Genomic DNA, 136,854 nt, shown 5'->3' on the forward strand with positions numbered 1-136,854 from the left:
TTTTTTTTTCTTTCAGAAGCTATGTGTTCCATTATTCTCTGGGTTTTAAATTTAATCTCATCTACAGTTAATTTGCGATCTATCATTGAAAATTGAGAGCCTTATTTCAAGTTTAAAATATTTTTCACCAAACTATATATGATAATAAAAAGAACTTTAGGGAGGATTTGTCTTTTCTTTACATCCCTCTTGATGCATCAGAAAATGAACCCTTTAGAGTTTGGACTATTGGTTCCATTTTGTTGATATTATCATTCCTTAGATTGTTAAGATTTTTTCATAGGTACACGATTGTTTAGATTTCAATTAATTAATTTGATGAGAAAATGTAGTATCCCCTTCAAAATAACTAATGTAGTATTATACTAATTCATTATGCACACTTAATTTGACACATTAATTCTCTCTTGTGGGAAAAAGAAGAATGCAAGAGCATGTTTAGAAATTGCTCCTTCAGCTCACAATTAAGTGTGGTCCAATATACGTACGTACATGTTCCTTCAGCTCATTAATTCCTTGAGAGTGAGATTAAGTTATTGTGTTGAGAAAACAAATGTTGTAAAAGTACATCATCAGCCTACTTACTATTTACGTTACTACTCAATTTATCGTAAATTATAGTAAAAATCTATCTCAACTAGCATCAATTTCTACAATATCAAATTATTCAAAAGTTGATTATGTCCATCCATTAGATTAAATGAGAAACAAATTCTTATCGTACTATCTCAACACTAAATTATTGTTTTATACTATTTTTCACCCTCTCTTTCATGTCACACACCCATACCACAACCACCACTAAATCATAGATTCAGCAACCACCGCACCACCACACACTACCATATGAAATTTTTTTGATGATGTATAGTTGTTTATTCTTAAGTAACCTTGACATTTTTTGAATTCAGAATTATAAAATTGCTTCTCAAATTCTTATCCTAAGCTCATTAACACAAGCTTTAAAATTCTTTACGATAAATCTGTCATCTCGAAGTATATGTTCCTTTTAGTTATTATACAGATTTTCTTAGATTTTTATTTTAATATTTTTTGTCAACAACTTTTTCCATGTCATCCAGTCAATTCTTTTTTATCCTTTAATTACAATCAATCAAAACATTTATAATTCTCATATCAATTAAATTGCACATACAATCAATCAAAACATTTATAAATGTCATCCAGTTTTTTTAAATATTTTGATTGATTGTGTGTGCAAATTAGACTCATAAATTTATATAAAGATGGAAAAAGAATTGACATATCAATTAAATTAGTTGCAAATTTCACACACAATCAATCAAAACATTTATAATTGTCATGTCAATAAAATTACTGCTCAGTTTTTAATTAACACGACAATTCTAAATGTTTTGATTTGTTGTGTGTGCAAAGTTGTTTTGAACCGTTAAACCACCGGCATCAAACTCTCTCTCTCTCTCTCTCTCTCTCTCTCTCTCTCTCTCTCTATATATATATATATATATATATATATATATATATATATATATATATATATAGATCAAATGACACCAAGGTGTCAAATTAAATTTGACACCAAATCATAACCATTAATCAAACTTTAATCCGACGTCTCTCATCAATTCATTAAATACTCAAATACTTGATCAAATGATGCAAATTTTAATTTTAGAAATAAAATATTCTTTCTTCTCTTGGTTAATTATTTACCAAAATTATATGATAGTATTATTATGGTTTCTTTACACTATTCACGGCCATCCTTTTTTTAAGGGCTTATCATCCTTATTTCTTTATTCATATTGACCTTTTTTATTTTTATTTTTCTTACAAGAAACCAAATAAAATTGATTTATAAAGAGCACCTGGGATAATGAATGAATGATTAGTTCCAAAATTAAAAAGAACATATGCTACTAAACGAAAGCAAAACACAGATGCTAAAACACCCGACACAATAATATTAGCAGCATTTTGTCAACAACAAAAATTAGTACCATGAACTCAAGAATAATACCATACAACAAATGAAAGCGTAGCCAATATAAACATGATACAAAGATAAGTTCCCTAAAAAAAAAAATTGATACAAAGATAAGCCAAAAAAAAATTAATAATTAGACTCTCTAAAAAATAAAAAATAGTAGGGAGAAATCAAATGGCAATGATCTATCTATTGATGCAAAATATAACAAAAATGGGAACTAATCAACCAAGAAAAGAAAGAATACATTATTTCTAAAATTAAAGTTTGGATCATTTCATCAAGCATGTGAGCATTTAATGAATTGATGAGAGACGTTGGATTAATGTTGAATTAATGGTTAGAATTTGGTGTCAAATTTAATTTGACACCTTGGTGTTATTTGATCCTATCCATGTGTGTGTGTGTGTCTATATATATATATATATATATATATATATATATATATATATATATATATATATATATATATATATATCCTATACCTGTATGTATATATATATATATATATATATATATACAGGGATAGGATCAAATGACACCAAGGTGTCATATTAAATTTTACACCAAATCCTAGCCATTAATACGGTTTTAATCTAACGACTCTCATAAACTCATTAAGTGCTCACATGCTTGATCAAGTGACCCACCTTTTATTTTTAGAAATAATTTATTCTTTCTTCTTTTGGTTAATTCACTTCCAAAAATTCTAATATTCTATATTTTTTTAAGGACTCTACGTCGTTTATTCTTAGGACTCTCTTGCACATGATTTACCCCTATTTCATTACTCCAAAACCTAATTGCCATTTTTTTTTTTGCTATACCACTATTTTATGCTTCACTTCCCAAGCTATTCAACATCACAACTTCCATCTTCTCTTTTCCTATACTAGTCGAAAACTTTAATTTTGTGGCTGCTGTCCAAACTTAATTGTCGTTTTTCTCATCCTATAACAACCTCATTTCTTTATCAAGTTTATTTCTATTAACTATTTTTTTTTTCCGAAGAGCCTTAAAGAAAATTGTTTTAGAGAAGGGCCAGGGATGCCAAAAACATTAACGAAGTGAATAATGACTAATTCTCTAATTTAAGTTCTTTATGCAATGCTATGAGTAATTCATACCGCGATGATCGAAATCCGTAACGCAACATCTGTACCAACCGAAATCACAAAATCCTACAAGCCACCGTAACCAAGTTTGGCTGAGACATACCGTAGACAAAGATAATGCAACGAAAACGACGTGATATAGAAATAGACAACATTCAATTTAACTAAAGTATGCTTCTCTCACAAAATCAAACATGTCTTCGCCAGGGAAGTGAAGCATAAAATACTGGTATAGCAAAAAAAAATATCGGCAATTAGGTTTTGGAGTAATGAAATAGGGGTAACTCATGTGCAAGAGAACCCTAAGAATAAACATGTAGAATCCTTCAAAAAAAAAAAATAGAATCAGAGAATTTTTGGAAAGGAATTAACCAAAAGAAGAAAGAATAAATTATTTCTAAAAATAAAAGGTGGGTCACTTGATCAAGCATGTGAGCACTTAATGAGTTTATGAGAGCCGTTAGATTAAAACCGTATTAATGGCTAGGATTTGGTGTCAAATTTAATTTGACACCTTGGTGTCATTTGATCCTATCCCATATATATATATATATATATATATATATATATATATATTAAAATTATAATCTATACTTCTATACAAAATAAAAAGAAAATAACCTCTTTCGGCTCTTTTGGGTTGCCTTTTTCTTTTTAAAAAATATCCTCAATTTTGAATACAAATAACACATGTAATAAATAGATAAGAGTCGACAATTCAAATATTAAAATAAAAGTGTAACAAACACGATATGAGTATTTATATATATATATATGTGTATATATATATGATTAGTTTTTTTTCCCTTTATCATTTAAAAATTGTAACAAACTAGATGATTATGAGCCCGTTTGTTATAGCTTTTTGTAAAATAGATTTTTGTTATATTTTTTTAACAAAGAAATTTTCAAAGAAAGCATCAAATGAAAAATTCGTTTGAATAGCTTATCTTAAAATGTCATTCTAAGTATTTCATCATTTTATTATAATTTTTTTGGAATACAAAATTTTGAAAAAATCTCTAAAAAAATAACTATTTCAAATAGCTTTTCATAAAAATCATTTTTGAAAAATGTCATTTTGAAAAATATGTGATTTTTACTATGTAAAATCTCGAACAATAAATATTTAAGGTAGTGAATGTAAAAATCTTTTTTTAACTTATATCAAATGAGTATGAAATAACTTCTACTATTTTTAACTAAATTTCCAAAAAATCTATTTTTAGAAATACAAAGAAAAGTCCATTTTCTTAAAATCTAAAACAAACGGATACTTACTTTTTCATTATCTCAATTATACATTTAAACATTTTTTATATAAAGAATGTTGTTGGTGTCATTAAAAAAATGAATTCAATTTTTTTTTGTTATACTGTTAGTGTCAATAAAAAGAGCGGAAAGACGTGCCCGTCTTTTCGCTAGTTATAGATAAAAATATTTGTGACTTTCAAATGTAACAAACTCAATAACCCATAATTACATTTTTCAATAACAACAATAATATAACAAATATAATAAAAATTCTTATATTTTTTAATAACACCAACAATATAACATTATTATAAGAAAAAAAAAATTATTTAAGGATATAATTGTAATAAGAAAAAAAGCCAACCCAAAATGGGCTATTTTTTTTAGGAGAAAACTAAGTGATTTTTGCATGGTTCTTAACTAAATTTATCGTGATTTTCTCAAAGTTTGTTATATCTAAATAAGATGTATTTTTAGTTAAGAACCAAACAAAAAACACCTAAAAAATTATATCTAAGTTTTTATTTTTTATTTTAAAACAAAAAGCAGCTAGCTGGAGAATTGTACTTAAGTAGTTATGTTTTGTCAAAAATTGTAACAAAAAATTTCGATTGTGCAATTAGTTTTTATTAACCCTATAATTATGTATATTGATGATATACTTTAACCAAAAGTTAGGATATATATATAATAAGTTGTGCCAGCCCTAATATTTCACATTCTTCAAAACTTCAATCAAAAATCGATATATTTGTGCATCGCTTTATTCTTTTTCTCCACAAATATCGCACAAACCTTACTTACTCTCAATTCTCTCCTATGGCGTCAAAATCCATCCTTGGCTTTATCACTCTCTTTCTCCTTACACTTTGTATTACTTCCTCCATTCATCGCATAAGGCAGACTTCTGGTTTGTTTCTTTTATCCTTTTGTCACTATTTTATGTAACCTTGATTTATAGAGTAGAACATTCATATAAATATAATAAATAGAAACTAACTAGAGTAGAAGTAGAATCTTTTATTAATATTATTAACTAAGTTAATATTTGTTTATTTGCAGATTACAATTTTCCAAATACACGAGTTGATGCTTATGAGAAAACTCTTAATGTTCTTGGAAGCAGGAAGGTTCGTTACACTATCATAGGCTTTTTTGTAGATTTTTATTGTTTCAAATTTTTCCAAAGAAAATTACATTAATTTTTATTTATTTCAATATTCATATTTTTTGTTATATTACGTTATTCACTATTTCTAAAATAAACCAATTTTCTTTTATAGATGTTGGTTGGTGTGGATCGATTCTCATTAATAACTAGGCAACATGGTTCTACCGGAGGCCTTAGGGTATTGCATAATTGCTATATTGATTCTGTTGGATCAGAAGATAAGTCACAAATTGGAGAAGTCAAGATGCAACTTCAAATTGATTGCAAGACAACAAAGACATTGTCGGACCATAAATCAATTAATAGATCAAAGGTTAGATCAAGTTTCTTTTAATTGAAATATGCTTTAGGATAAGAGAATGTTTTTCCCATATTATTGGTTTCTCGCATGTCCTATAATATTTTAGGTTATATAATATGAACAATAGAAAAACATTAATTTTTATTTATTCTAAGAGTCATTGTTTTTGTTATATTAAGATAAACTAATTACTATGTCTTTTTACAGGTGTTGGATGGTGAGCATCCATTTGCATTAAGAATGAGGCAACATGGTTATACTGGAGGATTGAAGATGTTGCATCACTGTTACATTGATTCTATTGGTCAAGAAAATAAGTCTGATGAACTGAAGATGGAAGCTCAAATCCATTGCATAACTGAAAAAACTTCGTTGGGCATGAAAGCAACCATGTAGATGAGAGGATGAACACACAAGATTTGTTATTTTATTACCTTCATAGCTTAGCTAGTTGTAAAGTACTGTTCTAAGGAATTTGGCATATGGCTCAAATTCATTTACTACGAATTCCTCTGCTGTATGACAAAAATTTTATATATATAAATTCAATTAGTTGATTTTTCTTTCAATTAAGTTGGTTGCACATAAGGAGCTTATGTGAGTCTAACTCAACTACACATTATCTAATTTTTCTAAATAATATACTCAAATTGTCTCTTAATAATATTAAATGCATGAAATTTATGGATCGTCTTATGCAAGACATCTATTTACTTCAATAAGATTGTTATACAAACCGTCTCTTATTGAATTATTTTTTTATTTCTAAGTTTGTAGTCTACAAGTGTGAATTATATGTCTCACATCGGATAGAAAAGTAAAGTTGAACATCTTATGAATAAGAGGACTCATAAATCCATTGTCTGAAGGTTTTTGGGTATGAGTATATTTGTTCCATTATTTCTCTAGGTTTTAAATTTAATCTCATCTACCTTTATAAATATTAACAAATATACAAAAATATTATCTTATACGCATTTAATTTCTCTAGATATATTTAACACATCATTGTCTACCTCTATTTTTTTTTATAACATCTATTACGTAATTCTTTCTTTTTTTTTTTTTTTTATCTCCAGCTTAGTGGTGAATGTATAATGGATGTATAAAAAATAATTTTCCTATTTTCTACTGGTTGCAAAGGAATTGTCCCTTCCTCAGATAGGAGGAAATCTCTTGATCGTGGTCTAAAATTAATCTTGTCACGTGTTTAGGAAAATAGATTCAACTAAGAAGAAATTGAGGATAATAATCACTTTGGTTTTTTAAAGGGTAATGAGTAGTCGTAATAATCTTTTAATGTATCATAATTTTAAAATAATTTTTGATTGTGGACTTCATTAGTCAAAATAGTTTCTGACATTGAAATAGTCCATCAATGCTGACATTAACTATATTCATACAAGGATTGATAGGACCGTAATTAAGTGTTTATAAGGACTAATATGACAATAAATAATCCCCGTGAGTTTAGCTCAGTTGGTAGGGATATTGCATATTATATGCAGGAGCCGGGGTTCGAACCCCGGACACTCCACTTCTCCACAATTAAATTGTGTGAGCTCTAGCCACTAGACTATTTTACCAAAAAAAAAAATGACAATAAATAAGTATATTGAGGGATTGATATTGCAATATTAGCGATACATTTTAACGCAAGAGACTATTTTGATTAACATCATGCACAATCATGAATTATTTTAAAACTATTGTGACTATTCGTTACCGAGTCAAATACCAAAATGAATGTTATCTACTAAATCGAATTTTTTTTAGCTAACTAAATTGAACTTAAATAAGTACATTATATGAGAGAAAAAAAAAAAGGTAAGAAACACTCCTATTACCATATATATTGGGTTGATGTGACAAGTCTTATAACTCACATGGTTAAGTCTTCTTCTTTTGGATCTTATTTTGTCAAGTTACTTTGGTCCATTTATGGGTTCCTGAATAATAATGTCCTACCCAATGGCATCATCATCTGCCTCAAACAATTTTTATTCACATGGTAAGTAGCTAGTGTCTAGTGTCCCTCCTTCCATCAGCTAGTCCCTTGCGTTCGTGCAATTTGTACTCACATAGCAGTTAACTTGCTCGTCCTCCATATATTATTTGGACCTAAAGTTCTTACTCAATTAAATCAGTTAATAAAGAGATTTTTTTTTTCCACAAATCTTAATTTAACTCTAAATTATTAGGCTTGAGATTCGAACGCCAACACTTTCATTTATATATGCGAGTTTATAATGATTATGTCATTTTATATGTCTATAAAAAAAAATAGTTTTTTTCTTCCCACTTTCCACCCCAAGTACATCAAATGTATACTTCTAAACAAGTACAATTTTCATGCTGTTCCGAAGCATACTTATGTCCAACGACACTATTTTGGTTTTTTGCTGTCTAGTAGTATAATTTCGGACAAATGTATGGTTTTTTTAGAAGAATGGGTAAAAAAAAGAAGGTCGCTTAATGAAATATGTCAACAACTGACCATACATCTAAGATAATTGTTAGGGTGGAGAAGTTCACATATGCTATATGGTTTTGGTGATTTAAATTTTAATAAATTAGTTTGAATTTCACTATAAAATCTTGGTTCAAATGATGAAAATGTTTAAACACATATATACATGTAATAAACCGAATATTTCAACAATGTGAAACCCACAATATAAAAACCTTTTTAAAATTGCATTGACCGTCGATGTTGACTTAATGATGTAAGTCTTTTGGATTCCACACAAATAAGAGAACAATAATATAAATTGAGCTTTTTGATAAAATTCTTCGATTAGAAAGATTAGATGAGCGTCATCAATTGGTATGCATGAACTAACACTAACACTAATTGGATGATTGTCTCAATTGTGATCATGCGTGATACTGAGTTTTCATATACAAGGAGCATCCTCGCTTATAGTTTTAAATCACTTTCAAACGTTGGTCCATGATGGAATAAAATACATGCTTATAAAAAAAGATTATATTAATATATTATATGATACATTTTCTAGTGTAAACATATCTTATAAACAAATTTGTTGTTTCAAAAGTGTTAATATATGTATCTATGTCATTTTATTGTTAGAGTAAAAGTAAAGTTTATGTGAGTATGTGTACCTATGTCATTTTTTTTTTTAGAGTAAAAGTAAAGTCTACGTGAGTTAGGCTTTGGAGGGGTTCACAAAGGTCAAGACATGTGTTAAGGCACACAACGAATGGTTATCGTGGTACTAACAAATAATCTATTAAAAATGTCCTTGTATTATCGACGGAAGTTGAACTCGTAACTTTATGGGTGAGTCAACTCCTTAAACCTACTTTCATTAGCGTTCCTATATGATAGTAGCTACAATATGTTGTTTATATATTGTTGTGTACTCCAAGAATAATTCTTCGATTAATTAGCATGTTTCTGTAAACGTCAAGACATTTAATATTATTTTATATTAATGACCATTGAAACAAATTCCACTCTTTTGGAAATTTTGGGTCTTGGGGGAGTGTTTTCAATTTAGCAGAAGAACCCTTAGATCAAAGAAATTGGATTAATTAGCGGAATTTCACATTCACACATCATATTTGTTCACTCGATTAAGATCAAACAATCTAAACAAATATAGATTTAATTTCAATTTTATAATTCAAAATATCATCTTTAAATATGGATCATCTAATCTTAATCAAGCACTCATTGATATCTCGAATGCATGAATGCAGAGATTTCTTAAAACTAAATGTAAGACTAATATTATAACTTATGGCTAGCAAAGTTTAATTTTGGATGCTCTAGTAGCGTAACTTTTGTAGTTACTTGTTCACATCCTCTACGAGCAACATAGTTATTGGTTTTATGCTCAACTATGTCAATGTTTAAAGATGCTTTTGTCAGAGATCCTCACCCAATAGTATTAATTTCTGATATATAGCAGCCTAGAAAGTTAGGAATTTGGTGTCCAGATTGAGGAAGTTTCTTTTCTTCCCCATGAAACATGGAATAATTAGCAACAAAGACACAAGAAATAAATAAGGAACAGATTCCATAGTTGCTCACTTCTAGCTAAGAGAGTGGTTAGAACTTGAGAGAAAGATGTCATGATATACATAATAAGGTTGGTATAGAACCATGGCTGTCATTGCAACGTTGTTTGTTCTCAGGTCCTTCTTTCTGTTTACCTTTTACTTGCTTGTTTGTTTGTTATCTGGATGTTGTTTAAAGTTTTTATATCACAAGGTACTTGTGCTAATTGGGAGATCCCTAATCATCATATGGTGTTTTTTTCTTTCTTTCTAGACTTTGATTATAGTCTAGCACTCTAGCATAATCTTGTACAACGTTTATAATTGTAACTCTTCTTGATTAAAAAACTAAGGAGCGTGACGATCTTAGATGCATATGTATAAAGATAAAAATGGTAGAACTTAAGTTGTTATTTATTTGTTAATGAAATTAAAAAAATACTCTTCTTGAGTCTATCAAATCTAAATTAAGCAAAAAACTGAACAAGCTGAAAAATCAAACGATGTACGATAGACAAAACAACTTCACACTCAAACGACAAAATCATGAAAACAAAAATACGTGAGAAAAAAAACATTATATATCAATATGTTAGAAACCATTTATTTAGATTAAAAGATGATGAAAAAAAAATGTAAAATGAGTGATTTCAGACCAACAAATAATTCAAAACCACAGTCACTTACGAATGATAAAGATGGAGAAGAGAAGTCAGAGACAAATAGGAGTACTCTTAAAAACTAGAAATTTAAGAATAATTTACTAATTATTTTAGGGGGAGCATAGTTTACTAATTGAAAGTTGATATTCATTACATGAGGTAAATCTATACTACTAGAAGAGATGTCCTAAATTTACAGCTCTTCGTCAAGGACGGTAAAATTATGCATTTGTTTTTATCCATTCAATTCATCGAAGTGCATGCATGTTCCTTTAATCTAATAATCTAATTCATTCGCTACAACTTAAACCAACGAGTTAGAAATATATTTAAAATATAATTGGTTAACGTATTAAAATGATTAAGTTTATATAAAAATAAAAATAAAGGAAATGGTGGCTTCGGCCGGCCGTCGGCTATAGTCTATGGTATTCCGGCGACAGAGGTCTGATCAGATTGTGACAGCACCACGCTAGGTTGACGACAATGGTGGTTCGATGACGGTGTTCTAGTAATCCACGGTGGTTTGATAGCAGCCTAAAATATTTTATTTAAAAATAAAATAAAATTGGACATCCATCAATAAAAAATTGTTAAAATATATAGATTGTTTTTATTAATTGGATGATGGGTGAATTAATATTTTTTTTAATGTATTTCAAATTGAGTTAAATGGATTTTTTTTGTTACAATTGAGTTAAATGGATAGAACTAATTTATTATTATCTTGTTTTGTTCAACTTTTAGAGGCTCAAAAAATTGATTCTTTATGTGTAAAATATATTTTGACATGTTTGGATGTTTTCAAATAAAATAATTTTTGCCCCTAAAAAATTGTAATTTTGTTTCTGGAATTAATTCTATTTTTAAAGTCAAAATTTATATTATTTTATTCTATAATTGATTTTAACATAAAAATTTATAATTAAATTTATTTTACATGATTGTATTTAAACACAAATCACTTCAACTTTATTTCAATTTTAATCATCATCAATTTACTCAAAATCAACCCTTTTCTGATTTTTTTAAGGGACCAAACATTTCTTTTCGAAGTTACTTTTATCCAATTCATCCATTTACCTACCATTCATAGAGTCCTAACTTCTATGGGTGGAAGAATATATGAGAATTTGATCCCAAAGATATGATGAACATTGGACCACAGTTGAGAATTGATTGATTCTATTATTGAACTCTGCTTCACCTATGGATATATAATTTGTTGACGTATGGACATGAGTGACAATACTAGATTCTCTGATATATACTACCTAGTTGACCAATTAGAATGTGGGCACAACTTTACAACAACAAAGTACAAAGGATAATTGTTGGGTTAGAAAGAAGCGAGATGAAAAATATTGGTGAATTTATGGTTGTGAACTTCATAGGTATATCTACTTGTATTTTTGCACTTATCTTGTTCCTTAGAGCAAGAATAGAGAATAGTGCATTCTCTCAAGTATGTCCAACAAACAAGGCCAACTCAATAAAAACAATACCTTAAGACGACACACTCATGAAATTGCAGTGTGGGGTCATACACATTGTCACGTACACAAAAGCTTTATTAATTCATAAATCAAATGTCAATTTCAAACCCCATAACTATATCACCATATTTATATACTTTTTCCTTATATTTTTATATGCTTTTTGTCTCAAAGGACATGGGAGAAAATCCAACCCCCGTGAGACATTTCAATAGTCTTTTGCTTTACTATGATATGAAATTTCCTACTTTTTCTTATGCACACAGTTTATGATTTGAAAATATTTATTATTTTTAGTTGTTAATAAAGACATGGAAGATTGTCCCATGTGACTTTAGCTCATTTGATACAAATATTGCATAATTTTAGAACCTTAGACTCTACTTATTTACTTTAAAATGTTATAACTATTAAACTACTTGATAAAAAAAACACAGAAGATTATATAGTAAACAATTATGATAAGGAGAAAGATGAGAGACAAACTAGGATGAATGTTTCTTTTTTAAAAAACAATAAAAATATAATATTTTTAACATTTTCAAATTTTTTTGAAAGTATTAGATCTATTTTCAACATTGTGAAAGAAAAATGGTGTGAAATGTTGGACTATATTAGCTTATATGTTAATTATTTAAAGTGAAAATGAAAACAAAAAATTGAATAGTAAACGGACCGTTAATTTGTTGGTATTCAAAATGCACTCATCAAAAATTTAAAGTTGAAACATGAAATTTGTGGTTGTAGTGTTACATTTAATTTAGTTGGTTTGATTAGCTAGGGAATGGAAAAATGTATAGATACTATAGTTTGGTGTAGCATGCATTGTCACACCACTTTTGTTGCCATTTATTGAAACGATACATAGGCAAGAATTCAACGTAGTTTTGGTTGGTTAAGTGCATTCTCTTTTTGTTTCTAAAATGCACTGTTGGTACTCAATTGCCAACCCAAACATAAGGAGAAATTTAAACTCTTGTTGTTGTCTTTATGTCACAAGCATCTTTCTTTCTTCTAATGACCAAATATTATTAGCTAGTAACATCACATTATGACTACTATATATATATATATATATATATATATTGCTGTAGTATTCTACGTGTGCATCAAGTATTCTATCCAAAAAGAAAGAAAATAAACATGTGCAATGATCACTATAAGCCAGATATATAGATTTTTTATTCTGCATGTAAGATCTCTACATATTTTAAGATTTGAAAATAATGGAGTATGTTATTTGTTACGAAATGAAAATTATTCATTCTTAATTATATTAAATTAAAAGGGAAAATTTCTTCTTAACAAAAAAGTTATCTTATATATATTTTTAAACAATATGTTATTGAGAAATGAGAAGAGCTCAATCTATATATTTTTAAATTGAATTGGCTTATACAAATATACAAAAATACTATCTTATACGGGGGAGTATATTGCGTTTGTGCTCACAAATAAATTATTCAACATGGTTTGGTAGAATGAGTCCAAGATATAAGTCAATTAATTAAAAAGATATGTAGTTTAAACAAAATCTTGAGAACTGTTGGAATCCAAAGTGTTGCATGAAACATTAATAAAAAAATATAGAGGTCCAATACTATGATCACAGGGGTCAACCCTTGCTGCTGGATAGTGGTGGATATTGGACTTCTTAGTGCACTTGCCAAACTCAATTGGTCATTGACTATTGTCCATTTTCGTAAAATTTCTGCAAATAATAAACAAAAGTTGTATTTTTTTTCTTCAGTTTATTAAAAAAAAAAAAAAGATTTTCCTTCAAAAAAATATTAATAAAACAATATTTGTACCTAAAAAAATAAATAAGAATCAAATAAGCAAAAAAGGTGAAAGTTTATCGATACATCTTTCTTGATGAACAAAGTTTATCAACATATGAATTACAAGGTTATGGAGCAATTGTGCACACAAAAATGAATGTCAATCACATGTATTTTTCAATATTTGTAATAATGACAAGGTTTAATTACAATTTTAGCTACCCTATTTTCATTTGTTCACTAATCGGTCCTCAATTTTAAAATCACTCAATTTTGAACCCGATCTTAGATTCCTGGATTAAAAAAAATGGTGAAATTGTCACAAAAATTATCACAAAAGAGAGAAAAAAATTGTCACAAAAATTATATGAAATAGTTGTTCAAATATCACTAATCTTTCGAAATGGGCTCCATATACTTGCCTCATAATGTAGACTTTTACTTCCATTGTACAGATTATGAAACATTCATAGGCATGCCCACATAAAATGGTAGGTAGTCTCAAAATTCACTACACCTGTGTTACTGTGTACTTGACTTTAACCTCATGTGTCATTTGAACAAAAAACGTCCTAAACTACAATCCACTACACACCAGGACATACTAGACTAGATAATTCATATCATCACTATTCATTCAACAGTAGTCATATCATATATTTATACAAAATTATTATGATTATTTGTTTTCCCTTTATTTTACTATCATCACTTCTTCAATACACATTTTCTCTCCTTTTTATCATATACTTTTATTTTAATTTCTTTAATACAATATATATTTTATAACACCCTTCCCTCCACTTTCCACTTTAGATATCTTCAAAGTTAGTGAATAAGTCTTTTCTTTCTTTCTCTGTATGTTGATGTGAATGTGTCACAACGGTCTTCATGAATCCAACAAGGTATAGTATTTAGTATTGGAAAGAATGCAAACAAGAACAAAAACAAGAAACAACAAATCCTGCTTACCCCAAAAACCTATATACAAAAGCAACAAGAGCTTAGCATTGGTTCCAGTTCTTTGCAATTTGGACCTTTCTCTCTTGTCCCCTTCTCTCTCCCCTCGATACTCACTCTCTCTCTCTTCATGCATAAATCCAACTATAACAACAAATTAATATTCTGACAACAATATATCAAAATAATCATCCCCCCTCTCTCTCTCTCAAAACATGTTCACGTATTAATTTCATTATATCATTCTCCAAAGTCAAAATATTTGTCACACTCAAAACATATACAATTACAATCAATAAAGAGTTAGATTCATATTTTACAAATGAACTCATAATATATTAGTATTAAAGGCTCAAGGTTAGGGCACACATCAAAGTTTAAAGAATACTTTAGAGAATACAGTATTCTCTAAACTTTGACGCGTGCCGTAACTATGAGTTCTCAAGACTAAACTCACCCGAACTTTCTTTTATATATAAACAATCAAAGTAAAAATATATATTTTTTTTATATTCCTACATAAGAAATATAAAAAAAATATATATATATTTGTCACAACCTTGAAACTTGAAAGTTAAAACCCCAACCTCACTTTCACATTCCATATTTCTTCTTCTTCTTCTTCAACTCACAACTTCCACAGCCACATTATCTCTCTCGTGTGGCACTATGATGCACCACCACCATGAATACATGCAAGAAGGAACAAGAAGAACCACTTCAAGGACACAACAACAAAGTAAAAGACACAAGTTCTTCATAAACGACAACATCGACATTCTACGAGAAATCCTTAAACGCCTCGACGGTCCATCACTCGGTGTAGCATCATGTGTCTGTCGCTTATGGTGCAACTTAACAACCAAAGACGACTCAATCTGGGAACACCTCTGCTTCCGCCATGTCTCCACTCCACCACCAGCTTCCGTCCGGCCAGTCGTGGTGGCTCTGGGTGGTTACAAGAGGCTGTACATGGTGTGTGTTAGACCGGTGCTGAGTCGACTCGGTGAGTCGGAAATGGTTAGGAAACAGGTTTGGACTCGGCATGAGGTTCAGCTTTCGCTTTCTTTGTTTTGTATTGATAGTTACGAGAGACTTGCCGGTGGTATGGTTGCCAGCGACGCAGCTGCATCTTCTCTCATATTCTTATGTAACCCTATCAACGTCTGATTCTTATTTATTTATTTTATTATTTATTATTGTTTACCTTTTGCATATTTTAATACATAATCTCTCCCCCTCTTATGATTGTTATCGACCTTTAGACGAAGTGACAAACACCACATAAATTCATACATATAAATGTGATATATCATATTCGAATTTGTGTAAAAGAGTTCCGACAAATAATATCTACTTGGTCGGTTGTCACCATGAACTTAGTTCTATTGGCGAGGATATAACATAATAAAATGTGAGCTCTATCATTTAAAGTACTTGACAAAAAATATGGACCTGGTCAGTGAAGCTAAGTCTTAGGAACCTCTTTATTCTCATTCTATTCGTTTTAGATTATTTATTTATTGTTAGGGAACTTCTATGGTACACTCACAATTTTGAGTGTACCGATACTTTTGTTTCACAAAATATATAAATTAAAGATCACTTTAATGAAATAAAAAAGTATTTATCAATATTTATATTTTAGAAAACATCATTTCATAAGAAAAATCATCATTTCATTGTTTATAAGGATCATATTACAAAATTTACATTTTGTCATAAAAAATAATCAATATTCATTGTTATGAGTAATAAAAATTCTTAAAAATTAAATTTTATTTCGTCGAAACTTTTGGTATATAAAATTTAATTATCTTAGTTGTCAATGATAGAAAATAATTATTTTTCTTCAAAAAAACAACTCATTTATTATTAATTCTACGACTTGGTGTACCGATACACCCAAATTTATAGGGTGTACCATAGAATTTTTGCCTTATTGTTATATGATAATAAGAAGCACCAGTTGAGTAGTACTATTTCATTTGTTTGTGGTAATCAATTCTTCATCATATACACCAAATTCAAATATTAGCAATTTGTTTGTTTGTTTATTCTTCTTGACTTCTTGTCTATTTGTTTTTCCTCCCAACATTGTTTCTTATTTTTCCCAATAATATTGTTGTCGTATTTAAATATAGAGTTTAATAAACATATTGTGAATACATTGTAATGTATTAACATTCATCTAATGAGATATGACTATGTTTTCATGGATCACACTACTAATTTTTAACCACCTTTTAAAGGACAGGTTAATGGTTATGTCACAATTTGAACCACCTTTAAAAGGTCAGGTTATGTCACAATATTGAACTGTTATTAGATGTCCTTCAAATCATTAAATATATTAATTAAATATTAATTGACGAGAGCTTATAATAAGCATGGATTATTCAGGCAGGAAATAAGGATGAATTATTGTCCTTTATTTATTTATTTATTTATTTAAAGTTTAGTTTGAACTTTGAAGCCCTATGGAATTTTTTGACTTTTGAGGATGAGAACATTTCATTTTACTTTGTTTGGTATTTTCTAATCGCCGAATATTGTTCCCCACTTCTATCCTGGTCTATCATCTTTCATTCTTGTGTTGCTATGGAGTAAAATTTAAATAGATTGATATTTATGCAAATAATTTGTGATAACTTTTGATACAATTTTTTTATTTGTTAAGAAGACAAAAACAAAGAGATTGTAAAAATACAATAAAAGTATGAGATAGTTGTGCCAAAATAATTATTATCGTCTTTGCTAAAGAGTGAGCTACATAATTTATAAAAGAACTAAGAAGTGTCTAGCAAGAATTCAATATGGCTTCCAATTCAGAGACATGGTCGATTTGAAAACCCAGTGACTTGCAACTAGCCGAGTCGACTTTTAGAGGAAGTAGCCATAATAATTTGGAGTTTGACTGAGAGGTAATTCAAGTTTGACAAAAAATTATTTAACTCGAAAATCGTATTCATGTTATCTTAAACGATTCATCTTTTTCAACAACTTATTAATATCAATTACTTGGTTAAATTCTTAATGAATTGTTTTCTCTAGAGAGCTTGGTTGGTGAGCTAAGGAACATTGAAAGATATTTAAAAAGGTCACGCGATTGATCTCCAAAAATAAACATTTTTCACTCCTCTCTATAACAATTTACTAACAACTACATTTGTAATACACTTTAATTATCCACATAGTAGTATTGTTAGTGTAGTTGTCACCATTCAATTGGACTTCAACCCTTCTATAAGATGTAACTTTGGGAGTTGTTTATTTTTTAGGGTTAATGTGTCTTTATCCCCTGTAATTTGGACGAGTTTCGGTTTTTCTCCTGTAAAAAAAGTTTAGATTCCAACCCTGTAAAATAAGATTCTTTGATTTTAGCCCCTGACCCATGTGAAAGTGCAGAATTGCTGACGTGGCGAGCTGAGTGGCATGTTGACTGTGCATATCTGATTATGTGGCGTGCTGATTATATAATTAATTTTGTTTTTCATTTTTTTAAAGGTACACATGACATTTGTGCCTATTTTTTTTTAATCCGGATTTTTTTTATTACGAATAATATTTTTCAAAAATCCAAAATTTATAATTTACAAAAAATATATATTTCAAAATTTTTATTTCGAAAAAAAATTCAAATTATTTTCGAAAATTTGGAAATAATATTTTTCGAAATTTAAAACAGATTTTTTTTTCCAAAAAAAGTTTTTTAAATTTTCTCAATAAAAAAAAATCTGGAATGTATTTATTTAAAAATTTAGGAAAATTCAGATTTTTATTCCAATTTTTTTTTTACGATGTGTTACAGATTTATATATATATATATATATATATATATATATATTTCCCAAAAAATTATATAAAAAATAAAAAAATTCCTAAACTTATTGTATTTTGAGAATTTTAAAAAAATTCGAAAAAAGTAATATTAATTTTTTTATTTTTTGAAAAAAATCCAAAATTTTTTTCTTTTGAAAATTAATTTTCAGTTTTTTCTATTTTTTATCTTTTTAAAATTAATTTTTTAAACCATTACACACATGTCAGGTTTAAAAAAAATTAAAATTAAAATAATTACACAGTGGCGTGCCACGTCAGCGACTAGATGGGGTCAGGGGTGTTTTGTGGAGAATCTTCATATTACAGGGGTGTTTTGTGGAGAATCTTCATATTATAGGGTTGGAATCTAAACTTTTTTTTTTTACAGGAGAAAACCGGAACTCGCCCAAATTACAATGGGTAAAGACATATTAACCCTATTTTTGATGGAGAATTGTTGTTCACACATTTGATAAGGCTGAGAAACACGAGTAAAATACATTTTTGCCCCATCGGCAGTTAACTGCCGAGGCGTGCTGAACATAAACAGAGGCAGAAACACAAACATATTAGTTTCTAAACTTCTCTAAAAAATTCTCAATTTCTTTCCAATCTGCACCAAAGCCATTCTACGAATTGCAAGCAAATCAACTGCACATTATCACAAGCAAGTTGTATCAATCATTTTAATGATAATGTTGGTTTGTTTAGGTTTATTTTAAAAAAAAAATAAAAATTAGAGTAGTTTGCATGTTGTTAGGGTTAATTTTAAAATTGACAATTTGATGATTGCATGTGTAGTTTATGAATTGATAAATGAATGTAGTTGTTGCCTATGTTGTTAAAATCATAATGTGGCTTTGAATGGTGGCAAATGAACATAATTTGAATATGTTTTATACTTTGCACACAAAGTGTTTGATCAAATGCCTCAATGAAATTTATATTGATTATTTAGTTAGTTTAGGTTATGGAAATGATAGAAATGATGTTAATTATAGTTTGGTTAAGTGTATATTGATTTTTTAGTTAGTTAAGGTTACGAGAATTATGATGAACACAAATGATTAAGTGTATATAAATGATTAAGTGTATGTTAATTATTGAATGATGTTTAGGTTATTATGGAAATGATGGACATAAATCTTATTGTAATGATGAATATATTGAATGATTTTAAGTTATGAAAATGATGTTCATTGTTGTACTTTTAATGTGTTTGATTATGTTTATGTTTAGTTTAGGTTTAATGTGTTTGATTAGGTTATGGAAATGATGTTAATCTTTTAATTTTTTGTGTAGATATGTCTGATCAGAACCCGGTTGATCCATCTAAGATGATTGGTGGTAGGCATGCGATGACTCAAAGCCACCGGAAGGAGAGACAAAGCGGGCACATCCCAAAGAGGGGAAGAGGTCGGAGGGTGGATGGTTCAGGGAGTTCGCAGGAGGCTGCTCAGGCCACACAACCTGAAGAGTCGCAGGTGGTTGATCCGAGCCAGCATGTGGAGTATCTGAATTATAAATGTGAACCTTAAATCTTATTTTTTTGTTATATTTTTCGTGCGTAATAATTTATAAATGTAATTTGTTTGGTTTGTGTAGACATGATTTTTGGCGCATTTTCCTGGCTTTTAGAATGTTGATCCCAACACCGACTATATGGAAAACTATCTGGTTGCGGCGAGGTGGAAGCTACAAAAGGGTCATGGAGAAGGGGTGACGTATCACTCATTGCTTGATCGTATTCAGTTTGATAACGCATGCTGGAGGCCGTACGAAGAGCACATGGAGATCCAGGATTTTGAGGAGGTTTTCTGGTATTCAGGCTGGATTATGTGCGGTGTTCATAGGGTGTACCGTCACTTGCCCGAGAGGGTTTTGAGGCAGTACGAATATGTCCAGAGCGTCCCTAGACATCCGACGGATGTTGTAGAGCTGCCACCACCTCAGATTGTGCAGGCATTTGTCGACTTCCGCACTCACACGCTTACAGCGACCGATTGGGGTGAGCAGGCACAAGAGCAGATATGATAGATGGTGGATGGCTATGTGTTATGGTACACTAAAGTGTTTCACCCTCAGATTTTGCCACCTCTTCCAGGAGATCTTCCGAGACCAGCAAATGAAGAGCAGATCATTGTAGAGCAGTGGAAGCGGTACGAGGCGAGAAGCTCTCCTGACACAAATGACATGGTTAGTGTCGCTGTTGCCTACGCTGATGCGCAAATAGGTCAGGAGGAGGTCATGAGCCCTCAACAGTGGTTTCAGGCCATGACCCATGTTAAGGAGCAGATCGCGCCGATTTTGACCAGGAGGCGAGGTCGAGGAGGAGGCACCAGCAGCATCAACAGGACTAAGAGTAGTAGTATTTTATGTTTAGGATAGATTTTTAGGACTTGGTGTATATTTTCATGACATTTTGTTCGTTTCGTTGTATTTTCATGACATTTGTTACTTTGTTTGTATTTCGATAACATTTTTTTTATGACAATTGTTCGTTTCCGTATCATATTTTCAATTTCAATTATGTTGGTAATTTTCTTTGATTGACTTTATGAGTTGGCATTGAAATAATGTGTTTACAATGTGTAAAAACACATGTAACAGGTTCTGCCTCAAGAGGTTTTGTCATTTTATGGCTTCGGGACGCCTCGACAGTTAACTACCGAGGAAAAATGAAACCGGTGGCAGTTAACTACCAAAGTTTTCCTCGGCAGTTAACTGCAGCCGAATTTTTAATTTCTCGACAGTTAGCTACCTAAGGGGCAAAAACGTATTTTACTCATGTGTATCAGTCTAACCAAATGTGTCAACATCAATTCTCTTTTGTCACTGTTCAATTGGACTTCAACCCTTCTGAAGAAATGAGTTTTTATACCGAAACTTCAAGTTTGACAACTTTCAAACCACCAAAAATGAAAATGAAGCTATGTTATTATGTTATGGCATAAAAATATAACGTATTGAAAAGTATCTTCAAATTGACGAAAATGAGTTATCTCCGAATGACTTATTTGGGGGTAAAATGGTAGGCTTTGTTTAATTCAATCTTCATACATAGATATCCATTTATGACAACATAAATACATTGTATTTAATACTAACCAATATGTCCATCTAAAACCGTTAGAATTAACACCACAAAAAAGAAAAACCATCCGATATTAGTATTGGTTTTTTCCTTAAAAAAAAAAGCTACATCTTTTTAGTACTAACAATTATATGTAGTACAAAAAAAAAAAAATGTATGTATGTATTCTAATAGGCCAATGATATATCCATTTGGAAATCCATGTATATACATGTCTTCTACAACTAAAACAAAAGTTTGTAAGTTCTATTTATTAGAAAAAAATAAAAAGAAACAGTTGATAGAACATGGAAGATACTTGTACCAAAAAAAAAAAAGAACATGGAAGATACTTGCCTTAAAGAAGACACATAAGATGCTTTTTTTAAGGTAGGAAAGGAAACGTAGAAGATAATAGAAATATCTCTCAATTCTTTAAAAATATAGAAATATCTCTCAAGGTGAGATTTATAGCATATTCTTTGGTTTTTTATATGAAAAAGAAGTTTGTAAAAAAAAAAAATCTGATATCTTATTGATAAAATCATTATAATTATTAGACTTTGCGATCGAAGTTCCAACCAATTTATACTTTTATTTTTGTAATAAGACTAAAATTATTATATCAACTATGCTTTTTTGGTGGTGGTCGGGTTTTCCAACCTCAGACCTTACATATATTATGCATAGTCCTTACCAACTGAGTCAACCGTATTTGTACAAGAGGATGAAATATCATTATTTTATTCTAATTTCAACCCAAATAAAAAAAAAATAGTCTAACTAAAATTCACTAACAATATTGCTATCACTAATTTTTCTCCAAACCATTATCCAACTTAGCACCAACTACAAAATTACTTTCTCTAACTTCTAACTTCTAACTTCCACCAAAAACATAAATAAAATTATAAATCTATGCTTCAACCAAAAAAAGTAAAACACAAAACAAATGAATTTTTTAAAAGAAAGAAAAAAGGTGAATTTGAAATTTCAATTACACACCAACGGCGCACGTTAGCTTATTCCAACAACCTCAGTAAAATTCATTTCAAACCAAAGTAAACGCTGTTATAACATTTTATTTCCAATATTCGATTTTTAATGTTTTTTTTTTCTTACCTTGTCTTTCTAATCCTCGGCGATTGTCTTGTCGGAAATTTTCCACTTTTCTTCCAAATCCGACCCACTTCACTTTGGATCCGACCCATTTTCCACTCTCACTCAATCTTCAACCTTTACCGAAAACCCATCTCAAATCTCATTGTGAAAAGTTAGATTCAGCTTAGTTTTTTGCTTCAGCTTCAAAGTACACGTGGCGATCTGGGTCTTCTTCAAATCTCAGTGAGTGTTGTGTTTTTTATGTTTTTTGAATTTTGAATTTTTTTGTTAGCGCTTATTTTTACTGAATCTGGGTGGGGTTTTGTTTTGTATAATAATAAATCACGAGTATAAATTTTGGAGCTTTTTTATATGGGTTTTCGATTTTTGTTTTGTTTGTTTGTTAAATCTAGCTAAATTAGTTGTTGACAAAAAAAAAAAGTTTTTTTTATCAGATTTAGTTTTTTTTTTTTTTTTTTTTTGTATCTAAAAATGATGAATTTTGAGATAGTAGTAGTTGATTTTGAATTTGGAAAGTGGTTGGCTAGTTATGAGATTTAGGAAATAGATGGAAAAGAAAGTGAAACTTTGTGATTTACTGATTTTATATGGAAGATAGAAAATTGGGTTTCAACTTTGAATCAACTTAATGCCTTGATCTGTTCATTTTAATCCACAATTTGGATTTGTTTATATGCATGTTTGGAGTTTGGAATCACGGTGAGTTCGACAAAATCATGTTGGCACCCTGATTTCTTCGAAGCTCAAATGTGTAGTTTTTGTGAGTTCACGGTAGCTCAATGTGATTCGGCCAAACTCGCTATGAGTCCAAACATGTAATGTGTCACTTTATTTTGGTGACAAGATTTGTGAATTAGTGTTTCTGATGAGAGTTTTGTTAGATTCAAAAGTAAAATTTCTCACTTTTTTTGTTTTGTTTCATTTTAATATTGTAGAAGACATGGAAATGAGGTGGGGTATATGATATTGGAAACGATGTTGGGTTGGTCATAGCTTCTTTTTCAAGAGCTGTTCAGTTTTGAAGTGATCTGGTTCCTACATGGAAGCAAATAAAGAGGAAGCACTTAAGGCAATTGAGAATGCCGAGAAGAGATTTTCTCAAAGAGATTTTGCAGGAGCGAAAAACTATGCTTTGAAGGCTAAAGAGCTTTGTCCTGAGTTGGAGGGTATATCTCAAATGGTGTCAACATTTGATGTTCATATTGCTTCTGAGTTCAGACATAATGGCGAAGTAGATTATTATTCGGTTCTCGGACTAAAACCTACTGCGGATAAAGAGGCTGTCAAAAGACAGTATAAGAAGTTGGCAGTGTTGCTTCATCCAGATAAGAACAAATGTGTTGGAGCTGATGGTGCATTTAAGCTTGTTTCTGAGGCGTGGACTTGGCTCGACAATTCCATGCGCAGTTCTTACAATCTCAAGAGAAAATATTCTTCTTTTCATGCTCCAGGTTATAACAAATGTTCCAATTTGCCGGCCTCACGTAGTAAACTTGACACCTTTTGGACAATCTGTACCGCTTGTAAGGTCCAGTATGAATATCTGCGCAAGTATGTGAATAAAAAGCTCTCTTGCAAGAACTGTCGTGGCACTTTTGTTGCTGTAGAAACTGGGGCAGCCCCAGCAAATGGTTCGTTTCCTTATAGTCCTTTGCCATATGTGCCAGGAAATGGTTATGGAAATCATTCATTTGACGGGGTTACGTATGTTCCAACTAATGCTGCCTATTTTAATGGGAATGGGGTCACAGGATACCATTCTGGACACGGTTACGATTATGTTTCAAATGTTTCGTTTCAGCTGGGATCTGCAGGACTTATCCATCAAAATGGATCGGCGACTACCTTACCTGCTGATTCTGTTTATCGGGTCAATGGAAATGCGAAGAGGGGAAGACCAAAGGTCAAATCAGGAGCCAATGGAAGGCCTCCAATGGCAGAGACTGTCGTTAATATAAACTCACATGTATTGTTCTCCTGTAATAAACCACAGGAAGTTATGCCAGATAGACCTTACAAGAAACGTAAAGTTACGGTGGGAGCCAGTTTCAGAAATGGTTATGATGCAAAAGGGTCAAAATGTGCTTTAGAAGCAGTAGTGCCGAAAGGAAATGACAACATTGGACCAGGCCAGAAGGTTGTCGTCAAAAATGAAGTTCAAACCAAACACTGTTTCATGCCACCTGCATTTGACGCGAGAAAATTATTGATCGAGAAGGCCAGGACAGTTATTAGGAAGAAACTGGAAGAGATAAAGTTATCATCTGAAGCTGCAACTCTGAAAGAAAAAGAAAAGGCACAAGTTGATGTGTGTCAAGTCAAAAGAGAGACATGTAGGAAAGCATCTTTGAATGTTTCAGGTCTTCAATTGGAGCCACACGGGAAAGCTGGTCCGATCTCAATAACTGTCCCAGATTCTGACTTTCACGACTTCGATAAAGATAGGACAGAGGAATGTTTCAAGCCAAAGCAAATATGGGCCTTATATGATGAAGAAGACGGAATGCCGCGATTGTATTGTCTGATCCGCGAGGTTATATCTGTTAATCCATTTAAGATTCATATCAGTTACCTGAGTTCCAAAACAGATAGCGAATTTGGCTCAGTAAACTGGCTTGAATCAGGTTTTACCAAATCTTGCGGAAATTTCAGGGCTTGGACTTCAGATATTGTTGACCAAGTTAACGTATTTTCCCATGTCCTTGGCCGCGAGAAAGCTGGTCGAGGTGGTTGTGTTCGTATTTATCCGAGAAGTGGAGATATTTGGGCTGTTTATCGAAACTGGTCACCCGATTGGAACCAATCTACACCGGACAACGTAAGGCATGAATATGACATGGTAGAGGTGCTGTATGATTACTCTGAGGACCTTGGTGTATGTGTTACTCCACTTATTAAGTTAGCAGGATTCAAAACAGTATACAAAAGGAATCCAGACCAAGGTGCTGAAAAATGGATACCAAGAAGAGAAATGGTACGACTTTCGCACCAAGTTCCATCTTGGTTGCTGAAAGGGGAGGAAACTAATTTGCCTGATCGGTGTTTTGACCTTGATCCGGCTGCAACTCCAGACGGTCTTCTTCATACAGCTGCTGCTATGGAAGCAAAGGCTTTGTAGGTTATAAATTGATGAAACAATTATTTGGATTGCAATTTTAGCATTCATGATATTTTAGATTTAACAGTACACTTGGTTACATACCAATGTGATGTGAGATTAACAGAAAATGTTTTAGGAGGGTGATATTTTGATTTGTAACATTTATCTTAGACTTTAAGATCTAATGATTGCTTGTTGCCATGCTAGGTGTAACACTTATTGTAAGACTTCAGGACACATTGGCATTGTAACTGCATTTCTGACCAGTATTTACTGGTAAAGAATTGATTCAATCGAAGGCTGAAACCAATTTTAAATCTAAAGAGAGTAAACCTAACTGGAAAAAACGTTTATTTGAATTGAGATTAACTCGTATCTCTTTAATGTATGTGTGTAAAAGCTGAAGCATGTTATTATAGTCTTAGAGTTACCACACCAGTTTCTCTTTATTTTAAGTTACATTTGTAAAGTATGATATTTTCAACTTCTCTTAATTATAAATAGTCATCTCCTTTTAGAATAATAATATTAAATGTAGATAGATTAGTTGAAATTTGCCTATATTTGATTCTAACAATTTATGTATTTTTTATTTATAATTGAGTAAGGAGTAGCCTATGCTAGGGTTGTTCGCGGTGTGGTTTGCTTCGGTTTTGAGCAAAAAAGTCATCTAAACCGCGAGATAAAAAAGCATGCGGTTTGGTTTGGTTCGGTTGATTTTTAAGAAGTCATCCAAACCAAACCAATGCGGTTTGGATTGGTTCGGTTTGTGCGGTTTATCGCGAGATAAAAAAATATTACATTAACTCTAATATTGCCAACTTGTTACAAAATAAACATAGAACATTTTATTTTGATGTTTATATGATAAAATATTAGGTAAAACTTATATCAAAATAGGTAAAATTAAGAAGAAATATAAGCATGAAATAAATTATTGAGAAGTAAAGGAAACAAATTCATCACTGGAAATGAATATTGAAAGAGATGGAAAAGAATTAAAATCAAGCCTTATGGTGCAACAATGAACAAGTTGAATCAAATTAGATTATTCTTGAGCTATGTTATTGGGCTATTACATATTTAAGTAATATTCATTATTCTTGCTAGGGGTGGGCAAAATTAACCAATAACCAAACCGAATCGTTTAACCTAACCGAACCATATCAAAATTAACTGAACCATTTCACAGATTTTTGAACTGAACCATTATTTTGATAACAGTTAATTAACCGAACCGAACCATTAATAACCATAATTATCCAAACTGAACCGAACCGAACCATAACCATATAACACAGTTACACAACAACTTATTTTTCAGAGAACCAAATGAATCTGAGTTATATTAATTTTGGTATATGACTTTAATCAGCGTGATCAATTTAAATTGATCCAGTTTTTCAAAATGTTTCATTGATGCCTACGAAAATAACATGAGAGGATAATCAAGTGGTTAACAGTTTTATTACACTAAACGAAGATGAGAATTGTGTACCTATAATATGAATGAATTTAAATTTCTATCAAATAAATTAATGAGTTTGAATAAAAAAAAAACTTCACATTTCATTAAAATGAGAACGTTTTTTTTTTTTTTTTTTTAAGAAACAATGAGAACGTTTGTTATTTGTTTTTAATACAATTTTAAGCTACATTGTCTTGAAAAAATAAATTTACTCTATAAATTTCAAATGGATAGAAAAAGTTGAAGTTTTTAAAAAAATTTGGTTTTGGTTCGGTTCGGTTAATATGCAAGCAAACGGTTAACCGAACCATAACTTTGGTTCAGTTCGGTTCGGTTAATATGGTTAACCGAACCATGCCTACCCCTAATTCTTGTGGTTTGGTTCGGTTGTTGAGATGCAAACCGCAAACCGAACCGAACCGCGCGGTTTAGTGCAAAAGTCATCTGAATTCATCCGAACCAAGTGCAATTTTTTGCGGTTTCGATTTGGATTGGTTTGGTTTACGGTTTTTTTATTGGGTTGGTTCAGTTTTGAACACCCCTAGCCTATGCCATGAGGATATATACGTGGTTCATGGTAAGTCATGGTTGTTTTCAATCTCCAACTTTAGAAGAAGTAGAAGCAGCAGGGTTTTTAACTTGGCATTAATGATTAAACTCACATTTTCAGTTTTAGTTGGTTGACAAATCTTTTCGCATACTACTTACTCTAACAACTGAAAAGGTCTTTGTAAAAAAGACATATGAGTAAATAAGCAATTATCTCCGAAATTGTAAGTTTCGTCAATTACCCATTGATATTAACAAAATTTCAATTATTCATTGACAAACGTTAATCAATTTACCCTCTCCGTCAAATTCTTCTGTTAGTCAACATGACATTTTACAAATACCTCCATGAAGTTTTGCACTTATGTGCAAAATACGAGTTCGGGTATACTCCATTTAGGGTTTGGATGCAAGACATTTGGCAAAAAAATATCTAACGGTTGAGATTTTAAATTAAAAAACAAATATTTGTTTAATAAAAATACATAATAATAACAAACAAATCATGTTCCATTCTTCTCTCATATCGCAACAACCTTTTATTGTTTTTTAATTTAAAATCTCAACCGTTAGATGTTTTTTTGTCACATGTCTTGCATCCAAACCCTAAATGGAGTAAATGGAACTCACAATATACCCCTTGAACTTGAAAATTTATATTATTTTTTTTGCTTATATTTGACTCAAAAAATATTAAAAACAAACAATTAACAGTTACCTTTAATATTTAAGTTATTTAAGATGCATTATCTAGATTATCTTTGTAGAAATTGGTAATAGAAATACAAAAGGAATAATTTACATTTATTGATGATACATAGAAATATCTTGACTCAAATGAGAGATACAAAGAAAGAAAAGTGAAAATAGTTCAACACCTTTTCAAAGAGAATTGAATTTAAAGTTAGGCAAGTCTAACTTATTTCTTATGTATTTTAGGTTAATATTATCAGGAAGAAAAGAAACCAAACAAAAGAAGAAAATGTTTTCCTAAAAAATAATGCTAAGACAATGTTAGATAACCTATCCTTAAAATTAATTGATAAACATTAAGAAAACATTCGACAAATATTAATAAACACAAAAAATTACAGGACAAGTATTTATCATTGTTTTTTTTATGAGGCTTTACCAGTGATAATTATATGAAAAAACAGGACAAATATTTGTCAATATTAAACACATAACATATTTTTAAGGATATAAACTTTTCGTTTTAGTCATTCTAAAAAAGATACCAACTTTTCGTTTTAGTCCTTCTAAAATTTTCCTTCAACTTTTAATCCCTATAAAATTTTAGATCATTACTGATGGTTCCTATTTTTAAGTAAATTTTTGTATTTTTTTTAATGCAATTGTGCAGACATGTATAAAACGTTGTAAAAATCACTAAAAAAAAATTAGAATTTTTTAAGAAAACATAAATTATATATGAATTTTTTACCACCAAAAATATAAAAAATTATATTTAATTCAAGATTTGGCAAAAATTTCTAAATTTTATTTGGGAGAGATCCTTATATTATTATAAATTTTTTAAGAAAAAAAAACATATTTGATCCAAAAAAAAAATAACATAAATGATTTGGAGGATGGATAACATATATGACAAAAGTCCACAGTATAGTGAATGTATACTGCTGCTGTTGGAAACTGAAGCAAGGGGAAATACAACACACAGTGTTTGGAACTTTGGAAGACACGGATATAAGATAAGGTAAATTTAAAACATAATAGTTTTTTGTTTATACAATTTTCGTTTATGGAAGACCATGATTAATGATTGACAACACCCTGTAGTAGAAACATTTTGATTTTTAGCTTTTTTTTTTCTTTCTCTTGTACAAGATCAACAACACTTTGGATAAATTTGAGAATTTCTCCTTGCCATAAAATGTTTTTGTTCATATTTATACTTGTTCTTATAAAGTGAAGTTGATTTGGTTGATAGAACGTAGAAGGAATCACTATGATGGAATAATAAACAAATTTGAAGTCTATTTTGTTTTTGGAAAGTAAAAGTATCCGGCCCTTCGAGTTCATTTGTGTGTGTTGTATCTAGAAATGTGTGTTGTTAACAACTCCTCCTCTCTTAACAGTATCATTGTGTTAATTCACATATCACAATAGCATAGTTGAGTTCTCTTCCTTTTATTCTCATTTATCGTTGGTGTGTGTGTGGATAGTATCTAATTCTAATTAATTAAACTTAGATGTGTTTTGTTTAGATTAAATTGCATTTAGTGGAGTGAATTGATGACTTATAGATTAGACGATGAAGAAGGAAGATTCAACCACCCTGTTCATCAGTAAACTCATTTTCTTCTCCTTCTTACAGTTTCTCACCTCTTTCTCAGTCTCATATTCTTCAACTTTCCCATATGAAGCACTTCCCACAAAATCAGGTTACCTACCAATAAGTCCAACCTCCACTTCCTCCATTTTCTACACATTCTATGAAGCACAGAACTCCACTTCACCTCTCTCACAAACTCCACTTCTCATTTGGCTTCAAGGTGGTCCTGGCTGCTCCTCCATGGTCGGCAACTTCTATGAACTTGGACCTTATCTTGTCACCAATTCACTCACCCTTCAACCCAACCCTGGTGCTTGGAATAGAATCTTTGGCCTTGTTTTTCTTGATAATCCCATTGGAACTGGCTTCAGTGTAGCTTCAACACCGCAAGAGATTCCAGCTGATCAAACTGCGGTCGCAGAACATCTTTTTGCTGCTATAACAAGGTTTGTTCAACTTGATCCTGTTTTCAAACATCGTCCTATTTATATTACCGGTGAAAGCTATGCTGGAAAGTATATTCCTGCAATAGGATACTATATTTTGGAGAAGAATACTAAGTTGAAAAACACTGAAAGAGTGAATTTAGCTGGTGTGGCAATTGGTAATGGACTAACAGACCCTGTCACTCAAATGGTTACTCATGCTGATAATGCTTATTATGCTGGATTGATCAATCAGAGGCAGAAGAATGAGCTGGAAAAACTTCAACTTGAAGCTGTTGAGTTAGTAGAGAGAAGGAATTGGAGTGAAGCAACTGATGCGAGAAGCCGTGTTTTGGATCTGTTGCAAAACATGACAGGGTTTGCTACTTTGTATGATTATTCGCGGAAAGTTCCTTATGAAGATTGGATGGTTGCTCAGTTCTTGAATATCGCCGAGGTGAAGAAGGCCTTAGGGGTGAATGTTGATGAATCATTTGTTTATGAGAAATGTAGTAAAATTGTTTGGGCTGCATTGCATGCTGATTTAATGAAAAGTGTAAAGTATATGGTAGGGAAGTTGTTGAAGGAGAAGATGAGGGTGTTGTTGTATCAAGGTCAGCGCGATTTGAGGGTCGGTGTTGTTCAAGTAGAGGCTTGGGTGAAGACTATGAAGTGGGAATGGATTGAGGATTTTGTGAATGCCGAGAGGAAGATTTGGAAGGTAAATGGAGAGGTAGCTGGTTATGTACAAAAATGGAAGTCACTTACAAATGTTGTGGTTTTGGGGGGTGGTCATCTTTTGCCTGCTGATCAACCTTTGAATTCTCAAGCTATGATAGAAGATTGGGTTTTGGAAAAGGGTTTGTTTGGAAGTGTGTCTGATCGAAATGATGTATCGAGAAATTCTGTGTATGATGGATGATGATTTCTAACTATTTGTCATTCAACTTGACCTTGATGTTATTTTCTTCATCTACAAGACATGAATTTCTAAATTCTAATCAGTTATGTCTTGTAAGTTGTTTTAGTGTAATTTTCTTTATCGAAACTGCAATCAGCTTTAAATGCATATTTTACTTAAAATCAGGTATGAACATGTCATTTCTCAAACCCACAATTCTGAATCTATTTCATTTGCGAGGAACGATGTTTCTTGGTATTCAATTAAAGTTTAGATGATTCCTAATTTACATTACTGATGGAAGCAGTGTTTGAAGCACATTAAATCATCGTGGTACAATCATATTTCGTTAATATCATGTTTGTAAATTTAGCATTAGGTGATCAGCTTCTTAAAATTGTCCCCTCCCCTCCCCTCAATTTACCTTGAACCAAACGGACCCTTAGAGTTAATTTGAGAAATTAGAGGAGTTATATATATATATATATATATATATATATATATATATATATATATAGAAGAATGTCCACAACATGGAACCTTATTTTTCTTGATGATGAATTGTTGTTCAGTCATAAGCTCTCACGGTTCATTTACTCTATAAAAAGTAGGGGTGGCAAAATGGATGGATTGGATGGATATGGATTTAGATCTTAATCGATGGATCAAAAAAGGTCCATTAGTCCATTACAATTCACTATTCTTTTTTCTTAAAAAAAACCATCTAGTCCATCCAATTAGAATAAAGTCCATCCAATCCTACAGAACAAATTGTAGACTTATTTTTAGCTCATAGGTTAATGATTCTAACCAAGAACACCTTATAAGTGAATGAGCGGAGATGTGTATTTAAATTTGAAAGTAAATATTATGACTTTGTTTAAGAGGAAGATTATGTATTGTACATTGAGATTGAAGTAGTGGTGAGAACCGAGAACACCTTCAATAATGTATGATAATAATTTTGTAGAGAAAAAAATATACAATGAGTTGTTTTATAAAATTGTCCTTGATAAATGGTGTAGGAAAAATAAATTAAATGTATCATAATAATTTTGTAGAGAAAAACATATACTATGAGTTGTTTTATAAAATTGTCCTTGATAAATGGTGTAGAAAAAATAAATTAAATAATTGAAAGAAAAGAGATAATAAATATTTAAAGGTATAATAGGAAAAATGACATTAATAATTTCATTGGTATTGTAAAACGAGTTAATATAATTTGGGATATTTTTTTGTTTGTTTGTAAAATGACTTATAATTTGAGACGGAATTATATAAGAATTATCTATCTTTAGCAACTAACGAGTCCCACTATCAAAAGAAGTAATAAAATATGTTTAAATTGGTCCTATCTTTAAAAAAAAAAAATATATATGTTATTAACACTACCTTTTCACACGTGTACACATCATTCATTTATAATTTTTTAATAATAGTACATAATAAGCAATCAATCCCTCAAACCTAGCATCTCACACAAATTTCTTAAATTTAAACTTAGTAATCAACCATCAATAATTTTATATGATTACATTTTAATTTTTAAATATTAATTTTTTTTTTATTCTCACTTAATGTTGGAGGTCTTGCTCTAAGTGAGACTTGTGGTCTTATATTTTGAACATAATGGAATGTAGATAGATTGCTTATTCATTTGCAAATTGCAATCATTTTGTTGAATTGTTGAGTATTGAATTCTAATACTTATAACATTCAATTAATTTTGTTCATTGTCTATTGGTTCAATATCTGATTTATTGTTCCTGGATTTGTTATTTTGTATATTGGATTGATGTTACTTGCAATTCATACCATCATACAGAAATGAGCTCTTATGTCATTGAAGTGTCCCAGGAGATCATAAAAGGTAACAACACTACGGACTCATTTCACTTTAATTTCCCATGTCCTCGAGTATTATTTAAAGTATGGTCTTTGTTTTACTTTCAGCTGGGGATAAGGACTTCATTGGTGAGGATGAGCTCTTCTACTCTTCAGTGAGAGAAGTACAAAGTGTCAAAACCATTATCAGCAAGTGTTTTGTGCATACTTTCAAAGACTACCTTAATCTTTGTGATCTTCAGAATGTCGGCTATCTGGATTTCTATTGCCGATATAAATATGATCCTGACACCGGGACTATCTTTGTTCCCAATTCTACCACACAGAGAGTTGTTGCGTGAGTTTTTTTATTAGTTTATTTTTTACTAGTTTTGTTTTTGATTTGGAAAGCTTAATTATTTTGGTTTGTGTTTCTTTTTTAAGGCATTGTAAATGTGAGTTGCCTCGTAACCCGGATTACTTTATGATTCAATGTGAAGGGAGATGCAAAAAATGGTAAAACTAAATCTTTTGACAACTACTATCTATCTATTTTCTATACTACAACTTTTGTAATTGCAATAGAATTACTCTTTTTCTTTAATACAATTAATTTTTAATCACCCTTCTTGCAGGTACCATCCTCCTTGCTTAGAAATGACTGAGGAACAAGCACGGCTAATGAAGCCTTTTCTTTGCACTGCTGATTGTAGCTTAGAATAAGTTTATAAGCTAAGCATCGGTAACTCATAGTTTTGTTCACTTATATGTAATATTAATAATGTTTTGCTGTCAAATCAAGACTTTGTGGTAAAGTTTATTAAGCGAAAAGCTAATATGGTGGTTCATACGCTTTAGTTTCTTTATTTTCTTTTTTAGTTTTAGCGTAATAATATAGTTTCTGAGCTTTCCGATTTCAATATTTTAGTACATTTTTCTCTGTATGTGGTTTTAGTTTAATAGAAAAAAAGTGCGAAGGTTTCTTTTTTATTTAAATAATAACTGCTAATCCTTTCAAATCACTTCCATCGTGTTCGTATTTCACTTCTATTTATTTTAGCTTAGTTGCAGTTTCGATCCCCCTCTATTTTCACCATTTTGTAGAATTGGTCCCTGTATTTTAAAATTCGACAGTTCTGATCTCCCTAACACATATTTTGTCTAAAATATGATGATACCATTAATTTAATGAGTATAGTCTATAGTATTTTTTTTTATACATTTATTTTTCTTATAGACTTCTCTCAAACAATTGTGATACTAAGTGAATGTTGATTTCAACAAAATTGAGGTGAAAAATAACGACAAACGCAAAAACAATACCATTTTTTGGAGTGAGTATTTGAGCTTTTAATTTTTTTGAGGGAAACACATCCGGATGTGAGAACCAAACACATTAGTGCATCTTTTTTTTTATGATGGTCGGGTTCGAACCTTATACCTGGCATATATTATGTGTTGTATATACAAACTGAGATAAGTTTACGAAGACAAACACATTAGTGCAATCTACTATACCATTTTCGATTCTAATAAAAATATAAAAATAAATAAAGCATTGCAACCGTGAAAATATCAATCTAGTTTATAACTATTTTACATGTTTATATTTTGTATGACAATTACCACAATTTTTTTTTTGTCAAATAGTTTAGTTGTTAGAATTCACATTTTTCAAGGTGAATAAGTGTAGTGTCCGGGGTTCGAACCCCGACCCTGCATATAACAATGCATGTCGTTGTCAACTGAGCTATGCTCACGGGGACACCTCAAATTATTCTTTATTGATAAGTATATGAAAAAAGTTACATCACATCTTACTAATACTAATACTATCACTTTGATATGAAAAGCAATTTAAATGCATTTATATACAAAAAGGTAACTTATTAATAATAACAACACACATTTCAACAAGTTTAATACCCCCAACAAATTTTATTAATACGTGATTATTGTTAAGTGTTGTTATAAAAGATAAAAGGAGACGGATCGAGTAAGAAATATTGAATCAACGGCCATGAAGGGTCTTGTAACTTTGGTGTGCAAGTTTTGTCATTTGGAGTGTGTTTTTGTGGCCCTCGCCCATACAATGTCAATGCCATTTTCTCTCTACATTTTTGTTAATTTCTTTCATTTCCTCCTCATTTCTCATCAAACTCAAATGGCTAAAATATGATTTTGGTCCCTGCAAATATGTCTCGTTTTGGTTTTAGTCTCTGTAATTCTTTTTTTTTTTTTTTTTGGTCCCTACAAATATGTCTCGTTTTGATTTTGGTCTCTGACCCCACTTTACAGATGATTTGCACACGTGACACATGATAACTGAACTCATTTATTAGAAAAGTAGTCCCTCCAAAATCTTTTGATTTTTAAAAAGGTCCCGCAAAATATTTTACTTTTGAAAATAGTTCTTGGAGGGACTATTTTCAAAAACAAAATATTTTGCAGGGACCAAAAACAACAAAAAAAATTTAGAGAGACTAAAACCAAAACAAAATATATTTGCGGGGACCAAAACCATACTGTAGCCAACTCAAATCAATAAATCTCTCTTCCATCCAACTTCTCTCTTTCACTTTATCCTTTATGTAAGAACAAGATTTATGTTATGAGAGATCATGCCAACAAAAATATGAAGGACGTGCAGTGGGAATAGACCTTGGAACAACGTATTCGTGTGTTACTGTGTGGGAAGATGAACAAAATAGAGTTGAGATTATTCACAATGATCAAGGCAACAAAACAACACCTTCTTTTGTTGCTTTTACTCATCATGAAAGGTTGATTGGTGATGCTGCTAAGGATCAAACCGCCACCAACCCCCAAAACACTGTCTTTGGTACATTTCTAATCTTTTTTTTTTTTTGTAATAAAGTGTATTTAATGTTATCACTGCGTTATAGTTTCATTAAGCATTAAATTTTCTCACATTTATACAGAATTAAATTATTGTGCTGATAAATTATTTGATTTTGGGATTAGTTCTAGAGGTCTTTGTGGGATAATTATTCATGATTTCATTAGGTCGGATCTCTTTTGTGTGGTTTGTTTGTATGAGTTAGTGTATGCTTGGTATTAAAGTGAGTATATTAGATTCACGCGACCCATCGTAATTGTGCAGAAGCTACAATGTATGTATGTGTTTGGTATCACGATGAATGTGTCAAAATCACGGAAATCCACTATGCTTTTGCACAAATTACAAAATGTAACTTTTGGAAAATCACGGTGGATCGCCGTGATTGTGTCACATCCACCATCATACCAAACATATGCAAAGTATAGTTTTTGGAAAATCACGGCGGATCAATGTGATACCAAACATAAGCTTAATGGTGATGTCAACCTAATTGGGGTGAATTTGCCATTAGGCTGTCTCGTGCCTTTTGTTTGCTTAAAAAAAATGTTATTATTGTTTCATTGCATTGATATGCTAGTTGGACAATTGAATGGTCATATATAATTAGTAATTTGTGTTTTTTTTTTCAGATGCTAAGACCATCCACAATGTATTTGGGTGCTTAAATGGGTCCCGACCGTACACGTCATTCATTTTATAATTAACACGTAATAAGCACCCAATCTCTCCAACCCAGCACGTCAAAATAATTATTAACTGTATCCCAACAATAACTCTATATCATTATATTTTAACAATAATTTTTATACTTATTCTTAATTATATAATTTTAAAATATTGAAATAGTTTAATTATAAATTATTAAAAAAAAAACATTTTTATTTTATTTTTATTAATAATTCAAGAAAAAGTTAAAACTCAAATTCAACTATTTTTTTTAGGGAATCAAATTCAACTATTATTTACAACTATTATATAATTATTTTTTAATATCAAAATAATACAATAATTAAATATATAAAAAAAAATAGAATTAACTGTACATGTGGGACCTATGAATAATAAGAGAGTGAGGGTGCCTATAGAAGCACCCACTTTTATAAGCACCCTATTCATTGGTGTCGCAAAGAGGGTGCCTATTTACAATGGTGCTTAATAGGGGAAGGACCCCATTGTAAATGGTCTAAGAGGGTTAATTGGTAGGAAGTTTAATGATTATGTTGTTCAAAATGACATGAAGTTGTGGCCATTCAAGGTCATTTCCGGAATAAATGGCAAGCCCATGATTTATGTAACGTACGAGGGACAGGAGAAACACCTATGCGCCGAAGAAATCTCATCTATGATTCTAACAAAGATGCGCAAGATTGCAGAGGCATTTTTGGAAATGCCTGTCAAGAATGCAGTTGTTACTGTGCCGAAAGCCACAATAGATGCAGGTACTATTGCTGGTCTGAATGTTATGAAGATAATCAATGAACCCACTGCTGCTGCTGCTATTGCTTATGGATTGGACAAAAGAAATAAAGCATTGCAACCTCTTCCAAGTGAAGGCCACCTCTGGTAACACTCACCTCGAGGGAGACGACTTGGATAGTAGGATGGTGAAATACTTTGCAGAGTACTTTGATAGTAGGATGTTTACATTATCTGTATGTTTTAGCTCATAAGTTCTCTTAATTGGTTAATGAATCTAACCAAGTTTGCCTGCAAGGCATTACTTGAATGAGTGAAGATGTGTCAGTTTGTATCACCTTATAAGTAAATGAGTGAAGATGTGTCTTCAAATTTGAAAGTGGATATGACTTTGTTTAAGAGGGGGTGATGTAATATAAGGCAATGAAAGATGTTGTCTTCTATTTTTTAGTGAAGTATTTATCACTGGGGATTTTTATCGTGTTGTCCAACCAATTAAGAAACTAAACTTTCTATTTTTCATCAAAGGATCTTATTTCTACGTATAAAAAGGTTTGTTAGCAAAATAGGTTTGAGAGATTTGATTTGAATATAACTTGGACAGAAAATGTTAGGTGCAGAGTTGGAAAATTTGCCCAACAAAAGCAGGATTCCAGCATAACAAAATATATGACATTTATCTTTTCCACTAAACAGGATTTATATTACATTCAACTCTTATGTGCTTCATAGATGTCATAACGCTTGATCCATAGAAAAATACTTCTAAATACTATCAACAATAAGAAAAGAGCAGTACAACAAGGATTAAGAAGAATATGAAGCTTTAGGATTAGGAAAACTAGATCTAATCGATCAACCCCATCAATTATTGAAGTCCACATATACCATCCTTTTCTTGTCTCACAGGTAACCCCACGGTTCACTACAAACACTAATTATTCCAAAATAACAAAACATCAACCCGATCAGTCTTTCCAAAATAGAATAGAACATATGTTAACAAGAGAAGTTGTTGCTATTAAGAGAAAAGTTTACTGATCTAATAACTTTAATGAGCCAGCCATTACTCGTGTTTCCAAAATTTCTTAAGGCTTGAGTTTTTAAAACGAAAAAGCTAAACAGAAGGAAGGATTACTAATAGTCATGCCATTCACTTGATAAAGGTAATAGAAAATTGTGAGATTCATAATATAGTTGAAAGGCTAAGATTCACAATATATTAAAGAACAATTCATCAAAACCATAAAATATTAATGCCAAGAAAACTAAAGTACGCAAAAGAACAGTATCCTTTTGTCTACATGAATCCAAATTTTTTAAAAACAAGGAAAGGAAATTGGATTTGTGACATAACACTGATTCAAAACTACAAAAGCTCTTGAAATTTGCTTTTAGGTACGGACAGGAGCTCCTCCAGCTACAGCAGGGCGGGGCGCTTGACCAGGCTGACCCGGCCTTGGGGCATCATCCTTTAAAAAAGAAATAAACAAACTTGTTAAACCAACTAAAATAAACAGCAAAATATATAATTATAAAGAAACAGACTGATAAGCAATTTCACAGCCACCGAATCCAGACTTTCATTGAGATACAGAGATATGGATGGGTGTGATCAAGGGGGAGGGACTAAATCAGATATTGTTTGGTTGAGAGATGAGGAGAAATAAGCCTATCTTTATTTGGTTCCCAAAAAGGATATGGGAAATTAATCAAGGAGAAGAATAGCCTTTACATTTTGGTTTGCAATGAGGCTAGAATTTATTTAATAAAGGAAAAAAGGCTAATTTACTTTTCCTTGTAAACCGTGGCTCTCCTACAAAACCCCCAATGTAGGAGGGGAGCAGGAATTGAGTAGGGAAGGATTTTGCTCCCCCCACTCCAACCAAAGTACCAAACACACTATGTAAAGCAAACTAAAGTGAACTGACCACTGATATACACTCAGGCAACAATATCAATCTATAACAGAAAGTAAGGTTGATAAAAAATCAACTTTTTATTAGATAGATTTTTAGGAACAAGTTTAGGATTTAATAGATGGAGTATTAGGAAGTCATCCTATTCAAATAACATGTTTTCACATTCTAGATGACAGACTACATTGAAAAGGCAGGAAAGAGACTTACATCTACAATAATCTACAAAACAATGTGCAACTAACACGGTGATGTCAAATGTGGATCACGGAAAATAGTGTTTTCTTTCTAATTCTGGTATGATATAGTGCTATAGAACCACGATAACAGCAATCTGACAATATTTTATGTACTAAATAGCGGATGCAAACCAGTTCAATTTGTTCAAATTCTGCAATGCTATAGCACACAGCTCTTGCCACTATATGACAAATCTAATTCTAAACAACACAGCAGTGCAAAGGTGAAAGGTATATAAGCGAAACCAAAGTTTCAAGTGTCGGAAGTATTATTAAGCACACATTTTTATGGCTGAGAAATAAGAATGAAACATGCACAAGCACAAGCTGTGTTTTATTATACCAGAGTCTAATCTAAGTTATTCACATAATCACAAATAAAAGTCTCCATGCACAATTTCATAGGCAATTACATAACAGGCCTAGTTAGTAACAAAACATAAAAATTGAAAGAGGTGAAAAGATAGTTAATTACCCTGCGCCTAATGAAACGCTGTGGAGGGTCACGCTTCCTCCTATCAGTGCGAGATCTAACCCTCACAACATGAGAATGGATAGCACATGAAACACAGTACTGCATCTTCACATACAGCTTAGGAAGAGTGTACTCTACAAATCACATCCCAACAAAAAACAAAACATAATCAATTAAAGAATTAACATGCAAATAAATCACAATAAGCACTATAGGATTTGAAATCTATATAAGGCCTGTTTGAATTGGCTTATTTTTGAGCTTATGAAAAATAGCTTATGCAAATAAATAAGCTTTTATTTTAAATTCATGAACTTACAAAAAATTTATCTTCATATATCTTTTTTTTTTTTTTTTCATAAACTACTTAACAAACTTATGAATAGTACGTAAAAGCTTATTTATTCACATAAGCTGTTTTGCATAATCCAAAAATAAGTCAATCCAAATGGGCACAAAGAAACACAAACGCATATTTACATTTATTTAGGAAATTACACATGAATGAATCAAAATTAAAAGAAACCAAATCAATTAAAACTTAGATATAAATTAAAAAACACCAAATCAATTAAACAATTTAGTTAAAATTTAAAAAGAATCTTACGGTCATAGACACAAGCTTCTTGTACATCTCTAACTGCAGCTTGTTCAACAATGTTCCTAACAAGAAACCTCTTGATAGCCTTGTCCTATTCACAAACAAAAACAAAACATGTTCAATTTTTGATTCAATGATTCAAAATCAAACATGAATATAATAAAATAACAAAGTAACATACCTTGGGACAGCATTTACCACAGTTGGAGCAACGAATGAATTTGACATGGCCACGACCATGTTTGTTACGGCCTCCATTTCTGCGCTTAAATGTCTATAATTGAAAACAAAAATTAAGATCGGAGAAATGAATAGATCAGAGGAAATAGAAAGATTAACAAATAAAATTAACTAACCATTGTTGTTGAAGCTCTCCAAGGTTTTGCTGTCTTCTTCGCTCGTTCGCGGCAGCTAGGGTTATGAAGATTCAGTAACAACGAAATCTGCTTCTGTTTATTATATATGGTTGGGTCAAAACTCAAAAGCCCAAGCCCATAAACCTTTTCACTTTTTTTTTTTAAATCTGACCAAAATAAGTCTAAAATAATTTATTTTAGATTATACGATGGTGGTATATAATTTTCATCTGAATAAAAAAAAAAATAACAGTTCTTATTTTGATTTTAATATTCATGATTGTATTAATTTTTTGTTTATTATTTTTGTCCAGATTTTTAGTATAGTTCACTAAAAGAATATCTAGTGCTTAATAATACAAATAAAAAAAGACAATATAATGCGGTTGTTGATTAGCTAGTACGAGCAGCTATATATATGTTCCGTTCTCATGATTTCGATGATATATCTAATTGTTTTGAACAAACTATTGTTTTTTTTTTTTTTATAGATGATTTGGCAAAACCATTATAAACTCACACACATAAGTGGAGGTACCGGAATTTGAACCTCGATCATTACATCCGGCCTAACAATTTCGACATTTTGTCATTTGTGCTATGACTTGTGGATAACAAACTATTGTTAATAACATGATATAAGTTAGTTTTTCTACAAAAATGATTATACGAAAATTATGTTTGATTATACCAAAAATTGATTAATAATGGTATCTCTAAAATCATGTCTCATTATACCAAAATGATCATACATTATACAGTTGGTTGATTTTTTTTTTAATATTAGTTACAAAGTTTATTCATCATTTTCGCTCAACACCATAATACATGTGTTTTATTTTTTAGATTATTCGCTAGCATGTATGTTAATTGTCGTTCATATTTTTAAAAAGTTTGAATGCATCAAATTTATATAATTACCTTTTTTAATACAATGTTGATAACTTGCATCCTTTATTTGTTGTTGGAATCTTTTATGAGTTTCGAGATCAATGAAACTTACCAGATCACGAAGGAAATACTCACGGTGAGTTTTAACAAAACAATTAATCAATCACTTATGACAAATGGTTAGAGTATAACACCTTTTTTTCCTTATTAATTGTTATGGCGTAAGTCAAGATCTACATGATAAATTAATCAGGTTTTTTGCTTAATCGAGGGGAGGGGAGGGAAGGTAATGATTTTTATTTTGGTTTGCAAGGTGAGGGGCTGGATTCTAAAAAGGAAAATGGTTAATTTTCTTTTTAGGTCCTAATGTGCTTCATTTTATTGAGGAATACTTTTTGGGCTGATGCCACATATAAGATCAGATAAATCATTGCTCTCCTCTAAATCCCCAACAATTGAGGGAAGCAAGATTTTACTCCTCACCACTCCAGCCAAGCTAAAGTGAATTGGCCACTTTAATACACACTCAAATGCCATAATATTAATATCAAACTATAACAGTTATATGAACAAGTCTAGGATTTGGTAGAGGGAGAGTAATCGACATTAGACAGCCATCCTATACATCAAGAAGCCTTCACTTTCACATTTTGGATGACAGACTATAACATTGAAAAGGCATGAAATAAAATTACATCTACAATCTACAAAATAATGGTCAAATGCAGATCATGGAAAATAGTGTTTTGTTTCAAATTCTACCATGCTATAGTGCAACATTATTTGACAACACTGAATTGACACATCAGTGCAAAAGCTATATAAGAAAACAAGTTTCAAATGTCAAAATTATTACTCCCTCCGTCCCTATATATAACCCTTTTGCCAAAATTACGGAAATTAAGATAGTGGATATTTGTATTAAAGTTGTTTGTAATCACTATTGTTTTTACAATTTTATCCTTTAAGAAAGAAAGTTAGTTTATGTTTTCAACATGTTATTTATTGTTGATTGAAAAAAAAGATGTATAATAAATAGGGGCATGTATGTAAAGAAATAATTAATGTAGTTGGAAATAACAAATGGGTCTTATAAAAAGGGACAAAAAAAATTCTCAAAAGGATCTTATAATTAAGGACGGAGGGAATATTAATTAAGCTCTCGCATTTGTATAGCAATGTTCCAGGAATGGAACATGCGCAACCTATTTTTATTAGATTAGAGTCTAATCTTATTTCCATTATCACTAATGGCCTAATACAAATCTCCATATATTTTTAAGGGTAATTCAATGGCTAAACTAGTTCATAATAAAAAATATATTGAAGAGGTCACACTTCCTTCCTCCTATCAGTACGAGATCTGACCCTCGACATGAGAGTGGATAGCACATGAAACACAACATTGAATTTTCAGATACAACTTAGGAAGAGTGTATTCTACAAATCACATGCCAAGAAGAAAAAAAAACAAGAATATTTAACTACTTTATTCTTCTTGTTTGCTCGTCTTCTTAAGCTTGGTCATTGTCAGCTTGTCATTGGGGAGTGAAAGCAATGACTCTGTATACATAGCCAATCGAAATCCATGTGCATCTTCACAATAGGAGTTATGCTCTAGAAACTCCCCTTTGTCGTTATATTTCACCAATCCGGTACCACCATCTGTTCCAATAATATCACCATTTTTTGTATAGGATAAAGGGCAAAAGTAGGGAATGTCATCATAAATAGGAAGAACAAGAATCTTAGTCCAAGATGAATGCACTTTGTATTCTTTCATCACCCATATATCAACATTATCGTCCCTCAAAATCCATAGACTGAGAAATCCTCTAAATACCCAAAAACCACAACCTTTGGAATTATAATTAATATCAATTGGAAGAAGAATCTCTAGAAGTTTCCTTTCCGTTAAATGAAAGGCAACAATAACATGGTCATATATATCATGACGAAGAGCCAACCAGTGAATAGCCCCATTGAAGAACGACTCTACTTGTCGAACCAAGGAAGAGACATTAGTATAAAAAGGCAAATGGGTTGTACATGCAATTTCCTTCCACACAGTAGCTCTCAATAAGAAAAGCCACAAGTGAGATAGAACATCATCTGAGTATGGAATTTGATCACGGGAAATTGAAACCACTAAATAATCATTTGTTGAGTGATCATACCCAAAACCATATAAATTAAAAATATAATCAATAGGAGACAAAGGTATTTGTTTGTGATGTCCGATGGATGGATTCCATAGGTAGAAGCATGCACCACAATGCAAAAGTATAAACCCTCTACACGAACCTTTAATTCCAATATCGAAATAAGATTGTGGACACAAAAAATTATTGTTCATTGAAGCAGAAGCGTAAAGTGGTAGTTCTATATCTACAGATTGAGTTTTAGGAGGTGGAGTTAATATGAGCATAATTCTACGAGTATGTGTTGTAGAGGTGAGTTCCAAGTTAGAATTTGCAAACTCGGTATTATGAGAGATTAGAGAAAACCAAGACTTACAAACGCATTTGAAACGAATAAGAGAATTCACCGGTAACATTAGCCGTATTTGGATGATCAAATCATGAGGTAGAAACAATGGATTCTTCTTCTTCATGCGTACAGTTGTTTGTTCCGCTTGGTGTTGAGAAACACGTGAGACGGTTCTACCATTTAGCCCTTTATTTGTAGTTTTTGGCTTGCTAACTACATCCACCAAACATCATTTTTCACACCCCTTGCTATAATATATTTTGAAATGTATTATCACATAGCTGAGGGGCAATTTAGCACAGTGGTCGTAGGCAAGCAAACTTAAGGTCTTTTATTCATAGTAATAATAGCAATACTAGGAGAAATTACATCAAAAGTACTTCCTGAAGCATGGGATAAGGCTGCTCATGTGAGAGCATGAGCGCTACCGTTTATTTATTTTTTTTGGTTACCGGGTTAATAAAACGGAAAGAGACCAACAGAAACAAACGAGAAAAAAAGTGTTGTTCAATTTTGTTCAATAACAAAAGGAGCTATGCAAAAAATTAATTCCACTTGAAGATGAATACATACCAAGAAATATGCACTATAGTAAGAGCCTTGTTTTTCATCGTCACTTAGATTTTCCACATTCAGAATCAAAAGTGATCATAGAAATCATCAACTGATAGCATATACTGTTACATATAATACACAATACCTCAATACATGGCTTCATAGTTAAAATGAATTGGAAGTTGCAAAACATTGATCTGATATAAATGCACCTTTTCTTCAAACTTTCACTCAATTTGAGATAATGACATCGACGAAGAATGGTTAGTAAACCAATATCAGTAAGCTTGTGTCCATTGATATCAAGATGGCACAGACCAGACATCATTTCAGCGATAACAAACGCCATATCCTTACAACTATAAAAATCCGTAATTGCCCAAGTGACTTCAAAAGAGGGCAACATTGTCCAATGGCTTCAAGAGAGGACTTAGTTAGGTTGCAATGTGAAATGTCAAGCTTGTCTAATTTCCGAAGCTTTCTCGCAGCTTCACTAGAAAATCCTTCATCCGTAATTGATTCGCAATTTACAAACCGCATGCAACGTAGGTGACTACCGCATGCAATGTATTAAATGAACCTGAAAAAAGAATCTTCTCTTATATTTAGGATCTTATCATTCCGTCTAATTCTATGCACAAGCGTGCTTAAGCAATTAACTTAGTAATTCCCTTTTGGAGTAATTATTTCTTATACACTCATAGTTTCAATGCCTAGTGATGCATCCATCTTTAAGAGAGTGCACATGTAAAACTAACATAAAAGATTAACAAGTCCTTATTGTACAAGCTCTGGCTTACTAGTATATATCATGGGATTTTGATGCCAAACTAACATAAAACATTGGTTGTGCTGTGAGAGTTTAACTTTTAAAATGCTGCCAACTACTTTTCAGGTTTTGAAGTGTGAACCATATTCTCCAGTTGACTAATCAATAGAGTAAAACTTAGGAGTTTATTTTATATATATTAGTTTATATATCAGCTAATACAAGCAATAAATTGGTGATTACTGCATAATTGTGACAGAAAATACAAATTTTACTGCTAATTCTTATCCAATTGAGAACAGGCTCATAATTGATTACTAGTATTTATCAGTTGAAGATCAATAACAAGTCAATATTTGTTCACAAGTTTGGTTTTGGAAGGCCATAATTACCTAAACCTGCAGGCTAATGTTTTAAAGATGTGTTATGTCCTGAAAGAAAATATTTGAACCTATTTGAAACTGAAATGTTCCAAACTTATCATTCTTGTGGAATAACTGGGCAGATTATATACCAATACCTAAAGCTAACAAATAACAATGAGAGAAAACAATGTGAAGGCACCAAAACAATCAGAAAGAACAAATTTAACACAACCAAACATATAGCAATTGTGGCATGTGTAATTCACAAGCCAATTTGTGTACAAGGTAAAATCTCGAAAGTAACAACCATACATCTCTTTCTTAATTGAAAACAAGAAGAAAAATAAAAATTAATAGCTTATTCTTTCGATCGGAAGAAGACTCTTGGTATAAGTTACAATCTGACCTCTCCAATTATATCGATTTCCTTTGAAACCAAGCTCCTCAATTGTGTTGGTATTTAAATCAATCCAAGCTAGTTCATCGTCTTTTTTTCTTAAGAATATTTCTCCCTTCTTTCCCACTCCAATAGGAATATGAACGCAAGGCAGTGGTCCAACAATGAAAAGTTTGATCCATGATTCCTTGACACCTAGTTCACCCAAAACTGATATGTTAAAAGTAGTTATCTTCTCGTGATATGTGATCAAAGCAATCGATCCATTTAACACCATCAATTTTGCCCAGTTCGCTCCAATGAATGAGGGAATGAGTGTGTTAGTGAACACCATATTCCTCAAGTTAAATGATATCAAACATGCTCCAACATAATTATTTTCACTATCTAAATGCAACCAATGACACACTCCATCAGTATTCACTCCATTAGTCACAAAACCATTACAATACTGACGGCAACGAGGCATATCAGCATCAAGTTTATTCCAAGAGTTGCTTCTTAGGCTATAAATCTCCCAAAATGGGTTTAAAGATTTATCTTGCAACAACGATAAATCTCTATCAGATGGCATGCCAATAAGGAGATCACTACTGTCTGGAAAGCAATAATCAATACATGTATGACGAATCAACTTATAGTCATCTCTAACACAGTCGTAACCAAATCCATGTAGAATAGGATTAGCACGAAACTCAATTGCAGCCTTAAAATTAAGCTCAGCAGGCGGGGAAAACGACTCAAAAGGGCTTGGAGGAATGGCATTGAATTCCTTGGTAGTTGGATTCCACAATACAACTTTGTTTCCTGTGCCTTCTGTGAAACAAAGTACGCCATTAACACTACTGAAATCCAAAAATGTTAAATTTGTGTATTGACGTGAAACTATATTTGGCCGGTCTAACCTGACCATATTCTCAAACCTCTCGCCAAAAAGAGAATACAGCCGCTTGCCACCATGGATATATATGAGGAAAGATGCCTCGTCGTCATAAGAGGGACATTTAGATAAGAAATTTTTGCGATACACGGTTATGAAATGAGGATTGTCAAATAAAAGAGACCATGATTTACGTAAGCATTCAAATCTTCTCAACGATTTGAGAGGGAGTTTTGACAGAATGGCAAACGCAATATCGTCATGTATATTGTCGCTGACTTTGACAGCCATAGATTTCTCCATATTGACTTGCAATGGTAACCACTAATGATATTTTCAGAGGTGCACTGAAGCAAAACCCCACGAAAGCTGCCAAAGCACAAAGGAAAAAGGTGATTTTTATAAAAATGAGCAACGAAAGCAATGGTTTCAAACTGTGGTTCGCATCCGTGGCTGCAATATTAGTGATGTGGTAGCCTCCACAGCGGAATCGCATCGCACTGCAATTGTGGTCTGATCTTAAATCACATGTACTACCGTTTCAGACGATTTCGACCATGTTTGGTCGAAACTTCTCGCCAACAATTAAAAACCATGGAAATCATAACTTTGAAACAAAATAAACATTCAATCATCTACTTCTTGCCAACAATAACCCTAAAACTAAAAATATCATGAATTTAATCATCATCAAAATTCAAACAAGTATATAAACGTTTTCACATCTAATAATAATACAAATTTTCATATTCGACCAGCATCAGTAATACAAAGTTTAGAGCATTGGCATGGAAATATTTAACAATAATAAAGTTAGTATTATGACAAAGAAAAACCTACCTGCAACCTCAATAATCCAAAACCTGCAACCGCACCTTTCATTCCTCCCTATAATATAATCATGGGATGGGATAGACTTTCGGTATTTAATTTTGATCAAAATCTTCTATTATAATTTGAATTATATCTTTCTAAGATTTGATTACTTTTAACGAGTGCATTTAACATGAACGTCTCAAAAATATCCAAAGATCGTCTCTTACCATTTTTAATTAAATAAATAAATTTTATGTTAATAAAAAAAATGAAGAACAATTATATTATCTTATTAAAATTTACTTAAAATAGTAAAATCCGCCTTCGGACCGAATTCATATTAGACAGTGTATTTTAGAATATGATACTTTGAAACCTCTTCAAATTTTTGTTACAAGTACGTGGTCTTAATAGAATAGTGTTTTTATTCCTTGACTAAGCGAAACAATTGAGTTTAAATGATTAATGAAATTTAAGTGAAAGACGAAACATTTAATAAATGATGAGTTCAAAGTTTGGCAAAAACAATCATAAACTCCCTACCGAACTCTATATCACCATACTCCTCATAACTGAGGGCTAAGACCAATAAAAATGTGCTCTCCAGAGTTTAAGTACATTGCTTGCTCAAAGACTCACACATTCACCTTCTATTTGCTCTTAACTACTTGTTCCACCTTTCTTTAAAAGATGTATCTCTATCATATGAACTCAAAACTATAATAAACTATGCATTGAGAATTCCCAAGCATCCTATGTTTCTTCAAGCTAGACTTTGCTACTACAGATAAAAATTTGTAGTGATCCCATAAAAGCTTTGCAAGAAATATTTGAGGTTGGTTATAAATGGTATGCACTATGAAGTATGAATACACTCTCTGTTGACAGAAATCCCTCTTGGTGATTTTTCTTATTTGTAGCTTCTCTAAATGGCCAAATTAATTTCTAAAATAGCAAACGATGCATGATAAATAACAAATGATATGCCACTAACTAATGCTAACAATGAGATAAAACAATTGCCAAGGCATCAATACATAGTGCTAACAGTAATCAACCAGTTTACACTAATGAATAAAATAGGAACAGAAGCAACACAATCAGGAAGAGCAAATTTAACACAACCAACCACATATGGTCCAATATTCAGATTTTTCATTAGTGACACTAAAATCATACTATAGTCTTCCATTATTCTTCCCATTGCATAAAACAGCTGGCCCATCCTTCTGAGTCTTGGCTTATGGCTATTGATGATAAAAGCTTCAAGATCGTGCTAGCCTTTTCTTAGAAGGAATGCTTTTCGTTGTTGTTGTTGTTGTCGTCGTTGTAGTTTGAGTGGTACCTGGTTTGGTAAACCAAGTGGTATAGAGAAACTGTTTATGAGCTCCAACATGGTTGCAAACAAGACGAAGCTTCTGTCTCTCTCGCATCCATCTCAAAACTACTTTCATGTGATTCTTGCTTGTTAAATCTTTCAATCCAACTTCCTGGAAAACATTGAAGGCGGTGATAACTCTATCAGTCAATAAAATTTCAACAGATGCACAAATTGGTAACATTCATAAGGATTCCGTCACAAGTAAACCAGAGCGTGCATGCATATGATATTTATTTTTTAAGAGAAGCATTTCAAATTTCTAAACGTTACTCCCAGTAGGTGGTTCTAATACATAGTAAATTGTTATGATAGTGATATTCAATGTTCGACTCATGATAAGATTTACATCCACCCTTCAAAGGAGTGACAATTTTCAATGAATTCAGAAATACGAGAAACAAGAAACATCAACTATCCATTCTTCAACAAAGTCACTTTCCCTCCACTGTACAAAGAAAGTATCATGAAGAATAAAATAATTCAAATCCAGGAGAAATGAGCAAATATAGCTGAGTGCGGTAAAAATGTCTCGTGAGTGAGATTATTATTATTCCTTGAAACCCTGGGGTACAGGGTAATACTTGTTCTCAAGTTTCTACAAAAAAATTGCAATCTTGTCTAAAATAGTGAACAAATTGTTGGAATGTGGGCATTTTTTGTCGAACATCCTACACACCAATCTTTTCCTCGGCATAAAATGCAGAAAGATTTAGTTTTTCCTACTAACACGGTGACGGTAGATATGTCTTATGTGCACTCTTCTTAATTAGATCGCAGAAAGTTGCAATTTTTCAAATTCTACTTCACTATATTACTATATCGCCGTTATAACTGCTATTTCACAACACTTTGTACTAAACAATGTATCAAGGAAAAATAGTTATTTATACTGATTCTACTATGCTACAGCGCAGCTATTTGACAACACTGCATATGAATCTCAACACTGCATATTTGACAACAATGCATACTAATTACTACAAACAAAATTTAACTAAAATAATGGGATCAAAGTAGAGTTCTAAAATTAGATTGGAAAATGAAGAAACATCATGGCCCTGTTTGGATTGACTTATTTGAGTTTATGCACTAACATAAGTTTCGTGAGACTGTTTGACAGAACTAACAAAAACAGTGTATGACTTATCAAAACAGATTATAGCTTATACGAAAACAATTAGACTTTATTTTATCTTTTGCTATAGAAATAGCTTTTTCATAAGCGCTTATCATGATAAGCACACTTGTGATGTGATATAAGCTTTAAACTCTGTTACGCTACAATACAATATTGCCACTATAACCACTATTTCATAACACTTTGCATTAAACACCGTGTTAGGGAACAATACTAATTTTACTGAGCCACTATTGTAGCTGTTTGACAACACTACATATGTATTTCAAAATAAAAAAACAAATTTACTGCTTCAATTACTACAAAGTACAAACAAAATTGACATACAATAATGGGATCAAAGTAAAGTTTTAAAATCATATTAAAAAATGAAGAAACACCATGGGCCTGTTTGAGAGAACTTATGAAAACAGCTAATAATGTCATTGTGCATAAGTTGTTCTTTAGGCTTATTTTCATAAATTCTCCAATATAGCTTATACGAAAACAATTTAACTTTGGGTCTGTTTGGATGATTTATTTGAGTGTATCTACTAGCATAAGTTTTGTGAGACTATTTGAGAGAACTTACGAGAGAGAACTTATGAAAACAGCTTATAACTTAAAAAACAATTTAACTTTATTTTGTGTTTTAAAGAATAGCTTATAGCACAATGCTTATCACGATATGTGCTTATGTATAAGCTATTTCATAAAAGATTACATAAAGTGAAATTGTTTTCGTCTAAGCTATAAGCTGTCTTCATAAGGTAGCTTGGAGAACTTATAAAAATAAGCTGAAAACAGGTTCCAAACAGTCTCACTAAATTTATGGCAGTAGATAAGCTAAATAAGCCAATTCCATGTGTGTGCATATTTTTCATACACCAAAACACAATGCAGCAACAATTTGATTAAATAAACATCATATAAGGATTAATACATAAATATGAAAGATTTTACAGAGTTAATAATTAATTACCTTGACACGTTCCCAGGTATTAGAAACAGTGATGGGACCATGTTCCTTAACAATATCAAAGAGAGCTCTTGTTATTGTTTGTCTCTGTTCCGGCGGCGTTGTCAGCGTTACCGCTCCCAACTTCGGCTTCAGTTTCTTTGCTGCATTTCTAATCGCCGTTCCAAACATTTTTCTACTCAAACCCTAATTTCTCACTACTCTAATTTTTTTCAATTATATTGTATTCTGCAAACATTAACATTACATTACAACAATTTAATTAATACGCATAGCAGTGATGAATGAATCAAGAAATTTCATTTCATAGTAATAATTAGGATTTGAAAGATTATAAATGACATTACCTAAGTTAAGCTCTGAATTGTGTTCGTCTTCTTCACTTCATTTGTTGTTCACTGACAGAGTAGAGTAGAGAAAGGAAAATGGGTTTAGGGTGGACTACTGAATGGGCTGGGCTGATTGGCCCATGAAATTTCTAAGTATAATGTTGTTATTAGAAATGGAATTGCTATTTGCTATCGGTAGTGAAATTATATCTACATTTGATTGTCAACATATATGAAAAACAAAAAAAGTAGCGAACATATATCAAGAAAAAAAATAGAAGACATGGTGCAATGATGCACATGTTTGATGTCAATTTTGGAGGTTAAAAAGTGATTCAGAGGTTGTAGAATTGATTTTATTTGACTGATTCGAGGGAGAATTGATTATGCTCTTAAAATTTGTTGTACTTAAAAGCTAGAATTTGAAGCATTTGGATTTCAACAGTTGATTTTAGTCTTAAGTTTATTATTAAATCAAGTTTTATATAAATACGTCCAACACATAGATCACTTTACAAAATTTAAGTCATTTTTATCCAATATCAATTTTATATAGCATATGTCTGTTTTCGCAGTTAGGAAGTACTAGAGGCACAACTTAGGAGAAGTCAGTATTTTTAGCTTCATGTTTACACCGTCAAAAGGGATTGAAACACACGTTTGATATTGCAAAACGTACAACCAAACACATCAATAATCAATTCATTCGAAATCAATTATCATCACCAAATAAACAATTTTTTTTGAATAATCCAAATAAACAAATATACACTAGAGTTAATGGTCCTTTTTTTTTTTTTTTGTAGTTAGAGTTAATGGTCTACTTGAGAAGAGAAGAGATACAAATATATATATATATATATTGGTTTTAGGTTTTTTCTTTCTTTCGACACTTTATTAAATTCCAAACTTTTTTCCTCACTTTAATAGGGTGTTCAATTTGGTCCCTTTACCGTAAAATGTTAAGTTAGAACCTCATTTTGTACATTAAATTTATGAAGTTGGTCCTTATGTCCTATATTTGTTAGCCACATGGACCAAATGTCGGTCCCTAATAATAATATTACATATTGAGTGTGTACTTTGGTCCATTAAATGACATGATTTTGATTACGCTTTCTCTGTTTATATCTTTGACTCTTTATGGTCACCTTGATCATACTTTTCTTTTTTGAAGGAGGACACCTTGATCATACTATCTCTTTTAATTGCATAATTGACTCCTCTAATATATTTTCAATAAACATGCAACTAACTTATCCAAACCTACGAATATAATTTTTCAATCAAATAATAAATAATATTACGTAAAGGTTTTTTTTTTCTCTTTTTGCAAAATGTAAAAGTTAAACAATGATGAAAAATTATTTGCGAAATGAAGAAAGAGTTATCTGAAGTGGATTTAAGAGGTGGCCATCTCAATACATAGGCCCTAAGGTCAAATTATTATATTTTAATGTAAAGTTTTATTGGTCAAACGCTTTAGAATTTAAAATAATTTATTAGAAAAACAATTTAAATATTTCTTTTTCAATCGATAATAACGACCACATTTATTTTTGACAAAATAAAGTCAGCATTTTCTATCACCATTTTTTATTTTTGTAAATTTTCCGTCAATATTTTTTATCTCTAAAAGTGCTAAAATAAAATTTTATAGAGATTCAAAAATTCAATTTCTTTTGTAAAAATAAAAAGCAAAATTTTTGAATATTTATAAAAATTATTTATTTAATTAACAACGACATGATGATTAGCATAAACATGGTCGTAATATGCAAATCAACGTTTAAGTGAGATCAAAGAGTCAATGTGCAAAGATATATATTTACATCAAAATTTTAATATCACATGCAATATTATTTTGATTTTGTGTGTATTTTACAAAAGAGTAATGAATCATTTTGGATAACTTTTAAAACAACTCTTTATCGTATTTTTATCGTGCTCTTGTCCTCTCTCTATTATTTTATATCTAAAATTATGTTTTAAAATTTTAAAACAACTCTTTATCATACTTTTATCCTCTTCATTATTTTATATCTGAAAAAATATTTTAATTTTTTTTTTGTTACAAATGTGTGTATTTTGTTAAAAATATAAGTAGGAGAGGTAGAGACAAATATACAAACATCATATTATAATATATTCGTATATTTTTCTTTAGAACAAAGATTAGATAAATTAAACTATAAGGATTCATTAAGATTAGAATAGATCTTAAAACTCAAAGAACATCTATCAAAAAGTTAAACCACAATCTTACAAATGAATCAACTCATCGTATCGATCCAACAAATCTTAATCAAGATATAATATTTTTATTTTGATATTCAAATAATAAGACACTTATCTAGTCATCTTACTCCGGAACAATAGTGACTCACAATTAGGGGCATGCTTGTAAGTGAAGGGGGATGAATAAGCAAGTGTGTCATGTAGATGCAATGACTAATGAGTGGCGCGTATCATTATGACGCAATTAACGCGCGTGACATCATAATAAAATAAAACATGCAATTCTGAAAAAGTTTCTATCTCTAAACAACTCTCATCACTTTCCTCTCCCTGTCTCTTTTCTTTGTCTCTCTTCTTCTCTTTCATCTCAAATGTGGAATTTCTTCTTCTTATTTTTATAAATTTTCATTCTTTTTCTCACTATCACAAACTGGTAAGCATCATTTTTTATTCATTTTTATTATTTAATTTTGTTTTATTTTCTCAAAATTTGAGTATTTGAGATCTCACAGTATAAGTGAAAATTTGATGACCCTTCAGTTAATTTGATCACCCTTTGTGATTTTCTTAGCTGGGAAAATTTTCTTATGAATTTTCCCGAGAAAAAGGACTTTTTTTATGTTAGTGATTTTGTATTTGGTCTTTGTTCAGGTGAATTTGGAGAAGTTTGATTTGTGAAATGAACAAAGGACAGTCACCTGAGCCGCTTGATTTCTTCATCTGGACTGTTGAGGTTGATCATTTCATTCACTCTATTGATTTATAGTATCTGTTAGTTGTTATTTTTTGAAGAAGAAAAAAAATCATGATTTATAATCTCTTTTCATATGTTTTGTACTTCAATTATGTATCAGATCTTGTGTAAATAACTTTGAGTTGAATTTACTGTACGGTAAATTAGTAATCTGAGTGTGAGTTGTTGTATATCCAGTTGTCTATGACTCTGATTGTTTATTTTATCAATCAATCAATTGATATTTTTTTTTTTCAATATAATTTTGTTTTGTGTTGGAATTTGATATCTACCATGTTAACATCGGTCTTATTATGAATTCGGCAAAGTAGTTGTCTTGTATGTATTTATGTTTCATTTCCATGCTTCTGTAAATTCTGACAAATTTGAAGCAGTAAGTTTTGGTTCTTATAGTTCATACTTTCATAAGACACAAAACTTGGATTGGCTATTTGAACTTATCTACACGCATAGACACATGTGAGACTGTTTGAGTGAACGCGTGAAAACAACGATGATATGTTAAGCTCTCCTAGATAGCTTATAAAAACAGCTTATAGCCTATACGAAAACAGTTGAACTTTTTTTTTTTTAATCTTTTGTTATAGAAATAGCTTATACATAAGCGCTTATCATGATAAGCGCTCAGGCTATAAGCTGCAAATTAAGCTGTTTATCCAAACAGGCGCCTTGTCCGTTAAAAAGTTGAATTAGAATACAATATTTTCAATGGTGGACTTGGTGTATGATGTAGAAGTCACTCTCCATTTAGGGAAATAGTTTGCTAATCAAGCTTATGCATGCACTATTGGGCTTGCCCCTAAATCTCGTCACCGCCTTTATTAAACTATAGTTTTTGTTTGTGATCGCAAGTTATCTGGTTTTATCCCAATTAATGGCGGACAACTTTCTTCAGTTTGACTCTCAAAGTTTAAATTATCATTTTAAACTGACGTTGACATTATTTTCTCTATCAAAATAATAATTAAATAGTCTGTTTATTCCCGCAATGTATGGCCATACCTTTCTCTGCAGCACATGCAAGGTGTAAATCTTCATCTTGACGAATTTCCATTCCCCCAGTAAAGCTAAGAATATGCATCTTTCTGAGATATTTGCAATTATGTCTTGGTAATACACAATGTGAAACTATAAGCCTATTTATTATCTGTCTTTGTTTATGCCCTTAGTCTTCGTTTTTTTCGGTGATATGGAAAGCTTATGATTTATCCTTGTCACCGCTCAGTTAAGTAGGTTACTAGAGCCATATCAAACTGGAATCTAAATGTACATATATAGATAGATTCTATGTATTAATTAATATGGATAAAAAGTTGTCATCTTGTTATTCTTCTTTGGTGCTGCATTATGTCTGCCAAGATATCAAGGTAGCAGTATGATTCTGCGTATGTATTTTTAAATGTTCAAGCACCTGCTTACCCAGGACTGTTGCATAGGTCTAGATTCTACCCTTTAGTTGATGCTCTATGCACAATGATTGATATAACATTGTAATCTTGACTGATATGCACCATTTTTTGTTTGTTTTATCAGGATGTTGGCTTGTGGTTAGAGACTATAAATCTTGGTAGCTATCGGCAAATTTTTAAGGAAAACGGTGTTAATGGAGAATACTTGGAAGGGATGTCTATGTTCACGACTGAACAGATCCTTCGATTCATAAGACGCTGTCACATGAAGTGGGGAGACTTCATCACCTTGTGCAAGGAATTGAGACGGATTAAAGGTTTCCCTCTCTCTTGCTTGAACAGTAAAAAAAAAAAAAAAAAAAAACATGTCATTAAACTCTCATTTGATTTTTTTCAATCTATTTTGCGCTCCTCACCTAATTAGGTAGGGCTTTGACATAATTGTTGTGATAATCTGTTTCATTTCATGCCATTTATGAAGCCTATAATAGATACTCGAAAATGGCCAAGGTTTCGGTTTTGTGCCATAAACGATATCGATATGGATGTGGGATATTAGTTGCATAATCAATTTGATGACGGTAGGGACCACATTGAATTGGAAGTATTGTCTCTTAGTTAATTTGACTTGGAAGCCAAACCATTTTGGATGATGAGAGTGATGGGTGAAAACGATACAATTAAATTGAATATTAAACAATTGAACGCAGTCGAGACTTGTTTTAAATATAACTATTATTTTATTTTTTGTTGCGACACTTCAACATTGGATGGGAAAAGGATATACATGACATATTTACAAGGAAAAGAACATTTGTGTGTATGTAGTTATTTATATATTACTCCCTCCGTCCCGAATTAGCTGAGCCATTTTTTCATTTCACACATATTAAGACAAATGTATAAATGAATGAGAGAGAAAAATGGTTTTAAGTGCTCTTGGTAAGTATTGGTGTATTCTCCACTATCATAAATGCAAAGTGGAATATATTGAATTGGAAGTTGTGAAAGTAGTATTAATTAAAGTTATAAAGGGAAAAAAGTAATTAATATTGTATTGAAAAGTGAAATGGCTCGGTTATTTTGGGACACTTTTCTTTTACAAATGGCTCAGTTATTGTGGGACGGAGGGAGTAATAAGAAATATCAGCATCTCTTTACAAATATTATGCATCTATGTAAAGTATGTATATTGTTTTAGAAATTTGTGTTGATGTATTTAGGCCATATTTTGTGTGTGGTTTGAAAAAATTATCATGTGCCCCTATCTGTTTTGCATCAAGTATTTGGGCTACATATCATTTGAGCAATCTAAGGCTACATGAATGTTCTAGATGAGAGATTGAAGTATATGTTTGTGCTATGTTTGAATGTCTAATGACAAACTGGATTAGAATAGTATAGAATGCAAATAACTAAATTACCATACATTGTTGTTTGGTTGTGTTATTTTATTTTATGATAGAACATGTTAAAGATTCTATTCCATTATTTGGAAGTGTATGATAGAACATAATGGCGTAATTTGATCCATGTAGCCGACCCGACTTAGTGGGATAAGGCTTGGTTGTTGTTGTTGTATGAAATATTTCAAAAGATCGAGATTGTTATTCTGCATCCGTTATTGGTACATCTGTCACTTTGATAGAGACAACCATCTACATGTTTTCTTCTTGTTAACACATTATAACTTAACTTACATTGTTAATCAATATAGAAAATTCTAAATGCTAATTACATGTTCTTGAAAACTCTACTTGTCCAAAATTCAATTGTCAAATCGTCATCTCCTTGAACATGTGACATGTTGAATGTGATCTGTATATGCTTGCTTTTTGTGTGCAAAAAGATTGATAGATACCATTGTGTTTTATTTACCTAACCCTAACTTCTTTTTGCCATTGTCCGCGTTATGTAGTGGCTTGTTTGAAAGGGGAGCAAAAAGTGCGGCGGCCGTGGTGGGCACCGGCATGTCTATCAACAGTGTTCTTAAAGGTTGCAAAATCCAACAGACAATCAAGAGTTGTATCCTTGAAGCTTGAACCATGATGATGAAGATACTACACAACTTCTGCATGTGTTTAAATATAGCAATTTTCTCTGCCTAGAAAACAGAATATAGGATAAAACTATTTTTAGCTTTTTCTTTTTTGATTTCAATTCCAAAGTGTGTTTGTTTATTCTCCTCTGGAGAAATCTTATGTAGAAGGTCCTTGTGCACTAAAATCTGGTGCTGTGTAATTATGTATTATCTCCTATATGAACATAAATACAATATATATGTCGTTTTCTTTGAGTTCAATTTAAATATCTGTTTTCTACATTGCACCAACACCTGCTATATTATGTATTCAACCATTAATTTATTTAGCTAAATGACTTGTTATTTCCTTACTATTAAAATGTGAAGCTACAACATTTTTATAAAATTAATCTCCATTGCATGAAAGTTGACTAATACATTGATGAAATCCCTATAAAAAGTGTCATGTTCACACATTTATTTATAATGTACAAATTAGCACCTATTGTGTGCACATGCAACCTTTGCTATCGGAAGACTCCCAAAGTTTTGTGTTTCGACTCTTCCAAAGATTCCAGAGTAGCATTACGGCAAGTAGTTGTTGATGATTTGATAACCTGTCCAGAAAATCGAATAAAAAAGTGGTAAAATTGTTAGCTTGGTGGAGAAGCTCCCGGGTCAAGTTACCCATACCAATACTCTCCCAACATTCCTTTGCCTTTGTGCATACAAATCCTTTGCCTTTGTGCATACAAAGAAAAGGTGTATGTGGGATTCGACAAAGGATTCACAAACAACGCAAGAGTCTTCACATGGGATGCCTCTAGTAGTGAGATTATTACGAGTGGGCAAACATTGGTGTGCTAGACGCCAAAGAAAGGACCGCTCCCTGTGAGGGATTTTGAGGCTCCAAATGTTCATCCAAGGAATATCAGCTTGTATAGGAGTAGATGAGTGAAGAAGGTCAATACAAATACGATATGCGGATTTAACTGTATAATTTCCATCAGGTGTTGCTTTCCATATTCTTGTGTCAACCATTGCACGGTTGAAAAGGGGAATGGTAGTCACTGCAGCAGCATCATGATGGTTAAGGACAGAGTATACCATCGTGTGGTTCCATGAGAGACAATCTGAATTCATCAATTGATTGACTGTGAGGTCTTCAAAAAATAGGGGTGGCGGAGTTGAAGGTTTGTGTGAAGGAATGCTACGTATCCAAGGCATAGACCATACATTTATGTTTGAACCATCTCCAATCTTCCATCTATGACCCAAGGTAAGTAAAGATTGAGTGCTCCAAAGACTCCTCCATGTGTAGCTTGGATTATGGCCAAGAGGGGCATCCAAGAAATCCCTTCTAGGGAAGTATTTAGCTTCGAGGACACGAGTAAGTAAGGAGTTTGAGTCGGTGAGGAGTTTCCAACTTTGCTTACCGTGCATTGAGAGATTGAAAGCTTCCATGTCACGAAAGCCTAGACCACCACGACTTTTATGAAGAGTGAGCTTGTCCCATTTCATCCAATTGATGCCGCGACGACCGTTTTTTTTGGATCCCCGATAAAATGAATTCATGATTCTTTCTAGTTCCTCACATAATGAACTAGGAATGAGGAATGCCCCCATGCAGTAAGAAGGGATAACTTGAGCAACCGATTTAATTAGAACTTCTTTACCGGCGCGAGAAAGAGAGCGTGTATTCCATGCTTGACATTTCTTCCAAATACGGTCTTTGAGGTAAGCAAATATCGCTTTTTTCTTGCGGCCTATCATAGAGGGGAGGCCTAGATATTTACCACTCCCAATAGTATCAGAGACGACTAGGATAATTTTGAGGGCATCAATTTCATCTTGCTTGGTATTTTGACTAAAAGCGATATCTGATTTTCTGTAATTTATTGCTTGACCTGAAGCTTGTTCATAGTTGGACAGAATCCCCTTTAGGAGTTGCGCTTCAACTGGGGTAGCTTTGCAAAAGATGAAGCTATTGTCGGCAAAAAGAAGATGGCTGATGGATGGTGCAGCGCGACAAATACGGTTTCCGTGAAGAGTGCCTCTTAATTCATGATTTTTAATGATTGCGGAAAGACCTTCTGCACAAATAATATAAAGGTAGGGCGAGAGAGGGCATCCCTGTCTTAGACCACGTTCCGGAGTAATAGGCCCAATACGGTTCGCATTAAAAATAACATGATATTCAATAGAAGTGATGCACATCATCATCCAATTTACCCATTTAGAACAAAATCCCATCTTGAAAAGAATTGCTTGTAAGTAAGACCAACTTACGCTATCGAAGACTTTGGATATATCAAGTTTCAAGGCAATCTCACCTTTGTTCCCTTAGTTTTGCAGCGCATGGTGTGAAGGATTTCAAATGCCGTTAGAGCATTGTCCATGATGGATCTTGAGTGGAAAAAGGCTGCCTGCTCTGGAGATATCCATTTATTGATCAACGGACGAAGACGGTTTGCAAGAACTTTTAAAATAATTTTGTAGAGGACATTGCAAAGTGAAATAGGGCGGAGGTCCTTCATGGTAGGGCGGAGGTCTTTTATTTAACATATGTAGAATTTGTTTTTAAAAACATGTAAAATATTATAGTAGTATTGATTTTCAAATAACATTTTATTGGTTGGTCCTATTGTGTAATTATAACCACTTAATAACTACATGGTGATGAATGCTTATGAGGACTTGAGAGGTTAGATCATCGTTGACACATTTGCTTGGATTGTAAAGAATGAATGTGTATTGCAGGGAACTTGCGAGTATACAATTTTTTTTTGTGCCCCAACACTAGTGCGTCAAATAACATATTCTATGAAATTAGATTTCCCTTACAAACTTGTAAAAGACGCGTGTGATGCAGTAATTACATAAGATAATAATTATAATGTTAATAATATGAACATGTCTATAAGTTCATGCCTTAATGGATAGCCTCTCCCTCTCCAACAAGCCCGCCCTAGTTTTCTCTCTCTAGGTTTTCTCTTACAGTTTCTCCATTGAGGGGTGGTTTTGGGTCAATTATTGACATGAAATCACCCCTTTTCATTTTTTTTTTCTTTCTATTTCAATCTAAATAAGTGATTTTCACATAGATTTAGGTTTTTTTGTTTTTTCTTTGTGATTTCATCATCTAAGTGTGGTGATTTGTTGTTCGTCGTCTTGTGCGACGTTGTTTGATTTTCTGTCTTCGTGCAGTGTTCATTTTATTCATATTTAAAGATCGATTATTCAATCAAAGATTTGGGCGTCAACGTTGCAGATCCGGAGGCCATGAATATTCCGGTCACTTTAATTTTATCATATATTTTTGCAGATATTATGCCGTTATATGCTATTAACTTGAATGCTGTGAGTTTGTTTATAGATTCATCCTTTACGTTTTTAGCGGTGTTGAATGATGTAATCTCTCGATTTGAATGAATGAATATAAAAAAAAAAGTTCATAACTTAATGTGTTAGTATGTTATTAATCAGGATATAACATGAATTGAGATCAACCATCTCTGATACCCACTTTTTATGACCGTCTTAAAAAAATTAGTTAATGTCTAAATGATTTTACCAACAGTTGTAGAGTGGCAATTAAAAGGTACTTAAGTTGAATTATATGTATATCTATTTCGTCTAAAAAAAATCATATATGGATTATGAGTAATCTAACAACTAGATACATGAACATAAAATTGGCAAAGATTTATATTAATCTACCCTTAATAATATATATTTGGCTATCCCAATTTTGATTTTAGGTGAAATAATTTTTTTTGACTTTTTTTCGAAGAAATCAATTTTTTCTAACTTTACTTACTTTTTAATTGAGATCTGAAGTATCTCTAAGAACTAGAGAATGAACATAAAATAAATCTACATATTTTTTGATTGACAACAAAAATATGACGATGACAAAAAACAATTTTTGTTCTGATTTGTGATGGTCAAGACACTTGGATTGTTTGGGTCTTGGTTAACTCTTGATTGACTTTGTATATCTGTAATTTTTTGAGGACCCCTTGGTACACCTTGTACTAGGGAGAGCCCTTAGCTTGTTAATATAAGTTCCATTTTTGATTGTTAAAAAAAAACGAACTTCTTCCAAAAAAAAAGACTATCACTATTGGGCTAAACTGATTTAACCACACTTTTTTTCATAACTCCTTAAAAAAAACAATTTTTTTCATAACTAAAAAAAAGTAATTAGTAAAACTTTTTCTTATGAGAAGTAATTAGTAAAAACTATACCCTTTTATAATTCGTTATTGTTGTTTTAAATGTATTTTATGAAGTACATTTTATGTACGTAATAGTTATTGTGAATTTTATATTTTTCTTATTTGTTAAATTTACTACTGTTAGTTTCAAAAAAATATTTATTTTCTTTATACGGCCATCTCATGATTTTTTTTAACACCTCATGAAAATATCATTAGCTTTGACGCATGTAATGGAAGATTATTGTTTCTTCATATCATACAATATATATGAAGGAATAGAAAAATACTTACTTGGGCACATATCCAACATATCAATTTTAGGCACACATATAATAATGAGAAAAAGTTGTAAGAGAAAATAATTGAACAATATTTATTTTTAAAGAATTAAGTAAAAATACATTTTTTTGTCAAAAAAAAAAAGTAAAAATACATTTTTGATGTGTGTGTTTATCTGGTGTGTTTAAATGCATGTGCCCAAGCAAGACTACCTGGAAGGAATAATAATCTCACATTACATGCAAGTGTAAAATGATTTTACACTGACAGTGCACAATCATTGAAAAGTGGAAAGCATCTTACTCCATCTATTCTCCTCATTTCATTTCCCTCTTGTGATTTAAATATTTTCATTCTTTCTTTCTTCCTCAACTATCTTAGTCAGAGTGTGACTGTAACTAAATCCAAAAACCCTTCCATAAACCCTAATTTTCGAATCAGTCATGTTTTCAACTGGACCGAAGAAGAAGAAGAACAATCCTCGCACTCCTCCCACACTATCCGATTCTCCGGTAACTCCTTCACCGCTCCGACGAACCTCATTCAACGACACCGCCATCCCTAACCGTCCTCCCACCGGCACTCCCGCTCCTTGGACACCTCGCTTATCTGTTCTCGCCAGGTACTTCACCGTCTCTGATTGATTCCGAGTTTGAATTCTGTTTCTCGAATTTTTGATTGATTTGACTGGTTTTTGTATGTGTAGGGTTCCACAAGTGAATAGAAATGGAAAAGAGGATGATAATGATCCGATTAAACCGGTTTTTGTTTCCGAGTTTCCGAAAGTTGTCTGTGATGAACAAGCTACTTCGTTGCAGAGACGAGTTTCATGTAAGAATTATTATTGCATTTTTCAATTTAGTGAATTAATTACGCCTTGTTTGGTTGGATAAATAGTTTAATTTGAAGTTTATAGCAAATGTATAAGCTAAAAGATAAAATAAAGTTAAATTGTTTACTAAGCTGGTTTTATTAGCTATCTTTGAGAACTTTATGAAAATAAGCTGAAAATAGTTAATGAACATGTCATAAACTACTGCATTCACCATTTTATTGGATTAATTAGGCGCTGTCTGGATTGACTTATCTGAGAGTATCTACTGACATACGTACGTTTTGTGATGCTGTTTTGGAGAACTTATGAGAACAGCTTATAACATTGTTCATAAACTGTTTTAGCTTAGTTTCACAAGTTCTTGAAGATAAAATTAATTTAAACTGTTTTCATATAAGTTAAATTGTTTTCATATAAATTATAATTGTTTTCATATAAGTTATCTTAGAGAACTTATGGAAATAAGTTGAAAATAATTTATGGACATTCATAAACTATTGCATTTCTCGATTTATGTAATTAATTAGTACATGTTTGGATTGACTTATTTGAGGGTATCTAATGATATAAGTTTTGTGAGGCTGTTTTGGAGAACTTAAGAAAATAGTTTATGACATTGTTAGTAAGCTGTATTCAGCTTATTTTCGTAAGTTCACCAAGATAGATTATGAAAACAGCTTATACTATAGCATATACAAAAATAATTTAAATTTATTTTATCTTGTTTTCAGTTTAACTTGCAGCTTATAGCATAAGCGTTTATCATAATAAGCGCTTATGTATAAGCTATTTCCATGATAAAAGATGAAATAAAGTTAAATTGTGTTCGTTTAAGGTATAAGCTGTTTTTGTAAGCTATATTGGAGAACTTATGAAAATAAGCTCAAAACAGTTTATGAACATGTTAGAAGCTATTGCATTTATTAATTTATTGAATTAATTAGGCCTTGTTTGGATGAAGAGTTTAATTTTCAGCTTATAGCATAGCATTAGCGATTATCATCACAATTTTGTATGTATAAGGTATTTCTATAACAAAAGATGAAATAAAGTTAAATTGTTTTCGTGTAAGGGATAAGCTGTTTTCATAATTTATCGTGGAGAACTTATGAATGTAAGCTGAAAACAGTTTATAAACATGTCAGAAACTATTGCATTTATCAATTTATTGAATAAATTAGCCCCTGTTTGAATTGACTTACTTGAGCGTGTCCACTGACATAAATTTTGCGAGGCTGTTTGGGAGAACTAATGAAAACAGTTTATAACATTGTTCATAAGTTGTTTTAAGTTTATATTTATATGTTTTCCAATATAGATTATGAAAACAGCTTATAACATATACATAAACAGTTTAACTATTTTATCCTTTGTTATAGAAATGGCTTATACATCAGCACCTATCATGTAAGCGCTTTGCTATAAGCTTCAAAGAAGCTGTTTATCCAAACAGGGCTCAATTAAACATGTGTAGTATTCATAATTTCGTTCTCCTTTAATGCCTTATAGTTTTGATGTGTGTGTGTGTGTGTGTGTTTGGTATTTATTTATTTATGATGCAATTTTGTGATGCAGTTGAAGACTGTGGCGGGTATGGTGGGATTGACAAGAGTACATCTCTTGCTTGGATCATTTGTGGAAGCAAGGTCTTTGTTTGGAGTTACTTATCGCCTGCGTCTTCTATGAATTGTGTTGTTCTCGAGATTCCTTTCAATGATGTTGCCAATTACGATACTGGTAGTTGGTTGGTTTCTGTGGTTAATTGTGATAGCTCCTCTTTTGGATCAAATAAGGCTGCGAAACATGTTGCGGTTGTTTTGTGCAATAGAAAGACTCGGGCAGTTATATACTGGCCGGACATCTATTCTCAATCGAGCAATGCTCCTGTCACTAGTCTTGCGTCTTCTGATGAGTTGGAGGCTGTTGGTGAGAAAACACCCTTCAAGAGGCAGACACGGCAAAGTAAGCAGGAAACTGATTTGACTGAATTGAACGCATTTAATTCTGTGATTGCTTCTGTAGTTCCCGGTTATAGCTTGGCATGTATTGCCCTTGCGTGTAGCTCAAGTGGTGAGCTTTGGCAATTTGAATGCAGTCCTACTGGCATTCGTCGAAGGAAAGTATACGAAATTATTTCTCATTTCCCTCTCAAAGGCGGTGATTTGGGTAAACTCGTGAGTAACAAAGGGTACCCAAGGTCTTTGACATGGCGTTTTCCATATCATTCTAGTAAGGAATCAAATCGACAGTTTTTGGTGTTGACAGACTGTGAGTTACAGTGTTTCAGAGTCGAGTTTAGTTCTGGTATGAATATTTCAAGGCTTTGGTCTCAGGAAATTGTTGGAACAGATGCTGAGCTCGGCATTAAGAAAGATCTGGCAGGTCAAAAGGGAATCTGGCCTCTTGATGTGCAGGTAGATGATCATGGTAAAGTGATCACCATTCTCGTTGCAACCTTTTGTAAGGACCGGATTAGCAGTTCAAGCTACATGCAGTATTCTCTTTTGACCATGCAATATAAATCAGGATTAGATGTAGAGAGTACAAATGAGAGGATTTTGGAGAAGAAAGTCCCTATTGAAGTTATAATCCCAAAAGCTAGAGTTGAAGATGAAGACTTTTTGTTTTCCATGAGGCTTCGAATAGGGGGGAAGCCATCAGGATCAACAGTCATAATATCTGGCGATGGAACAGCGACTGTCTCCCATTATCATAGAAACGCTACACGTCTCTATCAATTTGATTTACCATATGACGCTGGAAAAGTATTAGATGCTTCAGTTCTTCCTTCTGCAGACGATTATGAAGAAGGTGCGTGGGTTGTATTAACAGAGAAAGCAGGAATATGGGTAATACCAGAGAAGGCTGTCATACTTGGAGGGGTTGAACCACCTGAGCGGAGCTTGTCACGCAAAGGCAGCTCAAATGAAAGATCTGCACAAGAAGAGACAAGGAATCTTACTTTTACTGGTAATTTTGCTCCAAGAAGGGCTAGCTCTGAAGCATGGGGTTCTGGAGATAGACAAAGGGCCGCTTTGAGTGGGATTACACGTCGAACTGCACAAGATGAAGAATCAGAAGCTTTACTGAATCGTTTTTTCAATGAATTTTTGTCATCTGGGCAAGTTGACGGGTCACTTGAAAAGCTAGAAACTTCTGGTTCATTTGAAAGGGATGGAGAAACCAATGTTTTTGTGCGGATGAGCAAGTCAATCATTGACACCTTAGCTAAACATTGGACAACAACCAGAGGTGCAGAGATTTTGTCCATGGCCGTTGTTTCCACCCAACTCTTGGAAAAACAACAGAAGCATCAAAAGTTCCTTCACTTTCTTGCCTTATCCAAATGCCACGATGAGCTGTGTTCCAGGCAGAGTATGTAATTTGTGGTCTATTCTCCAAAATTTAATGTTTTGATTTAATCTTCAAACCACCCCTTTCGCAATACTACCATATCCAACTAACTTAATTGCTTGTGTTTTAAACTGGTTGTTCCATCATGTTTATAGTTTCGCATCATTAAAAAATAAAATAAAATAAATAATAATAATAATAATAATAATAATTATTATTATTATTATTCTTTCAAAAAAAATAAAATAATAATAATAATAATAATAATTATTATTATTATTATTATAATAATAGTAATTGGCTGATCACTTTATTACAGATTTTGCAAATGGCAAAACAATCATACTTCTTGGGAAATTTTCTTGTGAAGTATTCTGTAAATTACTGTAATGGGTGTTTCTTTTTTCTTTCTTTCACTGGTTGCTTATTTTTGTAAAGTAACTATACTGAATGGAAGCTTATTACCACCCTGTCTGCTCCTCTGCCTTCATAGTGTGATTAAAAGTATAGAGGATTAATTATCTTCCATTTGCCTCTCATTTGAGATTTTAAAATAGGCTTAATAGCAGTTTTGGCCCCCTATGTTTCAAGAAGTTGCGATTTTGACCCCCTAACTAAAATAATTCGATTTCGGCCCCCTATGTTTTGCCCCCTTTGCACTTTTGGCCCCCTATAGCAATTTTGACCAAGTCAATGCTGACGTGGTGCCACATGTGTAATTTTTTTTAATTATTAAAAAAATAAAAAAAATACTTTTTAATTTTTTTTAATTAAAAAATAAAAAATACTTTTTTTAAAAATTTAATTAAAAAAATATAAATAAAAAATAAAAAAAATTACACATGTGGCGCCATGTCAGCATTGACCTAGGGGGCCAAAAGTGCAAAGGGGGCCAAAATCAAATTATTTTAGTTAGGGGGCCAAAATCGCAACTTCTGTAAACATGGGGGGCCAAAACTGCTATTAAGCCTTTAAAATAGTATAAACTTAATTAGAGAGGAATGGAGTGAATAAATGAATAAAAGACTTGAAAGTTGTTGACAGGATGATTTTTGTTATTTAGTCTTTTGATTTTAGATAAGCATGTGGATATACATTCTGGTTGTCATTAGGTTGCGATTTTATGTGAGAATAATTTATGATTGAACAAACGATTTTGTTTTTTGAGCCTTTTTTATAGATTGAATGAATAAATTAAGGTTTTAAAATAAATAGTTAGACACACGTAACTAAATTATGTTTTTTCAATTGCTAGGACATGCCTTGCAAATTATTTTGGAGCATGGTGAAAAGTTATCTGCAATGATTCAGCTGAGGGAACTGCAAAATTTGATTAGCCAGAACCGCTCAACTGGTGTTGGATCCTCAAATTCTAATGTAGATATTCAGATGTCAGGTGCCCTTTGGGACATGATACAGTTAGTTGGTGAGAGAGCTCGCCGGAACACTGTCCTCCTGATGGACAGAGATAATGCTGAAGTGTTCTACAGTAAGGTTTCAGATCTTGAAAATTTCTTTTACTGTTCAGATGCAGAGTTGGAATATGTTATAAGACCAGAGCATCTGCTTGCAATCCAGATCCAGAGGGCGTGTGAACTCTCAAATGCATGTGTTTCCATAATTAGAACATGCTTTGACTATAAGAATGAGAACCATTTATGGTATCCACCTCCTGAAGGTTTAACACCTTGGTATTGTCAACCTGTTGTCCGGAAGGGAATATGGAGTGTTGGTTCTGTCTTGCTTCAGTTCTTAAATGATACATCAGGGCTTGATAAAACAGTAAAGTTAGAGTTGTATAATCATTTAGAAGCACTGACCGAAGTGCTACTTGAGGCATATTCTGGTGCTGTTACTGCTAAAATTGAGCGTGGAGAAGAACATAAAGGTCTATTAAATGAATATTGGGAGCGACGAGATGCACTACTTGAATCTCTTTATCACCAAGTTAAAGAATTTGAAGCTACCTATAAGGTTATTATTCAATTTTGCTTACCTTATCCTCGCAACCATCTTGTTGATTAAGAGTATAATCTTCAATTAATTACTTTTGCAGGATTCTATTGTAGTAGCTGAAGAGTTCAATGAAGAAGCCACTATGAAGATTACTTCGCATCTGCTATCAATCGCTAAACGACACGGATGCTACAAAGTTATGTGGACAATATGCTGTGATGTAAATGACTCAGAGTTACTGAGAAATGTTATGGTACGACTTACGAGTATGATTTCTCCTTTTGTACTGCTTTTGTTCACATATTCCAGATGTTTGCAGTGATGAATTTCTTAGCATAGCTACCCTTATCTATAGTATTTTATAGTATTTTAAGGGGGGAGATTTTACTGCAAATAAATATCTGCAGTTCTAAGACTGAAGTCCACAAGGAAAAAATATTAACAGTCCTATTCCATAGCTAGAGTTTATGGTTGTAACAGCCAATGCTCCTTAAATATTACTTTGACCCAACCACAAATCGCAAAGTATCATCGAATTCACTGAGTTGCGCCTCATAAATTACCTCCCTTCTTTCATTTAAACCTTCATGTTGGGAAGAGCTTTTGTATACCAAAAACTTTACACTGCATTCCCCACCACTGCACAATACAGAAAAGGCGCCTTATTACGCAGCTCCTAAAAAGAGTCATTTTAAGTTGTTTATACCACCTAAACTAGCAATTTTAAATAGAACCTAATCCTTCCACGAAACATTAGGCAGTGGAACGATGGTTTATGGTATCTATTTGGTGGTACTTGATCTTAAAGATTCTATATTTATTGTTGCCTGTTTTTAAGAAGTGTATTCTTGATAGTATTGATATACTACTCTCAGGTGTCTGCTTTCTTCAAATCCCCTTTATAATGTTGTTGCGGTTTGTGTGCAGCATGAGAGTTCGGGATCTACTGGTGGATTTAGTGACTATGTCTTCAAGAAACTTCATGAAAGCAAACAATTCTCTGAGTTGTTAAGGCTAGGGGAAGAATTTCCAGAAGAGCTGTCCTTTTTCGTGAAGGAGCATCCAGATCTTCTTTGGCTTCACGATTTGTTCCTTCATCATTTTTCCTCTGCTTCAGAAACACTTCATGCATTGGCTCTCACACAAAACAAGCAGTCTACTGCAGTGATAGAAGAGAACGAGCAGGTGGATATGAAGTTGAAACTGAAAGACAGAAAGAATCTTTTATATCTATCTAAGATTGCAGCCTTTGCAGGTATGGCTATTGTGTAGTTTTTCATGCCTTATGCAGATTGTTTCCTTTCCCTTCCATCTAGATATTTTCTTTCTGTAATAGATACTATCGTGAGATTATAGGTTTTTATTTTCCTTGTCAATTGAAGTTTATCTCCCTCTTTCTCGGAATAAAATACCTAGTTCGTATCAATAGCATGTGAGGTTTTAGGCTATCCGATAATATCAATTATTGCAGCCACGTAATGGCTGCAGCTTTGCTGTTTCACTTTTGCTTATGGTTGGGAATTGTTGGATCACAACCTCGAAGCTTGGGAATCTTTTATTTGCTTCTCCCATAAATATGTTCTGTGCTGTCGTTCTTTGTGCTTAAATCATGGCCTATGCCGCTTAATATTCATAGATACAGCAGAAATTGTCACATTCCTTAAGCATTGACTTAACTTACGCTTTATGTGTGATTTGTAAGCCACTACTTTATATCATGTTAACCTTTAGATCTAGTTTTTAAATCACCAAAAAAAGAAGGGTGTTTTATTTTCAGACCTTCATTTTCTAATATGTATGCAACATTTCAATAATAGATGCCTAATAAAGTGCATTTATGATAAATACTATTACATTCTCTTCAACAGCTGGCAAAGATGCCGGTACTCAGGTGAAGGTTGATCGCATTGAGGCTGATTTGAAGATTCTTAAATTGCAGGTATATTTGAGTATAATTGAAAATTTCAATTTCAATTTGAAGATTTTTTTTTTTCTTTTTCTTGATTGTGTTGATCATCATCCATTGAAACTGAAAATAGTAGACCTATATGAAGCCTGGACTTCATAAAGCCAAAGTTTAAAAGTGAACTTGCTATGTTTAGAGAATAAACACGAGCCTTGATGCTAAAATGCTTTTAGTTTTCAATTAAACTCTTCTTTACAAAGTCCTATAGGTGTAAGTAACCCCACCCAATTAGCTGGTAGGAAATGATTAGATTTAGAGTGTTAGGCTGTGATGTATATGAAGAGGAAAGCTATCCAGTCATTTGCAAAAGTAATGGGGCTGTCAGACATAGGTTTAAAAATAGTCGAAATTCTGCAATCTAAACAGTTATTATGTGGAATTCTTCCCTAAATTTTCTACGTGCTAGCAACACTCGCTCTATCATTTTCTTTCCAAGACTTCCTCTGTTACCGGATGAAATTCATGTAGGTCCTACCACTTTATGTGGGACCTATTTCTTAAATGGTGAGACTTATATGAATTAAGCGAATGAGTGTTGAAAAGAGTGATTGAGGGAGTGTTGCTAGCACTCCTTATTTTCTAACAATATGTCATGTTCTTATAAATTGGTATCAATTCTTAATACTACCTCCCTCCCTATATATAAGACTCTTGTGAATTTTTTTTGTCCCTTCTTATAAGACCCTTTTCAACTGACAAGATACATTAATTATCTTTTCACAATAATTCCCCTAATTAAATGAAGAGAATCATTTCTCTCTCTCTCTCTCTCTTAATAATTTAAGGATAATTTTTGAAAGAGAATGTACATTCTCAACAATTTTTATGTTTTGGCCAAAAGGGTCTTATATATAGGGACGGAGTCACGGAGGTAATACATGTTTTGCAAAGGAATTGTCTGCCATTAGGCAGTTGAAGTTGTGTGACTGTTTTATGTGCCGACTGTCATTTGAAATCCTTATCTGCTTTAGTTCATGAGAGTTTGCTGAACCATGCACTGATAGATAAGCCTTGTCACATCCTGTTCATATCTTTTTCACTAATACACTTGGCCTGCAGGAGGAAGTAATGAAACATTTCACTTCACTTGAAGATAAGGAACCTGTGGATGATCAGCTGCTTCATCCAGAAGACTTAATTAAATTGTGCTTGGAAGGTGAAGAGCCGGAGTTCTCGTTGTGGACCTTTGACGTGTTTGCATGGACCAGTTCCTCATTTCGCAAGAGCCACAGAAAACTTTTGGAGGATTGCTGGAAGAAGGCTGCCAGTCAGGATGATTGGAGTAAATTCCATGATTCATACTCGGTTGAAGGATGGAGTGACGAGGAAACCGTACAGAACCTGAAAAATACTGTACTTTTCCAGGCTTCAAGCAGGTGTTATGCACCCCAAAGTCAAACTTTTGAAGAAGGGTTTGACCAGGTATTGCCTTTGAGACAAGAAAACATGGAGACTTCAACTTTGGGGGATATGAGCTCTTCAGTTGAAACAATATTGATGCAGCACAAAGATTTTCCAGTTGCCGGCAAGTTGATGCTAATGGCAGTCATGTTGGGTAGTGAGCATAGTGGTGATAACAGAATTGAAGAAGGGCCTTCTCCTATGGAATAGTGTGGTTGAAGATAATTTCTAACCGTAATACAAGCTGGTGAAAGTTTGTGCTACATGTGAAATGCAAGTTTCGTGTTCATTCTTTTATTCTATGCATTGTATTCACACTTTAACCCTGTATCATATTTGGTAGTGGTTCTGGATAGAAGTTATGGTATACAGTACATCTATGCCAGTACCATAAGTAAAAAAAAAAAAGGTTAAATATCAAAAGCAATGTTTCTTGTATATCGTTTTAACACCATTACATACACAGTGTTGAAATGACCTAGCATGAATTCAAACAATAGCTTACTATTTGTGTTGAAATGAAACTTTTTCTATTATTAACCAAAGTAGTACTTTTTGTGTCACACAAATAACATTGATATTGTAATATACTGAAATTGGTTAAACTAGCCGTGTCTGAGTAAAAATCACATGTTTACACTGCAAATCTATGTATGTGTAAAATGTAGCAAAAATAGTTGAAGATGCATATGATACAACAGTAAAGCATCACCTTCTTAAAAAAAAAAAACAGTAAAGCATCACCTAAACTCTAAACTGGTATATATACCTGGCACTATTACATTAAGATGACTTAACAGTCAATCAAATTTAATACCTGCTAGTCCTAAAGGGAACAAAAGAAGCATCATAAATGGAAGCCCGCAATAAAAATAGAATAAAGGTTGTGGGGTAGACTCTGGAGGGTCCAGGGGTGAAGTATCAGTGTTGCTGAAAAAAACTGAAAGAATCTTATTCAAGATCCATTCAAGTACCCATGAAAAAGCACCAACCATGACACAGATGGCCCATCTAGTGGCATTCAGCCGCATGCAATATGCCAGGCCTTTTGCATACTCAATAACCACTACCTGCATAACAAAACAACTACCTAAAGCCACTGAGAAACAGTGCTTCTGAACATCAATCTTAAAAACTTCTGCTTTCAAAAAACCCATGGTATTGAGCAGATTGAACAGCTGGCATAAGAAGAATGTATTGAAGATCATGGTTTTCCTTACTTGTTTTTCCCTGTCAGTTACATGTCCCCCAAATTCAAGTATTATGCAGGCAGAAGCCTGATACAAAACCTGAAAAACAATGTTTTTCCATATTTTCTTGGTTATAATCAGTTGATTCCTATCATATGGTTGTTTGACAAGCTCTTCCTCACTACTTAATTCCATCACCATCATTAGGCCACCCAGAAGACACATTAGCGCATTCACCCAAATCAATTGGATTTCTGTTAGAGGAGAATTTCCTGTGAATATTGTTGTAATCAAGGTTATGAGTAGCCCTGATATACCAACTGTCAGTTGAAGTTGAATGAACTTTTGAATATTGTGATATTCACTTCTGCCAGCCTTCACAATTGGTTTCAGCGCACTGAAACATGTGATAGATAAACCAGAACCCTCTCTACTACCAATTAATTTGCTTAGAGAGTTATGAACTATTCCTGCATCAGCTATCTTTAGAACTTCTGAAGTATGATTAGTCATCAACTGTTGTGTTTCAATGAATGCAACCACATCACCTTTATCTTGCAAACATCGTACCATGAGAAGCTTGTCTTCAGGACTGAAGCTTCCCATTGCAATGGCTTTACCCAGTTTAACTAATCTAGCTTTGCCATTCAAGTATTGAAGTTCTTTTCCTTCAAGGTGTCCGTCTACCGGCACTTCTATTCCCAGTTCACAAGCTGTTTCTTTCACTACCATGATGTCATCCGTCGAGACCAATTTGATATGTATTCCATCATTTTGCAGATTTTTCAAAGCTTTTTTTGTCGATTCTCGACACTTGTATTTGAGACCTACCAGTGCCAACAAGGTCAATTCATCTTGCTTGAGTTCTTGCACTTGTGTTTGTCTATAAGCAAGTGCAATTGGCTTAAGGCCATTATCCTCCATATCTTGAATCACCTGTCCATATTTGATTTTCTGATTTTCCATGGAATGACATTTTCCTTGCCTATCGTAGTACTGTGAACACATTTCCAATATTGTGGATGCAGCCCCACTCCAGTGCAAGTGCATAACTTGTTCATTGTCCCTAACGTTTCTCACCAAAACTCCACCACCCTCTTGGTTAGAATCCAGTTTGCCATGTTCAAGAATGTGAAAATTTTCTCTGAAAGATTCAATGTCCATTTCCCATGTTTTTTCTGCCAAGGAAACAAACGAATTGGACATAGGCGAAGGAGACAGTCTTGATGCAAGAACTGATAAAGCAACTCCTTGTTTAAGCTTGTCAAGTACAACTGGACATGTTTCTGATTCCTCAACCTTGTTGATATCTGTCTCCGCCTCCCCTATCCAAATTTTGTTAACTTCCATTGGTTTTGATATTATCTCGCCAGATACATCGATGCAGATGACAGTTACCAACCCCATTGTTGTACAAGTTGACAAATCATTAAGAACGGCTTCTTGATCCAACACTACCTTATCATTCTGGTAATGGAGAGAAAGAGTAACCATAATTGGCACTCCATGTTGCACACACAGTATTACAACACTAAAAAGACCTGCCAAAATGGAAATCCTTCCTCGTGGTCTCGAGAAAATATTCTCAAGGAGTTGTGTCAATAAGCCAACTGAAACATTATTACCTTTAATATCTGGCAACCCTCCTCCATCCACATCTTTTTTACATATTAGGCGAATGAACAACACAAGTGCAACAAGTGTAAAGACAAAAAGAGAAGCTTTGTCAAGGTAGGAAATTGGCTTCTCAATTAGACTTTCCAAAAGTGCTCTTTTTTTAGGATGATACCCCATTGAGCCCTTCATCTCTGTCGAATTCGAATTGTTTGGAACGGATGTCACAATCATACATCCATGACCTTCAATCACCTTTGAGCCAGCTATAAGAAATGGGTTCTCCTCACAATCAATTTTTTCATTTTTCATTCCCTCAGACAGCACAAGGATGTCAGTGTCACCACTCACTAGCAAACCATCTGCAGGAACCTCATCATGGGGACTCAAATAGACCATGTCACCCACCACAATATCAGATACGGTGAGAGGCACAGGTTTGGACGCTTCACGTCTTTTAACATTGAATTTCCACTGACCTTTTTTCTTTGCAAGCTTCATCATTTTCCGCTCACGGCAAAAGTTAGTTATTGAAGAGAATGCAATCAGAAGTAGAAGAGCGAACACCATGGCAACACCATCATGCCAACCATATTTGGGTCCCTCCTGCTTGAACTCTGTGGCAAAGGACAAAAAGGCTGAAATCAGCAGCATTGAAATTGTGTAAAGATTGTGCTTGCAGCTATTCCATAGAATGCCAGAGAAGCTTACTCCAAGGTTCCTAGTGATTTTCTGTTCCATAAAAACCAAAATTCCATCAACAAAACAAAACAGTACATCTTTCTCAAACAATTGGTTCCTAGTGATTTTCCTTTCCTTTTTACTTAATAAAATGATCTAACACCAAATGAAGAGGATTAGGATACCTTTGATGAGTGTTGACTTTGACCATGAAGAAAATCACAAACTATGCCAATCCCACCAAGCTCAAGAAGAGATTTCAAGTCCTTCTTTTTCACAATTTCAGCAATATCCCCCTCTTGAGTATGTGAGGGTATATCAATACCAACAGAAGATTTTGCAGAGGAGGTTCTAGCAGGAGGAGTAGGAGGCAATGAAGTGTATGGTACTGAAGAGATTGGTGATGGTGGAGGAGATTCTTGGTAGTTTTCAGTAGAAGTTGTAGGTTTCTTCAAGGAGATAAGGAACCCTATGTATAAACTTTTACGCCATTTCTTGTTGTACTTGCTACTGCTGGTAGTAGTGGTGGTGGTGGTAGTAATGAGTAAGCTAGCACCAAGTTCTATGTTGGCACCATCTGATTCTAAGGACATGCTTGCTTGTGTCATGTTTGTTAGTTGTGACAGTTATGGTTGAATTGAAGGCAGGAAGAACAAGGAATATAACTGAATTGAACAACCTTTGTGATATGATTATTTCTTCAAATTGAAACAGATTTACATTTGTTTGTAACACTTGTTCTCAAGAAATGTTTTTACACACAAAATAAGCTTAGGTGTTAGGTGGAATGAGATTGAGAATTTAGACACAAAATATGGTCTAACAAGGAAGAAAAAATGTTTGGCAATACAAAATAATTGAGTTGAGGATTTAGTAAGCTCATACAATTAACATCAGTTGGAAGTGGTGATTTTAAGCTGCTAATTGAACATGCACGTCTCTTAACTGTATTGAGGTATATGCTAAATTAACGAAAGCCTGGGCTCCATTTTATAGACCATAAAGGTTAATGCAATTTAGAGGGAACAAAAGTCACATTAAATCTCTGCCCTTGATGTTATATTTCATTTCATGTCATGCACGGTTGGATACCTGCCACGTTGCCGCATTTTAGACGCGTGTCTCTTAGGATGAAAAATTGCACGTAACGAATTAGGGGTAGTAATAATAGTATAATAATTAAAAAATTTATGAGGCAGATGTATGGGGTAGCTATGTCAAAAATGTAGCAAAAGTCTTTATCATTACTGGCCGGCGGCTTCATTTGTTTTTTCTAGCCACCACCTAATAATTTTTTTTTTTACCAATTTTCTCCTTTGAGTTCCTTGCACTAAATGGAAGGGGAAAGATTATAAATTCAACTTAATTGGTATTTTCTATAAAAAAATAAAAAATCAGTAAAAAGTAGAACTAGATCTTAGGAAATGCTAACATATATCCTTAGGTACAAGTTCTTATAATTACTTCTAATAAATTCTTTAACATGTTCTTTTATGTCCCGTGAGCATAGCTCAATTGGTAGGACAATACATTATTATATGCAGGGACCGGGGTTTGAACCCCGAACACCCCACTTATTCACCTCATAAGGTGTATTCTAACCACTATAAAAAAAAATAAAAAGTGTTTTTATATCACAAGTTAACGTACCCTTAAAAAAATCTATTCATAGCATAAATATTCCACAATAACACGGACAAACACAAACATACGTAATTTAGTTTTTTTATTTTATTTTATTTTAGAAATAAAACATACCATAATATAGATACCACACAATACAATTGTCTTCGGTTAAGTTTATTATCTCCAACCCTACTCCACACACACACTCACGCGTAAAAATGCATGCATTCAATATTAAAATTGAGCAAACACTATAATTTATGTCACCAAAATGTTTGCTTGCTTTTTTATTTTCGAGAGAGAAAAATGCTTGTTTGTTGTTTTCCCATATTTTCACTATGAGTAAGTAATTTTAAAAAATAAGTCATAGCTGTAATTTTATTTTTTTTTTTTAACATTTTCTATTTAAAATGTGTGACTACCTCATTTTATAAAATAGTAAATATAGTTTAAACTAAACTTTAAATTTTTTCGTGGGCAAAAAACTTGAACATATTAAACTTCTCACTACACAAAAAATAGTGAAACAAATTACTAACTTTCTAATTACTTAACTTCTAATAATCATATTATAATGAATATTTAAGGCTAAAATATGGTTTTGATCCCAGCAAATATATCTTGTTTTGGTTTTAGTTCCTGTAATTTTTTTGTTTTGTTTTTGGTCACTGCAAATATGCCTCGTTTTGATTTTGGTCCTTGGTCCCACTTTTGTGATGATTTGGACACATGACACATGATAACTGAACCCATTTATTAGAAAAATAGTCCCTACAAAATCGTTTGATTTTTAAAAAGGTCTATGCAAAATATTTTACTTTTGAAAATAGTCCCTGGAGGGACTATTTTCAAAAACAAAATATTTTACAGGGACCAAAACAACAAAAAATTTTTACAGGGACTAAAACTAAAACGAGTCATATTTGCAGGGACCAAAACCATATTTTAACCAATATTTAATATAGTTGAGCAAAAGTTACTAACTTCACCTTATTTTTTTAGGGGAACTTCGCCTTAAATTTTATTCATTTTTATTTTTCAATTTTCATTTGATTGAGCTTGAAATACAAAAAAAAGACCTTTTTTAGGGTGTTTAACTTTAATTAAGGTGCTACAACTTAATACATCAGTTTTTTTACTAGTCTTGTAAAAAAGTTGTATTAAGGAGTAATACATTTGTAAAAAGAATTACTCCTTTAACTAATTAGCTTATTCATTTTGTATTCTCAGGATTGAGACCGGGACCCCACAAAACGGTCATAGCTTTTTTCATCCTCATTTCCAAATTTCCAAACATTTGACGGATACGTGGTTTCTTTTGTTAAATGTTGTTCTTATCTTTAACTAATTAGCTTTGATGTTCTAGAAAAATTGATATGAGGTTGAATTATTGTGCATGCATGGACCTATGAGTTCAAATCTAGAAACTAGAGAGGTTGAAATGCACGTACTAACAAATCTAGTAAAACAGTATATGATTGGACAAAAGTGGGTCAACAGATGGATTTATGCGGGTAAACTTAATCCAAATTCCATAAAACAACAAGACACTAGAGGTAGAGATTGATATTCAATGACTTTTAAGATGGAAAAGTCAATGTAACTTTGGGAACTTCTACGGTACACTCACAAAATGAGGTGTACTGATACTCTGCTTCTTAATTTTATAAATGAACGATTATTTTTTATGTAGTAAATAGCTATTTGTCAATATTTATATTTTATATAACAACATTTCATAAGAAAAAACATCATTTAATTGTTTATAAGAATCATAGTAACTTTTTTTTACATATTATCGTAAAAAATAATGAATGTTCTCAATTATGAGTGATAAAAATTTAAAAAAATAAAAAATTATTTCGTTGACACTTTTGATGAATAAGATTTAGTTATTATAATTATAAATGATAAAAAAATAACATTTTTCTTCAAAAAAATAACTCATTTAACTATGAATTTAAAGAATGAGTGTACCGGTACACTCAAATATGATGATGTACCATAGAATTTGCCTGTAACTTTACCGTAATTTTGTCTATTTTATGACAGAGAAAGATAAAAGAAAAACAATAAAATATGATTAGAAAAAAAATATAATATAAGAGAAAAATAAACATAAAGTAGTGATGTGTAACAAAAAAACATAAAGTAATGATGATGTTCCAACCTCAAAATCACTTAACCCCAGGCTAGATTTTAGGCACCTAATAACCTTCATATTTGCATGAATGAATACATATAAATGAAGTGTGGTAAAATGATGATTATAAATACCACTAGCGCATTGGACCAACAAAGAAAAACTTTTCTATAATGGCACATTAGCTCAAGTTAGTTCTTATTTTATATTTTTTTATATCAACCACTAACCTACAAACCACCACAAACCCACACCCTTTCGATGCGTATATGGTAGTGGTTTGTACGTTCGTGGTTGATATAAAAAAGAGTAAATTACACTCTCCTTCCCTCAAAGCTGCTTGAATTATAGACCTCTCCCCTCTTATGTTAAAATATATATTCCCCTCATTTGAAAAGAAAAATTTATACTTTCATCCCCTATAAGATGTTTGAATTACAACTTCCTCCCTTAATAATTAAATATGCACGACACTTTAATTTATTTTAACTTAAATAAATATTTTTATCATATATATCTTAATTTTTAACCACCAAAAAATATATTCATTTCTTTATAATAATGTCAATGATAATTAAATTTAAATATTTTGCTATTAATTTTATATTTTAGAGTATAAAATTAACTTTTAAATAACCGTACTTTATTGTCTTTAGTAATTTTTCACATATTTTAATTTTATTTTGGGTTGTTTCATATTTTGTATTAGGGTTTAAAACTATATATTAATGAAATTGTCAATAAGAAATAACAAAAAATATGTATTTAAATTTTGATTATATTAAAATAGATCGGCAATGCTATTTTTTTCCAAAGTATGTTAGGTTAATTATTTATTTTCTAGATTATTAGAAATAAAAAAAGATTATTGAGGGATTAAAGTGTAGATTTTAACATAAGAGGGGAGAGGAGTGTAATTCAAGCTTTTTTTAAGGGATGGGAGTGAAATATTTTCTAATATATTTTCAATAAGAGGGGAGGGAAGTGTATATTTTAACATAAGAGTGGAGGAGAGTGTAATTCAAACAGTTTTGAGGGGAGGGGATTGTAATTTACTCTTTTTTATATCAACCACTAACTTACAAACCACCACAAACCAAGAGTAACGAATTGCGTATTCGCACATATTCTTAAAGGTCTGCAAACCATAGCATATGGTGGTTGCCCACCAACTGTTTGCAGAGGTCCACGATATATAGAATAGACAATGGGGAGCTTGAATGCACGTTCTTCTCCGACGAGCTTGAATCTTTTCCGACAAAGTTATGATTCCATCGAGTTTGGAAATCAGTTACCGGTGATGCGGTGAGTGAATGAATAAAGAAACATTGTAGAAAAAAAAGCTCTTTCTATATTTGTTTTTGGACGAATATCATCGATCATTGATAATAAGGTTTTAACGGAGATTTATGTTATGTGACACGTGGCATGACTTTATTTGACAAAAAAAAATGGTTACAAAAATATTATCTTATCTTATATAATTTATTTATTTAGGTTAATTAAGTAAATGACTCCTATAAATATTAAAAATATCATTTTTAATGCCTACAAAATAAAATTATATTTTTATATCATTTGATTTATCCTTATTGTCTCCTCATCCAACCACTTGTTAGACTCATTTGTGGGATCTTTTTTATACTTCTCATCTTTCTTTTAAATTTTTGATAAATTGAAATTTTAATTTCGATTTTTATCTTTTTCTCTATTTCACTTTTAGAATTGCTCATTCACACCTAAAAATTATGTTAAACTATAAGCTCAAAAAGGTCTATTGCCAAAACCAGTTATGGGCTACCCAAAATGTTATGATGATTTTTCCAACTTTAATCGTTTCATTGATGATAAAATTTTATTTGATCTTTCGTTGTGTGGTAGAATTTCCTTCCAAATGTGTACATGCACCCCTCTTTCACTAATATTATATTTTATGATGACTTTGTTAATATAAAAAAAAAAATGTTATGATGATTTTTCTCACTTTAATCATGTCAACTAATATTATAGATGGTCTGTAGGAATACCCAAAACTTGAATTTTCCCACATAGATTCATAGACAAAGCCATTAACAACTTTCAATTTAGTCTTCTAAATACATAAAACCCACTAGCTCCCAAGCACAACAAACATATTAGAAGTATCTTCATTAAACTGAAAATTAATAAATTTACCAATGTCAACAATATCTTTGGCTATCATGCAATTCAACCCAATTACGCCAATCTCTTTCAGAAGTAGTAGTAGGTGTTGACATTTCTTTTTTTTTTGAACAAGAGGAGTTGACATTTCTAAGGTGGCTTTGTTACCACTTGATAGACTTTTAGAATGTATGTCAATAAGAATAGAAAAGAACACAGGTGGTTTAAATTTTGATCTGAATGAGACAATATTTGCATGAAGTAAAGTTTAGATTTCAAATATGCATACTTAATGTGTCTATTGTGATATTTAAGGCATCATTCATCTCTCTTGCCTCTTGCCCTCGGTATATATGTATCGGACCATAAAGGGAACCAAAAATGATTTCAGATACATAAAATTAATTTTCACATGTTTAAGTAATCTCAATTGAAATGGATTTTATTCCATCATTAATTCTAACATGAAATTATATGTAGTTTTTAACTCCAAACATAATTTCTCACTTGTCCACTAACATATTAATTAACATTGTCATTCCAAAAGAAAAACAAAACTGAATAGAGGTGGAGATCAACATGTGACTTGAATTATACATGTACGGTTGAGAATTATATTAAAAATCTAAAGTTGGGGTCAACTTGTGAAATAGATTCTCTTCATTGTATTTTTTTCACATTTGATATTATATAGGATAGTTGTGAATTGTGAAATTAGATAACCACGTGAGCCAATTTTGTAATTTAGTTGGGATTAACTGCCACCTTGTGTTCTTGAGGTTGAACAGTTTACAGCCAAGTCTTCCTTTGCCTGTTTGTCTTGTACATCTTCATATTCACGTGGTTTAAGCCACTTATTTTCGTGTTTTTTTTTCTCTCTTTTCTCTTCAACATATAGTTGTAATAATAGATAATATAGGGTTTGATATGTTTTTAGTTCTTATAGTGTGTTTTAGCCTCACATTTTTTTCTTTTCATTGACCAACAGCATACACTTTTTTTTGTGTATATTTTAGAGACTAAAGTGCAATGAAATCTTATTTATATGGAAATAAAAAAAATGAGCATTTTTTTGTTAGTGAATATGTATGCAGGATTTGAAAAAGGAATGAGATTCGGAGCCTGTTCTTTTCATGACTCCTCTTAATTGAGACATGAAATTCAATGCTTGACGTAAGGATAAGTGTTCTATTCAATACGCGTAAGAAAAGAATGAGCAGTTCAGATCAAATCGAACTTTTTATTCTTGTAATTGTAATGTTATTTTTCGGGTCACACAATTAAGTTTTGTTTGCACATTAGTCTGTAATTCTTCGGGTTATTCACATTTCATTTGATGGTCAGAGGCAAATTGAAAGCTAAGCAGTGGTAATTCTAAAGATTCCCCGGGAAAAAATAGAAATGTCTCCTACGTTACCTATACTATGTGTAATATTTAATTTATTTTGTCACATTGTATCAAATTAGTTTCTCACATTATGTACATTTCAAAATGATTCATTAAATTGCAATTAAATTCACCCATCCGTTTAACATTAAGTTGGTAATTTCTGAGATGTATTTGAAATTATTATGTAAACGAGATGCATTTGATAGCAAAATAAAAAGATGTTGCTGTTTTTCACTCAAACTCCCAATCCAAACCCTTCCAAGTTTCTGTATTTCTCTCAGCTTTGGTGGACCTAATTTCCTTGGCTCACATTCACCTCTCCAAAACATCTAAGCAACCAGATCAATGCATCCACATGGCACAAAGAGAGCCACAATATCACTACAAAATATAAGCTTGGGAATCCACATACTAATTCACCACCAATAAGATGTTGCTGACTTGTGCATATCCTAATCTACAATATCTTATGATTTCCACCGTGGCCACTCCCAACACTTCTATAAACCTTTGTATCCTTTCTTCATTCTTCACAACAACACTAGCTTATACCACTAAAGAGAACAAACATCAAGAAACCTCAACGCCCTCATGGCCACCTCTGCAATCCAACAATCAGCATTCACTGGAAAGACTGGTTTGAAACAAGGAAATGAGTTCATCAGGAAAGCTGGTAGCTTTGGCCAAAGTCGCTTCACCATGCGTCGTACTGTGAAGAGTGCTCCTGAAAGCATTTGGTAAGTAGTTCAATTACAGTCAAAATTAGCTTAAAATACAATAAGTTATAGTTTTTAACACTCCTTTATCTCATTATGACTCTTAAGAACATAATAACTAAATCTTAGCAACTTGGGCCAGACCCAAAAGCCAGTGATTATGCATGTGTAATGAAGTAAATTAAATGAAATCAAATCAAATGTTAATAACTAACTGGTGATACAGCTACATAAAGTTATTATGTTATCTTGTAAAGATCAAATCAGAAGCAACGTCATGTGCTAATATTTGAAGTAAGGTTATGATAATTTGTTTTCATATATTTGACTTGGTATGATCTGTTTTGAAAACCAGGTATGGCCCAGACCGTCCCAAGTACTTGGGTCCATTCTCTGAACAAATTCCATCATACTTGACTGGTGAATTTCCTGGTGATTATGGATGGGACACAGCTGGATTATCAGCTGACCCTGAAACCTTTGCAAGGAACCGTGAGCTTGAAGTAATTCACAGCAGATGGGCCATGCTTGGTGCATTGGGATGTACCTTCCCTGAGATCCTTGAGAAGAACGGTGTTAAATTCGGTGAGGCTGTGTGGTTTAAGGCTGGTGCCCAGATCTTCTCTGAGGGTGGCCTTGACTATTTGGGCAACCCAAACCTGATCCATGCTCAGAGCATTCTTGCAATCTGGGCTACTCAGGTTGTGCTCATGGGATTTGTTGAAGGCTACAGAGTTGGTGGAGGACCACTTGGTGAAGGACTGGACCCACTTTACCCTGGTGGTGCCTTTGACCCTCTTGGTCTTGCTGATGACCCCGATGCATTCGCAGAGTTGAAGGTCAAGGAACTCAAGAACGGCCGATTGGCTATGTTCTCCATGTTTGGTTTCTTTGTTCAAGCCATTGTTACTGGCAAGGGCCCCGTTCAGAACCTTTACGACCATGTTGCTGACCCTGTTGCCAACAACGCATGGGCATACGCTACTAACTTCGTCCCCGGACAATGAGAACGCCAAGACATGGCGGCCTCTTGAGCTGAATCTTCTGCTTTTATTTGCATTTCTGTTGTATTTAACTCCTATTTTCACCAATGTAACTACACAAGCAGAAGAACCTGTATGTGGCTGATTATATGTTAGAAATATGGATCCCAAGAAATGTCAACTCTTGTGCATGAGTTCAGAATATTTATTGGGCTGTCTTAGTCATGTTTTTAATTAATTTTCCGTAACCTATATCTCTTATTTTATGTTAATTAGTACAAACAAGACAACAAAAGACCTAAGCCAAAAATAAAATCATCAACTACTTAAAGGTAAGAATGGGTTCAAATCAATCAGGTCGTAGGTAACCATGCACTTGGATGTGTCAAATGAGAAGTAAAATTTTGTCACTATACCATTGATCATTTATGTGTTGTAAAAAAAAATTGTTCCTTTTAGCATTGCACTTGCACAAAAACTCAGTTTCATGTCGAATTCAAACTTGTTATTTTCTGTCTGACAAATCATGGTTGGATCCTTTTCTTAATCTTCAAGATAACAGAAGATGCTGGTTGATATGAAAGACCGTAATTTTCACTTATGGGTTTATAGTAATTTAATTTTCTACACAAATAAGATTACACGGATAATTTCCTACACAAATAAGATGACAGCAGGAGCACAAGATTATATAATATGATCATGGATCTTTATCATGCGAAAAGAAGCCATAATGAATTTCAACCTTATAATATATCTGTAACAATTTTTTAAACTGATATACCTCATCAAAGATCTGCAACGTGTCACCAAAAGTCATTGCAAGAACATGATCCATTTTTGAAATGATGAAAGCGGCTGTTATCTCTCACTATGATTTCACGATCATAGATAGCTGAGAGGAGTTTGGTGACTGCATGACAATCGTTACAAACCCGAAGGTTCTTTATAATGCGAATAGGAGCTCTTCTTTCCATATTGATGAGGCCAAACGAAATGGCTAACCTCTCACTGTGGTTTTCTAATTCAGATTCTTTTTCCTTCTCACCTTCAATGTTTAGTAGAACTTGGCTTGTGTCAGACATGTCCCTCCAGTTTCAGTTTCTCCCTTATTTCCCTCAACTTTGCATATATATCCTGGGTTTGAGGATGTGATTTATCGCCCACTATAAACCGATGAAGTTGACCCTTGTACTCAATGATGCTGCATCCAGCATCCTTAACCACTCCTCTGTTTTTCATCATTTCTCTTACATGTGAAACTTTATCCCACTTCCCAGCTGCAGCATACATGTTAGAAAGTACAGTATAGCACCCAGTACGAGCATCTGAATCCTTTTCAATCAAATTACGGGCTGCATATTCACCAATTTCCAGGTTTCCATGGTTCCTAGCACCACCAAGCAAACTCATCCAAATGACTTTGTTGGGTTTCACAGTCACTGGCATGCTCTCAATGATATTTTTCGCCTGTTCAAGATGCCCGGCTCAACATAAAATGTCGACAAGGCAACCATAATGTTCAACTGTGGGCTCAATTTTATACTCATTTATCATCATTTGAAAAATTTGGTTTCCCTCATCTACCAAGCCTGCATGACTACAAGCATTCAACACACCTATAAAAGTTATAGCATGCGGTTTCATTCCAATTCTGCGCATTTCTGTAATAAGCTCAAGAGCTTGATCAGCCAAACCATGCATTCCTAACCCCACAATTATAGCCGTCCAATGTGCCAATTTCTTCTTGGCTATTCCTTTGAAGACAGCCAAAGCACTCTCTATACTGCCACACTTAAGAGTACATTTCTATCAACAGAGTACCAAGTACACCAGCCACCTCAAATCCATTCTTAACCACAAACAAATGAATCCATCTCCCATTACCAAGAACAGCCAAACCTGAAACAGCAGAAAGAGCACTTGACAACGTTGCATTAATCGGCACAAACCCCTCGTTCAACAACGCTTCAAACAATTTCATAGCTTCATAAAAACACCCATTGCCTTGATATCCATCTATCATCGAATTCCAGCTTATCAAACTCCTCTTTGGCATCGTCTCAAACAATTCAGCCGCCAATTCAATTTTCCCCGACTTCATATACCCATGAATCATTACATTCCACGTAACCAAACTCTTATCACCATCATCCATGCGATCAAATATCTCTCTCGCAACCTCAACTTTACCACATTTACACAACCCATCAACCAAACACGTCCAAGTAAACTTATCCCTCTTGGGCATTTCATCAGACACCTTCAACGCAAACTCAACCTCACCATTTCTGACATACCCATCAACCAAACAATTCCAAACCAGTAAATCCTTATCACCTATTTTATCAAAAACCAATCTAGCCAAACCCATATCACCAAATTTAGAATACATATTAACCAAACTATTCTGCACAAATCTATCAAAACCAAACCCAATTTTAAAAACTATAGAGAATGGATTTAAATTGATAATTCCTTGATCAATGTGGTAAACAATTACATGAATATATACAGCAAAGAATTGAGAAACTGAATGCTAATAATAAGGAGTGGAACTACCAACCTATTCCACTAACGTTACTGGCATGAAAGTAGGAAACTAATTACTGACTACTTATTACCCCCCAGCAAGCTGATGATTGGGAAGAACTCGAAGCTTGGAACGAAGAAAAAAAACTCTATCTTTGGAAAGTGGTTTGGTGAATATATCAGCTAGCTGATCAACGGAGGATACGTGGCCAATTTTGAGAGTACCGGAATCAACCTGGTCACGAATGAAGTGAAAATCTAGCGCAATATGCTTGGACCGTGTGCTGATAACTGGGTTCTTGGACAAGAAAATTGCACCAACATTGTCGCAGAGAAGCAACGGAGGACCAGTAATAGGCACATGAAGCTCAGCAGCAAGAAGATTGAGCCAAAGCAGTTCAGCGGCGGTGTATGCCAGGGATCGATATTCCGCCTCAGTGCTTGAGCGAGCAACAACTTTCTGTTTGCGGGAAGTCCAGCTGATGAGATTAGATCCATGGAAGATTGCATATCCAAACTGCGAGCGGCTGTCGTCGGAATCCGAGATCCAACCGGCGTCTGAATATGCTAAAAAGGAAGTTGCTTGAGTTGGACTGAAGTGGAGAGAGTGTGACAGAGTACCAGCAAGATAGCGAAGTATTCTTTTGACAGCACGCCAGTGATCAAGTGTCGGTGAGTGCATAAATTGACAAACGCGATTCACCGCATACGTAATATCAGGTCGGGTGATTGTGGCGTACTGGAGAGAACCGACTGTGCGTCTGTATAAGGCTGGATCATCGAATGGTTCACCCGCTTTGACTAGACGATGCTGCGGATCAGCAGGTGTTGTTATAGGAGCAGCAGCAGACATGTTGGTGGACTCCAGAATATCTCTAACATAACCTTCTTGAGTGAGTTGCACCCCAGAACTGGTGCGTGTGATTTGAAGACCGAGGAAATAATGCAATTCTCCCTGATCCTTTAAAGCAAACACCTTGTTAAGGTTAATGATGAAGTTATTAATCAAACTTGAATCTGTGCCGGTAATGAGCAGATCGTCTACATATACAAGGATGTAGATGGTTGCAGCAGCAGAATGATGAACAAACAGAGACGTGTCGGATTGACAAGCCCGAAAGCCCTGCGTGATAAGATAATGCTTAAGCTTGGTAAACCAAGCTCTGGGTGCTTGTTTGAGCCCGTAAAGAGCCTTCCGCAATTGACAGACATGATCAGGATGATGAGAATCCTCAAAACCCTTTGGTTGACGCATATAGACAACCTCAGAGAGCTCACCATTCAAGAATGCATTGTTGATGTCCAATTGCCGAAGACACCATTGGTTGGATAAGGCAATGGACACCACAAGTCGAATAGTTGTTGGCTTAACCACTGGGCTGAACGTCTCAAAGAAGTCTTTACCTGCTTGCTGACTAAAACCTTGTGCCACCAAACGAGCCTTGTGACGCTCGATACTCCCGTCGGATTTGCGCTTTGTCCTGTAAATCCACTTACAACCCACAACATTAACATTAGTAGGACAAGGAACAAGAGACCAAATACCATTTTTCACAAGGGCATTATATTCTACAGTCATGGCATCTTGCCAATGTTTATTAAAAACACAAGGAAACTAATTACTGACTACTTATTAAAAACAAGCCCATGAACCTGTTTTCCTTCGCTTTTGGCGTGTAAACACGAACAACCCTTAATAATGGAAGAATGTTGTTGGTGAGCATTTGACGAAAGAGGAGAAGTGCGTCGTTTGAACGGTTGTGGTCGATGTAAGAGGTGATGATTAAGTTCGAATGAAGTAAAGTGGGGTGTGGGATTGAGTTGAAGAAGGTGTGAATGTGGCTGAGGTTTTTGGTATGTGTGATGTAGAGAGGGAGGAGGTGTGAAGAGTAATGTGGATTGTGGAGAAGGTTAGATTTGAGATAGTGAGCGTGGAGTTGGTGAGGATTTTGGTGTTGGGTTTTGATGGGAAAATGGAACGAGGAACATTGCACCATTGTTGTCATTGTTATAAGCAATCTCATGAGTTATTCAGTTTTCGATGTTATGTTGTTTGAAGTTTCTCAGTTCTCATACAGTCAATAACAAAACTATCCTTCAATTTATTTCAAAAAAACTAAAAAAATAAATTGTTAAGTGTTTATTATTTTAATTTAATTATAATCGATAATTGTAATTTTATGTATAAAAAAACAAAAATATAAAATTAAATAAGAATATGAAATAAAAGGTGGTGGTGTAGAGTTGTTGAATGAAAAACTATTGGAAAGGGTAAAAGTTGAATAAGTGTTGAATAAAAGAGAGAAAATGACGTGGAGTGTTAATAATTGAAAAAACGGATGTTGAATGTTGTTGAATGTTTTTCACCATTGTAGATGGTCTAATACTGAAATTACACAATAAGTAAATGTAAAAATTTATGCATATTAAAAAAAACAAAAATTGTAAGGATTTGTTCAAGGTTTTGTTATGTAATGATTTATTTATTATTTCTTCAAATTTGAAAATCTATATGTATTAACGAGATTAATAGATAATGCAAGTGCTTGCATAAAATAAAAAAAATAAAAAAAGTAGATAATGCAAGTGAATTTCCTCTGTAGGTAAGGGGAATGAATTCTCTCATTCTTTTGAGCTAGTAAAATGTTATCTACCAACATTCAAATTCACTTTATCTAATGTTTCATGTGTTTCTCTCTCTCTATGAATGATGACACTACACTTTATTCAGATGACACTTTATCCTATCATATGTAAATTGCACCTGAGAGAATCTATTTCCGTATGTAAGAGTGTAATGAGCCAGTTTGATTACACATGACAAAATCCTATCTAAAGGTGTAATGAGTTATATTAATTCAATTTTTTTTGAAAAAATGATTTGAATCAATAAAAAAATAATTGATTTGGTTCAATTTTTACAATCTTTTATCAAGAAATTCGAATGAAACCAAACTCATGAATGAGTTGATTTTGTTTAATCGGGTTGTTATTGTTACAAAAAATTAACAAACCATGAGAATAAATAAATCAAATATTTTTTCAAAAGATATAAAATTTTTAACTTTTTTTTTCGTGGTGGTCGGAGTTCGAACCTCAGACCTTGCATATATTAATATTATGCATTGTTCATATCAACTGAGTTAAGCTTACAAGGATAAATTTTTTAACTTTTAAAATAAGTACATAAGCTACAATCAACAAATAATGATTAAAAAATACATTATAGTATAACATATTTTTGAAGAGAAAACAACTAATATAGCATGAAATGATATAAATAATAATAATAATAATAATAATAATAATAATAATAATAATAATAATAATAATAAAATATAATGATTTGAGGTGATTTAGGGTCAATTTTGACCTAAAAATCACTCATCCGAATTGTTTTTTCTTCTATCCTAATTGAATAAGTGATTTCACATATTTTCTATTTTCTTTTGTTTGTTTTTGTGATTTTGTCGTCTCTGAACAACTTTGATTGTTTTGATTTCCCGTCTTTGTGCGGTGTGTTTTTGATTTCACGTCTTAGTATGATGTTTATTTGATTCATGTTGAAAGATTAGCTTTGAGCAAGTGCATATTCGATCAATGACAATGACTTTGGTGTCGTCGACGTTGCAGATCCGGAGGCAGGAGTATTCCGGAGACATAAATATAGTCATATTAGTCATATTTGTAGGCATAAATACTTTGCCGTTTTATGTCATTAACATGGATGTTGTGAGTTTGTTCACAAATTCATCTTTTTTCTTTTTAGCGAATTTGAATTTGTATTGTATCGATGTTTTTTTTATTGTACTTTATTAATTTGAATGAATGAATATCGTTTATTTTTGTCAAAAAAATATATAATAATTTGGGTCGGATCTCAGATAATCCGTTTTGAATGAGGTGACATCGATACATAGATAAATTTGAGTTTGATTTATTTTGTTTGATTTTGATATGAACATTGAAATTTTTTTATTTTGATATGAACATTGAAAAAAAGAAACCGAACTATGCTCCTACCTACATGCGTCTTTTTTTGTGGGACATTATTATTGTCATGTTTCTTTTTTTTTCATAGTGGGTTGAGTGTGTAATGGTCTTGATGGAAAGGAGACCTAAATCTTGGGTTTTTTTTAGATTACTTCTCTTATTTAGAGGGTATTTTACCCTCTCATGATATCAACCAATCAAAATGTAATATACATTGACAATATTAAATGTCATAAATGAGTCAATTTTTTTCTAAAAAAAAGAATCAATTATAATCATAAGGTAACTTTTAATATTTTTAATTTTTATTTAATTATAGACATGATTACATTAGAGATCCTTTATTTTATTTATTTGTTACACTTGGGTCCTTTATCTTTATTTTTTTTCACTTAGGTCTTTTATCTCTTATAAAAGCACATATACATCCTTTTTCTCATTTTTTTATATTAAAAAAAATACATAATTTTATTTTTTAAAATATCTTTTTATTAAAAATGAAACAAATCCAGAAATATGATGAAGATGTTCATCATCTTCATCTTCTTCCTTTGAATCTTCATCATCTTCATTGAATCAAAAAAATTTCTACATAAATATATCTCAAAATATCATGAATTAATGTTATATTCACCTCAAATTTTCTTTTAAACACAAAAATCAAACCCCTATAGAGAAAGAGATTTAGTTTCATCACAAAAAAAAAAAGTTATATAAATTGTGAAAGCTGTATATTATAATTATTATTATTATTATTATTTTCTAACTCAATATTCAAGCCCGACATAAAAATAACCCCAAAATTGATAGCAGCTTTGCACATCAATTTTGTTGTTTTCAGAACAATATTAACTTTCGTAAAGCCTAACCCCGCCAGTGACTAAGTCTCCACCATCCGCCTTGCAACATTTGTGAAATTAAGGTTTTGATTTTTGTGTTTAAAATAAGATTTGAGGTGAATATAACATTAATTCACGATATTTGGAGATATATTTTAGTACAATTTTTTTGGCAAAATTATACTTTTAGTCCTTTAATTTAATTTCAGGTAACAGTTTGGTCATTTATTTTTTTTTTCATTTCAATTTGATCCTTTTTGTCCATTTTCATATACATTTTCAAGCTTCAAATCTAATATTCTTATGCAAACATAGACGAGAATTATAGATTTGAAGACTGAAGGACCATAAGAAAATAAAATCATGAATTTTAAGCTTAAAAATTCATATGAAAATGGACAGAAAGGATCAAATTGAAATGAAAAAAAGATAAAGGACCAAACTGTTACCTGAAATTAAGTTAAAGAACTAAAAGTGTAATTTTGCCAATTCTTTTTTTTATTTAAGGAAGATGATGAAGATTCAAAGGAAGAAGATGAAGATGATGAACATTTTCATCATATTTTTGGATTTTTTTTTTCTTCAGTTTTAATAAAAATATATTTTTAAAAACAAAATTATGTTTTTTTAATAAAAAAATGCGAAAAAATATGTATATGTGCTTTTAAGAGAGATAAAAGACCTAAACGGGAAAAAATAAAGACAAAGGACCAAAGTGTTACAGATAATTAGATAAAGGACCCATAATGTAATATTGCCTTAATTATATTTAGGTTTTCAATCTTAATTAATTTACACTACATGACTGACTTAGAACAATTAAAATTTCACATCAAATTTCTTTCATTTGAATGTCCTTAAATTTATTAGTTATATTCATAAAATTTATTCCTCCCATTTTGATTGTTCAATTTTGTCGTTCCCAACTACCGCATTTTTCAATTTTCGTGAGAATCGTCATGATTTCAAATATCGTGAGAATTACCGTTATTTCCAGTACAACGTCAGGTATGATGACTTGATTTTTCTTTTTGATTTGATTTTTCTTGGTTGTGAGGTAGTTAATTATAACAATTGAGTAAATCATCCGTTGTACTTTGAGGGCTGCTAGCAGGTGTTGCCGCTGTGATGTTGTGGGTGTTTGCTAGTATTTTTTTGGTTGCTGCTGAAATGGTTATGTGATGAGGCTTTTGTTCTTTTATTTGGACTTAAAGGCTTTTGCTGATAGTGAGACAAGTCTATGCGTGTTAACAGATTTTATTAGGTTGACTGCTTAAATAAAATAAAAAAGTCACGATACCTGACGCTGTTCTAAAAACAACGACGATTCTCACGATAATTGAAAATTACGGAAATTTGGAACGACAAAATTGAACAATCAAAATGAGAAAAAGAAACAAAAATTGATCAATATGAAAGAATAAAGAAGAAGAAATTTGAAAGAAGGAGATGTTTTTGTTCTCACGTTCGGGGTTCTGGAATGGAAGAAATTTTATGAATGTAAATGATGAATTTAAGGACATCCAGATGAAAGAAATTTGATGTAAAATTTTATTTGTTATAAGTCTTATAGTGTAAATTAATTAAGATTGAACACCTTAATATAAAAAAAAAATTAAATCATTTTTTGTTTAAAAATAAATTAAATAAAAATTAAAAGTGTTAAAAGTTACTTTATCATTAAGATTAACTCTCCTTCAAAAAAATAATAATTAAGATTAACTCATTTATTTTTAGAAAAAATCTACTCATTTATTTGACATTTAATGTTACCTATGTATATTACATTTTGATTGGTTGATATTATGAGAGGGTAAATTACCCTCTAAACAAGAGAGGGTAACGTAGGCCTCACCAAATCTTATGTATTCAATCAATTTATTATATAAGGAAATAGTAAAGAATGCCTTTAAGACATCAGTTAAGTAAACAAAAATAAAAATGTTATCAACTTTTTTAAAATTTAAATATTGTAATTTACAAAAATAAAAAAAGTATCTTTAAAAAGGAATATCTATTAGCATGACCATCTATTTCTTTCACTCCTCTCTCTTCTCAAGTATGAGGCAAGGTAGAGAGAGACACACGAGGATCTAAAAATCTCATATACACCACAAGTCACCCTAAAACTTTAATAATTGATAGGAGAAATGGACATAATCTATTTTTGTCTTGATGAGTCTCCTTAACATAAAAATAAAAACATGAGGCTAGTCATTAAAGTTATTAGGAATCAACAAAATTGCCACTAAATTTATTTATTTTTTGGTTTTTGTTTTGTTTGGGGTCTCACATAGATATTATTGAGTTTTAGCTTACAAAATACTACTAATACAAAAATAACAAGTAATATTTTAGAAACCAATTTGATTTTAAGTATTCAACTTCAGTGCCTAATTTGAAATATTTGGCATTAGAAAAGATATCTTATGAATGTTTATGTCAATTCCTTACTTTTAGAGACCAACTTGTTAACATCCAACGATTTTCTTAAAAAAAAAAAATCCAACGATTTTAGTGATCAACTTTTAATGGGGAAGATTACAATTAAGGGTTTATTGCTTGACAATTTTTTTTTTCTTTTGTTGACGGTCGGAATTTGAACCCCAGACCTTGCATATTTTATGCATTGTCCAAATCAATTGAACTAAGCTCACGAGGACTATTGTTTGACACTATCTATCCTCTAAGGATTTGTGGAGAAAGAGAACCAAGAGCACCTCTTCATACAATCACGAACAATGCCAGCAACACATTATAACACACTTTTTTATTTATTAAAATTCATCTTATATGACGACCGTCAATGCCTTATTATGTTGAACGGTTACAATTTACAAACATGTCGTTCGTAACAACCTTTCAACGACCACATCCCACAATCATATCGATGACCGTATAAAAGCACACACTATCTTTTCAACTTTCACCTCTCACACTTTGCTCTTATATTGACTTGAGCGTCAAAGTGTTTGCAGGTACCTTCAACTTGTAGCTCGACAATTGCGGCCCGGCAAGGACATCATTTTGATCACTCTAGATAAAGTGTGTTGCTAGCGCTTGCGAAAAGCGGTTCAAATTTTTAGCATCAGTTCAGCCAAATTGTCATAGCTGTTGTTGTCTCATATTTTCAATTTGGTAAATGGTCCTCGCAATAATTGAATCTAACTATATGAGTTATTAGTTAAATGTTTGGGGGTGTCTAAATATCGTTGTCATAGATTCCATTATAGCTGATTAATTGCGTGAATATTATATCTAGCATGTCTAAAATAATAGAGTAATTTATGTTAAAAGTTGCAAAAACTAGGCTGCACTTAGTCTAGTTTGTTTTGATAAAGTTCAAGAATTTGGGTTCTATCATTTGTACCGATCTTTTGTCTTCTGGTGAATGAATTACTTTGTTGCAAGAGAAAAATACCAAATCAATCATTCACTCAACTCAAAGAATAAGAGAATAGACATATAGTTGAGTATACTCACTCTCTCTTTAGCAAAATATAAGAAAAAACTATATATATAGTCCAAATTTAAATCAAATGCAAGTATGTTTTTTACTTATATTTTTGTAAATGATAAAACTTGCAAGAAGAATATATGATACTGGTAAAGAAATCTGAGCAGGGGGGGTTTGAAACAAAAGTATAAGGCGAACTATTTAAAACTGTCCGGATCTTAATAGTTTATCATCTGACATAAATGATAATACAATATTAGGATGTTAATCTATGTACCCAATCTTTGTTTATTGAAAAATACTTACGTAAAATATAAATATGCATACTAAATTTAACATCGATATAAGTAGGTGTTATTCTTACCATATGTCATGCATGCCCTACACTAATGGAAGAAAACATATTCTTTATTATTTGGAGTAGGAATTTGAAAGAGATGCATGGGATGGGAGTAGTCATCATTGTTTATTGTTCTGCCCTTTCTTAAAGTCTCAAAATTCATGATTATGTTCTTTAAGTATGATTATATATTTTGGGTTAAGTTAACAATTGCCTAAGAGTATGGTGTCTTTTGTGGGTGTCTTCACACTGATATATGATGTTGTATCACGTTAGTATGAATAATTGTTAATTTCTCCATTCCTAGTTTATTTTGCTACTCACTCAACATTCTCTTGCAAAAGCCACCCATTTTCTTCTATTTTTTGGATTAAAAAATTTGTACATATAAATTTGGAGTACAGTGTGAGATTAATGATACCATTTTAAAGTTTTCAATGAGTTCTAAAGATATTTAAAAAATGTAGTTGAGTTGTTTAGATTATCATGATATTGATACGAATGCACGAGTTATGAATTGAATCCCTGTTCAATGGCGAAGTCAGAGATTTTATAGAGTACGGACAAAAAATATAGAGTCAAGAATTCTTGTGCGCGCGCGTGTGAAAATATTGAGTTTTTTCCAATTTTATATATTTTTTAAGTGGATTAATGGACTATTGGGTTGAACCAAATATAAAGAAAGTATCGATTGAGTCCGGACGAGTGTCCGGGGTCGCCGGGTGATGGCTCCACCCCTGCCCCTGTTCATATATTTAAATTGTCAAATAACCTTTTTATTTTAATATATATAAAAATTAACACTTTTAATTGCTTAAATAATATTCTAAGAACACTTATTAGCATTTCCAAATTTTTTTTTACAACTAAGATGTTTTTAGAATTACGATCTATTGAATTTAACTAAGATGTTCTTATCAATTTTAGAATTACAATCTCAAGTGATAATAATTCCAATAAATGATATATGTCTTCCTCTCCATCCACCTTATAACCCTGCTTTCATAAGAGTGAATGTGTATTTTTTGAGACTTCAAACCAAATTGATAAGAGAGATATTAATGCAACAATTCATATGACTCCAAAATGCACACTATTGGTTAGTCTCTAAGATTGAACAGTACACAATTTAGCTTATGAAAGTAGCTAGAGAGTATAGTTGAACAAACAAACCATATTTTTCAAATCGAATTCTCTCTTTCCTTGATGGAATACTATGACTAATTAATGATTGATGGCATACTCCAAAAATATTCCTTGCCAATTCCTTTTGTCTCTTACCCACATCATGACCCTCCCCTTCCAAGCTCCAATCACAGGAACAATATATTTAAAAAATAAAAAATAAGGTGGAAAATTTTATTATTATTAATTAAAGTGATACTGACAACTATTCTAGATGAAATTTGAACTCGGCTGCTTGAAGTTTTAATATCAAACTCTTATCATCGAATTAACACCCGATAAACGAAAACAACACATTCAATAGTTGAAAACTTACATAAACAAAAAAGAAGTAACATACCAACAAGACCAAACATAGATGTACCATATCCTCATATGCAAATAGTGGCCTAAAATTGACAAGCACAGATAAGCAATTACCTAACCATTTATTCTCCAAAATACTCCCTTCCAATTGCTACTATGCATCATTAATTTGGACTTTACTTCTTGCACTTTTCCTCATTCAAAAAGTCCCTTTGGCCACACATGAAGCCTACCCTTCTTTCCCCTATACTAACTTTAACAACTATCTCATTGTCATTTTGTCAAACCTCGCTTGATTCTAATCTATGTTGCTATCATCAGGAATCAATTAGAAGGACCCAAATACTAAAAAAATAATGCTCAATATCAAAATATGATGATCTTCAAATATACTCACTTTCTTGTATTATATATCACTTCCAAAACACAACATGCCAAACCCACCAAAATATAGTTCCCTTCTTTTTCCACTCCACTGCCTCAAATTTCCCAAAGATTGAAACTTTACTCACTACTTCTAAATGGGTAGGCAAGATAATGATCCAACCATGGTGAACTCTTCCATAGCTCTTCTTCAAGAAAGGTTTAGACAATTAGAGAAAGTAAAAGAAAGGAGAGAAGGTAAACAACTTCTTAGATTGTTGTCAACAGAGAACAATACCTCAGCATCAACACAAAGGTTGGTAGTTCCAAATAATAGGCAAACTCATCATGATTCTCTTTCTCTTGGACTCAACTTGACAAGCAAGCAAGGTGATAAAAGCACCATGAAATCAAACACATCTTTGAGTCCATGGTCACAAGGTGCATCATCAACATCAAGAAATTTTGATACCTCAGATGTTGATACTTCACTTCATCTGTAAATTAATTAGTGTATATATTTATTTACTTATGTTTGTATTTTGATTATTCCATTATCTTTACTCCTTATATATGTGTTTGTGTATATGTGCATATACCAGTTTCCTATGTTTCCAATCATTTTGTAGCATTAATCAAGGAAGATTTGCATGATTGTTGACTTTCTTGAAAGCATGTGAATGATATATTAAATGCAAAATAATTGGTGAATGAACATTTATTTATATCTACACTCATGAACTGAAATAAAACTATACATTTTTTTAACTGACTTTTTGCTAGCATGTGAAGGCTTATTTTTTTTTTTAAATAAAAAGAAATTAATCACTAATAATATTTTCGTATGTCTTGTACCAGCACTAACTACTAAAATCATTTTTATTTTGAGCAAATTATTATTATTAAATTTTCTATTATGTATGTTTAAAAATACTGTGTTGGTTCTTTAAAAAAAAGAAATACTGTGTTGGTCAATAATGTGGTCAGAAATGAGAAATTATAAATGGAAAGAGACTTCTTCAGTCAGAGCCATCGCGTTTATTAGCGACATAAAAAAATATTGGGTTTTTATTATTTTTGACATTGATATTTTGTAAATCGTAATAATGCATCAAAGGGAGTAACATATGTTGATAATTCAAAGTATTCGTGTGTACACTTTTATCTATCTAATATGGGTAATGGAATATAGTGTGACACAACTGATAAATATTTAAATCTTTTAACTTATTAACTTTTTGGTTAGAGATTCAATATGAAAAATTATTTGTTGGAAGATGTCTACTTCTTAATGAATCTCAATTATCTTAAAGGGATTAGTCTTGCAGTTACAAGTGGATGATACATTTAGTTTGATAAAAAAGAAAAAACTCATTAATAAGGCAACTAATTCACAAAATTCTACTACGTACTATCTTAGGTAAATACTCCTACTATCTTTAAATGGATTTCATTGGTAGATGACGAGCTTAATCCTCTAGATTAGTCCGTCTCTTTGACCTGTTGACGAGCTTAAAAGAACTCCTACTATCTTTTGTAAAATGTTTAAAAGAATTTATGAAAATATATAGCTTATATACGACTAACTTTCGACTTAATTTTATGAACTTTTTTTTTCGAGGGGCAACTTTTGTTAATATAGCTTACTTTTAAAAAGAATAGTTTAACCACATGTTCTCTTTAATAGTAAAAATGACTTATACATAAATTTATACGATAATCACTTCTTCAATGTTTACTTATGTTTTTTTTGAAGAAACTATGTTTACTTATGTTAAAAGAAAGTTTAACTCCTGACCAAAAAAAAAAAAGAAAGAAAGTTTAACTAGGAACTTGTAATAGTTCACCAAAAAATACATGTAATATCTTGCTGCTAGTTGGTAAAGTACTTAATCCATTAGATTTGGCTCAATTGATGACACCACCAAAAAACACCACATACCTCGTTCAGAAAACTTAAATTTGCGAAAGTATCCGAATAGTTTATTTTTTTCTTTTTCCTTAACCAATTTATAGGAAATGTTTGAATTTCAACCCAACACTCTCTATTTCTTCATACATTTTTTTCTTCTTCTCTGAAGACCATTTCTTTATCTTGAAAATGCGTGAGTCTGCCTACTAAATTATTTTTGTCAGGTAGAGTAGTGGCTGGAATTCATCTTATAAAGTGAATAAGTGGGGTATCCGGGATTCGAACCCCGACCCCTGTATATAATAATGCATTGTCCCTGCCAACTGAGGTATGCTCACGGGAACTCTGCCTACTAAATTATTAGTGTGAGTATGTATGTATTTGGATAAAGGGAATCAGTGACGGAGCTAGAAAATAAATCTTTGGATGGGCCACCAAAATTAATAATAATAATGATTATAAAGCCAGTTTTGTTTGCAAATAAATGAGCAGCAATCTTGTGACAACCATTGGAGAGGTGTTTATATATCAATTAATAACATACTCATATATTCAAAAGACAAAATTTTAGAGAGGATGAATAGATAATACCTTGAACCCTTTGTACTTAAGTAAAATTAAAGTCAAAACCAACAACTTAGGTAAATAAAAGAGGAAAATAAAGTCAGATGAAGCTTGCATGAGAGAGGACAAGGTGGGCCAACATGTAAATTATTTAAAAGTTAGGGGTGTTTTCATGTTTTTCTCCATAGAAAAAAAAAATTACTTATTTTTTTAGGGTGGACCATGGCCCACCTTAATCTATATGGTGCTTCGCCATCGAAGGAATGCTAACAACATACATTTTAAGCCATTCAAAAAAAAAGGAACACACATATTTTAACACATACATATTCTTTGATTGATTAAAATTCATACTGGTTCATATAAATTTGGTGGGTCCCATTTAAATTTTAACCAATTAAAAAAATATGTGTTAAAATGTATGTCGCTGGCATTTTTCTTTTGGATAATATCATCGGTTATACTATACTCCTAAAGAAAATACGACATAATATTGCCCAAAAAAAAACTAACATAATAATATTTTTTTTTAAGAAAATATACATATAATATCGAGTGAATCATCAACTTCGTCCCTGAATTTTCACGGGTCGGTCAATTTCGTCCCTCAATTATGCGAAATATCAATTTAATCCCAGAATTTGTTAAATGTCAATCAAGTTAGTCCTTCAGTTCAAACGGAGTATTAACGGGGCTAACGTGGCCGTTAACCTCTCACATGTCAGACGCCACGTAGGCAGGGACTAATTTGGCCGATAATGACCTAAATTTTCAAGGACTAAGTTGATTGAATTTCAGGAAATTGCTCTTCTTTCCCAACGGCTCTCTTCCTTCTCCAACGGCTATTTCTTCCCCAAATGTATAAAATTGGAACCCTAATTTTACAATGTTTAATCTACACTCCAAAATCTCCAAATTTTCTTCCAATAATTAAGGGTCACGTTCTTCCCCAAATCAAAAAATTGCAAACCCTAATTTTTTTTAATTGAATCTGAAAACCAAAATCTGCAAAATTCATTCAAGCAAAACTGTTGAAATTGAATCTAAAATGATGGGGGGTGGTCATATGGGGAGCTACCAAAGTCAAGCTTCATCTTCATCCTCCATGTTTAATGGTGATGTGAGAGTGCTTGAATGTTGTGTGGGTTGATGAAGTTGAAGAACTAGGTTACTTTAAAAACAATGGAATTTGTGCTGCTCATGGAAGAAAGACAAAAATGATGGAGAAGGTTCAGTCCATGCTTAAGGCTAAGGAAAGTGGCAATTACGAGGTTTGGAGGGCAAGGTTGATGGAAAGTGAGCTTAGGGTGATTAAGTTTATGATAATTATAATATGCTTGTTTGAGTTTTGCAACATGCTAATGTATATTTCTAAGGTTGTGTAGAGTTGTAATGATTTTACCATAAAAAGAGGTTGAAGATGAATGAAATGTTGCATATCTGTTATAATTTTACCATCAGATTAGTCCCTGAATTATTTGTGTTACTATCAAATCGATCCCTGAATTATTTTAAAAACCATAAAAAAAGTCCCTAAATTATATTAACAGAAATCAAGTTGATCCTTGAGGCATAAATTTGCAGAACAACATAAAAAAGGCAGTAGATACCAATCAAAATAGTAATAAGTCATAACTAAATATAAAAACATGAGAACGAAAATCATAAAAACGGAAAAAAATATGGGCGAAAACGAACAAAGAAAAAGGAGAAGAAGATGAACGAAGTTACCTTCAAAACAGACGAAATCTTCCTTCAAAAATGCAATCTTGATCGCCGGAGAGGATGATGATCTTGGAGAAGTGAAAATGGAGGGAAGAAGAACAAATAGGGACTTAGTTGATGTGTTCTGTATGAAATATGAGGATGTATGGTAATGGCAAACATAGGGGTAAAAAAGGAATTGCAGAAAAATGAAGTTAAAAAAGTGAAAATTAAAATTTTCGTATTTTCCATCAATTTAGTCCCTATACACGTGGCTTTCTTTTTCCCACGTGTACAAGCCAACACAGCACACTAACGGACCTTTTGAACGGAGGGATGAAATTGATGGACGTCAAACAAATTCAGAGACTATTTTGATATTTGGTTAAATTGGGGGACGAATTTGGCCGACCCCTGAAAATTCCGGGATGAAATTGATGGTTGACTCTAATACAATAAGAAGAATTCATTGAAATTAAATAAAAAATGTAGGTAAGAAAAATAAATGTGATATTTTCCCCGTGAAAAAAAAAAACGAAGTTGAACTGGGAGAATCTGGAAGGTTCTGAAAACCCCATTTTGTGGTATATCACAAACCCCTTCTAAAACCCTACTCTATTCTCTCTACCAATTCAACGCAGCAGTTTTCGAATCTCACTACAATCCCTTCTTCGCTCTCTCCTCAATCCACTATGCACAGACTCTCCAAACGATCTTCCTCCGTCTCCGCCCTTCTCCGTTACGGCGGCGCACTTCGCTCTGAACCAGTTGCTCCTCCACTTTCTTCTGCTTACTCTCATTCGGTATTCATCTTTCTTGCTTTTTATCGTTAGATCATTTGAATTATTTTGTAAATCTCACGTTTTTGTGTTCTGTTTTGAGTGATTATGATTATTATTATACCAAGCACGAACACCTGATACTACCACACCGATAATAATTTGAGAAAATGATGATAAAATTGAATATAATTACATGTGTCTGGTGTCCCACAACATGACACCAGAAACAACACTCACACGTACTGACTCGTTAACACCGATAATTATTTGAAAAAAGGACAAAATTGAATGTAATCATGTGTGTTGGTGTCGATACTGATGTGTGTCAGACACAGACACCGGATACACCTTTAATTAGAAATGTTGGTGATGTGGAGTGACCATTGTTACATGTTGAAGTTTGTTGGTTTTATGTTGTGGACATCATATCACATATAAGCTTAGCATCAACGCTCCTGATGGAAGGTGTGTTTGGTGTCAGTATCGTATCTAGTGCTGTATCCGGTGTTTGCCTGTCTCAGTGCTTCAAAGCATATAAGCTACATAGTTAGTTATATGTGTTAAATGATGACAAGTCCTTTTTGAAGTTTAAAAGTTGGAGCTTGGATAATTTCCGTTCTTGTTATTTTCAATATTTGTTGTGTTTTGCTTATATTTTTATCTGATTTTATTTGATTGTGAGCAGGTGGGAGAGAATGACACAAAACCCAGGTGGTACTCCATATTAAATTCTGAGAAATCCGGAAGTGTTAATCAGCTAAATTTGAAAAGAGATTTGTTTTTGGGAAAACGATATGAATCAACTGCCGCAGAATCTAATGCAACAAGTTCCCCACCAGCCGAGAAATTTGAGTACCAAGCTGAGGTACTGCCGTCTTTCGTATGTGTGTGGTCTGTTGCCTCCAGCGCAATTGTTAATATATTGTGATATATTTGTTTTGGCAGGTTAGTCGGCTCATGGACCTCATTGTTAACAGTTTATACAGTAACAAGGAAGTGTTTCTCAGGGAACTTATTAGGTATGTTCCATCACTATAGTAGGTGTTTTTGCTTTTTTTTTTTTTGTTTGTCTTGAAACCATTTTGGCAGAACTAGAAATTGTTCAATAGCTTGGTGATACCAGGTATAATTACTACTGTATAGTTTGAGCATTGGGGAATGTATGTTTCAGTGTTATGGAATATACTCAACTATGTTCATAATAATTTTAACTTAATTTTCTCTTTTAAGAGCATACCTTGGTTCTGGTTTTCCCTTTCCCTCAATAATTACTACTATATAGTTTGAGCATCGGTGAATGTTATGTTTCAGTGTTATGGAATATGCTCAACTATGTTCATAATAAATTTAACTTAATTTTCCCTTTTAAGAACACACCTTGGTTCTGGTTTTCCCTTTCCCCCAATAGATTGCAACAAGTTTCAGTGTTCATTTTGAAAAAAGTTACTTACGCCTCTCTCTCTCTCTCTCTCTACAAGAAAACTATTTATAGAAATCGGTGCAATATATTGTTAGAAATCTCATAGAATGGGAAAATCTTGGGAAGGGCTGTTTTTTTTATTTTTTTATAGGTTGTTTTACCTTGATTTTACAAGTGGTTAATTCGACAAGTTGAACCTTTTGTATTTGATCCATGTCAAAGAAATTCGACAAGTTGAACCTTTCGTATTTGATCCATGACATAGAGATTCGACAAGTTGAACATTTGAAATAAAAAAACCCTTGTGACCAAGCTACACCTCAAAATTTATATTGTTGAAAATGTCAAGTAACCTATGTCTTTGGTTTTAATTAAATGTTGCATTGTATTATCTAGTTTTTAAATCCATGCGTTCTTTTTCACAGTAATGCAAGTGATGCCTTGGATAAGCTACGGTTTTTGAGTGTTACAGAGCCTGATCTAATGAAGGATGCTATTGATTTTGATATCCGAATTCAAACTGATAAGGATAACGGGATTATCACTATTACGTAAGTTAATTAGCTTTTTTTTTTTTTTTTTTTTTTTTTATATATATATTTTTGTTTACTTTAAATGCATTTGGTGATGTAACTTTCTTTTATGCAGTGATACAGGCATTGGTATGACTAAGCCGGAACTAGTTGACTGTCTTGGAACTATTGCTCAAAGTGGAACTGCAAAGTTTTTGAAAGCTCTAAAGGTGTTGCCTCTTTTTGAGAAAGATTTAGGATTATATTGACCTTATTCTGTTTTTCTGTTATGTATCTTGTGTGCTGTGCTGACGAAGGTGTTTCATTCAATAGGATAGCAAGGGTGCTGGTGCTGACAACAACTTAATTGGTCAATTTGGTGTGGGATTTTATTCTGCTTTTCTAGTTGCTGATCGGGTATGTATTTTTGGATAAAAGTGATTATAATATGGTACTTCAATTTAAGTTTTTAGGTGGCAGTTTATAAATGTATATTTTTTGTGTGGTTTGAAGGTGGTTGTCTCAACAAAGAGTCCAAAATCCGATAAGCAATATGTTTGGGAAGGAGAGGTAAATGCTAGCTCATATACCATAGCTGAGGAGACGGATCCTGAGAAGTTGATTCCAAGAGGAACTCGCCTTACACTGCACCTTAAGGTATGTCGGAAATTCCCATTTTCAACCTTCTGTTATTAGTTATTAGTTTCTTTATTTGTGAGCTTATGGTTGTTTGTGCATTTTGCCCATGACTTGTTTTCAGAGGGATGACAAAGGTTTTGCTCATCCAGAGAGGATTGAGAAGCTTGTGAAAAACTACTCCCAGTTTGTCTCATTTCCAATATACACTTGGCAGGAAAAGGGATTCACCAAAGAAGTATGACTATGCACTCTTGATCTTTTGGTTTTAATGACACTATGTATATTTTTGAGATTGTTTCATTTCCCAGCCCTTTCATGAAAACTGGATGTGAAATTGATTTTTAAGCTTTTATCATAATTTGTCTCATTACAGGTGGAGGTTGATGAGGATCCAGCAGAGGCGAAAAAGGACAACCAAGATGAGAAGACTGAGGTAATGTTTTGATTACAATGTGTATTCCCTGAACCAATTGTCCATGAAATTATGATTCCAGATGTTAAAGTTTAACTGCTACATATTTGATGACCGTTTTATAACTTCACTCATATATTTATAACAGAAGAAGAAGAAAACCAAGACTGTTGTTGAGAAGTACTGGGATTGGGAGCTGACAAATGAGACCCAACCTATCTGGGTTAGTTTTATGATTTCCAACTGCATGATGCGTGCTTAAAGTGGAAGTTGGTTACTTGAAATGGAGATTTACCCTTTGTTCTATATATGCAGCTTCGTAATCCTAAAGAAGTCACTAAAGAGGACTACAATGAGTTTTACAAGAAAACATTTAACGAATACTTGGAGCCATTGGCATCATCACACTTTACCACAGAGGTAGTTTTTTTGCTCAAGTGCAATCTTTATGTGTGATGATTCTTATATATACTTTGATTCATCTGGAAGATTTAGCTTGATAACCTCAGTTTTTCTCTAAAGAGGAATCATAATACTAATTTGAACGCTAATGTGTTGGTGGTGATGTTGCAGGGTGAGGTAGAATTTAGGTCTATACTTTATGTTCCTGCCTACGCTCCATCAGGGAAGGATGACGTAATCAATCCCAAGACCAAGAATATAAGACTTCATGTGAAGAGAGTATTCATTTCAGATGACTTCGATGGAGAACTGGTATAGGCACTTTGCTGTACCAGCTTGACTTCTTGAGTAACTAAATAGTTTAATTTTTTTCTTTTCATTAGTTTATTCTGCTCTGATGTATTATTTACTTGGAACAGTTCCCAAGATACTTAAGTTTTGTCAAAGGTGTGGTTGACTCAAATGACCTTCCACTCAATGTGTCACGTGAAATTCTTCAAGAGAGCCGCATAGTAAGTAGATAGGGTGCAGGCATGCACTTTACATATCCACATAATTTTCTTTGATAATACATGTATAAAACACTTGGTTTCAAATTGCTTAAATTTTGCTTTTATGTTGTGCACGAAGGTGCGGATCATGAGGAAACGGTTGGTCAGAAAGGCTTTTGACATGATTCTGGGTATATCCATGAGCGACAACAGAGAGGTATGATCTAATTCTGAAAATTTGTAGTTAGAAAGTTTTTTTCATTTTTCTTATGAAGTTGTATTACTTGTCTCTTTATAAAACTGCTATTTATAGAAATGCTTTTCCTGTTAATATTTTACCAGCTGCCTTGTTCTGTGTGTAGGACTATGAAAAGTTCTGGGATAACTTTGGCAAACACTTGAAATTGGGTTGCATTGAAGACCGTGAGAATCACAAACGTCTTGCTCCGTTGCTTCGGTTTTACTCATCACAAAGTGATGAAGAGTTTATCAGCTTGGATGAATATGTTGAGAACATGAAACCGGATCAAAAGGATATTTATTACATTGCTGCTGACAGTGTGAATAGTGCAAAGAACACACCTTTCTTGGAGAAACTGGCGGAGAAGGAACTTGAAGTATAAGTTTGTTTTTATTAGAGTTTATAAATTTTGATAAACTATTGTTTATTTATTTATTTATTGGTGCTTTTGTTATGTAATTTTGTAGGTGCTGTTTTTGGTGGATCCAATAGATGAGGTTGCAATCCAAAATATCAAAACATACAAGGAAAAGAATTTTGTTGACATTAGCAAGGAAGACTTGGATCTAGGTTTTATTCTTTTAATTATGTTTTCTTTTCGTAATTAATTTTGGATTAATGCTATATTGGACAAACACTCAACTTTCTGAAGCATATTTACGTTTCATTGATAAAATATTTGCCAGTATGCCGTACAGCGGCATGTATTCATGGTAACTATTTGAACATGCTAAATGTAGTTTGCTGTTTCTGTAGGTGATAAGAATGAGGAAAAGGAAAAGGAAATGAAGCAGGAGTTCAGTTCAACAATTGACTGGATTAAGAAACGTTTGGGCGATAAAGTTGCAAGTGTGCAGATTTCAAACCGACTGAGCTCTTCGCCTTGTGTCCTGGTGTCAGGAAAATTTGGTTGGTCTGCGAACATGGAAAGGTTAGTTTTTCTTTATCGTACGTATTTTATAATATATTTTTGATTTTTTTTTTCTTTCGAAAATGAAAGTGACACTGCTGTGTTTAAATCAAATTTGCTGCTGCAGGCTAATGAAGGCACAAACTATGGGTGATCCCGCTAGCATGGAATTCATGAAAAGCAGAAGGGTTTTTGAGATCAACCCTGACCACTCTATTATCAGGAATTTGGATGTATGAATATTTTTTTGTCATGTATAGTAAGTCTAATGATAATAACAAACTATAAATTGAAATAATGGTAATGTATTCTATTGGTAAATTTCAGGCTGCATGTAAAACTAATCCCGAAGATCAAGAGGCCCTAAGAGCGATTGATCTTTTGTACGATGCAGCTTTGGTTTCAAGTGGATTTACGGTAAGCTATTGGTTATTGCTACTCTTATACAATGATTTAGGTTCCACTGCGAAATTGGATCCTATGATGTACTGACATAGTCAACACTATATATTACACTGACACGTCAATACCGATAATAATTTGAGAAAATAAAATATTAAATGTAACATGTGTCAGTGTCCCACACTAACACGGGTTGGATACTAAACAAATCTTTAATCTAAACTGTTGGTGCTATATCGCATCATATAAAGATGACTTGCACCTCACGAATGATGCTAAATATTTGGTAAATGGATCACATGCTAGTGGATTTTAGCAGTCATTCAAACCAAAATGTGCATTGTGGTAAGGATTGTATCCTCTAACTCAATTTATTGGTGTTGCAGCCTGACAATCCAGCACAGCTTGGAGGAAAGATATACGAGATGATGGGTATGGCTCTTGGTGGTAAATGGTCATCTCCTAATCATTTTGAGTCCGCTCAAACACAATACCATGTCCCAGAAACTGTAGAAGCTGAAGTGGTCGAGCCTACTGAGGCTGGCAATCAAAAGTGAGATGACTGATAAAGATTTTTGTTTTCACTTCTCTCTTCTAGCAAAACTATATATCTGAAGAAAATTGGTGGTGGAATTTTTTTAGACATGTTGAGTAACTTTCAGTATAAAGCCAAGCATGTGTAATTCGTCGTTTTTGGCTTGATATTAGTTAACCTATTCATTATCGCCATGTCTTATTTGACATCTTTTGTAGTTCATTTTTTATTTTTTAGAACCATATACTACTCTGGGACAGTTCTAATGATCCGGTAACCTTGCCATTAGACATGACATAAAAATGTGATTAAAACTCACGAACTTTAACTGGACATTTAGTGTGACGCAGGGTGTCTTTTAATGGTTGATGTTTTAATTACAACATATAAGTAAAAAATAATCATACACCTATTGTGATTTTATGGTTGTCTAAATATAATATTAGTATTCTATTATTTTTTATGAAATTTATTTCTATCAGTTTCTTTTGTTAGTTTTGCTTCACAGTCAAGCTTATATAAGCGTAGAGTAAAGAGTTTCAAATTGTACATTCATGGTGACGTAAAATTAAAAGCAAGTTATATTGGGATGTGATAATAATAATATTGACGGCACATTATATCCAAACATGCATTAATTGAAGTGGACATGAGAAACCAGTGTTCGCTAAAATTTTCAGTTTTTTAAGCATCACTGTTGTTGTAGTTTAAGCTTTGGATGGAATGCAGAGAAAGTGATAATGAAATCAATTTTTGGATAATTTTCCTATTCAAAACGCGTTCTCCTTAGTTGTATCTCAGTAATCTTTGTTGTGATATACAATATGTTTAATAGATACTATCTGATGAATGTGGCGATATGATGTGTGAATTGAGTCATTATTGATCACGAACACGAATTTTTAAACGGTTGCACCATGTTGTAAAAAAAAATAGAAAATCATTTAATCAGTGATACTTATTTTGTCGTGACAATGATTAGTTTTTGTTAGAAATCTTTGACATCATTGGATCATGGATCGAAAAACAGTTACATTGTTTCTTTTTGCAACTAAAACATTTTAGATGCATTATGACTTATGAGTTTAAAGCCTTTAAAATTCGCTCAATATATAAGCATGATGGTTGATGTTTTTGAACTATATGCAAACCAATGCACACTAAATCTTGGCTGTTGAATTCATGTCTAGGTTGTCTCTTTCTTTCTGTCTTTCTACAAGCTAATATTAATGATACTTTGCTAGTTGATTCACCAATACCATTCATATCAATTCGTTGCTGCTATAAAACAAATTAAAGTTAACAACCATTAAACCATATAAATTTAGTAAAAAAAATCATTAAACAAATAAATTGAGTTTTTTTTTGTTATTTGCCTTTTTTTTTTTCCTCTCTCTTCGACAGAAATTGTATGCCCGTTGTTGCTTCTTATTCATAATGATAGTTGTTACTAGTTCATTACATCGTAAGTTAAAAGTACAGATAACCAATATCAATGGTGTATTGTCATAATGATCATATACAAATTAGAAAATGAAATAAAACATTTTTTTTTTTTGAAACGGCTTATATATATATATATATCACCAACTTATACGAGAAGTACAAAAGGTAGGCGAAGGCAAAAGCGCCAAAACAAAAGCTACAAGACTGAGGTTACAACATTGCTGCGACCAACAGCAAGCCACCAAACAGAAAAACCAGAAAAAAGCCCAAACCAGTCCTAAAAAACAGAAAAATCTGCAACCAAACAGCACAGTTCCTGCCTCATAACAGAAGCCGAAAACACTACAGACACCAGCAACACCGAAAGTCCCGGACGCCTCTAAAACTACCCCAACTATCTCAGAAGACATTCCTTGGGGTTCCGACACCACTCATAATAGAGGCAGGGAGGACTTTTCAGTCTAGTAACCGCCCAATTCCACGAAAGCACCATAATTTCATCAACAATTTCACCAAATTCTTTCACAAGATTACTAAAAATCCTATCATTTCTCACTTTCCAAATGTCCATAATACCGCATGCCAAATCATCCAATATCCTTTACAAAGCTTTTTCTTCCCGGTCTCCCCACTCCAACATTCAAAATGTTGAAACAGAGATCGAGGTGTAATAAAATTAAACAATAAAACAAAATTTGTATATATTGCATTGTTATACATGCTAAGCAATACCTTTTTTATTTATTAAAAATCATAATAACCAAAGGCATGTATGTACCTCTTGTGTGAAAAAACACTAAGTGTTAATTCTTTCAATTGGTAGAAGGCTTTCCTCATAAACTATTATTTGGCAGCTCTGGCCTGTTTCACCTTTGACACCAAGCTCTTCAATTTTTTGGGTGATTAAATTAAAACAAACTAGTTTGTTATCCTTTTTTTTCAAGTATATATCACCATTTTTACCAACTCCAATAGGATGCTCAACACAGGTCAACGGACCCACAATAAAAAGTTTGATCCATGACTCCTTCACTCCGACTTCACCCAAAATTGATATATGAAAAGTTGTTGACTCTACATAATTTAAAATTAATCCAATTGAACCATTTAACACATTTAAGTGTCTAAACACTTGTCTAGAATCAATATCATTCATGTTCAAAGGTATGAAGGTTTTCACAAATACCTCACTGTATAAGTCAAATGACACCAAATAAACTTCATCAGATGTTTCACATTCGCCCCACCAGTGGCACACTCCATCCATGTACACTTGAACCATACCACCATAAGCTTGTGTAGGCATATTTATATCAAGTTTTCTCCAAGAGTTGCTTTTAAGACAATATATCTCCCACAAGGAAGAGTGATATCCATCTTTCCATGTCTCATCCGAATCTTCGTCAGTTTTTGGATAAAATGATATATATCGAATCACTTTGTAGTCATCTTTAACTTGGTCATAACCAAATCCATGAAGACAAATCATAGGATCCCAACATGGAGATTCAAACGCAAAAGGACTAGGAGGAGTGGCTTTGAATTCCCCGGTAGTCGTGTTCCACAATGCAATTCTTTGTAGTTCTTCAATACAAAGAATGCCACCATCTCTACCATCATCTTCAATACAAAGAATGCCATTAACACACCCCCGAACAAGGAAATGAAATTCATCCTTTTGAAATGGATTTGGCCAATCTAATTTGACCATATTTTGAAACCTCTCACCAAAAAGAGAATACAACATAGGACGAGATATGTGACCGAATCTATGGGGTTCACGAAATTGTAGGAAGTGGGATGTATCGTTGCAATAAGGATTCTTGGATAAGAAATTCTTTCGAAACATGTTCATGAAATAAGAATTTTTAAACAAAAGAGACCATGATTTACGCACACAACCAAATCGAAACAAAGATTTAAGAGGAAGTTTTGACAAAATAACCAACGCAACATCTTCATATACGTGATCACTAACCTTTTCTTTCGTTGCTACCATTAATTCCCCCATCTCTAAACTCCAGTGAGAGAAGCCGCTGAAGACAAACAAACTGTCAACAATTGTTTGAATTCTTTTACGAGAAATTCTTGTGTATGAACGAACCTAACCTATCATCCTTACAAACAACAAACTAAAACATGACACTTCATTGTTTTTCCACCATAAATGGTGTTGGTGGTGAATGGTGATGGAAGATCACGAATTAGTGGTGCTGGAGAGAGAGGACTAGTTGATTCATTTTTTTATAATTATTTTAAAAGAAAACAACGACGTGTCATATTTTAATTTATTGTTTGTAAGGATGATAGGTTAGGTTCGTGCCTACACAAGAATTTTTCTTGTTTTACAAAATGGATTAAGTTTATACAAACAAACCCTCCATCTCTGATCATATTTTTAAACAATATTTTTTTACGTATTTTTTTTAATTCAAGAATAATAATAATTATTTGGTCAAAAAGCATATTAATAATAACTATTAAAAATTGTAAGATTTGGTCAAGATTTGTTATAGTCGACAGTATTTACTTTCCATATTTTTGTATTTCAAATACATTTATGAGTGAAAAAAAATACTCGTACTGGGATGACCGCTGCTAGCATGGGCTAGAATTTCATCATAGTTGAGGGAGACAATATTACGATGTATCTAATGTCAGTTAAATTCAAACATGGGATAAAAGAGCGGAGGTTTATTAACTAATAAACGCAAAAAAAAAACTAATACTTAAGCATGAAATTTTTGGATGAAGATGCATTATCATTCTCACTTGTAATTACATTATAGGCTCCCTCGGATTTTTGGATTAGTTTTTTTGGATATAGGCTCCTTTTAGGGTAAAGATATGGTGTCAATCTAACTTGTAGGATTTTTTTCGTAGTCAAATATGATGCTCAAACCCATTATAGGCTCCCTCGGAACTTTGAACATTATAATGAATCAATGCTTAAGTATTAGATTTTACTCAAATATGACGGGTTTTACATTATAGGCTCCTTTAAATTTTTGGATTTTTTTCGTAGTCAAATATGATGCTCAAACCTATTATAGGCTCCCTCGAAACTTTGAACATTATAATGAATCAATGCTTAAGTATTTTTATTAACTCCTCTAATGTCTTAAGCTTTTAGGGTAAAAAATAAACCATGATTATTGATCAATGGTTGATTGAAGCTTTTGATACATTTTATTGAAGAAACTATGTTAAGGGAAAATCTGTCATAGTAAAACATGATGAAGTTATACAAATGGTATTGGTGCCCGAGTGATTGTTTGATAAGGTAACGCATGGTGGTGTCAATTGGCCGGTGTTTTGTTGGGTCGGTTATGGTGTTGGTAGGCCTGCTGCTACGGTTGTGTTGTGGGTTCTGTTTCCTGCTAAATTGTGTACCGTATCTTTATGGCCCTTTTTGTATCTTCTGTTTGTTTTGTGAGCTTTTTAGTGTGTCTTGTTGTTCTGAATTTTATCAAACCTGCTTCTATTTTGCTCTAAGTACGTATTTTATTACAGGATATTGATTATGGTCAGCTTCTGGTATTGATGGGATCTGCTAAAACAGCAAGTGTGGTAAGGAATGAGTGCAAGCACTGCTGGCCTATCCTGCCAACTGGTTTTGAGCTGATGCACAAAGAAAGGATATGCAAATGGAAAAGCTCCATATCAGATAAAATATTGCTACTGAAGTTTTGTAGCTAGAACCCCAACTGTTACAACAGGGAAAACAATTACAACAGGGACTGATATAGCAGAACCCCAACTGTCATAACAGTAAAACAAAACAAGCCCAACCAAGCATAAAAATGCGACAGAAAATTCGTTAAGTAATATTACTTTCAGCATCGATAACATGATCATCCTTACAAATCAAAATATCCAAATTTTAACACAAAATAAAGCTAAAAAAATCCAAAAGTTGTGTCTTAGTCGTGTCTTTTGATGGCTGGATCATTCAACTTGCGTCTTTGATTATTGTGCTGATATTTCATGTGGTGTTGTTCCTACAAAAAGACACAAAGGAATTAGTGTTTTTTGTATTAAAATTTGATTGTATTCCCACACAATAAAAAACTAATAGATTGTATTTTCTTATAATAAGAAGACTTCAAACCAATACCTGCAACAAATTAGAACAAGTAGCATTATGGTTTGTGACCTGAGAGTAATAAGGAGCCTGCAAAGAATATATAATTAACCACTTATGTTCATTATAAAAATGTTCAAATAAAAACAAAACAACACCAAAATCAATATTTGCACCTTGTTTACTTGACCAAAATGTTCTTGATTTGGATTGAAGGGAGTTAAAGTATTCACATTACCATTTTCACTGCTACAAACATAGTTATGCTCCTGTTATAGATATTAACATACAAAACATAGATAACTAGTATGCAATATCATATTAAATATTTCAAATAACAAAAAGCCAATCATTTTTAATTAAATGAAAGTAAGAATGAAAGTAATAAATCAGATTTACTTGAATACTATCTTGTGTCCCAGTCCCATCAATAATTTAATAGCTAAGAAACTCTTCATTTGTAGTATTTTGAACTACATGCAATCTTTGTCCCTGTCATAGAAAAAATTAAAATTAGACACACACACAAACGTATATACACACACACACTACTATGTTCAACTACATAAATAGTAGTAGTATTTAACCATTCAACCATTTAGGACTATGTTCACACTAAAATATATACATAGAAATAGACAGACCAATGAATCTTATATTTGCACCTGATTTGCATGACTAGTATATGCTTTGTTTACATTGGCCCTGCCAATCAGTGGAAGTTGTGATGCTAAGAAGAAAAGAGATGAATATATCAATTTCTTATTCAAAAGCAAAACTACTGAAGCAAGCAATAAGCCATAAGCAATTTTCTATCATATACACATAAGCCACAACTGCAACATACGAGTGCTTTCATATTTTCAGTAAAGCATTAATCTTGCAATTTTTTCTAACTCAATATCAACACACATGTACTTAATAGCATAATTTTATCCTCAACCCACATGGTTAGGCTCAAGAATCATTGGGGGTATACATATATGCACAATTTCTTAACATACCTGATTCACAAAGGCGAGAGTACGAAAACAGAAGACGATGACGACGATTCACAAAGGCAAGAGCACGAAAACCAGAAGACGACGACGCTAGTTCACAACAAACGAGAGTGAATTCCAACAACAGTTTTGATTCGCGGGAAAGGGGAGACAATTACGGCGGGAGTGCGTGGTGATGAACGTGGGTTTGATTTCTGTTTTTAGAGACTGTGAGTTTTTTTTTTCATTAAAAAAAAAAAATCAGAAACTGCAGCGCGTGCAAATGAGCTACAATCACGCGTCCGTGAAATTTCGTTGCCTATCCTTCCATATTGAACAACATTTCTCAAAAGATATATAACTCATAAATTATAGTATGCTTTTTTTTTTTCCTTTCAGAAAAAAAACAGCCAATTTAAATGAAAATCAACATTGTTACCACTGAGGCACAAGATAATGTGAATACAAAGTTTCAAAACACGGTTTCAAAATCAAATGACAGTTTCAGTAGTAGCAATTTCATATATAGAATCATGTGCTTTTGTACAGAATAGAGCATATTCCAATTTAAAACCTTTCAAGCCATATCTCACATGATATATATCGGTGTATTATGGGGTCACAATTCGCAATACATATTCAGAATCACAAAGACAAATGGCAATGTGTTAGTTAATGGAATGGAAAACATATATTTTTTGAAGAAGTTGAGTTTTCTATTGTATTGTTAATTTTTTATTTTTTTTAAATGAAACCAATTTCATTAAAAAGGATGGAGTTTCTTCGATCCAAACAAGGTCCGAATTGGATAAAAGAGCAAATTTTGCTAAGTAATGTGCAGCATAGTTAGCCACGCGTCTAACATGAGCAAAACTAATAGAATTAAAGCTAAGACTAAGTTTGATGCACTCATTTACAATTGTTTCTAAATATGTCGATACATCGTCTCCAATTGCCGTAATCACATTCCATGAATCTGATTAAGTTCTCCTTAATATTGTGGTAACCATCTACAAAACTCCAACAACATCTTCCATAACTAATATAAAATGCTAAAATCCCCATTATACAACATGCTCTTCCCGACAAAGAATTATACATGAAAGCGAAGTCATGAGGGTAGAAAAGTATGTTTCTGCGTTGTATAGAGATTTCTGTGTGTAATAATTTCAGTACAAATAGTGTGTTGCTCAAAACAATAAATCTATAAACTTGAAAAATGAATGTTTCTTCTTTCCAAAAAATAAGTAATAGATTCTTTCTCTTCTCTGGACGGTGGAAATGAGGCCAATAACATTTGCAGAACAGTAATGGCCTAGGCTAAAATGAAAAAACTGGTCAGTTGTATCCTTCTTGCGCAGATGATTTATAAGGTGGACGGCGTAAATGCATCAAAGGTATTCACCAGCCTCCACAAAATGGTACTTTGACCAAATTAGAAAAAAGATTAAATATATTAATGGCCACTTAATATGAGGAGATGACTTTTACAGAAAGGGTTACAACAAGTGTTCCGAAATCACTAGAGATCAGACGATTGCCGGCCGAAAGGTCCACACTCATTGAGGTGGTTGTGCCAAGGTAAGAATTTTTTTTTTTTTTTTTAACATTTTACAATTTCTTACTTTATTTCGTTTTGTGGAGGTTGATGATTAACTTTAATGCATTTAGGCCGTCCACCTTAATCATCTATGCAAGCAAGAACTACAAATGTTGCTAGCCTCATTTCCACCGTCCAGAGAAGAGAAAGAAACAATCAGTGTATTAGAAGAAAACTTAATAATTTCTCGAGTATGAATGAATCATACACAAAGTTATAAAACAACTCAAAAATTATAGAGATCAGTATATTTCATTTTGCTTTGGTTTCTTTAATCTGTTTCATTTCACTTTGATCCAATAAGTTACAAACATTATACAATTTCCTCCAATTTTTGTGGGTTAATATTTGGTCCCTGAGTTTTGCTGTTGGATAAAGAAGAAACAAAGGCTATAATGTTGATTAGAACGACAATTGTGTGTAGTATGATTAGACAATTGTTACTCAATAGTTTGGATCTCAATCTGAAATATTTTGAGTTAACAGTCCTTTTTATTCTCGTCTCCTTTGGCTTGTGTTATGTTTTTCTATTCATCTCCTTTCTATCGTCCCTTTGGAACTGAGAATGTTCTTAAGACCGAAAATAGTGTTGTATGATTTTTGTTCATTAGTTTTCTATGCTTTCTTGAGGTGTACACTCCCAGGTCTCAAGTCAAATACCACTCAGGCCAACCCGTTTTGTTGTCATTTTCAATAATTGTTAGCAGTTTTTACAGTAACAAGTGTTTCACAGTGAACTTATTAGGTCCCATTGTAGGTCTTTTTGCATTTTTCTATTTGACTTGGAAACCTTTTTTGGCCAAGCGATTCTAAATAGAATTATATAGTTTGAGGATTGATGAATGTTATATTTCAGTGCTAGCCTATTTTGTTCATCTTGATCATTGTTAATTAGCAAAGTGCATATATATAACTAAAATTTCACTCATGCTATATACTATTGGAAAAATTACAAGGCCAAATGAAGGTGAGGTAAAATAAAAGTGACAATAAACGGAGAAGAAAAAGCCATTATCTATTTTAGTGAATTCAGGTTCTATTTGTGCTTCATTTAGTAGTGTTTTCACTACTTATTTCGGACTCGTATACTTTTGTAGACATTGCTCTATGAGATTTTGCACATGTAAAGTGGCAAGTAAACTAAATCTGAAAAAGTTATTGTTAGCAATCTCTCGTAGTTGTAAGATGAACTAAACAGAACAGATTATTCAATAGTGCTTATTTCAGTTCATAATGATATATTTAGAAATCCAAGGACATATTGTGGCACTAATACTATCATCTTGCTTAGATAAAGATTATTCAACTATTTCAAGGACCTTATATAGCACTGCCCTGAAAAATATTACATGCGGATTTACTTCAAGAATTTATTGCGGAATTTGGGATAACATTGCAGGAAATGTGTTGTGTCTACAAAGCACAATAAATTTAGAAGGCAATTTCTGTCGAATTTGAAAATCCACTAAGGTTTTAGGGTGTACCTGAGATCCAAAGTCCTCGTAAATTTTCGCAGGAAATAAGAACATATGAATGAACATTGCTTTGTTCAAATTTCACAACAATAATAGCGTTGCAGTAAAATTATAACCACTATTTATCAACACATGCTATGATGCTAACATGACATAAATGTAAAGTTCAATATGACTGATAATATACAAAATTATCCCACACATATCAGAAGGTGTTTCTACATCAAACTTTAAGTTGTTGACATGAAATTAAATTAATAATAAAATACTGTAAGTGATAAGGAGTGAAATCATAATATTAATTAATTACAGAATACTGTAAATGAGATATGCAATGAAATCATAAGAAATTAATAACCACGTTCATGATAAAATAAAATAAATTAATGAATTTATTCTCTTTCAATCGACACAAGGCTTTCCTTGTAAGTTATTATCTGAGAATAATAACCTCCTTTAACACCAAATTGTTGGATTCTTTGTGTACTTAAATTAAAGCAAACTAGTTCATCATCGTTTTTTCTAAAGAATATATCACCATTCTTACTCACTCCAATAGGCCAACCGATGTCATGTAATTTAATAGTGAAGAGTTTGGTCCATGATTCCTTCACCCCGACTTCACCCAAAATTGATATGTGAAAAGTAGTTGTGTTTGCAAAATTCGAAATCAACGCAATTGACCGATTTAACATTGCTAAGTATCTATAATCAATATCATTCGTGTTTGTCAGTATAGATGTTGTCACAAACATTTCAGTAGTCAAGTTAAATGACACGAGATAATTTTTATTGTATGTTTTACTCAACCAATGACACACTCCATCCATGTACACATGACCGCCCACTTTATGTCGAGAAGATGAAGGCATATCTACATCAAGCTTTCTCCAAGAGTTGCTTTTTAGACAGTATATCTCCCACAAAGAATAAGGAGTATTTTTTCCCATGTTGCATGTTGTAGGATAAATTATTGCATGTCGAATCAACTTATAGTTATTTCTAATATGGTCATAACCAAACCCATGAAGATGAAGATAATTCAAGGAAGGTTGAGAAGCAAAAGGACTTGAAGGAATGATTTTGTTTTCCTTGGTAGCTAGATTCCACAATACAACTCTTCCTTGAGAGTTATAATCAATACAAATAATGCCATTGACACTAGTATAACCACAAATTTTAAAATGAATTCGATCATCGGAAAATAGATTTGGCCAATCTAATTCAACCCTATTCTCAAATCTCTCTCCAGAAAGAGAAAACAATCCCCCATGTCTAGCCGGGTAACCACTAATCACGTCAGTGTCAAACCATGATCGGTTGTAACGTAGGAAGAGAGATGTATCATTGTAATAAGAATGATTCTTATATAAGAAATTTCTTCGAAACATGGTCTTGAAATAAGGATTATCTAACAAGAAAGACCAAGATTTACGCACACAACCAAATCGAGTCAAGGATTTAAGAGGCAACTTTGACAGAATAATGATGGCAATATCGTCATGTATATGATTGTTCACCTTTCCATCAGCTGCGATCACTGATTTCTCCATCTTTACTTCAAGTAGAAGGGAATGAGTTGAGAGAATCTTTCTGAAGCCAACCCTAATTCAAGTGTAACATTAAAGAAAATTTGATCGGAATTATAAAATTGTTTGCTCCCAAATTAGAGATGTCACGCCTACGTTAAGATTTCAAACAAAATTTATACAAATACTTATTAATATAACTTGTTACTCAAGTGTTATATTTTTTAATATAATAACTTGTAACTCAAGTGTTATATTTTTTAATATAATAACTTGTAACTCAAGTGTTATATTTTTTAAATATAATAACTTGTAACTCAAGTGTTATATTTTTTAATATAACTTGTTACTCAAGGGTTATATTAAAGGCAATTCTTCGATTGGATAACTTGTTGCTCCCAAAACGGTACTACGCGGACGTCATGCCTAACTTGTTTACTTTTGAATAAGATTTTGTTGATTTAAAAAAAAAAAATTATGAGAATTGTTATAAGAATTAATATTATATTTGTTATATTTTTTTGAGGTAAAAAGATAAGTATAGTTTGTATTTTTTTTTTTAAAGATATTATATTTGTTATATAGTATTTTTTGAAAGATATTATATTTGTATATCATTGGTATCATTGAAAAAGATAAATATATTTTGTTACAATATGAAAGTGTAGAATATACGCGTCAGCATAATAAGAAGATGGACACGGATTGTCCGTCTAAACACTGGTATTTTTTTTTTTAAGGAAAACACTAGTATTTATAATTCAAGTACAACAACGTAGATTTTTTTAAAATATATATAACAATGTAGAAATTGTTTCAAAAAAATATTTGTTATCGTTGTGAACTTTGAGATTTTTTTGGGTGTGCCGTTAATGTTGAGATTTATTTTCACTTCCCTAAGTTTTTTTTAAGTACTTTTATTATGTTAAAGAAAAATACATATCAAATACAGGTGGATATTTGTAAGTTGGTTTTAGTCTTAACTTCATATTTGGTCCTTACTATTATCTTGGATTTTACTTTGGTCTCTAAATTTTAAAAAATTTAATTTGATCACTTATGTTAGTTACGATTAGTTGGTCCCAGTTGTTCCGTATTGACTTAACTAGAATCAAATGTGGCTAACGGGCTGTTATTATAACAGTATAATTTCATTCTTTCAAAAAAAATATATAATTTCATTTTTGGTCTCATATTTATTTTTAGTTTCATTTTCGTCGTTGACATTTTAAAAGTTTCAATTTGGTAGGTCATGCATATCTGTTAGTACTAATTAGGATTAGTTGGTCCCTTCAATTTGATCATTTACGATAGTTATAGTGTTACGAAAGTGTTCATATTTTTTCTTAATTACACTTTTCCCGTGAAAATAACAAGAGCTGTTATTATAAGCATTAGGATCTTACACCAACATCAAATAACGTTTCTAAGGTGGAAAAAAGGATTGCAAGAAACAATCAATGATTTTATGAGACGGTAAAAATAGATTTCAGGGACAAACCTATAAAATTCAACTCTCAAGTATAGAAATTTTAATGATTCAGAGTAGAATCCGATACACAGAAGAAATTGTTGAGGAATGTAACACCCCAAATTTTATACATGTTCTTTTCTATAATTATCTCAATTTGTAATTTAGTGTTCAATAATTTATTATATGTGTAAAGAATTTAAGAAAAACCTTGACATTTTCTACTTTGGTTAATTATTTATAATTGGCTCCCATCTATTATTCAAACCATTTAATCTTTATAAATCAATTTGGTGTGGAGAAAATAAGATAATTATTTCTTAAATTTTCTTTTTATTCTAATCCTTTATTGTTGCATTTTAATTTGTGATTTATTTTAAAGTTAATTTTGTATTATATTATTAAATTAGTTTTGGTTTAGACATTGTGATATATGTGTGTGTGTATATTATAGTACACGTTTTTTTAAGGAATCTCTACGGCACACATCATTTAGTCTATGCTTTGAAGTTTTTGCTTGAAGTGCGTACGGTGGACGAATTGGATTTTTATTGAATTGTAATTTTAGAAGTAATTTTGAAGGATATTAATTTAAGAATTTTAATTAAATTATGTTAAGAATTTTGTATAGGTTTTGCTAAGAATTTATTATTGATGATAATATAAAATAGTAGTGATTTTTGAAAAATGAAAATGAATTAGGTATAATGTCTTGGACTAAAATCCGGTGACATTTGAGAGGAAGAGGTTTAGGGTTTGAGAGAGAAGAACGTAGTAAACTGACATCAAATAAAACTAATGCTTAAAATAATCTAATTCACCAATACTTTTAGTTCACTGCTATTACAATTTAAAGTAACGAGAATGTGAATCGGTTGCTCTGGCCCTTGCAGAAGGTGATGGCGGTGCAACGGTTCTATTCACATGTACATCGATATGCAAATGCAAAGTGAGAAAAAGAATTAGATGTGATCCTACAATAGTTTTATTTTGTTGAGATAATATGAGTCTTTGATTAAAGAGCTATAATAGTTCATATTTGGTGTAAGTTAATTCATTTACATATAAAAGCCTCACATTGGTGGCTTGATCAATCATTTGATTTGTGCATAACCCTTCAAATAACATCAAATTAATACAAAGCAAAACAGTGGACCATCATTCTCAATTTCTCACCCATTTCAAACATTAAAAAAAGGCAATACAATACAAATTATGTATAAAAACAAATTTAAAACATTAAATTATCAAATTAGATAGTTATTTTAAAAAAATTATCACATCATTTTAAGTATTTATTAAATTTTTAATATATGGGAAATGCTAATCATTGCTTTTGGGCATTGGTTAAAGTACTAAAATAAGTAAGTTTGCATCGAAAAATGGTGTAATCATTGATAAGAAAAAAGTAAAGACTTGTATTTTCAAGACAAAGTTTCTATTAATAGAATCCTTAACTATTGTCTTTGTGACACTGGTTAGCAAAACCCTTAATATATTTATCATCAATTGTCTTGCCAATAATAGAAAGGTCACGAGTCTTAAGCAGACTAATGAAATTCTCTTAAAATGTGTCAGATACAGGTGTTCCTTATTCACAAACTTCAATGGCAATTCAAATATGTGGTGAATTACATTCAATCTATGGCTAGTGGGTTTCAACACATTGTCATATTCATTAATCATTCACTAGAAATAATTAATCACAAATTTAAATTTTGTTAATCATCCAAATTATTCTCAAAATTTATTGTCTGATTTTGTGTCAAAATTCAATATTTCTCTTCTAAATTCCTGAAGGAAAAAAAATGTGAAAATCTTATCACCAAAAGGACAAATTTTAGATACCCTTGGTTTTATTTTTTGAATGGCAAAATATATATATAAAAAACAGGAAGAGTAATTGTACAACAAACATCAAGAAGGATTTCAGAAGAGAACCTCAAGACAAGGAAAACAACCCTTGGATCACACTCGATCTCAACAAACGAGGTGAGAGAAAACCAGGAGAGCAGCCCCAAAAACAACAATAAAAAGAAAAAAACAACACCCCCACACCAACCAAACACCTGCAAGGACGGAAAAAGCAGAAGGAAACCCAAGAAGTCAGGCCGGAGAGGATGAGGCCACAAAACCCTCCACCTAATTTTGGGTTTTCTGATATGAGCAATGCCTTATATACGTGCCACATAGGATCGTCCACGTGTGCAAGAACTAACGGGAAATAGAAGCATTTGACGGAAGGGATCATATTGACTGACGGGGCAAAAGCAAAGGGACTAAATCGTTGATTTTAGAACTTATGGGATCAAAATGAAAACAATAAATTAGTTAGAGGACCAAATATCGAATTAAGCCAATTTATATATATAGCCTATTTTGTAACTCATTCTCAACCAAAGCATCGTTTGAATTTTTAACTAATCAAATATGACATTTCAAACAATTAGTAAATGGAGTATGGATGGTGACCATCTACGTCGCTTAAAAAGATTGAGCACATAAAACGTGATATAGTGATAGCGAAAAACAAATAAACCCAAAAGGATAATGCATGTATCATCCCCAAGGGGTGAAAAAGTCACAGCCAAAAAAATCAATCATTCAACAATAGATCTTCGTATAATTTTATCAACAAAAAAAAATATAGATCTTCATATGATTGAAAATTTGATTTTCCACAAAATTTATTGTAGAGAAAATAATTTTCTCAACTGTTTCAGTGGTAAGATAAAACCAATTAAGCCAACGTTGAAAACGATATAATTTTTAGTTTCTACTGATATTTTAAAACATCACTAATTTAGTGAGCCAAAAATATATTGTCATTCAAGAACTACTAACACATGAAAATATATTTTGGAAGGAAAGAAATGACAAAAATTTTAGAAATCAAGAAGTCCGTATTCATCAGCTTTTGAACAAAATTAAGCTGATCTCTTTTTGGTGTTTGAAGGCAAAATATCCCTAAATTGGTTTCGATTATCATAATTGGTGGTTTTGTCTGTTTACTTTATTCTTTATTGTTTTGAATTTGGTTGTTCTTTTCTGATACATCTTGTGCTAGAATGAACGAGTTTTCGTTAATATATCTCATTTTGGCTTATTAAAAAAAAAAACACCATAAACAAAATCAAGAACTACGACAAATTTAATTTAGTGGGGGCAACCGACCCCAATTTGAAACAAATTGATTCACCCATGTATGTGAGTTTGACCGTTAAACTCTTAAAAGCAAGTGATTGATGCATGGCGTTGGCTACTACGCGCGAGTAAAATATGTCATGTACCGTGCATTAGTAACTTTTTGATGAGCTTACACTACATTTGCTTGTACTATTGAAGAGTGTTATTTGAACAACTATTTTTGTTGACAACTTGTGAGACAACCTAAATGATTATTGACACAAAAAACAAATCAATAGAGAGAGAAAGTAAAAACAAAATGTGGATATAAAAGAGAAAGTTGTCACAAAGTTGTCAAAAAATAGTTATTCAAATATAATTTCTCATACCATTTAATTTAACACTTTTTTTTGTCCTCTTTCACCTCTTCCTCTTCTTCTTTCACCTGGGAAATAGATCATAACCTGCTTCAGCAAACTCATCAATCTAGTGAACACGTCCATCCACCATTGCAAGACCTCCTTTGTTTATCATAGTCAGTAGAACATTCACCTCAGTTATCTGCTCCCACCAAAGAACCACCGCGGCAGACATACAACATTTGGAAACAAAGTCTATGGCACAAAGAACATGATATCAAATCTTTAAAATACAAGACATAACCCTCCCCAATCAATTAGGAATACCATTGTTATAAGAAGAAAAATCCTTTCCACAATGAAAAAACTGAAACAGGGGAGCAACATAGATGTCTAGTCTTTCCTCTAAAAAAATAGATGTCCAATCTTTAACATTGGAAGAATCAAATTTAAGGTTTTATTTAACTATTCATGTTGTAAATCCTCTCCAACTTATTACGAACATCATTATAACTAGATTGAAATATTTTCAGCAATGAAAAAAGGAAAGCAACATGAATGTTCAATCTTCAATATCTGGCAGGTTCGAACTTCGACCCCTGCACATATTGTGCATTATCCCTTACCAAATGAGCTGCTAAGCTCATGGGGACGGCGAAGGTTTTAATTAACTAATGTGATAAAGAGTAGAGTTTTATTCAATAGTTTAAGAAAGAAAGAAAAAAAAGAAATTTAGTGACAATTTTTATTTTTTGAGAGCTTCACACCTCCTTTAAACCCCAAAGGAGGGATCTAGATTCTTTCACTTCACGAACTCAATTTACGGTTTTCAACTTCCTCCAAAATTCAATACTTGTTGTATACTCAATTGTAAATTGATCATTAACAGCACTTTAATTATCTTTTTGTGAAATGCTAATAACCGCTCTTAGCACACTTGATAAAAAAAAAAATTAAAATGGAAACTATGTTTTGACATTTATGTAGTCAACACATTGAAATATCAAAAAGTAATTTTTTTACATAGAAATTATCAATTGTTTCCATTTTTAACAAGACCTTATATTTTTAATAAATACTCTCTCCGTCCTTATATGTAAGCACTCATTCGATTTTGTTGTTGTCCCTAAACGTAAACCCCTTCTAAAATTATTAGAAGCATTTATTTTTATTTTTTTCCTAAACATACCCTTAATTAATACAACTAACTTGTCTTGAAATATGAAAAGACAAATTTAATATACATACAAACAAATGACAATTTGATAATATTAGCATACAAAATAATCACATTAATTACACTAACAGCTTTTTTTTTAAAATGTGAAAAATGCAAAAGGTGTTTAGAAATAGGGACGGATGGAGTATATCACTTTAATTAATAAAGAAAACTTTTCTTTAAAAAGATAAAGAAAAATTCACAAAATCAAGTTGAAAAAATTTAATCGAATGATTCAGCTCAAATAGTTTATAAACTCTATCAAATGACAAATCATTCAAAAGAACTCAAATTCATTTTTTAGATGAATAATTTTTTGTCTAAGTTTTAACCTACTACATAATTTCAAATCTTCTTTTTCCTTAAGGGGTGTTTGTTTTAAGTTTAAGAATGACATTCTTGAGAATACATGGGTAGAGAATGATTATACCCATGTTTATTATGAGGTTGAGAAAAAAATATTCTAGACCATTACAAAAGGTTAGTTTACTAAAATTTATGCCATTATTTATGCAATGAATCGAATATTTGACAAAAATATTAGTAACGAAAAAAATTTAAGGACCAAACTGTTACCTGAAATTAAGTTAAAGACTAAAAGTGTAATTTTGCCTAATTTTTTGCATATGAAATTTTTTTAATGTTCTTAATATTTGTGCAAAAAATTGTTCAAAATCTTAAAAGTTTAAGCATAATTAAACAAATTTAGATTTAATAGGGACTAAAACTGAGTGCATAATTTTTATATGGATTAAAAACACTATTAAAATTAAGTAAGGATTAAACTTAAAAGATCCAAATTTTATAAGGATAAAAAACATATGATGTCATTTACGACATGACAGTCATGTCACTTGAAATGTCCATGTGGCATGTATGGGTCAGCATTATGTTAGCCTAGTCATCACAATTTGACGGCAAGGACCAAACTTACAAACGGATAAAAACATTGGGGATGAAAAATTTAATAAATTTTGTTTTTTTTTTGGTAGATAGACGAAATGACAAAGCCATTATAAACTCACACATACATAAGTGGAGGTACCGAGGTTCGAACCCCGATCATGACATCCGATCTAATAATTTTAGCATTTTACCAGTTGAGCTAGGACTTATTTGCAGGACTTTAAACATAATTAACTCACAATAAATAACAATTGAGAAAATTTCTATCTCCCATTTACAAGACGAGTTTACAACTAAACCAAGTCAAAGAAACTACGCGTGACACAAGTCAGGTCAACCAGATGAGCCAATCACCCAACAAACACAACATTCGTTCAGCAAAAGACATTTTTCTCCTCATTCATTCCCATATGTTATTTCAAAATTTCCACATATTGACCGTTCCAATTTTGTCATTTTCTCTTCTTTTTCTCCGGTTCAGTCTTTTCTCCGGTTCGAATCCTTAAACCGTTCATACAAAAACCTCCCTATTCTTTCTCATTTTGACCTAAATCCCCTTTCTCTCTCCTCGATTCCATTTTCATCTGTGCTGAAACAACGAGATTCTCCTCCAATCCAATCGGTGAAGCTTTTTCTCATTTTCAATCCTATTTTTTCATCTTCAATTTTTTTTCTTCTTCTTCTTCTTCTTCTTCTTGTTTTGTGATTCCGTGAATTTCGATCTAGTTTTCTGAATATTTGAATATAGTCAATTTCAGTCAAAAATTTATGCTTTTTTTTTTAAGTTTTGCATTTTATGGTCAATTTTGTGTGGTGGGTCATTCAAATTTCACTTTTTTCACTTGATTCTTTGATATCAGCTTTTCTATGATGATGATGATGTTGTTGTGGTAGACTAGCATCAATAGTTGAATTCACTAGTGTTTAATTGATTGATTTGGGTGTGAATTATGTGTGGATCTTGACAATATACTTCTTTAGAGCATGAATTGTTGTAACTCTTTAGTAGATTATCAATTTTCTGAAAGTTTATTTCATTATCTATTTTGAGCTTCTTAGGTTTTAACTTATCATATTATAATACAACAAAGAGTGTGTGATGAATCAATTATGTGCTGTGGTATGTAGGTCCTGTTTGGATAAACAACTTAGACCCTGTTTGGATAAGCAGCTTATAGCACAAGTGCTTATCATGATAAGCGCTTATATATAAGCTTACAAGCTTACATAAGTTATTTCTATAGTAATAATTGAAGTAAGGTTAAATTGTTTTTGTATATGTATGTTATAAGCTTTTATCGTAGGCTATCTTCGAGAACTTATGGAAATAAACTAAAAAAAGCTTATGAAAAATGTCCTAAACTTTTTTCATAAGTTCTTCTAGATAGTAGTTTTACAAAACTTATTCAAGTAGATAAGCTCAAGTAAGTCAATCCAAACAGACCCTTAATTTGTAGTATATAGCATAAGCGGGTATGTATAAGATATTTTTATAACAAAGGATAAAATTAAGTTAAATTGTTTTTGTTTAAGCTATAAGGTGTTTTCATAAACGATCTTGGAGAGCTTATGAACATGTCATAAGCTATTTTCATAAGTTCTTCCAAATAGTCTTCAAGTGCTAATGTCAGTAGATAAGCTCAAATAAGCCAATCCAAACAGTTCCATAATTTGCTTGATGATTAACTGTGCTAGTTGTTGACTGTATAAATATTTTCATGGACATGTCACCACCAGGCTCTAACATAAAGCAATTGTGATTGCAGAAAAATGCTCCCTCCGCGACAGCAATCCCGGGTTGGAGGACTGCAAACATCTTTGTCTCTTGTTTCTTCGGATCCTCGCTTGTCTCCCGAGGATCCTAGGTCAAACTCTGATAACCTCCGTGAATCACCTACTGAAAGTGCTAGTTCTAGAGAAACCTGGCCTACTGCTGATGCTATTGCTGCGAAGAAGATGGAGAATGGAAAAGCTGATATTGACTGTCCTGATCAGTCAGTTATTCGTCGTGTTTCTAGTGCGGACAGAATTAGTCTTCAGGACATTGCTCGGGAAAGAGTGGATGTAATACATGAAAAAATGCTCCGTCTACCTGGTGAATTTTTAGAGGAGCTGAAAACTGGACTTCGAGTTATCCTTGAGGGAGGGAATGGCATGCAGCATAGAGATGAGTTTTTCATTTTGCAGAAGCTTGTTCAGAGTAGATCTGATTTGACAGCCAAAACATTGATTCGAGCTCATCGAGTGCAGCTTGAAATCCTTGTTGCCATAAATACTGGAATTCAGGGATTTTTACATCCTAACATTAGTCTGTCGCAGCCATCGCTGATTGAGATATTTCTCTACAAGAGATGCCGAAACATAGCTTGCCAAAACCAGCTTCCAGCTGATGATTGTTCTTGTGAAACATGCACCAACAACAGTGGCTTCTGCAATCTTTGCATGTGTACTATCTGCAGCAAGTTTGACTTTGAAGTAAATACATGCCGTTGGATTGGATGTGATTTGTGTTCTCATTGGACTCACACAGATTGTGCCATTCGGGAGCAACTTATCTGCATGGGTCCTCCTGTAAAGAGTGGATCAGGGCCAAGTGAAATGGTTTTCAGGTGTCAATCATGCAGTAGGACTTCAGAACTGTTAGGCTGGGTTAAAGATGTCTTCCAACATTGTGCACCATCATGGGATGGGGATTCCTTGATGAGGGAGCTTGATTTTGTTAGTAGGATCTTTCATGGTAGTAAAGACCATCGTGGGATGAACCTCTTTTGGAAGTGTGACGATCTCAAGGAAAAACTGAAAAGTAGAAAAATGGAAGCTAAAGCAGCATGCAGGGCAATATTGACTGTTTTTCAAGGTATAAAATTTATATTTACTTGCAAATTGTAGTCTTCAAATATCTGTGTCGACATAATTGTGGTTTGCACTTTTCTTTTTCTCGCTCACTTTCTATGTCACATTTGGTTATGTCTGAACAAATGGTAATTCATTAAAAAAACTAAATTAGGAGCACATAAGAATAAGATGATAGATGCAAACTGTCTGTTTTCTCTTCTTTAAAACCCAATTTTAAACACATGCGAATAAATTGATAGTTGCAATAGTTAGAAAAGCGTCTATAATAAATAAAAGTTTATGCTACAGTTTCAACCAGATATGCTGCTGTTGCCTTTATTTATTTATCCTCATTCTAACAAATGCTTTTCCTACATGAAGAGCTTGACCTAGACTCTCCAAAGAGCCTGGAAAATGTAGAAAGTGGAAGGTTGATTGCTCCGCAGGAGGCATGCAATAGAATTGCTGAAGTGGTGCAGGAGGCTATAAGAAAGATGGAATTTGTAGCTGATGAGAAGATGAGAATGTTCAAGAAGGCTCGCTTAGCTCTTGAAGCTTGTGATCGTGAACTAGCAGACAAGGCCAGAGAAGCAGAAGAACTCAAGATGGAGAGGCAAAAGAAGAAGTCACAGATTGAAGAACTAGAGAGAATTGTGAGGCTTAAAAATGCCGAGGCTGATATGTTCCAATTGAAGGCTAATGAGGCCAAACGAGAGGCGGAGAGGCTCCAAAGGATTGCTCTTGCGAAGTCTGATAAATCGGAAGAAGAATATACCAGCAACTATTTGAAACAGAAGTTAAGTGAGGCTGAGGCTGAGAAGCAATATCTGTATGAGAAAATCAAATTGCAGGAGAGTTCTCGCTTATCGCAGAGCAGTGGTGACCCCTCTTCAATGCTGATGTATTCCAAAATCCATGATCTCCTTTACAATGGCCCTCCCAAAGCAGACAGTCAATCTAATGACTGCCACCCTTTCCGGACAAACCCGTGATGAGTATTGGTTCATTGTTGGTTGTAATTTCTTAAATATTATTATAGCATTTTCATTCCGTTATACAATTGACGAAGAGTTGGTTCAATTCCATTGCATTTGGGGCACTATAAACCTTTGTGAATGGAGGAGGTACTATTAAGTGTTTATAATTTGAACTTCGAAACTAGGTTGTTCTATGCAGTGTTTGTATGGATATGCTGGTACTATTAAGTGCTGATAATTAATTTAAACTTGAAAACTAGGTTTATTATGCGTAGTGTATGCATGGATATGATTCTGTGACGAATTATTGATTGTTGATTGATTTATGGAATCCAATTAGTTGCTCGGTATATTTGTGTTGGGAGGAGATAGTCTTATTTTATATGTCCTTCGTGAGTTGAACCACGACCAAGTCTAGAGCAATGTTTTAAACTGCATTGAACCATTTAGTTTATCAATCTTGGTTCTATTGTAGTATGGTTTAACCGAATTGAATTTGGGTTGAACCATGATTAGTTCAACTGGTTTTTACTTTTTACTTTTCAGTTTTCACATTATTTTACTTGTTATTGTTATTGTTGCTTCTTAATACTTTTTAATTTATTTGTAATTTGGTTTAACAATGATTGAACTTATTGAATCATGACCTGGATGTCTCAACACATTAGTCTAGAGGCTAAATGAATCTTATGTGGAGACAGTAAAAGTTAGAGGCTAAATGAATATTATGTGGAGACAAAGTAAAAAGTGATGTTTGTTATTTCATAAAACCGCATGGCATTACATTACATATGAATAACAACTATTTCTCATGCCTTGATGCTCATTTTTCTCATAGATGGGTTTGGGTGTGTGTCATTACTGTTCTTTGATGGATCCTTAGGTTCTGGAACACGTTGAAAAGGCAAACTATTTTCAAATGTCAAAGCAGCACTGATTCCATGGCACTTTATTAGAGAGTTTTGACACACATTTGGTGTGACAATCCTTGCATTGTTGACAAACAAACCTGCTCTAGCATTGTTGGTAATGCTGATCACCTTGCTTGGAAGGCCGGAGGGGACTATAGAACCATTTGGAAAATGTAATAGATGATTGAGCAGTAATGGTGTTGGAATAGAATGGCTAAGCAGGAAATCATGTAGCTCCTCTGGGGCTATTGAGAAGTGAGATAAATCTTCATCATTTGGCATTAGGAATGTGAGATCATTGTTTTGCATTTGGTTGGGTAAGCTGTTGAGGATTTTGAGGAGGATTACAAATCCATAATAAGACCGACTTTGCATGTCGGACATGGCTGTTTGCAGGTCGGTTTGGTTAAAAGCAGCTGTTGTGGATTGAGATTCACCAACTGCCAAGAGTGTAAGGATGAGTACAAACCAGAGAGCCATTGTGAAAAGCTTGAGTTTTTGCTTGAATCTCTAATTTTGTGTAGTAATGAATGAAAAATGTAATTTCACTTTGCATGGTATTTATAGCAATGTTATTATCCATTGCCTATGTTGTCACACTTTTTTCCTTTTAAGGCAGGCGACAGGCTTTTTGTGTGTGAAGGGAATGTAGTGGTGAGGTTTAGCATGGGAAAGGGGAATTGTTTTTCACCATGGGAAAGTTTTTTATGAGCATTAGATCATGTAAGGAACATAATATTATCATAGTCTTTCAACACTAGATTATTTTTACATTATCTTCCATCATCCTTCTCTTTCCTCCATGACTCTACTCACCCACCATACCTCCAACAACAACCTCTCAAATTCCGGTTATTAACCACCACCGACTCCATCTTCGTCATGTTCTTAAAACACCCGGTAAATAAAATTAAAGAACAGTTAACAAGAAATACCATTGCAAATTTTTTTATGATTGTTTTTAACTTAATGTTTTGTTCATTAATTCGATTTTGTTTTCCTATAAACAGACAACAATTCAGAGTTTTATAATCCAAAAATCATATTATTATTTCTTGAAAGACAACAAGATTTGTTTTCGATTTTTTACTTAATTTTTTGTTGAACCAATTAAGTTAAAAACAAAACAAGTTAATTCATAGGAAAACAAAATCAAAACCATTGCCGTGAGCAAATTTTGATGTTTGTCTTCAACTTGATTTTTTGTTCATCAATGTTCCCACACTTTTATATTCTTAGACTTGATAATTTTTATTTACATGTGTTTTTAGGTTCTTGCAAAAAAGGCCAAGAATCAATGTGTTTTTGGATTTATTAATGTTATCTGGAAAGGCTTTGGTAAAGCATGGATTTCAGATCTCTGTAAAATTTTGGTATTCATGGGTTGAAGACAATATGAAAAGAAAGAAAAAAAAAATAATATAGACAGTCTATTATAAAATATATACACCTCTTTAATTGAATGGTCATAAAAAAATTTCCTATGGTGGGAAACAACTTCCCTTTCCCATGCTACCCCAGAAAGTGCTTATAGGGAAAATATGGAAAAATTAATCAAGACTGACAATATTATTTAGTGTAAGTGGGAAAGATAAACCAACAAAAAAGTAGGGAAGATCAATTGCGGAAAATAGTTGTTTTATTAAATGAATTCAAATTAATCATAGTCAATATAATTTCTGAATTTAGAGACATGGACAAACAACAATCAACATTCAAGTATTTTCATCACTTATATTCTGAATGTCTCCATCTTATTACCACTTTATATTTTTTATCTGATCAAGGAGTGGTCATTATCACTTCAACAACCTAAAAGTTCCACTTAAAGTAGAATAAGAATAAAAATTATGTTAAGAGAAAGGAATCATAAATAATAAAATTTTATATCTTTTTCCTTGTTTGTTGGAGTACACTTGTTCGATCCAAAAATGCTAAAAGTATGAATTGGGCATGTTGTTATGCATAATTCATAAAATTAAAGAACTTATTAATTTCTTAAACAAACATCTTTTTGAAAGTAATTGATAAAAGATGATTGATAACCTCTGATTTATATGCTCAAGTTTATCAAAAAAAAAAAAATCTAGCTTCTAGTAAAATGCCGTATTTTAAGAAATTGAATTAGCAATCCAAGTGCTAGAGAGTTTTAACCTTTCTTTTTACAATAAATAAAGATAGTTGAAACCATTTTTTTTATATAAAAATGAGGGCATAAGCACGAAAATAAGGAAAACCACAGAAAAATCGAGGGGTAGCAATCCTCATAATATTAGCTAACAATAAATATCTAATCATCTCTAAAAAAAAAAAGTAAATGTCTAATATGAGTCGGACATGCCTCGTATATCTTCAAATTATAATTCAAGGAGCACGCAATATTTGCTACACATCGATTAACCTATTCATATGAATGAGAAAGTTCATCATTCCAATCCACCTCCAATAGTCTTCTGCACACTAACAATTCAATCAACTGCTCTAAATCCCATCCTTCTCACATAGCTTAAACCCTCCAACGCTCCCCAAAGCTCAGCCACAAACGCATTACAGTCTCCAATATATTTAACAAAACCACCAATCCATTCTCCATCACCATTACCAGCTATATTTCCACCCTTGCACGCACCATCTGTATCTAATGAAATCTATCACACGTTGGCTATTGGAAGTAATTTGGTCAGGCATTCTTGCTTGATTATAATCTTATGATAGCTTCAAAATTATTTTCATGCAACCCCTTTTTCTTCCATGTCCACAAACAATGGCATGTTGTTGCCCAAATATCTTTCCAATATCCATTCCCCCTCCAACCAGCATCATGACTTATGTTGAGATTAATTCAATTATCCAAATTATTGGCTTCATATCGAATATTAAAATTATTGTTTTATTTTTTTGTTTAAAGATTAACTACTACTACTACTATAATAACTACATTTACGTACCTTGATAAGGGAAACATAATAGCTAGCGTACAATAAAAGGGTAACCCCTACTTGACAAAAAAAAGTACCCCCTACTAAAACATAAATAAATGCAGCTACCAATTTTATTTTATTTTTTTGGTTATTTAACAAGTGTTTTTAAATGTTCACGTTTGCATTTGTGTGTAAACTAAAACATGAGACGAAAATGAAATAAATCACAATGACATAACTAGTAATTATTTGATTATTATTATATGTGTGTGTATTGCCATTGCAACAAAAAAAAATTACACATACATTCAATTAAAATGGAAAGAAAACTCATTAGCTCTTGAGGTATTCCTTAATAAAAAGGTCTTGAGTACCTATCAAAATTCCCAAAGTATTTGGGGGTGAAGCACTGTAACTGTATAATAAAATCGCCCCTTTTGTTCAATAATATATATATATATAATTATCTATCTGTTGAAATATTATTTGAAGTATATATAAAAAGAGTTATACTGATTCAAAAGACCTAACTCAACTGACAAAATGTCGAAATTGTTAGACCGGATGTCATGACCGGGGTTTGAACTTCGATATCTCCACTTATGTGTGTGAGTTTAAAATGGTTAAAATTCTTAATGTAGTCATGTGTCGAAAAATTATAAGATTTCTGTCCAAAGTAGTAAGTAACAAACCCTCCCCCTTCACTTTTTTTCTTTAACACCATAATGTAAGATATTTCACCCATGCATGCACCCACTAAAAATAGAAAGGCTTAACAAAAGAAACAAGAAACTCTTGTAATGTGTATACTCTTTTTGGAGCAAGATTATAATGCATGTTTCATCTAATTCAATCATATTTTTCATTAATTACGCACTTTATTCTTTTATATCTCACTTAAAACTTTTTCACAAACACTTTCGTCCTTTGAAGCATCAATTGACAAAATGCTCTAAAATTGATTCATCCGTTGAATACTTCAAACTGCACTTGACTCAAGTGGTAGCTAGTCATGTCTCCACTCTCCACCATAAGTGGGGGGGCACCCCCTTGCCCAAATAATCACCAAATGCTAACTCATATATATATATATATATATATATGAGGGCATATTAAGGGAGAGGACTTTTAAAATAAGAGGATGAAAGGATTAAATCATAACCATTAGATCAATCTTTACCAAGATCTCTAATTTTCACAACTACATCAGAATTTTAGCACTTCCTTCCTCCTACGCGTTTTGTCTCTTTTCAGAGACTTTTCCAATTCCTCACCTTTTGAATCCTTCCTTTCTTTTCAAAATTGACTTCTCCACTTCGAGCACAAGACATTTTCGTTGCATCAACTATGTAATTTTTTGTTTAAAATTCATGACTTTTTGATTATATATATATTTTTTTTCATGGATACAACTTTTAAAATCAAACTATGAAATCAAATTTGGGATTATAGATTCTATTATTCTGTTCATCTTTACTATTAAATTTACCGTATCTATGAAATCCAACTTTCTTTCAATTGTTCATCAACAAATTTAACACATGCAGCAAAATTACATAAATGGGACTCTTGAATATTTAGAAAAGAGGACGATGTCAAAAAAAAAGAGAAAAGAGGATTAGTTTTTTTCAAAAAAAAAAAAATGAAGGAAAGAGAAGAGAAATAGGTGGGGTTGATTCATTGTTTACAGAGAGGAGAACAAGATTGAAAAAAAAAAATGGAAGAGGAATGATGACCTAATGGTAAGAATAAGTTTAATCTGGACCATTAATATTCATCCAAGGGTTATAATTAGGTCACCTTATAATTAAGGTGGAGTTTAGCATGGGAAAGGCTAGTTTTTCCACCATGGGAAAGTTAGTTTTTAACCATTGGATTAAGTAGGGAACAAAATTTTACCATGGTCTCTCAACACTTATTTTTTTTTCACATTATCTTCCACCACCACCCTTCCCCTACCTTTGTGTGTTTTTCAATTGTAATTGTGGTCGGACT

At 32.4% G+C, this 136,854-nt stretch overlaps 20 protein-coding genes across 23 annotated transcripts; 11 read left to right on the forward strand and 9 right to left on the reverse strand.

The window, feature by feature from the left end:
• The first annotated feature begins 5,084 nt into the window (after positions 1–5,084).
• Positions 5,085–6,317, forward strand: LOC120580516 (uncharacterized). Its single transcript, XM_039834204.1, has 4 exons — positions 5,085–5,248; positions 5,401–5,468; positions 5,622–5,822; positions 6,018–6,317. The coding sequence occupies exons 1-4, from the start codon at positions 5,158–5,160 to the stop codon at positions 6,204–6,206; spliced, it is 549 nt and encodes a 182-aa protein (XP_039690138.1). The 5' UTR covers positions 5,085–5,157; the 3' UTR covers positions 6,207–6,317.
• An 8,977-nt stretch (positions 6,318–15,294) lies between these two features.
• Positions 15,295–15,941, forward strand: LOC11421777 (F-box protein SNE). The gene has a single exon (XM_003617889.4). The coding sequence runs from the start codon at positions 15,405–15,407 to the stop codon at positions 15,903–15,905; it is 501 nt and encodes a 166-aa protein (XP_003617937.1). The 5' UTR covers positions 15,295–15,404; the 3' UTR covers positions 15,906–15,941.
• Positions 15,942–22,678: 6,737 nt separating this feature from the next.
• Positions 22,679–26,175, forward strand: LOC11430918 (uncharacterized). 2 transcript variants are annotated; one of them, XM_024784208.2, is made up of 2 exons: positions 22,679–22,974; positions 23,691–26,175. In XM_024784208.2, exon 2 carries the CDS (start codon positions 23,792–23,794, stop codon positions 25,868–25,870), a length of 2,079 nt encoding a protein of 692 aa, XP_024639976.1. In that variant the 5' UTR covers positions 22,679–22,974; positions 23,691–23,791; the 3' UTR covers positions 25,871–26,175. The 2 variants fall into 2 exon arrangements, with proteins under 2 accessions (XP_024639976.1, XP_003617938.1); XM_003617890.4 differs by having other exon boundaries at positions 22,680–22,974; positions 23,688–26,175.
• Positions 26,176–29,442: 3,267 nt separating this feature from the next.
• Positions 29,443–31,676, forward strand: LOC11430919 (putative carboxypeptidase C). 2 transcript variants are annotated; one of them, XM_003617891.4, is made up of 2 exons: positions 29,443–29,586; positions 30,098–31,676. In XM_003617891.4, the coding sequence occupies exon 2, from the start codon at positions 30,145–30,147 to the stop codon at positions 31,510–31,512; it is 1,368 nt and encodes a 455-aa protein (XP_003617939.1). In that variant the 5' UTR covers positions 29,443–29,586; positions 30,098–30,144; the 3' UTR covers positions 31,513–31,676. The 2 variants fall into 2 exon arrangements, with proteins under 2 accessions (XP_003617939.1, XP_024639074.1); XM_024783306.2 differs by having other exon boundaries at positions 29,484–29,586; positions 30,083–31,676.
• A 5,739-nt stretch (positions 31,677–37,415) lies between these two features.
• LOC112422202 (heat shock cognate 70 kDa protein 1-like) lies at positions 37,416–37,748 on the forward strand. Its single transcript, XM_024785061.1, has one exon. The coding sequence runs from the start codon at positions 37,416–37,418 to the stop codon at positions 37,746–37,748; it is 333 nt and encodes a 110-aa protein (XP_024640829.1).
• A 1,016-nt stretch (positions 37,749–38,764) lies between these two features.
• On the reverse strand, positions 38,765–41,343 carry LOC11430222 (40S ribosomal protein S26-3). Its single transcript, XM_003617893.4, has 5 exons — positions 41,188–41,343; positions 41,013–41,105; positions 40,838–40,922; positions 40,231–40,364; positions 38,765–39,069 (listed from the first exon to the last, which is right to left on the reverse strand). Exons 1-5 carry the CDS (start codon positions 41,188–41,190, stop codon positions 38,992–38,994), a joined length of 393 nt encoding a protein of 130 aa, XP_003617941.2. The 5' UTR covers positions 41,191–41,343; the 3' UTR covers positions 38,765–38,991.
• Positions 41,344–43,567: 2,224 nt separating this feature from the next.
• LOC11419639 (F-box/kelch-repeat protein At3g23880) lies at positions 43,568–45,472 on the reverse strand. Its single transcript, XM_003617894.3, has 2 exons — positions 45,349–45,472; positions 43,568–44,781 (listed from the first exon to the last, which is right to left on the reverse strand). Exons 1-2 carry the CDS (start codon positions 45,470–45,472, stop codon positions 43,568–43,570), a joined length of 1,338 nt encoding a protein of 445 aa, XP_003617942.3.
• A 1,006-nt stretch (positions 45,473–46,478) lies between these two features.
• On the reverse strand, positions 46,479–48,527 carry LOC11425291 (F-box/kelch-repeat protein At3g06240). Of its 2 annotated transcripts, none has more exons than XM_003617895.4 (2): positions 48,375–48,527; positions 46,479–47,903 (listed from the first exon to the last, which is right to left on the reverse strand). In XM_003617895.4, the coding sequence occupies exon 2, from the start codon at positions 47,835–47,837 to the stop codon at positions 46,608–46,610; it is 1,230 nt and encodes a 409-aa protein (XP_003617943.1). In that variant the 5' UTR covers positions 47,838–47,903; positions 48,375–48,527; the 3' UTR covers positions 46,479–46,607. The 2 variants fall into 2 exon arrangements, with proteins under 2 accessions (XP_003617943.1, XP_024639652.1); XM_024783884.2 differs by lacking the exon at positions 48,375–48,527 and having other exon boundaries at positions 46,479–47,470; positions 47,560–47,669.
• Positions 48,528–49,334: 807 nt separating this feature from the next.
• Positions 49,335–52,332, reverse strand: LOC11419640 (uncharacterized). Its single transcript, XM_003617896.3, has 3 exons — positions 52,175–52,332; positions 51,831–52,055; positions 49,335–49,840 (listed from the first exon to the last, which is right to left on the reverse strand). The coding sequence occupies exons 2-3, from the start codon at positions 51,996–51,998 to the stop codon at positions 49,616–49,618; spliced, it is 393 nt and encodes a 130-aa protein (XP_003617944.1). The 5' UTR covers positions 51,999–52,055; positions 52,175–52,332; the 3' UTR covers positions 49,335–49,615.
• Positions 52,333–54,689: 2,357 nt separating this feature from the next.
• Positions 54,690–58,878, forward strand: LOC11433939 (uncharacterized). Its single transcript, XM_003617897.4, has 4 exons — positions 54,690–54,827; positions 55,046–55,127; positions 56,682–56,874; positions 58,476–58,878. Exons 2-4 carry the CDS (start codon positions 55,074–55,076, stop codon positions 58,604–58,606), a joined length of 378 nt encoding a protein of 125 aa, XP_003617945.1. The 5' UTR covers positions 54,690–54,827; positions 55,046–55,073; the 3' UTR covers positions 58,607–58,878.
• Positions 58,879–63,333: 4,455 nt separating this feature from the next.
• Positions 63,334–73,139, forward strand: LOC11434873 (nuclear pore complex protein NUP133). The gene is made up of 8 exons (XM_003617898.4): positions 63,334–63,704; positions 63,789–63,913; positions 65,493–67,292; positions 68,527–69,245; positions 69,328–69,480; positions 70,155–70,482; positions 71,096–71,166; positions 72,253–73,139. The coding sequence occupies exons 1-8, from the start codon at positions 63,526–63,528 to the stop codon at positions 72,802–72,804; spliced, it is 3,927 nt and encodes a 1,308-aa protein (XP_003617946.1). The 5' UTR covers positions 63,334–63,525; the 3' UTR covers positions 72,805–73,139.
• Positions 73,140–73,180: 41 nt separating this feature from the next.
• Positions 73,181–77,024, reverse strand: LOC11434874 (calcium-transporting ATPase 12, plasma membrane-type). Its single transcript, XM_003617899.3, has 2 exons — positions 76,265–77,024; positions 73,181–76,130 (listed from the first exon to the last, which is right to left on the reverse strand). The coding sequence occupies exons 1-2, from the start codon at positions 76,685–76,687 to the stop codon at positions 73,395–73,397; spliced, it is 3,159 nt and encodes a 1,052-aa protein (XP_003617947.1). The 5' UTR covers positions 76,688–77,024; the 3' UTR covers positions 73,181–73,394.
• Positions 77,025–83,901: 6,877 nt separating this feature from the next.
• Positions 83,902–85,317, forward strand: LOC11434875 (chlorophyll a-b binding protein 215, chloroplastic). Its single transcript, XM_003617900.4, has 2 exons — positions 83,902–84,117; positions 84,452–85,317. The coding sequence occupies exons 1-2, from the start codon at positions 83,972–83,974 to the stop codon at positions 85,101–85,103; spliced, it is 798 nt and encodes a 265-aa protein (XP_003617948.1). The 5' UTR covers positions 83,902–83,971; the 3' UTR covers positions 85,104–85,317.
• An 839-nt stretch (positions 85,318–86,156) lies between these two features.
• LOC120580702 (pentatricopeptide repeat-containing protein At4g02750) lies at positions 86,157–87,474 on the reverse strand. Its single transcript, XM_039834777.1, has 3 exons — positions 86,904–87,474; positions 86,667–86,860; positions 86,157–86,549 (listed from the first exon to the last, which is right to left on the reverse strand). Exons 1-3 carry the CDS (start codon positions 87,472–87,474, stop codon positions 86,157–86,159), a joined length of 1,158 nt encoding a protein of 385 aa, XP_039690711.1.
• Positions 87,475–97,966: 10,492 nt separating this feature from the next.
• LOC11418701 (uncharacterized) lies at positions 97,967–98,748 on the forward strand. The gene has a single exon (XM_003617901.4). The coding sequence runs from the start codon at positions 98,253–98,255 to the stop codon at positions 98,595–98,597; it is 345 nt and encodes a 114-aa protein (XP_003617949.1). The 5' UTR covers positions 97,967–98,252; the 3' UTR covers positions 98,598–98,748.
• A 4,061-nt stretch (positions 98,749–102,809) lies between these two features.
• LOC11419641 (heat shock protein 90-6, mitochondrial) lies at positions 102,810–109,353 on the forward strand. Its single transcript, XM_003617903.4, has 20 exons — positions 102,810–103,077; positions 103,742–103,921; positions 104,002–104,075; positions 104,902–105,027; positions 105,125–105,218; positions 105,322–105,405; positions 105,502–105,645; positions 105,749–105,862; positions 106,001–106,060; positions 106,188–106,262; positions 106,355–106,459; positions 106,613–106,753; positions 106,861–106,953; positions 107,072–107,149; positions 107,295–107,549; positions 107,641–107,743; positions 107,930–108,104; positions 108,211–108,316; positions 108,411–108,500; positions 108,872–109,353. Exons 1-20 carry the CDS (start codon positions 102,967–102,969, stop codon positions 109,040–109,042), a joined length of 2,379 nt encoding a protein of 792 aa, XP_003617951.1. The 5' UTR covers positions 102,810–102,966; the 3' UTR covers positions 109,043–109,353.
• Positions 109,354–111,262: 1,909 nt separating this feature from the next.
• Positions 111,263–112,477, reverse strand: LOC11423039 (F-box/kelch-repeat protein At3g06240). Its single transcript, XM_003617905.1, has one exon. It carries the CDS (start codon positions 112,475–112,477, stop codon positions 111,263–111,265), a length of 1,215 nt encoding a protein of 404 aa, XP_003617953.1.
• Positions 112,478–118,997: 6,520 nt separating this feature from the next.
• Positions 118,998–120,158, reverse strand: LOC120580703 (F-box/kelch-repeat protein At3g06240). The gene has a single exon (XM_039834778.1). It carries the CDS (start codon positions 120,156–120,158, stop codon positions 118,998–119,000), a length of 1,161 nt encoding a protein of 386 aa, XP_039690712.1.
• Positions 120,159–127,676: 7,518 nt separating this feature from the next.
• On the forward strand, positions 127,677–131,377 carry LOC11430922 (OBERON-like protein). Its single transcript, XM_003617908.4, has 3 exons — positions 127,677–127,837; positions 128,982–130,072; positions 130,432–131,377. The coding sequence occupies exons 2-3, from the start codon at positions 128,986–128,988 to the stop codon at positions 131,040–131,042; spliced, it is 1,698 nt and encodes a 565-aa protein (XP_003617956.1). The 5' UTR covers positions 127,677–127,837; positions 128,982–128,985; the 3' UTR covers positions 131,043–131,377.
• Positions 131,378–131,427: 50 nt separating this feature from the next.
• On the reverse strand, positions 131,428–132,638 carry LOC11430923 (uncharacterized). Its single transcript, XM_003617909.3, has one exon. The coding sequence runs from the start codon at positions 132,416–132,418 to the stop codon at positions 131,837–131,839; it is 582 nt and encodes a 193-aa protein (XP_003617957.1). The 5' UTR covers positions 132,419–132,638; the 3' UTR covers positions 131,428–131,836.
• Between the last annotated feature and the right edge of the window lie 4,216 nt (positions 132,639–136,854).

Source organism: Medicago truncatula, chromosome 5, assembly GCF_003473485.1.
Source record: "Medicago truncatula cultivar Jemalong A17 chromosome 5, MtrunA17r5.0-ANR, whole genome shotgun sequence".
Classification (NCBI taxonomy): Eukaryota; Viridiplantae; Streptophyta; class Magnoliopsida; order Fabales; family Fabaceae; genus Medicago; species Medicago truncatula.

What these genes read in the sequence shown, in the direction of transcription:
- LOC120580516 (XM_039834204.1), top strand. Translation starts at nt 5,158, where the DNA reads ATGGCGTCAAAATCCATCCTTGGCTTTATCACTCTCTTTCTCCTTACA. An exon ending in TCGCATAAGGCAGACTTCTG is followed by an intron (nt 5,249 to 5,400) that starts GTTTGTTTCTTT and finishes GTTTATTTGCAG; the next exon opens with ATTACAATTTTCCAAATACA. An exon ending in AATCAATTAATAGATCAAAG is followed by an intron (nt 5,823 to 6,017) that starts GTTAGATCAAGT and finishes GTCTTTTTACAG; the next exon opens with GTGTTGGATGGTGAGCATCC.
- LOC11421777 (XM_003617889.4), top strand. Translation starts at nt 15,405, where the DNA reads ATGATGCACCACCACCATGAATACATGCAAGAAGGAACAAGAAGAACC.
- LOC11430918 (XM_024784208.2), top strand. Translation starts at nt 23,792, where the DNA reads ATGGAAGCAAATAAAGAGGAAGCACTTAAGGCAATTGAGAATGCCGAG.
- LOC11430919 (XM_003617891.4), top strand. Translation starts at nt 30,145, where the DNA reads ATGAAGAAGGAAGATTCAACCACCCTGTTCATCAGTAAACTCATTTTC.
- LOC112422202 (XM_024785061.1), top strand. Translation starts at nt 37,416, where the DNA reads ATGAAGTTGTGGCCATTCAAGGTCATTTCCGGAATAAATGGCAAGCCC.
- LOC11430222 (XM_003617893.4), bottom strand. An exon ending in AGAAGCTTGTGTCTATGACC is followed by an intron (nt 40,365 to 40,837) that starts GTAAGATTCTTT and finishes TGTGATTTGTAG; the next exon opens with AGTACACTCTTCCTAAGCTG. An exon ending in AGCGTTTCATTAGGCGCAGG is followed by an intron (nt 39,070 to 40,230) that starts GTAATTAACTAT and finishes TCTTTTTTAAAG; the next exon opens with GATGATGCCCCAAGGCCGGG.
- LOC11419639 (XM_003617894.3), bottom strand. Translation starts at nt 45,472, where the DNA reads ATGGCGTTTGTTATCGCTGAAATGATGTCTGGTCTGTGCCATCTTGAT. An exon ending in TTATCTCAAATTGAGTGAAA is followed by an intron (nt 44,782 to 45,348) that starts GTTTGAAGAAAA and finishes TGGTGGATGTAG; the next exon opens with TTAGCAAGCCAAAAACTACA.
- LOC11425291 (XM_003617895.4), bottom strand. Translation starts at nt 47,837, where the DNA reads ATGGAGAAATCTATGGCTGTCAAAGTCAGCGACAATATACATGACGAT.
- LOC11419640 (XM_003617896.3), bottom strand. Translation starts at nt 51,998, where the DNA reads ATGTTTGGAACGGCGATTAGAAATGCAGCAAAGAAACTGAAGCCGAAG. An exon ending in ATACCTGGGAACGTGTCAAG is followed by an intron (nt 49,841 to 51,830) that starts GTAATTAATTAT and finishes AATGTTTTCCAG; the next exon opens with GAAGTTGGATTGAAAGATTT.
- LOC11433939 (XM_003617897.4), top strand. Translation starts at nt 55,074, where the DNA reads ATGAACAAAGGACAGTCACCTGAGCCGCTTGATTTCTTCATCTGGACT. An exon ending in TCTTCATCTGGACTGTTGAG is followed by an intron (nt 55,128 to 56,681) that starts GTTGATCATTTC and finishes TTGTTTTATCAG; the next exon opens with GATGTTGGCTTGTGGTTAGA. An exon ending in GGAATTGAGACGGATTAAAG is followed by an intron (nt 56,875 to 58,475) that starts GTTTCCCTCTCT and finishes CGCGTTATGTAG; the next exon opens with TGGCTTGTTTGAAAGGGGAG.
- LOC11434873 (XM_003617898.4), top strand. Translation starts at nt 63,526, where the DNA reads ATGTTTTCAACTGGACCGAAGAAGAAGAAGAACAATCCTCGCACTCCT. An exon ending in CGCTTATCTGTTCTCGCCAG is followed by an intron (nt 63,705 to 63,788) that starts GTACTTCACCGT and finishes TTGTATGTGTAG; the next exon opens with GGTTCCACAAGTGAATAGAA. An exon ending in TGAGCTGTGTTCCAGGCAGA is followed by an intron (nt 67,293 to 68,526) that starts GTATGTAATTTG and finishes TTCAATTGCTAG; the next exon opens with GACATGCCTTGCAAATTATT.
- LOC11434874 (XM_003617899.3), bottom strand. Translation starts at nt 76,687, where the DNA reads ATGACACAAGCAAGCATGTCCTTAGAATCAGATGGTGCCAACATAGAA. An exon ending in AAAGTCAACACTCATCAAAG is followed by an intron (nt 76,131 to 76,264) that starts GTATCCTAATCC and finishes TTTATGGAACAG; the next exon opens with AAAATCACTAGGAACCTTGG.
- LOC11434875 (XM_003617900.4), top strand. Translation starts at nt 83,972, where the DNA reads ATGGCCACCTCTGCAATCCAACAATCAGCATTCACTGGAAAGACTGGT. An exon ending in AGTGCTCCTGAAAGCATTTG is followed by an intron (nt 84,118 to 84,451) that starts GTAAGTAGTTCA and finishes TTTGAAAACCAG; the next exon opens with GTATGGCCCAGACCGTCCCA.
- LOC120580702 (XM_039834777.1), bottom strand. Translation starts at nt 87,474, where the DNA reads ATGTATTCTAAATTTGGTGATATGGGTTTGGCTAGATTGGTTTTTGAT. An exon ending in TGAGGTGGCTGGTGTACTTG is followed by an intron (nt 86,861 to 86,903) that starts GTACTCTGTTGA and finishes GTGGCAGTATAG; the next exon opens with AGAGTGCTTTGGCTGTCTTC. An exon ending in CTTGTAGTCATGCAGGCTTG is followed by an intron (nt 86,550 to 86,666) that starts GTAGATGAGGGA and finishes CATCTTGAACAG; the next exon opens with GCGAAAAATATCATTGAGAG.
- LOC11418701 (XM_003617901.4), top strand. Translation starts at nt 98,253, where the DNA reads ATGGGTAGGCAAGATAATGATCCAACCATGGTGAACTCTTCCATAGCT.
- LOC11419641 (XM_003617903.4), top strand. Translation starts at nt 102,967, where the DNA reads ATGCACAGACTCTCCAAACGATCTTCCTCCGTCTCCGCCCTTCTCCGT. An exon ending in AACGGGATTATCACTATTAC is followed by an intron (nt 105,028 to 105,124) that starts GTAAGTTAATTA and finishes TCTTTTATGCAG; the next exon opens with TGATACAGGCATTGGTATGA. An exon ending in CAAGGAAGACTTGGATCTAG is followed by an intron (nt 107,744 to 107,929) that starts GTTTTATTCTTT and finishes CTGTTTCTGTAG; the next exon opens with GTGATAAGAATGAGGAAAAG.
- LOC11423039 (XM_003617905.1), bottom strand. Translation starts at nt 112,477, where the DNA reads ATGGGGGAATTAATGGTAGCAACGAAAGAAAAGGTTAGTGATCACGTA.
- LOC120580703 (XM_039834778.1), bottom strand. Translation starts at nt 120,158, where the DNA reads ATGGAGAAATCAGTGATCGCAGCTGATGGAAAGGTGAACAATCATATA.
- LOC11430922 (XM_003617908.4), top strand. Translation starts at nt 128,986, where the DNA reads ATGCTCCCTCCGCGACAGCAATCCCGGGTTGGAGGACTGCAAACATCT. An exon ending in AATATTGACTGTTTTTCAAG is followed by an intron (nt 130,073 to 130,431) that starts GTATAAAATTTA and finishes TCCTACATGAAG; the next exon opens with AGCTTGACCTAGACTCTCCA.
- LOC11430923 (XM_003617909.3), bottom strand. Translation starts at nt 132,418, where the DNA reads ATGGCTCTCTGGTTTGTACTCATCCTTACACTCTTGGCAGTTGGTGAA.